General features: G+C 52.9%; 1 pseudogene; it reads right to left on the reverse strand.

Moving 5' to 3' along the window:
* Positions 1-25963: 25963 nt before the first annotated feature.
* Positions 25964-119553, reverse strand: LOC106630953 (hydrocephalus-inducing protein homolog; annotated as a pseudogene).
* Positions 119554-128849: the final 9296 nt, after the last annotated feature.

Here is a 128849-nt window from a genome sequence, read left to right on the forward strand (position 1 = left end):
CTACATCAGTTCTCAAAACAGCACCACATAAAGCTTCCTTGGAAGGGCTCAACCCATGACAATAACATAGGATGAGCAGTGTTTGCAGCAGTAAAAGAGAGGGTTCCCTTGAACAGCAAAGATCTGTGTCATTTCCCCCTGGGTTTACCCACGCTAGAAGACACCTCTCTCTTCCGTGACGAGTGATCTGGACTAAACCTTTTTCTACGCCGGGGGTGCTAAGCTAACCAGCTCATCCATACCTTTGGCATCTGCTGAGTTATTTTGGCCAGGTTCTGTCCTTTCTTTCCGATAATGAAACGATGAAGCCAAGAGGGGGCAGAGACCGAGGAGACGGTAAAACTGTTGGCCTGAGAGACAGAAAAACAGAGAAGCTGTTTGATGGACAAACTGGGAGAGGCCTTCACAACAATTCAGTTCCAACTCCCATGCTGCACCTCCGGTATTGACTTCTAAGCTGCACCTCTAATGGCCCAAGAGAGAGCACCCCCGCTACACCTGTCAGTGCTCACAAAATGTATCTTCATGGGACCTTCAAAGGAGGCCTAGCCCATCTTGTCAGTACCTTTGCATAGACTTCAGTCAATGCTTGCCCAAGTTTCTCAGGCTCGCCTCGCAGTATCAGCGTCTCCGAGCTACTGTCAGTGGGTGGGATCTCGACAGAGACTCCAGTCTTCTCCAAGATCTCCTGCAGGGAATTCCCCTTGGGGCCGATGACATACTTGTGCTGGGACTTCTTCACCTCCACTGCAATAGCCGTAGTCTTCTTTTTCTGTAGGGGCAGAGACACCGAGGCATCAATCACAAGGGGGCGGGGAAGGACAAGAGCGACAGGAAGAGGCACAAGATGCAGTCAAACTCTGCACCCAGCAAAGAGCAAAGCCAAGCTGAGCACAGTGGCTCGGCAGCACCCTAGCACCCCTTGGACCCCTGCCTACAGAAAGCCTTGTGCTCAAAAATTCACAGGGCAAGTACAAAACTAGCATGCTGGGTCAAGCTTCCTGGGACACGGCATGCAAGAGACCACACACACACACACAGGCATGTCGTTGTCGTCGTCCCCGTCCCCCCGTTGGACAACAGGGTTCAACTCCCAGCCGTCTCCCAGGCAGTGCTGTGATGCAACACTGTGCAGGCTATAAGCCGATTGTTGAAATCCAGACCGGTACAAATACAGACCTAACCACGAGGAGAAACAGCCCAGCAACCCACAACAAGGATATTCACAGCAGCGTTGGCTGTGGGAAATAAACTGGAGTGACATTCACTCTTCAGCAACTTCTGCTTATGTAGCAACTTTGATACTGTCAGCTGGCCACCACTGTAGACTTCATGCTTCTTTCCTTCCTTGGTAGCCCCGGTGTGAACAAGAGCCAGGGGAGCTCTTGGTGGCCTGCTAATTCCCACGATACAGAAAAGCCAGAAATCTGTCACCTCCTGGATAGTATCAGCCCAGCTCCCACTCTGCCGAGTGAGGAAACGGTAGGATTCGGGGTCATGTACTGCAAGGGCTGCTGAGCCAGATGCAACCGAGGGATGCACAAAAGTAGAACAAGAAGGGAAGAGTGCCTAGGAGCGGGTGCCAGGGGAAGGTGGGAAGCTTTATGGACCATCCGTACCTTCTCCTCATAGATCTTCTTAACGCGAGCCACAGCCTGAGCTAGTTGCTCCTTTTCTCCGGTGAAGACTATCTCTGTCTTGTTGACACTGGGTGGAGGAATGTCGATGCGCGTCCCTGTGTCCTGCATGAGCTCCCTCACCAGCTTGTTGTAAGGGCCAGCAATGAAAGGGTGGTACACTTTCTCCACTTCCAGCCGCTCCACGGCACGCTTATCCTGGAAGAGCCCACAACAGACCTTGGTGGGAACTGCCCTCTGTATTACAGTCTCTGCCAGGCACAGCTAAGCTCCCAGGGGTGTCCTGCCTGACACTCTGGCCCAAGCAACCTTCTCAGTTTGCGGGCTTGTAGATCTCCACCTCTTTCAATCTACAAATACGGTTGCTGCTGCTGCTCCTTGTTTACGATATTCACCCCTGTGATCTCCTGCCTTATCCCAGCTGGCACCTAAGACGCTTCACTTCAACTATCAAATGCTTGTTTGGGCTTCAGAGATGGACAAAACGCAGCACAAGAAGTTTCAGGACCTGGCAGCGGTGCTCATACAGCCGGCGAGTGGCACAGTATACCTCTCCGTTCAGGCTAACGTTAGCCACTGACTGTAGCCACGGTGGCTACAAACTCCGACTATACCGTGGGGAAGCAAAAAGGCTGACCAGCTAATGCCATGAGAGAGATCACAGTACTGAGGTACCTGCTCAGCGGAGATAAGCAGGATCTCGTGCCGGGCCTTCTGAGTCCCTTCTTTAGTGCCGCTGATCTTGATCTGGTTGCTGGGGTCATCTGGGCGGGGGATCTGCATTTTGGTTGCAGTTTTGAGCTTCAGGTCCTGCAGCTTCTCACCCTTCTTTCCAATGACAAAACGGTGGTGCTCCTTGGGGATGGCAACTGTCGCTGAAGCCTGCAGCAGAAGAACCAAGCATCTGTGAAAAGCCTTGCCTGCACTGGCAGATCCACAGGAACAGAGCCAGGGAAAGCAAGGTGGACGCTGCTCAGCGTACTGCTCCTCAGAGCAAACACAACGCCTTCCCAGCACATTCTGTCTGAGGGCTGACACTGTACCGGTTGATCTACAGTGCCTCCATGCCACGGTAGCGGCCTGGGTGAATGACCTGAATCCCCGCAGCAGCACAGTCCTAAGTGCACTTGTATCAGCTTAACATGCTTCTATATGCAAAGGGAAGAGTATGTTTTGGGAAAGGCAGTATCAGCGGAAATACTGTAACCAACAGCACATCTTGATTTTCTTTGACAAGGTGTGAACCGCACAGGGGGGCTTATCTGGGATGGCTCTGCACTCTGATAACAGCTGTAAAATCCAGGGTTACAGATCTCTCTTCCAATAGGCCGTACCCTCTTCAGAAGCAGCTTAATGTGCATTGGGAAAAAAAGACTAGCTACCTGACCGAGAGCAACTGCCCTTATCCTACCAAAGAAAAAGTTACCATTGTTACTGGAGAGCGGCGGGGAGGCGACTGGGCGACCGCCCCCCGCAGCCCTGTCCCCTCGGGGGTGGCCCCGGCCCTCCCACCAACCCGCGGGGCAGCCGCCACAGACGGGGGGAGTGCAATGTGACTCAGGGATTTTGTCCGCGCCCTGGGTGCCGCCGGAGCGCTCCCCGTTGCCGGCGCAGTGCGGGGCGGCCACTGCGTGGGGGAGCGGCTGGGGAGGCCGGCAGGCTGGGCGGGTGCAGGAGGCCGGTGGGCCGAGCCCCTCCGCGCAGCCCCCGCACCCCCGCTCGCTGCGGAGGGTTGCCCTGGCGGCACGTGGGCCACACCACGCCAATGGGAAAGGCCGAGACCACAGAGTGCAGTCGGGTGCTCGCTGGACATCCCGCTTGCGGAGCCCGTCTCTCTGCTGCCGCTGTCTTGTTGGAGGCAGCGCAACCCGCCCGGCCGCAGAGACGGGCCCGCACCCTCCTCCCGCTATAGCTGAGGCTATACCCCCAACCCCCACCGCCCGCCCCGTGCGGCCAGTGCCACCGCGTGCCCCGGGACCGGCCTTGCCTCTAGTAGGCCCGCAGCTAAGCCTATGCTGGGCACGAGGCCCAGGGGCCTGCCGCCATCGTGGTCAAGAAGAGAGATGTGTGTGACCTCCCAACATACGGGTGGTCCCTCCCCTGTGTGCCCTTTGTCAGCCGGTTGCTAGGGGAAGAGCCCGACTCGTTCCCATAGCAACCGACCAAAGGGCACATGGGGGCGGGGCCACACCTGTGTTGGCAGGTCACGCACTTCTCTCCTCTTCACCAAGATGGTGCCCCGGGACCGGCTTCACCTCTCGTAGGCCTGCAGCGAAGCCTGTGCTGGGCACGAGGCCGAGGGGCCCGCCTCTTCCCGCCAGCTGTGTGCGCGGGAGCGGCGGTCGGGGTCGCTGGCTGCGCGAGGCGCGGGGCAAAGGTGAGGAGACGCGGCGGGAGGGGGGCGGCCAGCGGCGCTGCCCTCCCTCGGCGGGGCTCGGGGGTCTGCCTGCGTGGCCCCCGTCTGGAGGGGCGGTGCAGGACAGCCCCTTCCCCGGCTCTCCGGGAACTCTCCGGGAAGCCCCTCTGGGGTGCTGAGCAGGTGCTGGTGAGGAGGAAGCAGCCGAGGGGAGCTGCGGGGTGGGGCACACACACACCCCCCACCACCCCCATACCCACAAACACCCCCGCCCACCCCGGTCCATCCCTAAAATCCTTCATCAATTCCCACCCGTCCGTCCCTAAACCCCTTCCCCCGCCCCCTCCCCTACTCCCGTCCCTCTGTCCCTGGCATGGCCCAACTGCCCAGCACCGCCAGACCACTCTGGCCCAAACACCATAAGGCAATGGTTCCCACCTGACAACAGCAAGTCGAGGAACATTTTTTTTTCCTAAATAAAGACATTTTTGCTTCATATGCTGCCCACTACGCCAAATTATGTCTTGCTGACTGACTGGATACCCAGCAAAGATGAACTCCACATCAAATCGATCAAACATATCAATCATTGAAACATATCCAAGGCAGTTTCTTGTATTATAATACAGGAAAATAGCATGCAATATGATAAAAGGAAACAGCAGTAGCTATTGTGAGCGATATGACAAAAGAGCAATAGGAGCGAAGCACCAAATTGTCACTGCAAAGCCTTAACGTGACTAAGGAAAGGAGACATCGCCAATTCCAACCCCAACATCACACAGGACCACCCTTTATCTGGGAGCGCCCTTGCAGCCGGCACCAGCAGTCTCTCGGGACCTGGGAAATTCCCCTGGAGAAGGTGCCAGAAAGGAATCCTCTTGCTGCTTCTCAATCTGCCCTGGCAGACATATGACGCACATCATAAAAGTTCTGCTCCCTGCTTTCTGTGGTGAAAAATTGACCAAAACCTTTTGCGCTCATGCAGAGCCAAAAAAATACATTTTAGGAAAGCGCAGCATGGCTCCCCTGGAGAAGGTACCAGGAAGGAATTCTCTTGCTGCTTCTCAACCTGCCCTGGCAGACGTGTGAGGCACAGCACAAAAGTGCTGCTCCCTGCTTTCCGTGGTGAGCAAAATTGACACGGCACATTTGCAATAATACACAGACCCAAGAAGTCACCTTGGAAAAGTAAAAGCGCAACACTGCTCCCCTGGAGAAGGTGCAAGGAAGGAGTTCTCTTGCTGTTTCTCACCCTCCCCTTGCAGCCATGTAAGGAACAGCACAAAAGTTCTGCTCCCTGCTTTCTGCTCTGAGAAAAAGAAAATTGACCTCTCATACCTGGAATCATTCACATTCCAAAAGTACCCACCTTGGGAACATGCAGCGCTGCTCCCCTGGAGAAGGTGCCAGGAAGGAATTCTCCTGCTGCTTTTCACCCTGCCCTGGTAGCCCTGTCAGGCACAGAGCATAAATTCTGCTCCCTGATTTCTGTGGTGAGCAAAATTGGCCTCTTTTCATTGGCAATCATGCACAGCCCAAAGAAACTCACCTTGACAAAGTGCAGCAGTGCTCCCTGGAGAAGGTGCCAGGAAGGAATCCTCTTGCTGTTTCTCTCCCTGCCCTTGCAACCATGTGGGCAGAAGCACAAAAGTTCTTCTCCCTGCTTTCTGTGGTGAGAAAATTGACTCGAACCTTTTGCACTCATGCAGAACCAGAGCTCACCCGGTGAAAGTGCAGCACTGCTCCCCTGGAGAAGGTGACAGGGAGGAATTCTCTTGCTGCTTCTCACCATGCCCTGGCAGCCATGTGAGGCACAGCACAAAAATTCTGCTCCCTGCTTTCTGTGGTGAATGAAATTGACCGGTTTAGTTGTACTCATGCAGAGACAAGACTTTTCTTACTCGAAAGCAAAACCAGAAAGCCACACAGGCTTGGGAATCCTCTTGTTCTTCTGCGTGGCTGGTGACTTCCCATGGCTCTTCCTCAAGGCAGGAGAAACAACCATGAATTTGGAAGCCCACGTAAATTCAAGTACACTTAGTCCTCTGACAGTCACTACTTATGGGCCAGCAGTCCTCTCACCCCTCCACAGATCTGCCTCTTAGTCCTCTAGCAGTCATCCTCCATGGAGGGACCACAAGTCCTCCACACCTACCTACCAACTCACCAGAAATGAGTCAGACCACACCAGAAGTGACACTGCCTGACCTGCAGGAGATATAGAAACCATCATTACTGGTCGACAAGACAGAAAAAACACCGCCATCCACCAGCACAGCAGAAAAACAACCAGAAGAAACATTGTATACAAACCAAAGGCCCCCATCCAAACCCTGCAAAGGCCAAAAACATGAAAAAAGGCACTCTCCACATAAAAAAACCAAACCAAAACCACACAAAGAACACATAATAAGATCACACTACCATAACCCCAGGAACTCAGAGCCAACAAACCCAGATTCTGTCCATAACAATAACACGCTTTAACGCTTCACTCGCTTAACCTCTGGCATACCACAACCTTGTCGCCCCCAAACCCCAGCACGCTGTAGCCCTAAGGCAACACAAAATGGAACACAAAGTCCCTGAAGATCTCCGCCAGGGCCTTCAAATGGTCCCTGACCTCAGGCATCGCAACCTTGAAGTGGGAGCCATGTGGAGGCACCAGAACATCACCGGCACCCATCTTCACACCCTGAAACAGTGCCTGGGATAAACGCTCCTGGGCAGAAAGACTGAGGCACTCGGAGGCTTTGAACCGGCTGGCCACAGTCACAGGGCTTGAGCTCATCATTTCTGTGTCAGAGCCACCAGGCAGGTGGCCCCATCCTCCCAGAGAGACCGCTCAGGGCACCTGTACCCAGCTCCAGGGGGCTGGACACACAGCCTCGGATCCATGGGGGGAGGGGTGCTTTAATCCTGGGAGCAGGATTTGTAACAGTGCCCCTGAGGAGGAAAGCCTCCTCAGGCCTGGAAGCCTGAGAGACATCCCCGCGCTGCTCCACACGTCACCAAAAGCAGGGGCTGAGGAAGGCTGCTTTGGGGCCCGTCGAGGGAACCAGCTCCCCTGGGCTGCTCTGCGGCCACCGGCTGCCGTTGCTGTCGCGCGGGTCTCAGTGCTGCTCTGCAGTCGGCCGTCACCTCCCCGCGGGACACTCCCCAGCGCAGCACACGTCTGCACTGGCTCTCCCTGGGGACAAAGATCACAAGCGAGGGATGGGCTTGGCTTTGCCCCCAGTCCCAGGCTGCCCCCAGAGAGACCTGCCACCCCCCGCCCCAGCTGTGCGATGTGGGCACACGTACAGCTGCAGACGTGGGTCAGGGCAGCTGTGGGCAGGGGGCAAGCCCCGTGGCGGTGCCCCCGGCGCTGGCAGCAGGCAGAGCTGGGGGAGCGAGGGGCAGCCCAGGGCAGCCGGCAGCCGGCGGCGGGGCCCGGCAGGGTGCAGCACCCTCAGCAATGCCCGGCTCCTTGCGCCTCGGCCCCAGGGCTGCAGCGCAGGGCTGGCCCCAGCCGGGGCTGGGCTGGGAACAGCCAGGCAGGGCCCCTGGCACCCCGGCACGCACCTGCTCCCTGCGTGGGGCGGCCTGGTCCTTTGCAATCGACCCCGTGGCACCCAGAGAAGGGCCCTGCCCTGGGCCTGAGCCATCGCTGCAGGCAGGAGGCCTTCCTCGGCGTCCGTCCCTCAAATCCCTCCCTCCGGCCCCCACGATCCATCCCTAAAACACTTCCCCTCGCCCCCAGTCCCTGCGAGCGGGGAATCCGCCTCCCCAGCTTTGAGCCCGGGCGGCGCAAGCGCCCCCAGGGCTCACCCTGCCATCCATGTGGTTCCTGGAAGAAACACCATCCCACCATGCCCGCAGGCAAACCGCTATCCCTATGGACACAATGGGGGCAGCCGGCACGGGGCGGGGGGGGGCTGTCACTCTCGGGGCTATTCTAGTGAGCAACACTCAGAGAGGCCAAAAACTGGAGTGCAGGGGTGATGCCGGCATTACAGCCGGCTGCAAGCGAAAGGCACTCAATGGGCATGGGCGCTGCTGGGAGGGAAAGCGCCACGTCAGGACGGTCGGGAATCTCGGCTGGCTGGGAGGGAGCTCCATCGAGCGCTCAGAGTCGAGGCTTGAGATCCTTGCAGCCACGGAGGTTTTTGCACGGAGAGCTGCGCTAAGCAAGGCTGGTTTATCACTTTGGCTGCAACACGAGCGTGCTGCACCCATGCATGTGTGCTTCCCCTGAGCCGACAGAGAACTTTCTCTCCTGGGCTCTGTTCCCTCTGGGACAGCGGCTGTGAGCGAGGCAGGGCTGTCAGATATGCACAGCAGGGGTCGAGGGGCTCAGAACGGATAAACCCCCCGGCCTGCGCCCGGCCCTGCCCCTCTCTTACAGCCTCCATGGCAGTTCCCCTGCAGCTGAGTAGAACCATCAACGCTCTGTCTTCAGTGCAGTTTCTTGTACATAGAAAAAGGGGACAGCACAAAGCGTGAAGCAAAGCCAAGAAGGTGGCACCTGATTTTAAAAAGAATACATTCAGTACATCACAAAAAAATGCGGTGGAACTCACTCTTCCAATTGGGTTAGGCAGGAGGAAAATGGATTTGGAAAGCTCACTTCAAGCTATAAGGTGGCTACTGAACACAGACTCTCCCGTGCATGTCCTGCACATTGGTTCCGCGCCTTGGACATGCCTGCGGTTTCCCTGAAGCACCCTCTCTGGGTTACTCTTCCAAAGGGGTTCCTGGGACATCTGCATAGGGAAGCTGCCTGAAGCAATCACCGTTTGTTATCCTGTCAGGTTTCAGCCAGGGCAGATAGCCTGTGCATGCAGGGACTACAGACTTTTTCTGTAACTACAGACTTTTTCTGTTAACACACTGATCTTGCAGAGAAGTCATGCACTGTGCAATTAAAAACAGAGAACAGTGCGAAACTAGTTTTGGCCTTCAAGGCATTTCTGACCTAATTACATTGAACTTTATTTGCTCAGAAGGCCTTTAAAATTGCTCCAGTTGAAGGCAGTTTCCTGATCAGCTCTGGGTTCAGACTAACTCCTATACACCTACAGCCGTCCAACTCTGAAAAGTCACACAAGGACCCCCTACATCACCCCAGCTTTGAAGTGTCACTTCCAGTGCCTCCCTCTGGGCTAGAAGCATTTCCTTCCTGCCCCAAACGGAATTTCAAAGCTTCAGAGACACCCTTTGGAGAGCCTGCCCCACCTCTCAGCACCACGAAGACACAGGTGCTGACGCCCAAAGGCACTTCCAAGTCCTGTCCCTGCCTTCCCCGCAGAACCCTCCACCTCCGAACTCTCCCCAGCCCCGGAGAAGGGGCAGGGATACCTCGCTGTGCTGGAAGCTGGGACAGCGCGAGGCAATTCAGCATCCTACAGCCGGATGGCCTCAACGTTCGGGGCCAGCAAAGCACCCTGCCCTGCGCACTACTGCAAAAGCAGGCTGAAGAAGGTTGCCATCCTACCAGAGCTGGAAGGGGAAGAAACTGCAGTGAATATCACAGCAGGTACGCTGCCTGCAGCTGTTAGGTGCTACCGCTCAACGCCGTCCCAGGTAAGGAGTGCCGACACTTTCCTCAGCCTCACAGACCCCCTGCGAGCCCAGGGACCTGGCCTCACTGATTTAGGGCTCCCATAGACGGGAATTTGCTCTCCGAGGAAATGCAGTCATTGCAATCAACCTTTCCTCCCCAAAACATCAGCTGGAATGTGGATAACTGGCTAGCTGAAAAGGGTCACATAGACATAGTCCAGCTGGCTGGACAAAAATGCACATGGCTCTCAGCTTATCTGAAGTAAAGCAAAAATACACTGTCCTTGGCTGTTCTTGTTACACAATAACAGGAAGATTGCGGTGGGAAAAGAATGTTGCAGGTGGGAAGAGATAACTACAGAAGAGAAACTAGGGGCGGGCTTGGTATTTAGGCAACTAACCAATAATGAGCTTAACTTTTGTAATATGTATGAGCTAATTATAGCAAGGTATAAAAGGTGACTGTGAGAAACAATAAACGAAGTCTGCTGATCACTCATATTGAGTGACTGTGTCTTCCCTCCGTCGCGACAAATGGCGCCCGAACATTCAATTGCTGAAGTTCAGCATAAAAATCGTATCAAGCAGGATTCAACACACGCTGGATCACTCAACAGAAGAGTTGGCAAGGACATTGCCAAGAGATGCCAGACACGACTGGGTATCTGTTTTGGTGGTGACGACTAGATCTGGAAATCCCAGAGGGAAGCTGTACAGGGATTTACAAGGTCCTGCCTACGTATTTCCACAGTGAAAAGCAGCAGCCTGCTTGAATAGCATCCTGGAAGCTTCCATAGCCTTGCCAGGCTTTGGTAGGAGCCTCTTGGACCTTCACGCTTCCCAGGAGAAAGAGCAAAGAGCCTTCTCTTGACCCCTGTTTTCCTGGGGAAGAAACTGAAGCAACTCAGGTGCACTAAGGCAGATGGCAGGTCTTTGCTGCGTTCTGGACCTCAGCTCCTGCACCAAGACCTCTGGGACCAAGCAACTCGGAGCTAACTACCAGCCAGCTGAACTGGTTTCCTTGCAGGTGCAGTGTCCAAAATGCATTACCTTCTCCAGTTCAGCAAACTGGAAAAACAGTGACTGTCTTCTCAGACCAACAGGAACAGTACAGGCTGTCCACGACACAGCACACATCGGGCGCTTGACCAGGAGACTGCCCAAATACCACGTGCTTGTGGCCTCCCAGGGAATGGGTATATTTGGCCAACAGGGCCACATAACCATTTCAGAAGGTGCTGAGGATTAAGGAGGTTGCTGGTAGCTACTACAGCATGCTAGAGCACTTTCCAGGAGATCTGAGAGAGACAAAGCTCTAGAAAAGGCTCCCAACCCACGCACCAGGTATTTGCTACATCTTTTGCCGGTGCACCCATTGGCATTCTGGTTTGGGGCTAAAGTGTAGTTTTGAAGCCGCTGCCAGCTCATCTCCACTTACAAGCTCATTCTGCTGAAGAATATTGGATCCCAGGGACCAGATCAAACCTACTGGAGAACCAGGTCCTGGACCACACCCTGTTTTTCTCAGGGTCTCGATACCAATTGCTTTGATCTACAATCTCTGATTGCACTTGCTACTCTAGACAAAGCTGCTGATAAATTCTTAAATGTCTCTTCCACCAGCTCAGAGCTTGCCCATTTCTTAACACTGCCCTTGGTCTGCAGGAACTGAGCTCCTAGAGCTGTCGTCTGCCCCGCAGGATCTTCCACAGCCCGAGGGCAGTCCAGCTGCCTTCTTACAATTGCTCCTTCAGTCTAACAGAATCAGTCTTGCACGACTGTGCTCTGAAGACACCGTTGCACTATAAAACTCCACTCCGCAGCTTGCAGGGTTTTAGCAGAGGTTGCGCCATGCTTCAAACACTATAATCAACAGCAAAACCCACGTGCCCTGCCCATCTCCAGCCACGGCAGCAGCATGGCAGCTCAGGTGCTCCGGTTCCTTTTTGTCGCTGTTTCCCAACTATATTATCACGCCACAGTGTTTTGCACAAAAAAAGATGAGCTCCCTACCTCTGCGTGCTGATGCAGTAGCGGGCCTCCCGGTTACCAACATTGCGAACCAGCAGCGTTTTCTGGGTGCTGTACTTGACTGGACAGGCTGAGAAGTTCACCTGGTCGGGGAAGTCCAGGATAGCTCGGGCACCTATAGCTCGGATTGGCACAACAAACTTCTCCCTTTCTGTGATGCAGATGAGCTCGTGGAAATAATCCTGCAGGGAAAGAAACAATCTCAGCACAATGCTTTTAGTACTTTCCCCATGGCAGAAGGAAAATTGCTGTTTTCTAGGACTGTAGCAGTATCATTCAGTAACGCAACAGTACTTTTTACCTTCATGACCTTTCATTCCAGTAGCATGACTTGCACACAGTTGTTAACTTGCAAAGAAGAAACAAGCCCACTGATTCACCCGCTTTCGCAGCAAGCTGGCAGCACCACAATTATCTGATGCTTTGATTCCGAGGCACCAAAACAGAGTCGCTTCACGCAAGGGATCACAGCACTAATGGAACCTGCTTCAATCGCCACTGCAGACTATTGGAAGCACCACTGAGAACCCAGCTGTGCCACAGCACTAACTCCAATGCCAGCAACGCGGCGACCTCGTTGAAGCTTGGCAGGGGATGCTCAGGTATGTTTTCAAAAGGACTTCAGCACATGCATGGTCAACGGTCAGTCGCTGGGGAAATGCTTCACAAGCTGGACACGGTAATTGCTGCGATGCCAGCTGAGTGTAGGGTACAGCTGTATTTCTCACCCGCTCCCACAGCCTTACAGGGCCAAGGCTGGGGACACGCACCCTTCAAAAGCCACCTGACCCATCTCCCCACACCAGAGCCGGCTCAGCTCCAGACCCAGACTGTTTTTGCAAGAGGTTTCACAGGTACTTCAAAGCACTAACAGTTCCACCCCTGCCCTCAGCAGCCTACGCCAGCTCTGCGCTAGAGTTAAAGGGTGTTAGCTGTGTCTGAACTCAGTTTCCCTTTACATCTCACCCAGCCCCAGGGGACACAGAGACAGCTCTGGCTGATGCCTTAATCGAACCCCTCTGTAAGGTCTGTTCTAGAGGAGTAAGTGACGGGGTGCCTGGTTAGCACACCCACCCCAGGCAGGCGGCATCGGGAGCTGCACACGGGGGACACTCAGACACCCCACCAGAGCAAAGCCGGCTGTGCATTCCCAGCCACTGGCTCGTTCAGAACAGAGCCAGGCAATCCCCCCCGCGCCCCGGCTGCCTGGCGTTTAGCAGCAGGAAGGCAAATCAAATTACCAAAAGCATTTTACTGTAGGGATGAGCAGAGCAGTCTCCAGATGTATGGCATGGCGTCGCTGCGCTGGAACTATCACCTTGCCCCCACTGAAATCAGTGGTAAAGCTGCTGCCATAGGGCCAGGAGCCATTACCCCCAGCAGCGCTCTTGTTGATGAGCTGATCAAAGCTCTGCTTCTCATCACTCACTGGCTGCCCTGGTTTTTTCCTCAGTGCTTTTAATTAATTTGATATTTTCATCATTGTTGAAGCAGCAGGTGCTTTGATTTAGGAATTGCATACAGCAGCAAACTCCCTTCAGCAGAACTGATCCAGACTCCTCCACGGCTGGGATTTCCGCTCCCATCCCCATCCCCTCCTGGAAGGGCCCTAAGGCAGCCAGCCCAGGCACAGACACGTACCTATTGCTCTAACGCAAGCGCTGACAGCCAGCGCCTCACCCACCACCCAGCACCTTGCCTACCACCTGCTCAGCTGGGGTTTAAGGTTGTCAACACAGATGCTGCCCCATCCAAGACAAAAAGAATAATCTCTTTTTCTAGACATCTCAAATATTCACCCTAGAAACTGCAGAAGGGCTTTTGCTTTTCCTATTTGGAAGGTAAAATACTAGGAAGGGAACTGCAGCAAGCAACCTGCATGATTTAATACCGCATTTCAGGAAAGCGTTTCATCTTCAGCAAGTCGTTCTGAATTAGCAAGTTTGTACTCAATCTTGCAGCTAAGCCCTCTAAAATAAAAGCTATGGGCAGCCCATATGAATTTAAAGCACCTGTTATCTGGGTACTTCACGTCCTGCACTGTTTAGATCCTCAGAAACTCATTAGCAAATGAAGAATGTTATTTGCTTTTGTTGTTGTTCTTTTGGCCACACTACTGTAACAAAGGCATTGCAAAGCCAATTGAAAGCTACCTGCCTTATTAAGTCTTGGCATGCCATATTTACTTAGCTCCCTCTTCCAGGTGCCAGGTAGGCAGGGGAGGATGCAAGTTCAGATCAGCAGGAGGATAAAGAAAAAAGGAACTTCAACAACTGGAGCTACTTGAAGGAAGTAAAAGGAAGTAATTGTCAAGTCGTTGTCATTGCTAAGGAGCAAACGGATCAGCAGCAATGCAATTAAGAGCCCAAGAAATAAATCCCCCCCTCCCCCAAAAGCAAGCACAGGCAGCCTTCCCAGCTCCATTGCTGGTGAGGGGCACTGGGACCACCTGCACAGCAATGCACAAGGGATTTCTCCATGGACCTGAGGGCAAGGCTAAAGCAGCAAGGATTTGGTTTCACAGAGACAACCACGACCTTGGGAGAGAAAGATGCCTCTCGCCATTCATGCAGATGCACATCATGTCCCAAGCCCCCTCTCCAGGGACACCGTGGAACATGGCATCCCGTGCAAGGCTTGACTCAGCACTTCAGAGCAGGCTGACCCTTCAGCCACGCTCTACCACCCCACCAACGTGGGACCTTGCACCAGGCTGAATGCAGCGTCAGCCCAAACAGGGCGAAACCCAAGGCAGGAGGGGTGCTAGGCAGAAGCTGGCTGTTTGTGTCGCTGTGGACCCATGGTCCCTTAAGCTTTTGAAAGCTGAATTGCCCTCCCTTGGGGGCAACAGGTTGCAAAGTCTCTACTGCAGCACTGCCTCGTGTTACCAGGGCACTAACTCTGCTACGCACTTGCTTGTAGCCTAGGGGCACAGTTGAGACCAGTGCAAAATGTTGTTCTGCTTCGCAACTGCAAACGCTTAGCAGGCTGTTTAAGACCACGTTTCTAAATAAACGTGCCTGGATGACAGAGGGGTTGCATCCCATCTATGCTCTAAAGTTTGCTGTGTTTAGACACAGCTTCAGGCTATAGGTTTTCATGCAAATATGACTTCATCCTTCATACAACTCCCCTCTCAATTTCAAGGACGATACAGACAGTTGTACGATGGTTCCCCTTCTCTCACACCCCTTTGACAAGCAGTAAATTACAAGCTCTGGCCTTCCAGGTATCGCCACTGGCATCTGAACTGGCACCCGCTGGAACTGAAGCAGCTGCTCGTCTCTGATGCTGTTTCAGGCTCTCTGCAAACTCAGGGGCTAACGGTAATACTGCCACAGTGATATCAACCTTAGCTGCCCGCAACACCACACTCGGATGTCAGATTTCCTGCATAACCCATCCTAAATCCTGCACTGAATTCCTTGCAGCAGACGACTTGCACAGAAAAGATCCTTGTAGCATGAGGTCACACGGCAAGCCAAGCAGGGAAAGCTCCCACTGAAACCCTGATACCAGAAAGTCTGGAAAATAAGGGCCGTGACAACAGAGGAGAGACCGGAGGATGAAGATCCGTTCGCAGCAGAGGGGGTGCCCCTGCGCCTGCCCCCCTCAGCCGCCGGTTCGCAGGAGTCTTTGAAATGAGTCACTTGGCTTCACGTTCATGTGGCGCCGGGCCATTTGCCTTGGTCTTCTGCCCCTTTCCTCCCCACACGAGCCATCTTAAAAGTATACTTGGAATAGCTTCTGGGCGCTACAAAGCATCTAACAGGGCTGCGCTGAATTGTAAAGGACTTCATTTCAGTAATGCAGTAACTCGCTGTCCTGTCGTATTTCATAGTAATCAATGTGCATTAATTCAGTCTCCACCGAGCACCAGTAATGAATTTCACAAACCTCACAGACTGAACTTGCATTGCCTGAAAACAGTGCACTGCTACAGTGAAAAGAGCAAGACGACAACACGGAATAAGCTGTGCTATGTTTTTATGTGCTTCTTACTTCCTTCTTCCTTTACAATAAACTATTAATAAGCCTGTAGGACGCACAAATGGAAGTATTTCTGTCTGTTGTTTATCTGCCAGTCAGTGCCACAATGGTTTCCAATTCAGCAGAGGCCGTCAGACCGTAATGCAAGAACACGTGGGAACAGGGGCTGGCACAAGAACACCCACGCTGTACAACTGGAGCCATAAAACAGAAACGTGCAAATCAGAAGCAGCAAGAGTAACAAATTGGAAATGTTGCCCAGCAGAAAAATTAGCAGTTCATTTATAACACAAGTGCCAATAAACCAACAGGCACACCAGCTGTTTATTTACTGACAGTCCAATCACGTGGCACATTCCCAAATGACTGTGAGACAGCAGGAAACTGCTCATTTTCCAAGAAAGGGCTACGTGGCATTTCAGCCACTAACAACTCACATGGCCCTATTACTTAGGGCTGAGGCACAATTTTACTCCTTTGACTCAGGAGTGACTTCGCTGAAGTCAGACTTACCCCAGGGAAGAACAGATTCAAAGCAAGAGAACTATACAAACCAACTCCCCATCAGGAAGACCCGCATCCCAGTTCACTGGGTTACCCACAGTCCCTGTGGATCGTGCAGCATCAGGGATGTAGAGGTTGTTCAAAGGCAGCACTCCTGAGCCTTCCACAATTAACACACAGATACTCTGCAGGCAAGCAACTGCAAGCCCAGCGCAGGTGGCTTTACGGAACCATTTCCCAAAGCCTGCCTCTTGGCTAAGGGCTTTGCAAGGTGCTCTGCACCTCCTGACCATGCTACTGATGCATTTCTAGCTCAGCTACAGCACTCTGGCACTCCGCTGACTCACGCTCCATCAAGTATGAGCCAAAACATTCCGTTTGTACAACATTCTGGTTCTGCTGTACAATCCCCTTGTGCTCCTCACCAAGCAGCCCACATCCCTCCCCCAATGCCCTGCAAGGAGCACAAAACCCAGGTCAGCAGAAACTGCCGTGGTGTCGCTGAAGCTGTGCGGAGGGCCTCGCTGGCACAGCTCCCTAATGCCACACACTCACCAGTTCAAGGGCAAGACAAGGGACAAAGTACTGGACATGAGTGCTCCTGGGGGTTCTCTCACCCTACTTCTATTTGGGGTGATGTTCATGTGTTGCTCTGCTGCTTCTCTATAGTTGAAGAGCAGCAATTTGCCCTTCATGGGAACCGATTTACTTCCACCCCAAAAATGAATGCTCATGAATACTAATAAATCACATTTTAAAGGAAGCAGCGTCCCCTGCAAAGCCTACCTCGGTGAGGTTAAGCTCTTATGTCACTTGGGCAGTATGGAGAACTGCCCTAGGCCAAGGTCATTTTAACCTTCCATACGAATGATGTAAAACCATTTCTCAGTCCCTCCCCAAAGCAACAGATCATTTCACAAGCTCAGGGAGCCAGGGGCCGCAGGGCATTTCCTCTTTAGTTTGCTACAGCCACGCTGTTTGAGGATAGGACAGGGCATTAAACTACATCTAAGCAGCAAACAGAAGATGAGAGAACAGCTGTGCCCAAAGAGAGCGTGCACCTCTGGCCTGGTGCGGAAACGCCAGCTGGCTCAGAGCGACCCCCTCACCTTGCATCACCCACAAATTCACACAAAGAACTGTGCCAAGAGGCAGCAGAGTGCTGGTGCAAAGAATCAGCCTGTCTGTCTGTGTTCCCCTGTAGGACAAGGCCTCAAGGACAAGAGTCCAAGTACTGATAGCCTGATGAATAGACACTTGTTAGAACTTGCAGGGCACAAGCCCTGGGAACCAAGGAACAAGCTAACTGCAGACCCCTGAGCCGTCACAGTTGAGGAGGCAACCAGACGGACAGAGAAACAAGTAGCCAGAGAAGGGAACGGATGGCGCCGATATGTAATTAAGAAAGCCGCGTAGAAAGAAACCCCCTAATTTGGGAATAGAAATTGTTGCTATGTCAAGGTAAACTAATAAGTTCCTATTGTTCTAACGGTGTGCCTTAAATATCAACCGATCAGTGTTTTTTACACTAAGATTTAACCAATCAGTGTGTAATATGTAGAAGGTAGAAACGTATAATTGTAAGAAAATCACTAATAAACCAACAACTTGCTTGCATCAAGCTGCGTCCCGTCTCTTCATTCGCTGCAAATTGGTGACCCCGACGTGATCCAGTGAAGGATCTGACGTGGAGGGACTCTCGAATTGCCTAACTGAGCGACATGCAGCGAATCCCACAGAACTCTGAATGATCCGCTGAAAGGAAGCGGGAGCCGGCCAGAAATCCCTCCGGAGTTGAGAGGTGAGCTGTGGGAAATCCGTAATGGGGAATCAGGCTTCGTCCCCAGAAGGAGACGTTTATGAGCTTATGAAAGGTCTCCCTAACAAACATGAGAAAAGTATTTCTGGGCATGACCTTAAAGCAATGCTTAAGTGGGTGCAAGTAAATATGCCTGCAGTGACTGCAACTACAATTTTCACGCGGGAACTTTGGGACGACACAGGGGTGAAATTGTGGGATTCTGCGACAAAAGGCAATACTGAGTCCCACCGTCTGCTCTCTTCGTGGAGAGTTATTTTTGAGACTATGAAAGCACAAAAAGAAAAGGCAGAGGAAGGAGAGGAGGAGTCGCAAGCTCATATAGCCCTGTCCTTATCAGCCTCTAAATCACAGTGCTCTAAACCCCTGGGTGTCAATGCAGTGGGGTATCCGCCAGAAGAAGACCCCTTTGACCCGGGACCGGTAGACCCTGAACAAGAGCCTGATTTATACCCTCCTGATCTGCGTGATGTGTGGGCAAAAATAAAGAAACAAGCCTTAAAGGAGGGGGATTTAGAAATGGCTAAAACTATAGTTGCTCCGGTCTTGTATTCTCAGGGTCGGGCAGGGGGAGCACGATGGGAGGCTCTTTCCTTTTCGGTTGTTAAAGAACTGCGCCGCACTGTTACGGAACGTGGTATTTCTTCTCCCTATTTTATAAGCCTGTTATCTTCTGTGTTTGATACTTATGTCATGACTCCTCATGATTTGAAACCTTTAGTACGATTGCTGCTAACCCCGACTCAGTACACGTTGTGGGAGTCGCACTGGAGAGGGGGACTGCCAGCACTCCTGCTCACGTACGTTAACCATAATGATGCTGCATTAGCTGCACTGACAATAGAGCATCGTACGGGCACCGGGGCACGTGCTGATCCGGTAGCGCGGGCTCAACACTGCCCCCGTGCGGCTCCCGAGGCAATTAGAGAAGAGGCGAAAAAGGCTTTTTTCCAGGTCCCTGACGTACAAAAGCCACAAAAAGCTTTTACTAACATCACTCAGGAGTCTCGAGAACCTTATATGCAGTTTATTGATAGACTAAAACAGGCTTTGGAACGTCAAGTAGATAATGCGGAAGCTCGGGATGTATTGTTACACAAAACTAGCTGTTGAAAATGCTAATGCCGATTGTAAAAGGCTACTGAAGTCTCTTCCCAACCCAAACCCCACTCTGGTGGAAATGGTGGAAGCATGTAACCGAATCGGTACCGTTGATCATAAGTTTGAAGCTATGGCTGCTGCTTTTGCAACGATGCATGGTGTGGGGAATTGCTATGGTTGTGGTAAGCCTGGTCATCTAAAAAGAAATTGTCTTGCTCGGGCTGCGGGGAATAAACAACAACCTCCTGGTCCTGGAGTTTGTCCGAAATGTCGGAAAGGGCGTCATTATGCTAATCGATGTCGATCTAAGTATGACTTCCAGGGACAACCGATACAGGGAAACCGACCACGGAGCGCGGGGCAGCGATGCGCGCAGACACAAGTGCCACAGCTGACATTTCAACAAGCTCGGAGAGAAGCACCGACACCTCAAGTCCCTGTCCAGCAACCTCAGGCAGCGCCGGATTGGACCTGGCAACCTCACACACAGTAACGTTGCTCGATTCCTCGGTTCATTTATTATCAGCAAATGTCAAAGGACCATTACCCCCCGATACACAAGCTCTGTTAATTGGTAGATCTTACACAACATTGTCTGGTCTATTTGTTTTACCAGGTGTTATTGACTCTGACAGTGTGGACGAAATCAAAATTATGGCACGGACTCCATTTCCACCCTGTACGATAGCTCAGGGTAGTAGAATAGCGCAATTGATTCTGATTCCAGCAACGGTAAACTCTCTTATCACTGATCATCCTCCGCAGAGGAGGGGAGGTTTTGGATCCACAGGGTTACCTCACATTTTGTGGGTACAATCCATTTCTCCACAGCGACCTATGTATCAGTGTACCCTTATTTACAATGACCAACAAATAGCACTAAATGGGATCATTGACACTGGAGCTGATGTCACCGTAATTTCTCAAGCCAAATGGCCTCCGCAATGGCCACTGACTAATGTCTCTCAGACACTGGCTGGGATAGGGGGGACCGGTAACAGTCGTCAGAGTTTGGAACTAATTCAAATTCAAGGACCAGAGGGACATGTGGCTTCTGTTAAACCTTTTGTGCTGCCTGTCCCTATGGTTTTGTGGGGACGTGATGTATTGTCACAATGGGGAATGTCTATCCGCACACATTTTTAGATGGGGTCACTGAAGTGCACGACACCCTAAAAATAACCTGGAAATCTGATGTTCCTATTTGGGTGGATCAATGGCCCCTTCCTTTGGAAAAACTTCACGCGCTTCAAAACTTAGTCTCAGAACAACTGTCCCAAGGACACATTGTACCTTCTACTAGCCCATGGAATTGACCTGTTTTTGTTATTAAAAAACAAACTGGCAAGTGGCGCTTGCTCCATGATCTCAGAAAAATTAATGATGCTATGGAAGATATGGGAGCCCTCCAACCTGGGCTCCCGTCCCCAGCTATGATCCCTTGACACTGGCATCTGACTGTCATAGATCTTAAAGATTGCTTTTTCAGTATCCCGTTACATCCAGATGATGCCCCGAAATTTGCCTTTTCATTTCCAAGCATCACCATGCAAGCTCCGTTGCAGAGATATCCGTGGGTTGTACTGCCACAAGGTATGAAAAATAGCCCTACAATGTGTCAATGGTACGTTGCAAAAATACTCAGTCCTGTCCAAAATGCTATGCCTACTGTGTTATTGTATCATTATATGGATGACCTTTTAGTGGCAGCACAACATCACGAAGTCATGGAGAAAGCTGTAGCCCTTGTCACAGATGCCATGAATTCGGCAGGTCTCTGTATAGCAACAGAAAAGGTCCAGAAGTTTTCCCCTTGGAAATATCTGGGCTGGCGAATAAGAGCACAAACTATTGTTCCTCAACCATTGCAGATCAATACCAATGTAAGAAACCTGCATGATGCACAAAAATTACTGGGAACAATAAATTGGGTTCGACCACTATTGGGAATTTCTAATACAGACTTGGGTCCTCTGTTTGACCTACTAAAAGGGGACACTAATCCTTGTTCTCCACGTAATCTTAACCCTGAAGCAGATACATCTTTACAAAAGGTTGCCTCAGCTATCGCTTCTCGACAGGCCCACCGATGGGCCCCTGAACTACCTTTTTACTTGATTATTTTAAACCCTGCTCGACAGCCTCATGCCCTGATATTTCAATGGGATCTTCAGAACTCAGACCCCTTGTTAATTATTGAATGGGTCTTTTTACCTAACCAGCCTACAAAAACTATTTTGACACAACATGAAATGTTTGCCTCTCTGATTGTTAAAGCTAGATCACGCCTGTTAACCTTATCAGGGAAGGATTTTGTCTGTATTTGTCTACCAATAACAACAGTATACTTACAATGGCTTTATCAGCAATCAGACACCTTTGTTATGGCACTTGCCGACTATACAGGCCAAATAACTTCTCACCCACCTTCACACAAACTGTTTAACATTGACTTTCGTCTGATGTTAAAACCCAGAAGAAGCGAGCAACCCCTACAGGCACTTACTGTGTTTACAGATGGATCAGGCAAATCACATAAATCTGTTCTCCTATGGTGGGATGATCAACGGAGACGATGGGACTCGGACATAGAGACAGTCTCCGGTTCACCTCAAACAGTAGAACTGAATGCAGTTGTTCGCGTTTTCCGAAAATGGAACGTACCACTCAACCTTGTTACTGATTCAGCTTATGTTGCAGGTATTGTTAGACGAGCTGGAGCTTCTGTGCTGCGGAGTGTTTCACATTCACAACTCTTTACCCTGTTACAGGAACTTGTTTTCCTTCTGGACGCTCGATCTGCGCCTTGTTATGCATATTAGGTCTCACACCTCACTACCTGGTTTTCTTGCAGAAGGCAATCGACGAGCTGATCTATTGACGTTACCAGTTCAAGTACTGCCAGACCGTATTGCACAAGCTAAGCGAAGTCACTCTTTTTTCCATCAAAATGCTGGAGCTCTTAAACGACAGTTTGACCTTACTTCTCAACAAGCGTCAAATATTATTGCTGTCTGTCCTGATTGTCAAAAACATTCTTTCCCATCAGTTGCTACAGGAGTTAACCCTAGAGGATTACAAAGCCTACCATTATGGCAAACAGATGTCACGCATGATTCTGAATTTGGTAGCCTTAAATATATCCACTCCTCCATTGATACATTTTCAGGTGCCTTGTTTGCCTCGTGTCACACAGGAGAAAAGGCACGAGCTGTTCGTAGACATTTAATGCGTGCTTTTGCTACTTTGGGTATTCCCTCAGAGATCAAGACAGATAATGGTCCAGCTTATGTTTCAACAACTATAAAAACCTTTTTTGCCCTATGGGGTATAACTCATATTACTGGCATTCCTCATTCCCCCACCGGTCAATCTCTCATTGAAGGGTCTCATCAGTCTCTAAAACGTCTATTACAACAACAAAAAGGGGGAATGGGAATGGCTATTCCAGAGGAACGGTTACAGAAAGCGTTGTATGTTTTTAATTTTTTAAATTGTTCTTTAATAGATAACAACCCACCGATAGTTCGACATTTCACTGCAAATACCTCTTTCGAGGCACGGGTTAAAGCCCCAGTGTTGGTCCGAGATCCAGAAACAGGTAAAATTATGGGACCACATCCTCTTGTTACATGGGGAAAAGGTTATGCTTGTGTCTCCACAGAAAAAGGACCCAGATGGATCCCAGCAAAGAATGTACGACCTTTCCGTGAACCTTTACCGCAGACAACTGATACCGACACCGACCCTACAGAATGAAATAAAAACTGCGTGAGGATTTCTGTTTTGCATTAATGTCAGGTAACCAAATTCAGGATATAGCATCTAGGTTTCGCTTTTTACAGCGCTTGGAACGGACAATATCACCCTGGATTAAACCACTTAACAAAGGTAATACGTTTGGACCAGACCAGATCCCCAACGCACTGACGGCACCACTAGCAGATATTATCTTCCCTTACATCGACTTTCAACGACACTGTCATGAACCAGATTGGACAGCGTCTCGATTTCTACAGTTATGTTGCTATGAACACGGACCATCTTGTCGACCGTGGATCAAGCTCCATTGTGAACTCTGTGATCACGATCGCTGGCGAGTTGTAAGACTAAGGGACAGATGGGGTCATTGGATGTGTTCTGAGTGTAATAATCAAATATTAAGGTTTAATCAGATACAGTGGGCTGAATGTTTTATGGGAAAACCTCTTTTGGAATTAGAGGGAGTTACAGGGTTAGGTTCTGAGATTTTGCCAAACTTAGTTTTTGCAAATTTTTTATCATTGATTGAAAGCCTAGAAGTACGGGCTATTGCACGGTTGTTGTTTCAATATATTGCATTAGCAAGCAGAATTTATATTATTAACAAGAACATTATTGTAGGATTAGAGTGTGGACAATCAATTGCAGTGCCTCGGTCATGGACAGTACGACCAGAAGAATGGCTGGTTGTAAAACGACAATGGAAAAAGAGAAACAAGCATTGTCAGTAATATGGATAATGATGTTCATACCTGGACCTTGGCCTATTGACGGTAGCTCTTATCCCCCTTTTCTACCAAAGGTAAATGTTTGGGTCACGTTGGCGAACTTGACTGGACAGGATACTCTGTGTCTTGCTATGGCCTCTCCGGATCAGCCTTTTTCCACCTGTCTTGTGGGCTTACCATTAGATGAATGGCCTATACTAGGGACCTTCAAAGTCTTTTTCCACCCAAAAACGTATCAAAAAATGTGACAGACAATTGGGATGTATGGATACCCCATCTCCCACTGGCCACTTTGGAACCACAAGAAATTGAACTCCTTGGTTCTGTAAAAATGGATTTTTGCATAAAATTTAACTACATGGGAAAGAATCAATCTAGGGAATGGGACGTTTCCCCTATTCATCCTGTTTTTAGAAATGCAAGTATCTGGTGTAATTACACTGCTAACAACTTGTCTAAATCTAGCAATACTCCGCTCTTACTACCTACTGGAGTATTTTTTACTTGTGGTGATCGAGCATGGCCTGTCATTCCTTCTCATATAAAAGGAGGTCCGTGTAGCTTAGGGTGACTTTCCGTCCTGACTCCTAACACATCTATGATTTTACAACATCGCTACTCTCGAAGGACAAAGCGTGGCGTTCATGCATTTGCCTCCGATTGTGATGATAACATGCAATTTTGGTCCTTTGGCCAACGCTTTATTGCATCTCTTCTGTTGCCTGGAGCTGCTGCAGGAAAGGCTCTAGCGACATTAGATAAGCTTGGCTGTTGGCTTGCCAAACAAACTAATGCCACAAGCAGTGCCCTGTCTGGTCTTTTATTAGATGTTGATAGTGTTCGCCACGCGACATTACAAAATAGAGCTGCAACAGATTTTTTGCTTCTGGCACAAGGTCACGGTTGTGAAGAGTTTGAAGGGATGTGTTGCATGAACCTTTCAGATCATTCGGAATCAATTCATGCTAGCATCCAAAGATTGAAGGATGGAGTTTCTCATCTTCAACAAAGTGATACTGGGGATTGGTTAGATATTAGTGGTTGGGGCATTTCAGAATGGTTAAGTTTAGTGAAGATGATTATATATGCTTTTGTTGCTTTTTTGTTTGTTTTATTACTTACACCTTGTCTTTTACAATGCTTACAAAAATTAATAACTCATTCGATTTCAGGGTTCTTTTTGTGCAACAGGAAGGGGGAGATGTAGGACAAGGCCTCAAGGACAAGAGTCCAAGTACTGATAGCCTGATGAGTAGAGACTTGTTAGAACTTGTAGGGCACAAGCCCTGGGAACCAAGGAACAAGCTAACTGCAGACCCCTGAGCCGTCACAGTTGAGGAGGCAACCAGACGGACAGAGAAACAAGTAGCCAGAGAAGGGAACGGATGGCGCCGATATGTAACTTTGTTAATCAAGAAAGCCGCGTAGAAAGAAACCCCCTAATTTGGGAATAGAAATTGTTGCTATGTCAAGGTAAACTAATAAGTTCCTATTGTTCTAACGGTGTGCCTTAAATATCAACCAATCCGTGTTTTTTACACTAAGATTTAACCAATCAGTGTGTAATATGTAGAAGGTAGAAACATATGTTATTGTAAGAAAATCACTAATAAATGGACAACTTGCTTGCATCAAGCTGCGTCCCGTCTCTTCATTTGCTGCAGCACCTTACCATCCAGACTGGGTGGAAGCAGCTCCCCAGTGTGGCTCAGTGCCCTTTCGTCCTCCACAGCCGCCATCCGGTTGTATTCCAGGGCCACATTGCCCGTGTTGGACAGCATGGAACTGAAAAGCAAGAAGGAGGAGTGAAAAGACAATGACCAATAAATACAAAGCAAGTAGAAAAGTAACACTGTATGGTGAGCTTCTGGTACCCCTTCCTTGATGCTCAGGAGTATCTTTGTCCCCAGGTAACTCTGCCACGTCTAGACCACTGCCCTGGGCTGCCCCGAGACAAAGTGTTTCAAAGTTTGGAGGTTAAAGAGGAAAGGGCAGGCATGGTGCCCAGGAGACTTAATCCAAGGGTCTTATTCAGTTTGACATTATTTTGACTGCAAACTTGTCCTCGAGCAGATGAGGACAGGCAACACGCAATGGAAGCAAACCCATGGTTGTTGTCAGCAGAAAGGCATGGCAGAATCGAACCTTTCCTGGCACGTCTTGGCAGGATGGTGGCCACCATCTCCTGCTTGGCTTTACGTGCAGATACGCAGGCCCCAGCACCCTGCCAGGACTTGGACAGGATGAAACAATACATGACTTGTTTAAAGAGAAGAACAGCAGGTGAGACTGAACACAAAGCCCTAGAAGGGACTCGAGTCCACATGTGAGGCATCTCCAGGCGCCCAGGATGTGTGGAAGCTGAAACCTCAGAACCAGCAGGCAGCAGCACACACCCCCCTGCCCCCACCCCCCGCCAGGCCTAATCACCCAGTTAGAAATTAGAAGAGGTTTATTAAGTGGCCAAGCAATAAACACGTCAGTGGGGTTTTTTTGCCTTTATTGGCACTTTATTGCCTTTATTTTCACCAGACCACGAGTAGAAGGAGAAGCAGAGGCCACCAGAGAGCACGGCACGGCTCCGGCGAAGCAGGCACCAGGTCAGCCCTGGGCAAAGGCAGCTCCCACGCACGGGTCCCTGCCTGGCCTCTGGCTCTCACGTGAATGTCCTCATCTGGAAGAGCAAGGTCTCCTTGAACTTCCTTGAATCGTGTCCGTATCCAGCTTGAGCTCAGCGTAGTCGACAACAGCACTGAGGCAAAGCTCCACCTCACGGCTGCTCTCCTCCAGGACAGTGTGAGCTGGTTCTGGGTCTGTCTCGATCACCTCCAAACAGGAAAGGGAAGAATCACTGAGCAGAGCCTAGAAAGCCCGGCTGAGCAAGAGGAGGCTTTTGGCCTCCAAGATCAGCCACGTACAGGGGCTAGAAAGGACCATTCCCATTTATTTCCCCGGGAAGGTGATAAAATTTAACCCTTCCATTACAGTGTTTGTTTCTACCGACTGAACACCATAATCACCACCACGACTGAGAGTACACCCATGGGGACAATGACCGGGTCATAGGTACCTCTCCCTGTGTTTCAACCCTGTAGAGTGTCAGACCTTTTTCATGGCCCGCTACAGATCCAGCAGGCCTCTAAATTAGGATTAAGTTCCCCTGTGGGAGGTCTGTGGATGGAGAACCCCAAGACTGAACCAAACCAGAAAGCACCTTTTCCCTCTTGTCTTAGCGGGAGGTGCTTTCCAGACACCATGTGTGGGGCAACAGCCACGCTGGTGAGGGCTGGGGACGGGCATTTTGGAATGGGGACGAACTCACTAGGAAAGCCTCCGAGTGCTGCTGCTGACGGGGAAGAAGTGTGGTTTACAGGTCTTAAAAAGGCTCAGAAACTAGGGAGGAACCGTCACTCCAGGTACGTGTGTGTGGCAGTTTCTGGAGCGATGCTTCTCCAGACTGCTGCACGACTGCCACGCAGCGCCCGGGCTGCTCCACAATGAGACATCCCACACAACATGGGCACCACCACCAAAATCTCTGCTATCGGTGTAGGCAGAGCTGACAGCTCACCCACCATGTGCCGGTGGGCTGGCCAGCGCACACACAAGAGCACTAGTGTGGCTCTCCACTCCAAAACAAGAGTCAGAGTGCAGCGTCTTAAACTCCCTGTTGGTGACAAGGCACTGAATTTGATGAAGAAATTTTAACACCACAAAACGTGATAAAATCGTAAAATGTGCCCTCCCGTTCAAACAGGTTGCAACACTTCAGCTTTTGGCAGAGACCGGTAGTTTGCATGTGGCTAAACGTGTCTTGTCAAAAGACCTCCCCATTTTGTGTTGGTGTCACAGGTCACTGCATCTGCCTCTCCCCCAAAACGCACTGCAGGTGAACCTCACGGATGGATTAAACGTCAGGAGGATGCAGGAGCTGCTCAGCCAGCAGAGATGGTGGCCTGCCAGGGTTTTTTTGTAGCAGCTCCGTTAGCTTTTCCTGTTTGCGTTTCTTACCTTCTTCTTCACAGGCCACGTGGCTCCTGGGCCCCTCATGGTGGTATCCACCCACTTGATGGTGCGCAGGCAGTCATCCCAGTCTTTAATCTGCTCCGGCGGCAGCGCGAAGGTGATCCTAGCCACCTTGCACTTCACAGGGTGCATTTTGAAGGTGACCGCGACATCCGATTTCAAGGTCACTGTGATGGCCTTAGCACAGCCAGCATGGAGGTGTCCCACCTAGGGAGAACCAGAGAGCCAAGACCAAACTGGAATCACTAGCAAGGGCAGGACTGACAGCAAAGAGATCGATGTGGTGAGCAGCTGTGCCAGGAATCTGCCTCTTACCGTGTATTCATCTGAGGTTTGACAGAGGAAAATACAAAAGATGCCACCTCCCGTAACACTGAGCCTTTTCTGTGGGGTTGACAGCCCCGCGCCAGCTAAGCCAGGGATTGCAGCTCCTTTGTGGCACTGAAACAGGCTCTCACCAGTACGTGGTGACTCCCTGCCAGCTCCTGGGAACCCGCCGGGCAGGGCTGGAGCAATGGGAAAAGGCAGAGCCATCCAAACTCACCTTGGGGGAGAAGTGAAATGGGGTGTCTGCCAGCCACTCAAACCGCATCGCCTCCGTCCTGCTGCGGTTGGTGATGGTGAAGGTCACGCTGTAGGGTTTCCCAATGTGACAGTCCCCAAACGGGATGTGATTCACTCTGGCAGCTGCTAGGAATGAGAGCAGGAGGTCTCAGTGTGCCTGAGGTCCATCCACCCCCCTCACATCCACAGAGACAGGCGTGGCCAACTCTTCCTTGCTCCAAGCCTTCCTCCCTGGGGAGACGCAGTTCCCCATCCTCCCGCTTCCATGGAAGCGCCCTGCCACATGCCTAAACCCGTGGCTGTGGCTGTGCAGAGCCACGCAGCACAGCATGCACTGCCCCTCTGCACAGAGCCAGCACGCTCCCAGACCGCCAGGTCAGGGGGTGACAGCACAGGCTGCGTATATCGAGGGCACAAATCATTAGGCACAGGCTTCATCTCCATAGCATACCATGGGCTGGCAGCCCTCCTTTTGGAGATACCCAGCTGAACGTGGGTATCTCTGACCCTTCCCTGCTAGCCTGCAAGCTTCTCCCTTGACAGAAGATCTTCTCTTCTGCTCTCAAGCTGCCTCTTAAGCCTCTGCAGGCTACAAAAGGCAGCAGGATCTGGCTGCTGAAGCTGGACCGCAGGTGCGCGGCACAGGGTGAGCAGAAACGTCTGTTTTCCTGTTCCTTGATCCACCTGGGCAGCCTTTCCTCTCTTACCCTCAATTACGTCTTCCTCTAGATTGCCCTCAGCATTCTCCTCCTCCTCACTGTCTGCCACCAGTCCGTGGATGTTATCTAGCGTGAAGTCATCCTCGTAGCCTTCGCCCACCAGCTGAATGTCGGTCTCCTCATACGGGTTGTTCACCACTGACAGGTGGATCCTGCCTTCCACACGTTGGGCCAGGGTGGGTTTGAAAAGCACGTCAAACTCTGCTAATTCCCCACGGAGCAGGACCAGGAGAGCGGTGTGAGGCTTTCTCTCTGCACAGCAATGGAATCAGCGACAAGTGATACAGCTGTACCGCTGAAATATTTCCGTGGGGCGTAAGGGGCTGAAACCCAGCTGCCTCCAAGCACAGGTTCTCCCACCAATGGTGCCAGACCCTCCTCCTATGTTCACAAGGCTACGACAGCACCACGCGTATCACTGCTGAAGTGTCTTAAACACAGGTTAACACCCAGCGCTCACTCAAACTGCAGTCAGTCAGCTCCTGCCACACGTAAAGCTGAGCCGAAGAATGGGTTTGGCTTCTGTTGGCTGGCTGTGGGCTCAGGGGCTGCCTCCATTCAGGCTGCTACTCTCACACGCAGCAAAGACCTCAGATAGTCCGCTGAAGTGGTGATAGCCCCCCGCAACTCAACCCACCATGTCCAGAGGAACAGAAAAAACTTCCAACCACTTTCTAGGAGGAAGCCCTGCGCAGAGTCCACATGAGAAGCTGGGGGTACAGAGAGCCCCAGCAAAGAAACAACATCTAACATTTGGCGGCTGCTTGGCCAAGCCAAGAGCAGGGCACACATTTCTCCCCTGTGTGGATGACCGCACTTCACGCTTACTGGATTTACGTCCTGCAGGAGAGTCCTCCTTCACGCCCCCAGCTTGGTAGACGCACTGTGTGGTGGGCCTGGCTTTCAAGAAGAAAACTCCCGCTTCATCCAACAGGTCTATCGTCAACTGAGAAAAAGGAACACAGAGCACAACCACACTGGTGTGGGTACAGGGTGACACGTGGGTTGGCACCGTACTGGTGCTGGTCCAGCACGGGGCATCCAGCATGCTTCTCCGCTTCAAACACAGCTCGTAGCTAAACTTACAAAGTTCAAGTAAAACTAGACAGAAAAAAGAAGTGTTCAGAGGCGCTGGGATACAAAAGTAATGAACAGAATTTTTCATTAAAGTGTAGTAAAATGGGATCAAATACAATCTAATGCAACTAGGACATCACACGTGCCCACCCGAGAATCAAAGCGTGAGAAGAGAGATGGGGGGAAAACACCCCACCAACTTTCTTGCGTTGCATTTAACTGAAAAGGATAGGCTAGTCAGAAAAATCGCATTTCCAAGAGGAACTCTCTTCCTGGAAATTACAAGTCATTCATTTGCTTAAAAAGAATTTGAGAGCTGTTTCCAGGTCTGCCATGCTTCCTGGGACCTCTTCTCCACGAGACAAGCACTTGTTCCCAGACCAGAGCATTTCCTGAGCAGGTCCTCACCTGGACAGGTAGGGTGCCACCATTACGAAGGACCAGAGGGAGTTTTTGTGAATCACCCAGCAACAGCTTCTTAAAGACCAGCAGAGGGGTCCCTCTCTTACTGTGAAGTACCGGGCGCAGGACTGTCACCCGAGGCAGAGTCCCATCTCCACTGACACGGAAGGTCAGGCTTTGCGCTTTAATTGCTGCAGGGCTGCAGGAAAGGCAGAGGAGAAATCATGACGGCTGGCACTAACCAATTTCCCACCTGGCAAGCAACAAAGCAGGGGCCACCCACTGCATTTCCCCTGGCTGGTGCTCCTGTACCCCACGACACAGGTCTCCTCCACCCCCCTCCTCCCAGTCCGATCAGGGCCATTCACAAGAGCTCTGAAGAGCCAGAGCCTTCCAGAGTAGCAGTTAAAGAACATGTCACTGAATCGAATCGTGCAGCACAGCAGGTAAATAATGAGGCGACAGGTGAGACATGGCAAATTCACTGGCTGCGATGATATGAGACACATGCAAAAAGCACGAGCGCAGCATGGAAATAGTATAAAAGCAAGAAGGGAAAAATAAATAGCACCATCAGTAATGATTATTTCCAAGGACGCTAAAAAAGGAATTGCGTACTAGAGCAGAAAGCTGACTTGTCCTGACTCAGCCACTAAACGGCTGGGGAAGAGCCGGTCAGGGCCCTGGTACACACGTCCCAGGACAGGGGAACTGGGCTCCTCTTTTAGAAGGGCTCCAGTCGCTCCTTTGACAGAGAATAGCTTAACATACCCCAGGTAATCACATACAATCATCTCATTTTAACAGAAACAAGGAGGAAATAACGCACGCTGGCTGGCTGGCACAGAAACGGCTTCATCTAAACCTTTGTCCTTGGAAAGCCCCAGCTCAACTGTTGCACATCTCCATTTCTTTCGGATTCACTAACTCCCAGTTGGCTGCCAAATGCTGCACTGTCTTCACAGTCACTCGAGGCTAAGCTATAACCCCTTCTCCTTCTACTCTGTCTAGTAGTTACCGCCTCCTCTATTCTCTAATGCTAAGCACTCTGCCTAAGGCTACTGAGAGCATCAGGGTTAACAAGAGGTCGGGGTCCTCCCAGAGGAGGGGCAGCCATCAGGCAGGTCCCCCCGCCCAGATTTCACAGGGGGAGTTACCTCGCCAGGACATCGAGGGAAGCCTCAAAAGTGCACTGGTAGCTCTGCATCATCTGTGGAGTGAAGGTCACCGTAGCAAAGGCGTGGGAGCAGCTGGGCACGCACATCCGAACGGGATCCACCTTGAAAATGTCCCTGATGGGGCTGTGAAACTTGGGGGAACCCACAGAGCCCTGTTAGGAGGAAACATCCTTCGGTGTTTCTTACGCAGTCTTATTCTTATATGCGTCAGCGGGAACAGCCCCAGACAGCGTGTCTCCCTTCCTGCTTGCCCTGGGCAGGCTCCTTCCATCGCAGGGGGTGACTCCAAAGCGGTGCTGACCTTGCACAGGGAGCCCAGGAGCGCAAAAGCTGGCTTTGAGCACTGGGCAGCCACCCCAGCACACAAGGGAGGGGGGCACTGCACGGAAACCCCGCGACTAACCTCAAACTGGCCTTTAAAGAGAAGGAAAAGGCCAGGGAGCCTGAGGGAATGGTCTGCTTTGAGCCCAGGCACGTCAGGCCAGTAAAGGCCCCCTCCGAGCGGGCTTCCAAGAGATGTGCAGAAGGGTTTGGGTCTCCCACCAAAGACCCAGAGCGGCGAGCCAAAGCCTTGCTCGAGACGTGCCAAATTCAGAACTGCCACCCTGGCACTGCTGCTCCCCCCTGCAGCCTGACCTGCACGGAGCTGGACTAGTGCGGGCAAGAGGAAGCAGCGAGTCTGGAGAACAAGGCAGCGCAGCCTGTAAAGAGCAACGGTCACCCTGGCCTCTTGTTCTTACCTCACCGGCGATGGGTTTGATGGAAAGGACCACATTGCAGGGGACTTTGTTGACATTGTGGATCTTGAAGCGAGCTGTGGCCCGGTGCCCAACCCGAACATCGGTGAAGATAAACTTGTTCTCATCTCTGACATACACACCCTTGTCTCGCACCGTCTGCGGGGTCTGGCAGAGGTTGACGTTGCTGCAGATTCGGTGCTCCTCAAAGATGGACTCGATGTCATCAACCACAAATGCTGCGAGCAGAGCAGAGGGAGGGCTGAATGCTGAATTCCTGATGAATTTCTCGGGACCCTGCTGGCCTCTCGGAAGGCTTGATAAACCCTTTTTGCCCAGGTCACTGCAAAACCCAGCCTTGGGCAGGGAGTCGGCTGCGAGGATGGAGCTCAGTCCCAGTCAAGGAGTACTGCTTTCCTTTTATCCTTCCATGCATCCCTCCCAGCCTCTCCCCGCTGGCTGACTTGAAAAGAACTGGAACCTCTGAGGATTTTAGGGTTTAGCTTCAAGGTCAGGGCGCCTCTCTAACCAAGCAGTAAGTTCAGGTGCTGACCAGCAGCAGGTCTGGCTGCGGGAACCTGTGGACGGGGCGTACCTGGGAGGCAGGACTCAGCCAGCAGGGTATAGGGGATGCCGAGGGGATTGTCCTGGGGGTCTCTGTCACTGATATCGATGCGCAGGTGCTCCTCGCACGTCCCCAGTGATTCCGCAGAGCAATCCACCGTGATCATCTGCTGGCCCCCAGGAGGGATGGAACCAAAGCCAGGGTACACCGTGAACATGCCTAGAGTGATGCGAGCCTGCAGAAAGAGTCCCAGGAGAAGGCTGATGTCCAGCAGCCCAGCCTTGAGCATCCCCAGCAAGGAGTACGCCACTCCTCAACCTCCAGCCAGGCCGAGCCCCCAGTCCCAGGGCAGGGAGGGATGACTCCACGGCCCAGAGGCAGCCCCAGGACGAGAGGGACAAGCCAGGAGGAGAGGAACAAGCAAGCCAGGAGGAGAGGGACAAGCCAGGAGGAGAGGGACAAGCCAGGAGGAGCTGCAGGCCTGTCCTGGCTGGCACACAGGAAGGAGTTTGGGTGTAAAAGGTGAAGGTGCTAGCTGGGATCCTCCAGCCTCAGGGGTAAAACAGGAGAGCAGAAATAACTGTGAGAAGTGACGGGAGGGAAGAGAGGGGACTGGGAAGACGAAAACACAAGGTCAGCTGGTATCTATGGAGTGGGACTTCAAACAGGAACGTGCCCACATCTGTGGTATTCACAGACCTATTTTGGCTAGCAGCCACCAAACACGGGACCTGCTCCTCTCTCTTGACCCCACAACTCCAAGTCTGAGCCGGAGCACGGGACTGTCAGTGCAACTGAGCAGCTCCTGCCTCTGCTTGTGGCTGGGAGATGACGGACCTCCATCGTGCAGACCATGTCCCATCCCACGGTGATGAGTCCCCATCAGCGTCCTCCCACAGCACCCACAGCAGTGTGTCTTGGGGAGCGGGAGCCACCCACCTGCATGAAGGGGCTGGCAACCTTCTGCAGCGAGCGCTTGCTTTTCTTGGCTGAGGAAGTCCTTTGGTGTAAGTTCTCACTCTTGCCAGAGTGGGCAGATTTCATTTGACATCCACTAAGAGGAGAAAGCAGAAACGTCCATCATGCTGAGCCCCCACCCCGTCTTCTCTGAAGCCAAAGCTGACCTTCCCCTCCCCACCGAGGAAAGCCTCCCTGCCCCTCGCAGCCCCCGGCGGCACCTCCTGCAGCTTACGGACAGCTCAGCTGTATCACCAGCTTTGCCCGACACACGGGGACACTGAGGCATTTTTCCACTCCCTGTTCACAAGCAGGTGACGTGAACTGGACAATAACCCAGGTGTCTGGGCTGCCTGTCACACACCAGCCATGCTGTCGTGCCTCCTCAGGCAGGGCAGGTGGTGCAGGTCTTCTCTCACCTTTTCTCTTGCAATCGGGATGCGTCCTGGTCTGCTCGGTAGATGAGGAATTTAAAGTCAAGGCTGCCTTTGTTCTCCAGCATGAAGGTGCAGGTTTTCCTGCTGCCCTTCACCATGGCACCGAAGTTGATGAGCGAGGCGGGGTGAATGCTGTACTTGCTGAACACAGCTTTCGCCGACACCCTCACTGGGATGACGGCGACGGTCTCGCCTCCTCCGCAGATGCTGGGCTCCATCACCTGCAACCAGAGGAGGGCTTGGTAAAACCAGCAAAGAGGCCAGCCTCTGACTCTGTTCCCTGATCCCACCCCAGGTCCCCACCAGCTCATCCTCCCTGTTTCAACGCCTCCTCCGGAGCCAGACTTTCAGCTCCGCTTAGGAAGCATCACAAATGTTTTCTGAGACATTGCTGTCACCTACGAGAATTACCCAGCTAAAGCCCTCCTTCCAGAAGGCACCTGTCCTGCTCACGCTCCCAAGACGTGCTGTGCCACCACTGCCTGGCTGGGGCAGCTCACCTGGTAGTGCAGGATGGGTTTGTCCTCGATATTCACTTCCGTCTTGGGGTGGAAGAACACCTGGACCTGCACAGGGCGCCCGGAGGCAGCCAGCAGGCCCTTCTGCGGCTGGATAGTGAAGTGGCTTGCCAGGTCTGGTATGGTGGTGCCTGCAGCTTTCAGCTGGAAACTGGGGAGAAAGGGAAGGAACAAAGACCTCTGCAGTTAAAAGTACAAGTGCCACCAGCACAGCCAGGACTTGACATAAGACCATAAAAAAATTAAAAGGGAATGAGTCCAGCTCTGCTTGGGGAATCTCAGATCTTGACAGAGTGCAGACCATCATGAGTGTTGCAAACTAACCTCGACACCCAATTTTCTCATCCCCTCCTTTAAAGAGTCATAAAGAGAAAGGAGCTGCCCCTCAGAGGAAGGCAATGGATCTCAGCAGTGAGTGGCTTCAATTTCAGGGTCTCTCCTTCTGGTTCCTGCTCAGCTGTGAAGGACTGCTGGTGTGGGGCTGCATTCTCCCTTAAAGTCTTTGAGATTAGGGAGCCCGGGCTTTTTATTTAACCAGACCACGAGGCAGCCAGCACGGGAAGCGGTTCTAGCCAAGGGCAGGAGGAGAAGGCAGGCCTGGGCAGATGGTGGCACCACGCGTTCACAGACCAGGCAGCTGGACCCACCTGTACGCAATCTCGTACTTCCCCTTGTTCCTCAGAGTCAGCACTTGCTTTGCATCATCCAGGACTTTCAGGACTCCAAAATCCACGGTGCCACCTGCACCTGCAGAAAACCCGCAGAGCCAGGCAAGAAACGGGGAGTATTAGTGAGCTGCTACAGACCACACCAAGTGACAAGACAGATATTTCAACACTTCCAGGCCAATTTCAATTGGCCTCTCAATACTGAAATGGGGCTTATAAGAAAGGTGGGGACAGGTGTTTCCGGGGGGGCTGTAGTGACAGGACAGGGGGCAATGGCTTTGAACTGGAGGGGAGAATTACATTAGCTGTTGGGAAGAAATTCTTCACTGTGAGGGTGGCGAGGCACTGGCAGAGGCTGCCCGAGCAGCTGTGGCTGCCCCATTCAAGGCCAGGTTGGACGGGGCTTGGGGCAACCTGGACTAGTGGAAGGTGTTCCTGCCCATGGCAGGGGGGTTGGGACAAGACAATCTTTGAGGTCCTTTCCAACCCAAACTGTTCTATGACACTTGGAGTTCTCAGGCAGCCCAAAACCCTTCTCAGCAAGTCTCCATTCTTGGAAATTTTCTTTAGCTACTTTGCTGCCCTTGCTCTTCTTACTCGGAGGGTATCTGCAGGGTTTAGCAGGTGAGGAGCTGCGTTTCTGTCTTCTTGCTTCCAAGCACTGATCCGACAACTTTGTGTGCCCTGCTGAGCCCTCAGGAGCTGCCAATTGCTCGCTCACATCGCTGTTGTTTCTAAGCCCCCAGACCAACCTGCACACTGCAAAGCTCAGGGGCGAGAGACTCGAGGCTGGCTGTGCCCTGACAGCCCTTCACTCCACTCAACTTGCAGGATACGCGCTTTATGTGACTGGGCCACGCTTGCATGCTACCCCATCCCAAGCGCTTTGGTTGCTCACCTGCCAAGGCAAGGCAACACACCCAGACTGCTTTGTTTTGGGGCATCCACTGACCTTTAGGAATGCTGATGATTGGAGCAACATCATAGCCCTCTGCAGAAATGAGGATATTTTCAGTCTGGACAATCCCCAGGATGTTTTCTGCATCTGAAACCTGAGGCAGCGAGAAACGAACACTGCTTAGACCGTTCTCTTAAATTCTTTTGGTAGACAACGTACGAGTCCTTGTCTCTGCTGGCTGCTTCCACCATGGCCTCCCCTGCTTGACAAGCACTTGTGGATTCCCAAACTCTCCCAACCTGCTCATCTCACGGGCTGACCCAGCGAGATGCTGCTGCAGTAAGAAGCCCTACCAGCCCAGCTCGGCACTCCTTCAGCAGGGAGTGCTGCCGCGGAAGCACCCGGGGAGACACAGCGATGGAAAAACAACCTCAAGAATTGTGAGGTGTCCCAGAGCAGGTGGCATTGACCGTCAACCCTCTCCTCTTCAATCACCCAGCATCCTCACTGAAGTGCAGCCCCCAAACCACGGGGAACAAAACCCCAGGGTGACAGCTTGTTGCTCTCCGTTAAGAGCTCCGGACAGGCTCCAGCATGGGCGCAGGGAGCACGCCGAGGTCTGGACAACCAAACAGCAGCATTCAACCACGCACAGCGGCAAGGTGGCTGTAACGTGCGCTCAGGACACAGCGCCTGGTTGTCTGGGCTGACGCAGATGCTCAGGGATGCACCATGTGCTCTGGTGAACCCAGGCTGAGGCAGCAGAAGTTGGGGTCACAGCAGCCTTGTGTCCCTCAGGTGCAGCTCTTCCTGGCCCAGCAGCACACATGCCCCCTGAAGCTCAGCTATAAGAGCAAGTTCCTTGCTGCTAAGGGCCTGCCCCCCCGGCGATGCGGGTAGAAAGGAACCTCAGGAAGGCTCATCCTTTGTCCCCCTCTTTGCAGGGAACCCTTCAAGCACAGCCTCCACCCCGAAGATCTCGTTGCCCTGCCAGGGAGGGCACAGTCCCCCCCTCACCTCCAGTCGGATCTTCTTCTCAATGTTGAGAGCCTTTGTGGGCTTGAAATACAGATGCACGTCAAACTCCGTGCGCGGAGCCACGATGCCCTCGCGTTGTGACACGGAGAAGTCCTCGCCCAGGTTTTCCAGCCCACAGAGCTGCCAGGCCACAGGCAGCAGGGTGCTGTTTTGCAGGACCAGGGTCTTGCTGTCCTCCCTGCAGAGGCAGAAAGACACCCTGCACCAGCTGCTCGATGGTCAGGATAGGCCTTGCAACTGAATGCATCTTGGAGCAGCCCTATGCATTAGTTTATATATATATCTTTATCTATACACATCCAGTATTTATAGTATCCATAACATTAGTTAAATGTTTTCTCTGTGTCACAAGTCTCAGAGGTGAGGTCCTGGGGAAGGGCTGGGTGCTAACGGTGTATCCAACAGAAGGGACATAAGGAGGAGCAACTGCACTGCTCTCCGAACCAGCAGACGAGATACAAATGAATCAAGATGCCCATTGCACCACGTTGCTGGGGGCTACAGAGCTTGCGGCTGTCCTGGGAGAACCAAGCCAGCAAGGAACGGTGAGCAAGAGACCGGGAACTGCTGGCAGAAAGAGGGACGCCAGCCCAACATCCAGCCTGAAGGGCCATGCAGCCAGCCAGAGAGGCTGAAGGGGAGCTCACCGACAGCACCCGTCCCCAGCAGAGGGGCCGTGAGATGACTGACCTGTGCAGAAGCAGCCTGTTGAAATGCACGTGCTTGGGGCTGACCCTCAGCTCCACCTTCACCCCCTGGCAGCACAGGGGGAAGACCACCGGCTCTGGGTTCTCCTTAACGCGGCAGACGAGCTTGTCTTCCACCAGACCAGCTGAAGTGGGGTATGCCCAAATGCTCAGCTTCTAGCCCCGTCCCCGAAACAAGAAATACAGAAGAGCACTCAGTGAGCAGGAGGAATGGCTCCTGGGCACTTACACCAGTGCCTGCCCTACCTGCTGTCCCCTACCTGCTTCTCGTTCGGTTTCAGCCTCAGGCTGGGAGGTTCTACAAGGAACGTGTCCGCCTTGAGATCGCGCTCAAAGGAGAAACGCGCCTCTACTTCCAAGGGGGTGACGTTGAGGATGGTTATCGTCTCACAGTTGCTGGGACAGTCCAGTGCCTTGTACCTGTCCACAAAAGGGGAAAAGGCTGCAGAGGAGACCATCGCCTTCATCCCACACCAAGGAAAGCGCCATGTCCTGGCAGCGGGAGGCTGCACTGCAAGACCATGTACCAACAAGCAGGCCAAGAAAAAGGATCATTTTCAGGGGCACACTGGATGCTATGTGTGTCCATCCTTGCGTTACTTTGATGTCCACCCCTGTACTTGGTGCCTCCAGCCCAGACGCGTGATGATGCACAGGCCACTTAAAGAGCATTTTACAAATTAGAAATTCAAAGATGCCTGGAAAAACAGAGGTACTGCAGGCACGTGGGTTCTCCCCCTTTCTTTGTTGGGTTTCCTTCCCTGCAGGGTACAAAGAAATGCTCTTGGAAAGAGCTTTTAAAAATAGTTTAGCTTTTGTCTTCCAAAACAGTCACGAGATTGCCTTGTATTTCACAGGTTAGCTCAAAGTCTGAGGGAAGGAAATAGAGAGGATTCATTCCCAAGAGGAATGCTGAATTTAAAAAACGTCCCTTCCCTCGGGTATGGAGCAGATTTGGGAGTTAAAGGGTTAAAAAGCACAAACAGAAACCCAAGGCCATGCAGCAGCCTGGCTAAAGATCCTCTTTTGGGTTTTGAACTGTTTTGATTTCATTTGCTTGGGTTGTCAAAATACCACTGGCTCTCCAGAGCTCCCATGAAGAGGAGAACTTAATTTCTAATATTTAAAAAAAAAGCTAAGTTAAAAATAGAAATGCGCCAGCAGCTACAATGGCAACTTTTTCAGGCAGACTTTGTCCAGCATTGAGGACGGGGAAACAGAATTTCCATTTTCATTCCTCTGCAGATCCCCCACGCCCCCATATCGGCAGGTCGAATCATAAGGCCTTACTAATATTACAAACGGATGAATGTTTTATAAAACCATCAGCAAAATAATTGCTTGTTCAGTCCACCTGTAGAGCTCAAAGCACTTTTAAAAAACACCATAAAGTTCATTTCTTAGGTGGCGAAGCTGAGATGTGGCGGGGAGACACAAGCTGCTCCAAGTGACCTTCAGGCTGGAAGCAGCACATGGCTCTGGCCACCAAGGCACCCACCGGGGAGGAAGATCAGCTCCGTCTCTCCCCTGCTCCTCCAGGACTCACTTGCCCATCATCTGCTCAAGTTCACACATCTGTGGCCCTTCAGCCCCCTGCATCTCCCAGGCAGGTCTCCACCTGGGCCTGCCCTGAATTGTGCCTCTGGGACGGCTCGTCCCCAGACGTGTCCGTGACAGCACGAGGCCCTGGAGGTGCCATCCCAACGTCCCATGCTGCGCAGGCAGCGCATCAGGATGCTCGCTCAGGGCGGGGAGCACGTACCAGTTTCTTGACTTCCCACACAGCAGTGGTCCAAAGTGGAAGACACCCGTCTCCGTGACATACTGCTTGAAGACAATGTCGTCGTCTGCCTTGCTCTTCCTTCGGCGGGGAAACACCAGCCTGGGCAGAGAAAGCAGGGAATGAAGAGCTGTGAGATGCTCCAAGTAGAAAACCTGGTCAGAAAGCCGTAACCCTTACTGGTGGCTGCGGTACCAGTACTCCCAGCTCCAGGCATGGGACAAGATGCTGGGCGGCTCAGGCAGCACGCTCTGCCCGAGCCAGAAGGTCACCGGGGTACAAGGGGCAGCCCTGGCTCTGAGCCCAGGGGGGAGCAGCGTGGGAGGCTCCCAGGGGCAAGCCTTACCGTGGGTCTTGGCTGATGGTGGGGTACAGGCAGGTGCCCCTGCAGGGCAGCTGGTACAGTCGCTTTGTCCCCAGGATCTCGAAACGCAGCGTCTGCTCAAACTGGCCCAGCACCGTGGAGCTGAAGTGGACCTTCAGTTCCACCTCACCGCGGGCAGGCACTATCCACCGGCAGCTGCTCAGCCTGGCAGTTAAAGAGAGGGCTTCAGACACGGCTAATGAGCAAACAAGACGAGGAGGAGGGCTGTGGACTCGCCATCCCACGGAGGCACCAACAGAGGGGCCCTGAGGAGCTGGGGATGACAGACCTCACTTGACAGGGTGGCCATGAAGCAGAGCGATCTCCTCAGCCCTCAGCTCACCTGACATGTCTCGGCGGGGATGGGACCATGTCCTCGCCGCTTTGGTGCGCCCCAGGAGAAGATACGGGTGCTTCCCTGTCCAGCCCCTGGAGACATCTCCTGCCCTGACCGGAGCTCTGCTTCTCCCTCGCAGCCTCCCAGCTGCCCGCAGCTTTCTCCTCACTCGACTGGCTCCTCACAGGGGCGACCTGCTCCTCTGGGGTCTGAGCCACAAGGGGAGGGAGAAAACAGAGAGGTGAGACCTGCCCCGAGACATCCCCCTCCTGGAAAGCAAGCTGTGGGTTTGTTAACAATTAGGGGAAGCACTAAATAAACAACCACATCTGCCCAGGGACTTGGTCTTCCTCATCAGGTCTAGTTTTGCCTACAACACTCTCCTTGCCCAGGACCTCAAGGCAAGGCGAGGGTTTGAGGTGTTTTTTTAAACCGTTATTCTCATCTTACAGACATCACAGTGATCCTTCCCCACCCACCCCCCTGCCCTGGCACCTTCACTTCGGGCACAACGGGGGCATCCACGAGACTTACGGCAGCATTCTTGTCTTCTTCTGCAGTGGCGCCTTCTGGCACAACAAAGACAAAGTGCTTGAGGGCTTCTGCTGCAGGGGCCATCCGCTCTGCCGGGTAGTGGATCACGGAGTAGAAAGCAGTAGGGGGGATGGGAAGCCCGGAGGGACCCAGTCCAAGGCTATCCAGGACCTAAAGCGTAAGAGAAAACCCTGTTTGTACTCCTGTCACCTTCATCCTCACACTCACTCCTTAAAGGCACGGAGCTTTCGGCAATGTGGTGGGGGTTTATTTATATCGGGCACCGTGCTTCTTCATGCCCAGTGGAGTGGGCAGGCTCCAGAGCAGTGCCAGGACCTACAAGTGGGACCTAGAGAGAAACCTCTCCCTGCAGTGACTCAGCTGAAGGAAACCTGAGCTGCCCTGCCCTGGGACCATTTGCAATGATTTCCAGGCTGGGAAATTCTCTCAACAGACGGGATGCTTGTACAGAGAGCACTCCTGCTTCCCACCCACCTGAGGGATGGTGAGAACCTCCCGCAGCCATGGGGCTGCTGCGGAGCCATTGTAGAACATCATCGGTGGCCCGGACAAGGCTCTGTGCCATTGTCACCTGGTGGGACACGATGCACCGGGGCCCAGGAGCACGGCAGGCTCAGCCTCCGAGCCTCACAGGGCTTTACCTGCTCTGCCGCTGGCAGCTCGCTGCTCTCCAGGATCTTCCTAGTCACATCTTCTGAGCCCAGCACCTGGATGTCCAAGCAGGGCACCCCAACACCCTGGCCTCTGGCTGACCCTTTTGCACCTTCCCCTTCCAGCTGAGGTATTCTGGCATCCTCAAGAGCCTTCAGTTCTGCCAGATGCTCTTTCTCCAGCCTCCCCTGATGCTCCTTCTCTCTGTCCCTCCGGCTCCTGGGGCTGGATGTGTGCTGGGGCTGCTCTTCTGCTGGGTGCCGTGCGTCCTCGTGGGTCAGGGGGAACAGCAGGATACCCTGAACCCTGTCCCAGGATGACAAAATATGCGCAACATCCTTCTGCGACGTCTCGTAGATATTAAACCTCAGGGCTAAGTTCTCGCTGTCACTCTGGGCCTCATTTTTGGTTTCCCCCTCTTCCAGGTCTGTGGGGTGTGCAGCCGCTGCCAGGTGGGCATCCATCAGGGTGACCTTGCTCTGCTTTTGCTCATCTTCCTTCGTGCAACGTGCAACAGAGCCCGGGTGCTTCCTTACAGATCGTGTCTTGACCACCCCCTTGGCGACCTCCGACCTCCGGCTGTTGGATGTGTTGGTGTTGCTGGTGGGACTGTTCATGCCCTGGGCAGGAAGAGCAAAAAAAGCAGTGAGCATTTCAAAGCACTGACTCAGGTGCTGTAGGGCAGCAATGATCTTTACAATAGCACCCCAAACCTCGCTCGAGACCTGTGCTAGGCACCCTACAAATCCCAGTTCAGAACATAGCTGGTACCCAGTTTAGCTCAACAAACCAAACTCTTCAGTGTCAGACTGATGAGGAGTCCTGCAAACCAGCTGAGGAACAGAACAGGTTCCCAACCCAAGCAGAGAACTTAAGACACCTCCTTACTCCCGTGCAGTCCTCTGGGTTCATTTCTGGTGCGCTGAGCATCCCTGTGGCTGGCTGATCCTTTGCAAAGTCTGCCTGCTAATGAATACCTAAGGCCTGGGGGCATCTCCTGCCAGACATGTAGGAAAAGACCCCACATCCCAGACAGATCATGGCTCACAGGTGTAAGTCACAGGCAGAGTGGGAAGAAACGCTGGACTAAAACTACCTAGGGCTTCAGTAGTCAGTATGTGGAGTTACATGAAGCCAGGACTCAAAGGCGGCATGATCTTAGTAGAGCAGCTCTAGCAGCAAACCCATGGGAAGACACCCCGGTGCAGCAGCAGCACGATCAGACCCCGGTGGTTGTTTCCCAGCACAGCCCCACATGTTGCTCCTGACAGGTGCTCGTCCCCAGCACTGCGTGGGGCTCCCTGGGGCACGGCGCAGCTCCGTAGGAAGGTCCCCAGGGCTTTCAGTCATCTCTGTAAACAACCACACACCTGCTTGCCACCAGGCCGGCTTTTCCTCCTCAAAGAATTCTCTTGGTCTTTTCCAGTCTTTCTCTTCCCCTGCTCAGAATTCTTCAGCTCTTCCTCCTTCAAGCGTTCCAGCTCCTGCCGACGCTTTTCCTCCAGCTGTCGAGCTAGCTGCTCCATCTCCCTTCAGCAAGCCAAACAGAAAACATGCCCGAGAGTCACCACCAGAAGCCTGGGCTTGCCGCCATCCCAGCTGGTCCTGCACTTCGTTCCCTGACCCTGAGGCCAGGCAGAACCGTTAGGCCATCTCTGTGGACCTCCCTCAGCCTGGGGAGGCTGGGAATATCCCATGTGAGGAGAGGTGGGAGGGGACCTCCAGGGCCAGCCAAACCTCAGCCTTGCTTCGTAAGGTCAGCCTGGGCTGAACGAAGTGCGGAAACACACGCTCGCTTTAAACAGGTCCCCCTCCCAGTTTCAGACTTAGCCTGTGCATCCTCCTCAACCCCTGCGGCCTCCCCTCCTGGGCTGCTTTGCTGGATCAGAGCTTCTCCCAGGCTGACCTGCTGCTGCAGCTGAGGGTGAGCCCAAGAGCCACCGGCTTCTATGGCCAGTGTCGCTCAGGAAGGAAAAACCTAGGAGATCAGCAAGGACTTCCCCTACGGCAGGACTGGCATCTAAACCAAGCCAGCACAGCTGCGCCTCACACCAAGCCACACCACAACCCCTCTGGTGTGGGGAAGAAGGGGGGTGAAGATGAGAACCAACGTAATTAACTTAGAGACACTTCTAAGAGCAGCGGTCAGGCAAGCCCAGAGCCCAGGTCCCGGCAGCCACCGTCTAAACCCGCGGGCTCTCCGCTCAGCTGGAGAGAAGATGTTCTCTCCCGGGAGGAAGGGCCTTCCTCTGCTGGGAACCTGGGGGGTGGAACTGCCCGCTTGGAACAGACACTTTCGGGCCTTCGCCCCGTGACCCCTCTGAGCTCAACCGAGGTCTCCGGAGCAGGAAAACCCTGCAGGGGCACCCTCCTGGGGAGTTACAGGCGCACAGACCTCTGCCTCCTCTCGCGCTGGACTTGGCGTATCTTGTTATGAAGCTGAATTTTCTGCTCCGCACTGAGGGCATCATACTCATCCTCGTCCATCTCCCAGAGACGTTCTCTCTCCCTGCGGGCAGCTTCTTCCTGCTCCCGCCCTTCAGCCAAGGCCAGAGGAGAAACCATTAGCAGAGCTTGCTGTTGGGGGTGAGCTGCCAGGATTCACAGCTGTGTCCCGAGCCAGCCGATCACCCTGCCAGGAGATGCTGGGGAGCTCACAGCCCTGCTCCAAAATTCAGATCAGCCCCTGAACTGTCAACAGTTCACGGCGAGTTCCCGCGCCTTGCCTGGCTCCTGCGCACCAGCGTGGCAGGCAGCTGCTGCTGCTGCTTCGGTACTGAGCCACAACAGCTGGCACTTGTGCCCAGGCTTTCACGGTAGAGACCAAGGGAAGTCTTCCCAGCCTCAGCTCTGCTCTGCTGCATTTTAAGCGACTGTGAGCTGAGCGCTGGCTACACCCAGGCAGAAGGTGGAAGGATTAATAAGACCACTTCTTACAAGCTCTGCTGGTAACCCAGATACACACAGATAAGGCTGAGTGCTTGACAGGGAAGATTTGAGAGGTGCGGAGATGAAAAGTCTCACCTTCCTGCTCTTTTGCAGCTGTCTCCCTGGCTTTAAAGGACACATAATCCTGGAACAGGTTCACGACGTAGATGTGAGGCCGATTTCCAACAGCTTTGAGCAGGCAGAGGAGAGCAGATGCCATGTTGTGCGCAAAGAGGGTTTCCAGGCCATCAAACACCACGCCCTGGTAGCAGTCACTCAGCTGCGAATAAAGTTGAAAAGGAACAGCTTTTCTAGTCAGCTGTGGCACACACGGGGCTCTCAGCCAGTCAGTAAATGTCCACTGTCAGCAGATGTCAAAGGACACCAGCCATCGTTGTGTCCAGCGCATCAGCCCAGACGAGCTCTGATCTTTCCCCACGTTCTGCCACCTTGGGGCATCTGCAGCTTCCCCCAAGGATCCCTGCGTGCAGCTCGGGGCTCCTCTGAGAGCAGATACAGACCTCCTCTCCAAACTGCCTCGCTGCCTGTCTCTCTGGAGCAGGAACGCAGCATCTGCCCCCACCCCACCCACGTACCTGGAGCCTTTCGGAGAGGATGGCCACCAGCAAGTCCTCGGGCAGCACGCAGCTCAGACAGCCCAGCCCTCCCTCTGTGCTGCCACCGATGCTCAGCCGTCGCTGCGCAGGGACGCAGGGAAGGGGAGGGTGGAGATGAGAAATGGAGGAGCCCTGCAATGTTGAACGCCACAAGAAAAGTAAACCACTTGGGTAACCCCTGAACAGTTCCAACTGCTGGGCTTGCAGCCAGGGTTTTCCACTAGCGGGAGGCTCGAACCAACCCTGCAGGCCAGCAGCTCCAGGGGACAACCCTGGAGGACACATCCCGTGGCTTGCAAGCCCCCAGCGCAGCATCCCGCAGCTTTGCCCACTGCCTGCGGCCACATTAGCCAGGACTGCACTTTGCCAACAAACTGTTGAGGCCCAGTCGAGATTTCTGCCAGAGCACAGGGGTTTGTTCCCACCCCAAGCATGCCCAGCTGGCGCTCTGCACCACACACCCACACACCAGCCCCCACTCTAAGCAGCCCCTTCGCTTCTCAGAGGCAACAGAAAGGACCCAGGCATTAACCAGCGCAGATCACGCTTCACCTGGCAGCTTGTCGAATCCCTTCGATGCTGTTCCCGGGATTGGGATGCACGGCCATCCGCCTTCCTCTTGCTTGCTGCAGTGCTCACCGGCCTTTGGGAACTCGGGGACTGCAGGCTGCCGTCCTCCCCAGAGCTGGACTGGCGCAGCACTGAGCTGTGCCCGGCCTTGGCGTGGCACTGCACGCTGAGAGAGACATCTGCATTGTGACCTGCAGAGGGGACAGATGGCTCAGCGGGGCTGGCGATGGGTGCTGCGGGGAGCAAGCGGGCACCTTCCACCCCTGGCAGGGACACAGCACTTGTCCCCCAGCCTGCTGGGCACTAGCAGCGCTGCTCTCCAGAAGCAGCTCCTGCCCTGCTTCCCTTACTAGCACGATAAAGCTGAGAGAGGACGGAAAAGCCAGAGAGTTTGTCGTGCACAGCCCCGTGTCCCTCCTTAATAAACATGCACACAGGTGACACTTTGCACAGCAGCTCCCCTATGGATCAAGCCAAAGATTCGTCCCCCAGCACCATCATTTTCCTACCTTGCACCCATCCTGCCTTCTCCCGTGGAGACTGTAACGGGCAGCCCTGCCCCAGCGGCATCACCCATCTCCACGGAAGCTAAACCCTCTGCCTGGGATAACCCCACCCGGCACCCAGAGCCTTTTCCCTTCCACCAGCTCCCAACCACCCAGGTTCAAAGCTGAGCAATGTAAAACGTCCCCCGCCAAGGCCAGCGTCTGGCCTCACCCTGCAGAGCTCAGGGCAACAACTGCCCAAGAAAGTTTCCCCAAAGTCTCCAGTCTCACATGGAGCACAGCACAGCACGCGCCAGCTCCGCAACCTGGCAGTGTCAGTATAGGGGGAAAAAAAATACATTTCCAGAGAAAAAGAGCTCATCTGCAGTGAGTCTCATCCAAAATTCCTCCAGGAGGTTATTCTTCCCTTCCTCTCATGTCTGTGAAGCTACACTCACAGTCAGTCACCTAGAGCTTAATGAGCCACTTCAGAGGGTTATTCCTTGTTCAAGTGGGCAGCAGTTCTGCCTGATGGCCACAGGGAGCAAGCTGGATTCAGCTCTGAGAAAATGTTTTTATAAAGCTCTGAGAAAGGTACGGGTGTGCTTCACCACTCCCAGAAAAAGGGACGTGTGTCAAGAAGCCCAGAGGCAGTAAAAATGCCTTTGTCTGACCCCTCAAAACAGAGCTGCTTAATCACCCGAGCTGTGTTATGAAATGGCTCTGCATTTTTACACGCTTGCACCCGTGCTCCCCAAGAGACCCAAGGGCTGCCAAACTCCTCTGGAGCAAGCAGAAGCAGGTGGCCGTGGTGGGTTTCCAAAGCGCCGCTCTGCGCCCAGTGTTCCTCCTTACCCTCATCCTCTGTCTCCTTGTGGCTCTGCTCAGCGGCAGCCCTGACGCACAGCTCCCGGGCACGGAGCCCTGCCGCGCTGCTCCCGTCAGAGATGGCTTCTGTCACCACGGCGTCGATGGACAAGCAGGCAGTGCCGTAATATTTGGACAGGGCGACCGCTGCCGCTGTCTTTCCTTGAGAGAGAGAGGAAGGCGGCTTGGTGACATTTGCAGGTGAAGCATTCTCAGGGACAGGCTCTGGAAAGCCCCCCCAGAGGCTTTGCAGGTTTCAAGGACAGTCAGAAAGCACATGTCCCTTTAGGGGACACCACGAGGGAGGCAGCTTCAGCACGGTCAGAAGCGCTGAGCTCCAGAGGCAGGTGGATCGCCTCCACCTCCGGTTCAGCCCAGGACTCTGTCCCTTGTGGTGTGACCTCAGCCCTGGGCCAGGACATTGTTTCGAGCCCTGTCCCACCACCACCGTTCGCTACCCTGTGCTGGTGGGTGCCAGCTGGGCACAGTCTGGGGGTCAGCACGGGCTAGGGGCTGCTCCCATGAGGAAACACGGGCACTAGGCAATGTGGTCCCATGCAGCAAGAGGGACATGGCCACCCCGTCTGGGGGGACAAGAGCCTAGCTATACGGACACAAGATGAGCCACACCACTGGCACCAGCTAGGCAAAGGCCTGGGACTGTTTCACGGACCAGCAGAGCTGTGGCTTGCCTCGCTTCGCTTCAACTGGCCGACCAAGCACCACGGCCCACCAGGATAAGTCTCTCCTGCTTCCCGCTCTCCTTGCAGCCAACAGCTCACGTACCTGTCCGAGGTGCCCCATGGACGATGATGACGATCCCTCTGCGGTTTCCGCCTGTGCGCCCTTCTGCAGGGATATCGATGCCCAGGTGGCGGGCGATGGCCCTATGGACAGGGCTGTCGGCCAGCTCTCCCGCAGCCTCCTTGCTGCTGCTGGTGCTCTGCTGGTGCTCTGCTGTGTAGAACCAGGTAGAAAAGTCAGCCTCCTGCCTCCCTGTGACCCTGATCGCCCTCCCCATCCCCTCAGATCCTGCGAGAGGAGACTGCTGAAACCAATGTCACAGCCCAGATCTCATCGTGCCTGTCCTCGAGGCTCGCGCAGATCCAGCTGCTGGTGAAGGGGCCTGTTCAGAGCACAGTAAGTGGGGTGGCAGGAGGAGGAAAGAGCATCTGGCAACACCCAAGAGGCCCGGGCCACATCTTCCATGAACCCTCCCCACGGTCCTCATGGGAGTTTGGTCCCGGGTCCTGGTGCCTAAGGGGGGTGACAGGTGCAACTGGGCATTGGGAACAGTCCCGAGGGAGATGGCACCAGGCTGCAGTGAAGCAATGGAGGTGGCACTGAAGTCCACCGCTGGGGCTCTTTTGCTACAATGGACAAAATAGGTGAAGAGCTTCGGGTTACCAGCCGTCCCGCGTCTTTCCTTAACACCTTCCTCCTCCTCTTCCCCACATTCGGATTCTGAATTCACCCTGTTGGACTGGCTTTCATCGAAAAGGGAGGGGGGAACGACCGAGCTACGGGGTGAGGTGCTGCAAACAACCCCAGCGGAGTGCTTTCTGCCCCCATCTGACAGGTGCCAGGCACCTTCAGAGCTGGCCGAGGAGGAAGGACGTGGGGAAGGAATGGCAACCTGCTCTTGGCCATTCCCACTTTGCAGGGCCACAAGCAAAAGCAAAAATCTCCTAAGGAGGGAGACTCCCAAGGCACCGAGGAGCCTGTCCAGGGGTATTCTGAGCTTGTGCTTGTGTTGCCGCGAAGGAACAAATCTAAACCAGCTCGTTAGATTAGACTTGGTCCTACAGGCTGAAGAACTCATCTGAGCCTGCTCTTTGCAGCTGAGGGACACAAGGGGACACCCTGATGATTTCCCCAGTGTGTGGCAGTAAGATATGAGCTTGCTTTAGCTGCACTCAGGGCTGCGAGAGGATGCGTCTCACAAGCCACAGGTTTTCACCTGGCAATTCCTCCACCAAGCTGGGGAACAGGCGGCTGCTAAAAGCACGGGCTTTCCGTGGAGAATGAGGTCATGGAGAACTCAGGGTACGCAGCCTGGACTCCCTGCTGTGTCCACACTCAGGACAGACCATGCCAAACCCTCACCCTTGTCCTGGTCCGCTGGGTCCCCGGTCTTGGGCTTTGCTTGATCATCCTGCAGCCTCTTCTGGTCCTGAGAGTACTCCAGCACCTCTGGGGGCAGCTTCTCACCCGGGCCACGCAGAGGCAGCAACAAGGTGTTGCGGCTGTCGTAGTCCTTCAGCATGCGCAGGACCTGTGCGCGGAGGGAACAGAAACCACGTACAGGAGGGGTTTCTTGACCACACGAACACACTGCCCAGCCAACCAGTCTTCTCCCTCATGCCTTCCTCCCAACACGGACTACCCAAGCACCCCCCTCCGCCTGCCAGCAGAGCTGGCTGCCCCTCAAGTGCCGCCAGGCTGTGCCCTGGGGACTGCCTCCATCTCCCTGGCGCAAGCCCGGGAATGCCACCACAGCGCTGTGAAGCTACGGCAGCACGCACACGGGGACCAGACCTTCCCGCTCACCTGCTCCTCCTCAAGGTACTGCTGGTCAAACTCCAGCGAGTAAAACTCGATGGGAAACTCACACGGGTTCTTCACCACCACTGTCCCCTCCGCCCCACGGCTGTATGGCAGCACCGGTCCCAGCTCAAGCACTGGGGGGCTGAACTCCAGCTGCGGCTCCAGACCTTGTCCCGAGACCTGCAGCTGGAAGTGCTGGCTGCTCTGGCAAATGTTAATCTTCAGCCTCCTTCTGTAGGACTTCTGAAAAGAGAGAAGCACAGAAAGGTCCTGCACTAAGTCCCAGGTGACAAGGGCCTGGAATTCAACCCTTGCCCCAAGGTCAGCGGTGTCATCAGTACCTCTAAGGTGAATGGAAAACAGGTATTTAATTATAGCAGAGGCTGCAGCACCTGCATGCTGGCTCCGGGTAACTGGGATGGATCCTGGGTGAGGTGTAACTGGCTGTTTGGTGTCAGATCTGAAACAGTCTGTCACACGTTTTCACCCAGTCACGAGGGAGCGCAGTGCTCCTGAGAAAGGTCCTCGGGGTTACGCTGCCCAGACACAGCTGTGGCACTGCTGCATCAGGCAAACACCAGCCACGCAAGAGGCAGATGAGCTCCCGCTGGCTAGAAATAAGGGTCATCTTCTCTGCTCAGCGTTTGGCTCTGGCCAAAGCCCAACACAAGCTGGTTGCATCCCTACTAGCAATTCTACCGTCCCTGGGACTGTTCCCAGGCATGGAAGCACTTGTGTCCATGCTGTCACACACTGCCAGCTTCCAAGTCACTGTGGCCACATGCAAACTGCCTTTGGGAATGCTCCATCGCTTAAGCTGACTCCCAGACCGCGTGGGAACACGCAGGCAGGTTGGGCCAGAGCCACAGGGACTGCTAGCAACGTACCGCTACAGGTGACAGTCCCGCCGTGCCCAGGAAGGTGTCTGGCGGCTGTTTTGTCTGCTGGTACCGGCAGCAGGATTAGCCCAGGTTGGCCCTTCCAGGGTTGTCCCCTGCGAGCATGCCAGCTGCTCTGCGCCGGGGCGTTGCAGCCCGCAGATATGCCCACACCAGGTGGAAGATGAGGGGAAACAGGTGGATCTCCTCCACGTGCCGAGAGGGAGCCACACCGCCGAGCCTGGATGCTCCCTGTGCAACTCCCCGTGGGGATTCCAAAGCGCTTCTCAGAAGTGCGCGCTACAGGGGAAACTGGGGCACAGTGGGTACGGGGCTGGCAGAAAGCTCCATGCGGAGGCCAGACCTCATCCCCTGCGCTGGGCTCTCATTTCCACACTGCCCTGCCAGACCTCCGCGGGGTGACACCTGCCAATCTCACCTCTTCCACGGGTGAAAACCTGACTCGCATGTTGCATCGCTGTCCGGGAGCGAGGGTTCCGGCCGAGGGCAGTGCCTCAAAGACACGGGGCTTGGCTTCCAACTCCTGCAGCAGCTTCCGACGCATGCTCGCTGACAAGCATTTGTCCACCTGGGCACAGAAACCAGGCGTGTGAGGTGGCCTTTGTGGGGACAGACTCTTGGTTCCTGCCGTGCTCTGAGATACTGTTACGGTGCGGAGAGCACCCACGTCCAAACCAGACGTGGCCACCATAACCTGGTGGCACCATAAATGGGAGCAAAGATGTGTAGGCAGGGCAGGCAGATGGGGAGGCACTGTCCTCAGAGGAGGAGGAATGGGTGAAGATGGCAGAGAAGTGAAGCATCAGCTAACGAACAGGTCCAGGCGAAGCAGCCTTGCTCCGTACCCTCAGAAGCTTCCTCAGCCCAGCTGTAGCCCAAGCGCCCAGGCAGCCACGGGGGCAGAAAGGGCAAGAGAGGCAAAGAAAACCCAACCAAGAAGTTACGTGTCACACGTTGTCTGTGCTTTACCTTAACAGGCTCGTGCACGGTGACGAACCATTGACAGGGGACCTGGAGCTGATTGTGGAGCTGGACAGTTTCTTCCCGGCACTGCCCACACTGGACAGCGGAGAACTCCAGCCTGTCCCTGGAGAGGCAGAGGGACGGCACAGTCACGTCGGCACGGAGGCGGACATGGAACGTGGGGCCACCTGCTACCTAGTGAAGGACAGAACATCCAGCTGAGAGACCAGGTGACATCTGCGGCTGTGTCCAGCCTGCTGCCTGCCCCAAAAGGTGGTACCTTGATGGGCAGGAGCACGTCCACCTCTCCCAGTGGCAGGTTGGCGCTTTGTGGGTCAAAGCGCACTCTGAATGTCTTAGTCCTGCAGCAGGGCAGGCACTTCACATGGTCCAGATCCACGCTGAAACCTTGAACAGATGAAAATAAAGCAGCTGAGATACATCTCATGCCGCTTGTGTGTCACAAGCACGTTAAGGCCACGCGGGTGTCCTGGCTGGCAGCTCTGCGAAAGACCCCCTTGTATCCCCGGAGAAGCCTGCTGCTCTTTCTCCCTTGTCACCGCCCAAGGAGAAAGCGTTTTTGCAGCCAGAATCCAAGGTCCACATGGTAAAAATGAAACCCATCAGCTGAGCTTCAGCAATTCCTTCCTTGGGCATCTCAGGGAAGGAGGCACAGACCTCCCCAAAGGAGAATTTCCAACGAAGGTTCCCCCATGCTGCGGTGTTCCCTGGACAACAACTTAGAGAAGACACCTGACCACCCCTCAGACACAGCAAGTCACCGTTTGATGGGACACAGCCTTGCCTCAGGGCCTGTCGTGGAAGCCTGTTTTGATACACCAGAGGATCTCACAGGCTCTTTTCTCAATAAAGGCTCAACTGAAGGGCTATGACATCATGAAGTCTAAACAAAGCACTTCCAAACCACAAAGGGTCCCGTCCGTTTGCAACATGAGCCCACAGAGAGCACAAAACCTCGGCTGTCACTCATGGTAGCCAAGAGCAGAAGATGATGAGAGGTGACCAAGGTGATCAGCCCACCTAGTCCCTGAAATGAGGTGTCAGGGCAGTCCCAGGCAGACCAGGTCTCTGGGCACTGCTGGCCAGGAGAATTCAGGCTCTAAAGCACTGAGCAGGGGGCAGTCAGGAAGAAAAAAGCTGTACAAACAGGCACTCAACCCCCCCACACACCCAGTGACTTAAGCTCATCTGTCAAGCCCACGGGAAGTCCCTCCAGCACTGGTTACCTGTGCCACACAAGACACGTCTATCGGCGAGGAAGGACACAGGCAACCGCCCGGGGTTGGTGATCTTCACAAGGTGTGTGCGGACGGTACCAGGAATGACACAGCCAAAGTCCAGGATGTACTCAGGCAGCTGAACTCTGAAAGGAATAGAGACATTCCTTAAACCACAGCCCGGCTACATTTCCAGGTGGACAGAAGACACAAATAAAGTGGGTATTTGCTGCTGTAAAAACCCAGCTCAAGCCTGTGAAAGCCAAGGCCTGACCACCTGGTAGTAACACTTTGGTAAGTCACGGAGGGTGCGTCCTAGGTTTTATCAGCTACCAACGGGACCTCAACATAAAATTGTGTTTAACTGGTCGCAGCTCCTCGGCTACAAAGAGCCACTGTGGCTAAGTCCACCAGACCTCCACTGGCCTCAGTGGAACTGCTAACCTGGTGTACAGCCCAAGCCTGAAATCGCTTCAGGACCTTGCAATGAGATTTGCCTGCACAGGCAATCTTCCCTGCTCTGCAGCCAGGTCTGTCCCCAGAGCAGCCCCGGGAAAGGCAGGAATCGACACCTACAGCGTTCAAGGGCAGCTCCTTCTCCAGAGCAATCCCACTCGGGAAAGCGCATAAGTGGTCTGTTTTGCAGAGCATTTTCTTCCTGAACCGGAGCCTACCGTGCCCCTGCCTCATCAGGAAGGAGCAGAGGGAAGGACCAAGGCACCCAGGCAAGCCCTACGGTCCCACCAGCATCTACACCCCCTGCTTTAGGGTTTCTCAGCCCGTGCGATTCCCTGCTGGCTTTGCTTAGCGTGGCCTGTCAGTTGGAACAAAGATGCCAGCTTTGAGCTGCCTCTTTCAGAGCTGGTCAGCAGGGACGGTGTCTGTGCTGTCTGGAGGGGCTGGATGGTCTGCACTGCACCCCCTCAGCACTAAGAGCAGAACCCAGCATCTGTGGGGAGCTGAGCACCCCAGGGTGGCACTATGAAGTGAGGACACTCGGCTGCTCACAGGGAGCACGTCAGAGCTACCAGGGTCAGACCCTTTCTGCAGTGCCCAGCTACTGCCAGCTCTGCAGACACCAGGAGCTCTCGGGAGCAGGGGTGCACTGCTGGGTGTCACCCTTGGGGCACCTGGAGTCTCTACTAACTTGAGAAGCCTCCGACGAGCACGCTGGTCAAAGGCCACTTCCTCTGGGGGACCGGAGCTGAGAGCTTTCTGCTGCTCCAGGGCATGTTCCTCTATCAGCAACTGCTCCATCTGCAGCTGCAGCTGCGTGTCCCACTGAGGAAAGGAAAGAGAGCGGCTGGTTAGCAAAGGTCCTGCCCAAGGCACAGGCTTGTCTCTGAGAGAGGATCCCACCCTGATCTTGTTGAGAGGGGCGATGGAGTCCCTCTGCCTCGCTGCTCAGCGTCTGTGACACCTCCTGCTCCCTTAGTCAAGACCTGATCTCAAGGGAAACAAACTCCTGCACCTTCGCCTGCCCAGTCACTGTCACAAAAGCTGATCTGGCCAGACAGACAGCCAGACAAGCCAGGAACCTTCCAGAGCTCCGAGTATTTGCCTGCCCCCAACCAGTGCCAGAGCAGCTTGGACAGCAGCTCTCTTGGAAAGGGAACCACGAGAAAGCTGACGCCTCTTGGAGATGACCGCTGACAGCACAGCCCCAGGGCGCAGTCAGGCTGCTGCTGGTAAGCTGGGTCGTGAGCAACAAACCCCTCAGCCACGACCCGCAGCTCCTTCAAAGTGCCAGGAACTCAGTCACTTGAGCACTGCCTTCAGGAGCTCTCCCTGAGGCAGTCGGGGAGCTGGTGCATCTGCTGGAGGGACAACAGCCAGAGCTGGGCAGCCCCTGGGGCAACGCTGAGCTGACACATGGTCGTGGCCAGGTGCGGGCAGGGAGGTCCCAAGTGCCAGCAGGGCCCCAGGAAGCCTGCTGCGGGGTGCCCAGGGCTCGAGTGACACAGGGGCAGGGTGGCACATGCCAAATGGGGCTTCTCACCGCGGTGTCCGCATCGTCCCTGGGTGGCTCCGCGGCCGCAGCCTCCCCCAAAGCAACTGCTTCAGCTCGCTGGCTGTCCTTTGCCATCTTTTCTTTGGCCTCTTTGAGGGCCTTCTCATATTTTGCATTTCCTGGAGGAAGAAGAGATCCACAAATAGAAGCGTGGACGCCGTGCCAATCCCACTTAAGCTGGGAAGCCCCACTCCCCTGATGATGGCCTCTCCCAGAAACAAACTCCTTGAGCAATCTATGGGAAGTGGATGCTGCTGCTCCTCTCTGAATCCTGACGTTCACTACCACCCACCTTCCCCTCTACAGAGGAGCATCCCATCCCCTGCAACGCCATGGCAAATCCAACCCTGCCAACATCCCTGCCAGCCCGCGTTACAGCTTCCCCAAGCTTTTCTGCCCAGCCGCCACCTTCCCAGGCCTCCGACAGATATGCTGGCAAGCTCTGCAGGGTGGTTCCTGGGGCAAAGCCCACATGGACTCACCTACTAGAGACTCAGGAAGCAACCCGAGGGTTGAGTGTTGCTCTGACAGCCCTGAAACCTCCAGGCTCAGTGGGGGTGGGGGTGAGCTGCCCTGTGGGCATATGACATGGGGAAAAAGCCAGGGGACCTTCCTGCGGAGCAGAGAGGCAGTGCTCACCGCTGATGTTCCTGGGCAGGTCCAAGCAGATCCTGGGAAGGGTCCCTTCTCCTCTCAGGGTGATGCTTGCTGGTTCCAGGTGACCCACTTGAATCTGCAAAGCCCTGCAGAAGACTCCAGGCACTCCTGGCAGGTAACAGACTTTGAGCACTTGCTCCTTGCCAGGTCCAATGTAACCCTGCAGGGCACGGGAGACAAGAGAGGGAATGCACCAAAGAGCGTTTGGTGGGGGGACGGCTCAGGCGACAGACACACTGAGAAGAGAAAACAGCTTCTCCTATGGAAGAAAACGTCAGACAACATGGCCTTCTGGCTTTCTCGTATCCTAAAAGCTCGAGTCTCCTACACCAGGGTGCAGTACGTCCTTCAGAGGGCTCGCAAGGCTGCATTCCCACAGCACAGACCGCCCTTTGCTCAGCAGGAGCGCAGCTCTGCTGCTCACAGCGCTTACCCTCTGCTAGCAAGAGCCAGACTGAATAAAGAAAAGCTCTTTTACCAGCTGCTGTGGAAGACGAGCTAAAGCCCATGCCCTCAGCAGGGCCAGCAGCTCCTCACACTGCACGTCAGTGGTTCCCAGGCTGCTGCTGAAGGGCCTGACTCATTCATCATCCCAACCAAACATCTCCTGCCTGCGTGGTTACACCAGGGGTGCGTGAGCCCATCCAGACTCACAGCGACCTGCAAACATACATCTCTGGAAATGCAGGAGCAGACTAGGACAAATTCTAGGGAAGAAGGTGTTGCTGGGAAGGACATCTCCTCTCTGGGCTTCCAGAAAGGCTCTCCAAGCCTCAGGCTGGGCTCACGCCAGCCACATCGAGAGCAAATGGAAGCAGACAGCAGCATGGCTCTGGGTGACCGGGCACAGACGCAGACGCCTTTGGCTCGCCCTCTGCACGCTGGGCTGGACCCTCGGCTCCCCGCTCCCCTTCACGCTGCAGGGGAAGCCGCTGAGTGGGACAGCTCCTGCCACTTGGTCCCCTGAGCCCGTACTCCAGCGCACAGCACAGCTGCAGCAAAGGTGAGCCCTGCCAAGCTGCCAGCACCCACGCTGCTGCTGCAGCAGCTGGCTGCACGGGTCCAAGCAGAGCTGCGTCTTCGGAAGCCCGCGGGAAGAGGGCATCAGTGTGTCATCCCTTGTAGGAGACGGGCACGAAAACAATGTGAAAGCCATTTGGCTTCCTCTTCCCCTTGCAAAAAGAGACAAAGGTAAGAACGCTGCTTCAGCTCAAAGACATCCACGCGGGACTAAGAAGCTGGGGCGCCGGGATGCTGCAAACTCCTCTCCTGGCTGTTCCAGCCCCGATCCTCCCTGACCCCCTCGCTGCCCCACAAAACTGCTGCAAAGCAGCAAAGCTGGAGGAGGGACCAATACAGGGGCTGCTAAAATTTCTGGCAAAGCAGCTTCATGCCCAGGCAAGACAGTATTTCAGTCCTGCTTAGTGCTGGCAGGGGGCAGGTGGGGTTTCTTACAGGCAGGGACAGGGAGTACGCCCTGCTTGACCACACAACCTGGGGAAGGTGACCCTCACAAGAGCCTGCACCATCTGGCTCCAGTGTCGGCACAACCACAGAGCTCAGCACTCGGGGTCCAAAGAGCTACCGAAGCCCTCGTGCCTCCCGCCGGCGGCTGCTGCAGGATGCCAGAGCCACCCACCAGCAAAGGCCATGAAGGGGCTCTAGTAGGACCGCGCTTGCTCGACCTTCTCTGCCACCCAGCAGCAGCTGCTTACAGCCCTGGCTCTCCGTGCTGGTTTTGTGGCTCTGTCTTCCTTTTCTTTTTTTCCACCCACCCCACCACCTTTTTTCCCTATAACCCTCTCCTGGGCAGCCTGGCCAGGGTGAATCACTCGTGCTACTCACCATGCTGGGCACGGCCAGGGGCACGCCGAGCGGAGGGCTGTCCGCAGCGGCTGCGCTGGAGCCGAGCACCACGTAGGTGAATCCCATCTTCCCTCTGTTCTGCAGGGTGACCTCCGCTTCCCTGACTTTGTTAAACAGCTGGAGAGAAGACAGAGGAGCGGGAAGTTACAGACGCAGGTCTGCTGCTGGGAGTCTCCTTCCCTTTTCCCTGGCTTGAAAGCACATGAACACAGCGCAGAAGCAGGGAGCGCAGAGGAGGTACAGGCACTGCGGTGTCCTGGGTTACCCTGGGCAACCCCCAGCCACAGGGTACCTCTTAGCCCTACGCAGGAACACTATCGACGGCAGCACGTAGAGGTGCAGTAATAAATAAACCAGGGGATACAAGCCCCCTGCTCTTTAAGGTGTCACCTAACAGCCAGCTGAAACAAAAGAGGAGGCATCGAGGCATTTCAGAACAAGAGGCACCTGCATACAAGTATTTGCAGGCAAAACAGAAGCAAAAGTAGAGACAGACAGGGCAACAGCCAAACAGGGCCAACAGCTGGAAGGGTCTGTGGGGATTTTAACTGAAAAGGAGTGCCAACTGTTCTGGGACATTCTCTCCAGATGCAGTGACTGGAAGCCCAAGTTAACTTCCTCCCTGGTTTATTTTGTTGATTAATCAAGAGCATTAAAAGAAAGCATCTCCTTGGACCTCAGGCTTTAGGAACGGATGGGCGGATGAGGGTCCTGGGGACATGTCCCTTTGGAGATCACCACGGGGTCCCTGCCTGTCCCGGGAGGCAGCGCTCGTTACCTTGAAGAGGAGGAAATCCCAAATATGGGGGGGTAGAGATGGCCATTAAAAAACAACTCTGATGCAGAATGTATCACCCAAAGGCAGTACTTCCAAGCGACAGAGCCAACAGAGTAGCTGGGAAGGGAAGAGCGCCCGAGACCTCGGTGGGCAGCAACGCGCCGGCGACAGTTCCAAGACAAGGACCTCTGCCAAGAGAAGCGTGCGGTACCTGCAGCCCGCAGTCGATCTCCGTCACGTCAAGGAAGTAGTTGATGAGCGAAGCCTCCCCACTCAGCGCAATCTCGTAGGTCGGGCCTCCCTCCACACTGCACAGCGCCGTGACACGGGCAGCAATGTTTGTGCGGCCAACGAAGGTGAATGTGACGCGCTGGCTCTTGCCCGGCGGCAGCACGCCGTACAGTGGCAGGACATCAAAAACCTGGAGGCAGGGGAGGAGAGACAGAGATGTCGAGCGTGGAAATTGATGCAGAAGAGCAGCCGTGGCTTGGAGCAAAGTACAGATGTGGCTGGAGGGGCCTCTTCATCACAGGCGAGATCACCCTACTCTCATTCTGCATCCATTCCACTTACCGGTGGGAGAGACCCTGGGAAAAATCTTCTCCCATACTAATTAATGTATTAATACACTAAATTAATTTGGGATGTCTCCTGGCAGCAAGACATTCTCTCAGCTGAAGAACTTGCCTTTAAAAACACTTTTTACTGCCTTCAGAAACACACGAGACTTGGAGATGAGAGCCCTTGGAGCTGGGGGTGGACTCCAGCCCAGCTCGTCTGATTCCTGACACTTTTCACTCTCTCTCCGACCCACACACTGCTCTCGCAAAAGCTACTGCAAAAGCTACTGCAAAAATTTCCTACCGAGCACCTGATGAGCAACAAGATGAATACACCCTCCACAGGCGCTGCACAGGCAGGACCCTCGGTCAGCCCTACATGGCCGGTTGCTTCAGCAGCGCTGCGCAACGTGCTGGGAGGGATGCGAGGCCACTCCGTGAGCAGCACCGAGGGCCACCAGTGGCAGCAGGGGCTACGTAACTGTTTGCCACGCTGGGAACGGGGAAGTGAGACAGATGCCCACTTACCTCCTCCGCTCCCGAGGGGAGGGGCTCCACCTCCACAAACCGCATCCTTTCCTGGGTCCTCACCGGCCTCCGACTTTCCAGATCCACAGCAGCGGACGGCAGCAGCTGGAAAACAAGCACCATGGGCTACAGGAGGCAGCTGGCTGGGCTGAGGGGGATCACTGTGCTGCAGGCTCCACCGCCTCATCGAGCCAAGAGCAGCTAAGATGGGACACAGGCACACACCAAGTACGGGGACGCCTGTGCCATTAGCCGAGTGTGGGTCCAAGACCCGTGCGGATGAGACACGAGGTGCAGGTGGAGCCCGTGTCACACCGGCAGGTGGGCTCGGACCCACCGGCTTGCACGAGGAAGCGGGGTGCTCCCAGCACCCTGTCCTGGCAGGGACCTCGAGGGCACGTTGCACCCTCATGCCACCCCAGCTTTGCTCACTCCTGCCCAAGAAACGCACCAAACACCCCACCCCTGGACAGCTCAGGTTCTCCATGACAACAATAGGAATGCAGCTGCAAGCGAGAAGTGTCAAAAAGGGGAAATAAGGACTTCAGAAGTCCTTGGCACAGCTGTCCCATTTCAGGTGGTGCTTAGCTTTCCCCTTGTGCACTCGTCAGTGCCGGAGGGCTGAGGATCGCCGTTTCTCTTGAATAACACCATCCTGAAAAAGGCAGCTGAGATGTTTTCCTGCCTTGCAGCAGCTGAGGGCTGGTGTTTAACCTCAGAGGTGCCATCCTTTAAATGGAACCTCGTCCCTGGGCTTCTGACCCCTATTTATAAGCAAGGGCTTTGTGATTGCTCTTGAAGTTTAAGAATACCTGCTGCTTCGGTAACATGAAGGAGGGCTTTGCGCTGGGGCTCTGACATGGGCAGGGTATGTACAGCACATCCTCAGGCCTAACCAGAGGCTACATCTCTCCAAGGAGATATAAAGCACTGGGGAGGCTGAGCCTTCTCACATCTCAGTGCTCTTTCTGTTGTCTCCACATCTTCCAGCCTGCAAAGCTTTGCCAAGGGCATATGCCCAAAGACGCTAACCCACATCTTTCCCAGGCTTATGGTCTCCCACCTCCCCAGGAAGGCTACATGGACATTGCCTTGATACAGTGACACAAGCAGAAGACAACACTGCAACCCAGATGTATCCTTTGAAGCAATTTTGGATCCTACCTAGCCATATCCCCTTGAATTTCCCTGCTTTATCTGCGCATACATGGCAACAAAGCAGGGCACAAAAATGATTTCATGCTTCTATCTGAAAACATTCAGCCGCGCTATTCTTTATGCCTACCAGGTATCCTTTTTCCTGATTCAGAAAACACGTGCAGAGCTACAACATTAAAACCACTGATATTTAGATGTCAGCAGGTGCAACCCCCCTCCTTGAACTTGACACCAACTCCGGCACTTTCAGAACCTCCTGTGCTCTCCTATATCCTTTTTTATTGCCCCAGGAGCAGCCTCTGTCCCACGCGAAGCAAAAGGTGCCATCAGCTCCCACTAGCACCAAGGCCAAGCCCCAAAGCACCAAGGCTCACCAGGAAGGTCAGCAGACCAAAGGCTGTTTCCCATACTAAGAGGAAAAGACAGCGACTTTGTCAAGTCTCCATTTATAAAAAGGCAGCTCTGTGGCCATCGCTGCAATACTGGGGCTCGGGCGAAGGCAGAGACGTGACAACGGGTGGCTCTAGCTGGGGCTGAGAAGGTGGTACATGGAGACCAGTACTGGGCAGGGCTTGACAGAGGAAGGGAACTGGAAGCCTCCACATCACGGTGCAGGTAAAACCCCTCCTTTCACAGTGCAAAAAAAACCCAGCCAAAAAACCCCAACCTCACCACAGGTCAGGAGGACCTGAATGGGCTTCTCCAAACAACACTACCCTACTTGTCCCTCCCCATAAGCCCCGTGTCCAGCTGCTGGCCCTGCTGCCCAGCCCACTCTCAGGGCACATGGCAGCAGGGCAGCAAAAAAGGGACGCTACGCTGGCACCAGCACGGCTTTTTGGTGGCAAGCTGGGGGAGGCAACGCAAAACAGTGAGCGTACAAGAAAATCTACCTTTGCTTCCAGGGAGTCCTCTGCATCTGCTGGCTCTTGGGCAGGATCCCCCACTGCTCCCAGGGCTTCAGCTGGCTCCTCTACGCATCCATCACTGACACTGCTCTCTGCAGATGCCGAGTGCTCCGAGCAGGCTCCCTCCTCCTTCGGTGGCTGGGGTTTGATGAACAGTTTAGGTGCTGGAGGGCTGAACCTGGAAGAAACCGTAACTTCCATCATGAAGCTGCAGTAGGAGGGAGGAAGACCTGGACAAGCAGCTCCTTGGCAGGACGTGGCCCCTGGGTGGGCACTGGTGCCGCCAGCCCAGGAATGGATCCGACCTGGCAGCTCCAGAACCAGGATGCAGCAGGTCAATGCTGGGGGCTGCCCAGGGACAACGCTGGTCCAGCAGTGGCAACTGCTTGCCATGAGGAACTGCAGATATCAGAGGTGAACACCTTGCAGGGAGACAAAAGGACAAACTGCACAAAAAGGTGGGACTGAGACACAAAGGGGCAGATCTGGATGGCGATGCGCCAGCACAGACCCAGCGCCGCAAGGAGGTTTTCAGCTCTTCTAGGTATTTACCCTGAATTCTCCCCTGGGCGGTTACGCACAGCTGCGGGTCAGGACCAGCAGCGGCGATGGCAGGAGCAGGGACGGAGCCCGCCGCCTGCTGTGCCTGAACCCCGACAGAGCCGACACGAGCCCAGCACGGGACACCTTCGCACACGCAAGGAACACGGGAAGACACGTCAAGCGGCTCCAGGCAGAGACTCGCAATTAAACAGCCCATTGATCCCCGATGAGCACCAAAGCAGCCGCGATTAGTACTTTGGGGAAGGAAACGCTGGTCATTTTTAATCAATCTATTCCAATCGCAACACCGAGATTCAGCTCCCTGCCGTGCCACAGGTACTCCTTGGCTGCAAAACAGCAGCTCGAACCGCACCTCGCGCCACAAAGGCTGCAGCTCTGCTGAAACGAGCTTATAACCGGTGTGGCACGTCCTGATGCCATCATTACCTCCCCAGCAGTTTCTAAACACAAACTGTTGGAGGACAAATTTGGCAAATGGTTCAGCAAAGCAGTTCAACCGCTCGTTTTGCAAACAGAGCCGAGTTTATCCTTTGAGCAACAGCAGCCAGTAAAAAGCATATGAGTTAACGTTTTCAGAATTCCCAAGTGACTCTGACTATGGTCCCTGTATGAAATTGCAGCAGGTGCTCACAGTAGCTCTGCTTGGATTTCCAACGCCACGTGGAGGGACGCGCTCAGGCCATGCCTACCTGCCGCTGTGCCTAGTCGTAAGCGTTCCCCCCGCCGTCAAACACGGCACATTTTTTACAGCTGGGAATTCAGTGCCTTGAACCACGGGCTCCAAACAAAGATTTGTCTTTAGTATCTAAGGCTGGTTTTCATTTCTGGATTACAGGCTAACCCGGAAGAGATCCCGCCTGACTTGCCCTCCCTACAGCGACATGCAAGAACACGGCTTGGCCCAGGTGAGCCCCTGACAGCCCTCCCTCCGCCTGCTGCTGGGACGCCACGGGGACCCCGAGCAACAGCTCGGCACCGTCCGTGGGGAAGAACAAACCAGGGCTGGAGGGGATGAAGGTGCTCGCTCAGCCCTGCAGCGCATCGCCCACCTACGGTCCCACCCACGCAACCTCTGCTCCTCTCAGCCCAGGCACCCGGGTGCATGTTGGGGGGCCCTGATGGGCGACCAAACTGCCCGACACCTCCAGCGGCCGCTGACTTGGGCAGCTCCGTAAGGATGAGATAAATCCAGCTCAGCTGGGACAGTGGTGCTTTTGGGCAGCCTGCAGCTGCACGCTACCTTTCCCTGGCGGCAGGGGAGATGCCCGCAGTGTCAGGCCACCAAGAGGAGCACCTCAACACCCTCCAGCCACGCACCAGCCCACGCACCCGTAGGGCACCTGGGTCCGGCCGTCATCGCGGCAGCTGTCCCAGAACCGCTCGCTACGATGCACATGGTGAGGAAATGAAACCGCAGCTCTTAGAGTGGCTCGTGATAAATACTGCGGCTGAGTAACAGCTCCCGAGGAGAGGGAAACCCCCGAGATGGAAAATCCTCGCTACGATGCACATGGTGAGGAAATGAAACCGCAGCTCTTAGAGTGGCTCGTGATAAATACTGCGGCTTAGTAACAGCTCCCGAGGAGAGGGAAACCCCCGAGATGGAAAATCCATAATCATTTATTAAGGTACCTCTAGTTCTACAGAATGGTTTGAGGCAACTTCACCAGACCGTGGTGCCTAGACAACAACAGTATTTTTCCCTCTAAAGTAGAAGCCCTCTGGGACCCAGCGCTGGGAGATGATGCGATTAGCAAGTCCTGCTGCGGCGAAGCGTGAAGCAGCACAGCCAGGGACTCTTTCCAGTGGGGGAAAGTCAAAACGAACAACAATGAGCATCACATGAAAAGGAAGGGAGTGAGGAACCCGAGGTGTCAACAGAAAGCTGATCTCTATGACACGACATCTTCCTGGCACTGAAGGAAAGGGGGTTGGTCCTGGGAAAGAAGGGCAAGATGATGAGATGTTTGGCATCAGCCCAGGCTTGAGGCAACCCTTTCTCAGAATCAGGACCTTCTGGGCAGCCTCCAGCACTTTCAGAGCAAGGCTGTGAACGCAGGGATGAAGGCAAGGAGCAGAGAGCGGCTCCTCCACCTGCAGAAGGGACCAGCCCCAAAGCAGAGGGGCCAAAGGGCTGCGGAAGTGCCTCCACCAGCACGCTGGAGCGGAGATGAGGAGCCTCCTGACATAAGCAGGTCAGCCTGGGGCTGGAGGGGCTGACAGCAAGGTGTTAACCCCCCTGTGTCCATCTCACCCAACCTGACCACCCGTCAGATGAGACAAAATGGATCCAGGTATTAACAGGGGGGATTCAATGGCAGCACAGGCACACTGACAGCAGGGAGAGAAGAGTCCTTCCTGCTAGGGCCAGGACAGCCTTGTGCCACCCACCATCCGAACCGCTGAGACATTAGGAAAAAAATCATCTCAGCCTGTCTCTTGGTTTCTGAGCCTGCTAAGGACACAGCTTCACACCACTTCCCACACCCACCTCCCAAAACAGAGGAGCTAGAAATCACACCGCTTCTGCAAACTGCGCGTGAAGATTCAGGCAGGATGACGTGACCTTGCCAGCTCAGGCTGTGTGAGAGCCACCACCAGCAGGACAGACACCCCAGAACGGTGATCTGAAGACCCGAGGTCCCTGCAGGTCCTGCCAGCACCAAGGACACGTGCCAGGAGCCACCACCCCTTTGCATTAAATGCAGGAGTTTTAACAGCGCTGAGGCTGCTGCCCTGGTGCGTGGCACCCACACGCCCGGCATCCTTGCCCAGGCCCCCAGGGACCACACGCTGGTGCATCCCTTCGGCACAGCCAAAGCACCGGGGGAAAACAAGCCCCCCAACAAAGCCCGAGCTCTGTCACAGGGCAAAGCACCAGAGACCACGCGCCCCTGAGGCATCTAAACAGGCTTACGGACCCCGACGATGCACTTTGATTTGTCCTGCAGGCCAACAGACGCAGATTAAAAAGGGACTTTGGAACAAGCAAGACAGCTCAAGGGTGTTTGCAACTGGAAACAAAACAATGTGATACAGAAGTAAACTCAAAACCTGCCCAGTGCACCCTGTGGGAACACGCGGCTTGAGCTGGGCCACATGGCCAGCAGCTGGGGAAGGTGGTGGTGATGGTCTGCCCTCGCCAAGAGCAAAAACTAGAAACTGCATTTTGTCCCAATGCCCTGATGACTATTTCTTTGCTAGGATAAATTCCTCTGCTGAGCTAAGATTTGTGCATTTACTGAGCCACCCGTTGACATATAGACCAGGCAGCGCGGAGACAGAGAAGCAACATCACTACAGTGAGATCCGACAGCTCCAACTGTCACTGTGCGCGCCCTGGAAATGACTAACCGCACAGCAATGGCTGGACTGTGTTGCTGATATGATTGCTCAAAGTAGCAGCAGTGACTAAAGAGTAAGGAGGAAAAAATGGGTTGAACAATTAGAAGAAACAAAAAAACCAAACCCACTTTAAGCACAAATAGTCTTGTCCAGGCAGAGAAACAACATTTTTCTCTCCTGGCCAAAATAAATGTGTGTGTCTGATTGATGCTGGGAGTCTCTGGCGATCAGCTCCAGCAAGGTTAGAAGTGTGGACGCTTCAATTCTATCGATCTCGCCTTCACGAGACCCGATGTTTGATTCCCTCGATGTCAGACCAAGTTAGTTTGATCTGATAATTTAGAATAGCAACAGTGCTTAATGTAGACCAGAAATAATATCTGACATGCTGCCCTTCTGCTGGGCTCTTAATGAGCCATCTGAGGTGTTAATAGCCTGGAGACCATCTTCATTTCCAGCCCTGACATGGAGAATCACATGGTGTCTGCCGAGGGACCCAGAGCGAGCACATTACTGCTGAATTAACATGCAGAGCAGAAAAGGGAGCTGTCCTAACGTCCACAGCACTAACGAGCCAGCAAAGGGGCTATGCCAAACCCTCTGGAGCAGGGGCTGCTATCCTGCCAGATGCTCAGCTATCCTGCCAGATGCTCAGGACCCTCAGCTGCTACCAACTCAGAGCTGGGTAACTCAGCGTCTGCCGGAAGAACCTGCAGGCTCAGGTCCAGCAAAGCTAGTTTAAGTGGAGATGGGGGAATTAAAAGCTGAAAACTGATTCAGCAGTCACATTTCCAAAACCCTAAAAAAAAAAAAACAAAAACCAAACCAAACAGGCAACTGGCCAATAAGTGGCCCCAGAGGAAATTAATTCCACACAGGCTTTGCTCCAATGTGTGTGTTTCTCTGTTATCATAAAATATATGCATTGTTCTACCATCAACATTAGATTTTTCCCTTAGCTTGTAATTAAACCCTAATCTAATTTACCAGGAGATGACAGGGGCTTCCGAGCAAAGCTTACAGCCCTGTTACTCTTTCCCTGTCCACCTCCTTGCACCTGCTTTTGCAGACTTTCCCCTGCATTTTAGGGTCTGTTCTTGAAGGTGCCGCGCATGAAGGGCCACACCAGACTGGCCGTTCCCTGGTAAGACCCCGCTGTGAACGGGCTGCCCCAGTGTCCACAGCTTCTCCCCCAAGCCCTCCTCACCGCCATAGCTAATGCCAGTGCCCAGTCTCCTCTAAGCCAAATTCCAACTCCCTAAACAAAACTGTTTATTTATGATCTCTGTTATTTGCAACAGCAGCACTTCAACGCGCAGTGGTTAACTTTGCTTGGTTTCCCAGGGCATTATGGAAAAACCAGTTGCTACTGCCATTAAAACCGCCCAGACTAGACTTCTGTACTACGCAGAGAGGCCACAGCGGGAGGAACTGCTAGAAATGTGTTTATAGACGTGCTGCAGCACCACTGCAAGAGTGCTCTTGGGCTTGGAAACCACTGACCAGGGCTGGATGCCCTGCCTCCCAGGGATGCTCAGACAAGCGCTCCCACCGACACCTGCAGCTGGACCTACAGCCCCAGCAGAACCTGCCGTTTTGGTGAAAAATGCTGAATCAACTGCACATCGCATTCACAAAACAGCTAACAGACAAAAACTCCCTTCTCCAGGGTGGTGTTTGCCTCAGGCCACCAGGGTCTGCGAGCACAGCTCTCCACAGCAGCTTTCCTTCCCGGGGAACCAGTACGGGGGCTACAGCAAAGCAGCAGCAAGGGACCGGGGCAGCAGCAGGTCCTTCTGGTGGCAGCGCCTATGTAGGCTCTTAGGATGAAATGACAACGTACAGGGTTGGCAGGGATGGAAAACCGGTGATGTTACCGTCCACGTGCCTAAGCGTGGCTTTGTAGCTCCAGAGGCACAGCAGGACTCCAGGGTATGGGCTAAGCAAAAAGCGTTAGTAGTGTCATACAGCCCCAGCTTGGCTGGAGAACATGGTCTCCCCTGCAGCGTCCAACCGGCAGAGATCACCTTTTCCCTGAGCATCTAGCCTGACCACGGCTGGCAGGTGTTATTCCCACCAGGGAGAGTTGAAAGCTGCTTGCCAGATCCCAGGCAAACAGCCTGGGTCTTTGCCAGGTACAGACAGGACACTAGGAAGAGGAGCTTCAAGGAGAGGGCAACGGTGCACATACCTCAGCTGGCTCGCGTGGCCGCCCGTCAGGAATGACCAGTGGTACCGGACGAGAAGCGGGCTGCAGTTGGTCATCTCAATGTAACGCTCCACCTCAGTGTCATTCAAGATGCACCCAAAGTCCACGGCCATGGTCTGGAACTGGAGATTTGGGAAGAAGACTTCTCCCCGAACAGTGACCTGCTCCTCGTGAGGATGCTCGAGCAGCTGTATCTTCAGAGCCTTCTCTGCCACCCAGCTATTCAGACGCTCCTCGTGAGCAGGGTTAAATCCGATGAAGAAATGACGTTCCTCCCCTACCTCCAGCTTCGTTGGCTGCAAGGAGATTAAAAAGATCAAACACCAGCGTAATGAAGTCCAAGGCTGGATAGCATGGAACACGTCAATGTCTTAAAGCATGACCTCAGCGTGGGCTTCTCAGCCCACCCTGCACGTTCTTTACAGCGAGTGCCTGACTGCAAGCACCACGCTCTCGTCAGACTATTGCAGGCTCACGTTTCTGCGCTTTGCATCGATACCAGGGGGAAATAAATATTGTCCTACTGAATTCTGGACCCACAGAGGCTCTGGGCTAAACACACAGCCGAACCAGCACTCCGGCAAGCCAGGGCTGCTGCCCTGACTCCAGAGAAACTCCTTTATCCTCACAGCACAAGTGCACCGGCACGGCAGCCTCAGCCTCGCAGGGGCCAGTCACCGGCGCGGCACAGGAACGGTGCCCGCACCTCCACCAGCGCGTGTCCAGCAGAGCCCATGTCCAGCGCCTTCCACCACCGACAGGGCAGGTGCCAGGCGACAGTGGGAGGAGCATCCTCAGCCTTCCCGAAGGCAGAGCTGCCCTCACAGAGAGCAAGCTGCTCTTGAGGTTGGCTGAGGATGGCTGCTGCAAGTCCCGGGAGATACCTCTACTCCATGGCTTGCCCAGCCCTAGGTGCCTGCTCCCTTCTCCTCATGGCTTTGAGCCACGAAGTATCTTCCCAACTCGGGTATTTTTGTTTCTTCCAGCAGCTCGCTTCAGATCTGATTGAGTTGGGGCCAGGCTACTGCTGACTCTACAGGAGACCCTGCCAGAGGACCTCCCAACAGGAACGCACCGCCACATCCCTCCTCCTCAAAGCCCACCACGGGAAGGTCCTGCTCACCTGGACATCTGCAGGGAGGGGCTGCCGGGCCGCATCACAGACTCGGAAGGGTTGGTCTAAGGCCAGGACGACGCCCAGCGGCAGGGAGGACATGTTTTTTAAAGAAAGAGGCTTATGCTGTAGGCTGAGGACGTCACTGGGTAGCTACAGAAAGAGGAGACAAGAAAAAAACAACCTGAAGTGGCCACGCACCTCCCTTCCCTTCCGACGCATTTCAGAGTTTTCAACCCCAAAATTGCACACATCTCTTATTCACTGTCTGTATTAGTTTCTACCCTTCTACAAGGTTTTTCTTTCAGAACGTCAGGTGCTTTTCACGTTTAGAAACCACAGCATCCCCCAGGGGGCCGGGAAACAGTCTCACATACAGACGAGGGAACAGCACCTTGAGAGGAGGCAGCTGCTTGACCAAGGTCAAAAGCAGAAAGTGAACCCAGAGCGCTTGTCTCCAGTTTACCCTCTCTTGGGCAGAATGGCACAAGACGATTTTCACCCCCAGTCATTTCGTACAGCCTTAGTGGCTCCAGGAGCCTCATAAAAGCAGGGATGGCTAGTCAGAAGAGAAAAGCAAGCAGGATTTGGCCTGGAGGAGAGAGCCTGCAGTAGCCTAAGGTTAGCTTGGAACATTTACACGCACAAACAGCCAGCTAGAAACCTCAACGGTCTGGTTGCAACGTGTGTCCTGCTGTCCCTGCTCCAGTGACAAAGTGTCTGTAGCCTCACAGTCAAGCTCAGCCTAAGCTATTTCTTCCTGCTTATGCATCGCTCTGGCCTTCCTGCAGGGTTCACATCAACTAGGCAGCGGTTGGGAAACTAGTTCTGGATGTATCGATATCCAACAGCTGCAGTGTCATAGCACTCGGTAAACCAGAGCACGGGGCATCAAGCAGAACACAGGCAGACATCAGGAACAGCTGAAAAGCTTCTCATTAAGTGTGAACCGCCCGCTCACAGGATTTTGTGCTTCTCTGGAAGCCTGGGAACCAGAGGAGAGGCCTGAAAATACAGAAACTAAATAATGGACAATCTTCTCTGTTTCAGACACCGCATTGGAGAGGGAAAGATGATGGAGGAGTCAGGACCCAGAGACTAAAGGGCTCCTGTTTTGCATCGGTGTTGTCATCACTGCAGCTGAGGGATGACTGCAGGTCCTTTGAAGGAGGTGAGGCTGAGGGAAACGCAAAGAGCATCCATGCCAAGAGCAGGGAAGGCAGAGAGAGACAAAAGATGACAGTTTTCCTTCACCAGCCTGAGGAATTGGCAGGAAGCTCCATTTTTCTCAGCTTCCCTGCAGGATCGGTGTTCAGACATCCCCATGCCTTGGAGGAGCCTCAAAAACCTCCCTTCATCCTGACTACACAAATGCGTGTCTCTCTACAAGTGGCTACGATCCCCCCTCAGCGCAGCAGCTGCAATCTCAGCTTTACTTCGCTGAAGTCAGAAAACCATCTCATCACTAAGAATACCCTCACTTACTTCACAAAGCACCTCAGGAAGGGTGAGGAGGGGTTTAGCATCGCTCAGCTGCAGCGATCGGCTCTTCCCCCAGCAGCCCCAGCGCACAAGGCAGCTGTGCAACGGCCACGCTGCGCTCGCGGGTCCCACTGCCTCACCTGTGCCCTTGGCGCAGCAGCTCGATCCTGCCTCCACCTCGAGAAGGGCAGAGCTGTGACTGTCCCCGACCCCAGGGCAGCAAAATCACCATCTCTGTGGTAGAACCATCTCGTGGTAACGGCCAAAGCTTGCTCTGGCTCGAATCGATAGCCGAAGCCCCGTGGACTTGGGGAAGCGGTTTAACCATCCCCGTCCCCCCGTGTTTAACGGGCACGCACACCCCGCAGGCTTTCGGCCATCAGCCACGCTCTTCAATGCCAGGATGCAATCCTGAGACTTACCTTCTCCACCCGGAATGCGATTTCTCTGGTAGACACTTGCAGAACGGGATCAACGAACTCACACGTGACGTCCATCTGCATTATCTGTGCCTTCCCCGCCTTGCTCCCCACCACGGCGTGACACAGCAGCCGCTCCTTCACCACCTGCATGCAAGAGTCACGCGTCACCCAAGCAGGTGCTGGCAGGGCATCCACAAAACACGCTGCAGTTGCTAGCCACCCAACCACGGACCCTATTCCTGCTGCAACTTACAGCCACTGCTCTCCTCAATAGCCCCCTCCTCTTGTTATGCTGCATCCTATTTATGAGGGCACTCAGCTAGGCGAGCGATCAAGCCTTCTGCAAGCTGCCACTGAGGCAACCCTTGCAAGCACCTTTCAGATCATTAGGAACAGCAGGAGCTTCATGAAGATTCATTCCACATTTGCTTAAACACCTGGGCCCAGCGGTCCCAGAGCCAAGGAATGTACACCAGGGTTAGCTGGCAGCTCCTCTGCAGAGTTGGATTTCCCCTGGCCTGGAAAGAAGGGCCCGGGGGGGGAGAACACCCCGTGACCCTGCTGAGCTGCCACCCAAGGGTGCTGCCAGACCCGGCTGCCCTTGGGACACCAAGGCTGGCTGAGAGTCTGGGGTGAGCTGGTATGGAAATACCGACAACAAGTCAAGCTGTCAATTATAACGGTCCCTGGGAACACTTTCCCACGTGGATGAACGTCACTCTGACCATCAGGGCTGGCACGCACTGTTTTTTCTCCTCCAGGACTCGGCGCTAGACAAGCCTCTGCCCATGTTTGTCTACAGAGGAAAAATGATGCTGCTCTCAGACTCTCCCTCTCTTCACAGGTTTGGTGCTTGGGTTTTTTTAACTCACTCTTTTCACCAGATCTATGACCTCACATGTTTTCATTTATTTACAGCCTCTGCTCCTAGCCTAAGCGTAACTTATTTTCTCCGCCCTTCCTTTCTGCCTCAGCACACGACACCCTGTAACCTGCCCTCTGCTTCTGAAGCAGCAACATTCCCTTCAGCCCGCATTTTGGTACCAGCGAGCTGGGTTTATGGTGGCTATGGAAACACTGATGGCGGCCAGCAAGGAAAGCAGCCGGTGCTGCCATGGCAACTTGTGGCATTAAAACAGTTTCTGGAAAGCGCTTGCTCCTCTTCCCAAGGCAAATGTCAAGGGGTCGGAAGAAGCCCCAGCGGAGGTGACCTGGTGGGGAGGGCGCAGCCCTCGTGGGGCACCTCACCTGGGGAGTGCTGGAGGAGCCTTCCAGCACCATCTCCACAGTCTTGCCCGGCATCAGCTCTGTCCTCAGCGGTTGAAGCTTAAACACAGGGCAGGCAGGTTTGGGGCTCTGGGAGGAATCTGTGCCCTTGGTGTTACTGATGGCACGGAGACGGTCACGATGGCTGAACGTGGGGAAGCCTTCTGTTGACCAATACAGCTGGTGGGTGCGTCGTCCTCTGTTTGTCATCTTGAAACGGTAACAGCAGCGATCAAAGCTAGAAGACAAGCAGAGATGGAAAACGTTATGGGAGCTGCTATTTCCCAGCGGTCATCCAGCTTCAGCACCCCGATGGCGTTATCTGACCACACGCCCAGCAACAAAACCACCTCTGAAAAGGCTGACCTAGCTCAAAGCTTCAGCCAAAGCCAGACCTTGGCTGGCCCGAAGTTCAGCATCCAGCAGCTGGTCAGTTTGTGTACAGCAAGGAAAAGCTTCGCAAAGATCCATCACCTCAGGTACTCGCGAGCAGAGCATCACCCTTTGGTGCTCAGCACTCAGAGGGTTTTCCCAAGGTGCGTCCTGCAGGTCTCCCTGCACCAGGCACGAAGCTGGTCTGCCCTGGCTGCAGGTGGGTGGACGAACAGCTCTGCTGCCATTTCACCTGCCCCTGGGGAGCTGCTGCCTCAGGTGGCTTCCTCTGAAGATGCTACTGGGGAGCTGGCAGGGTGCAGAGACTCATCTGGAGATCTGGGCACCAGTTATCCCACCGTCGGGGCCCATCTTACCCCCCTCACTCCCCCATCTCTTAGGGAGCATCCAACTCTCCCTGCCCCCAACGCATCAGCTGAACAGGGCAGATGGTTTTGTGTCTTCGGAAGGTAAACGCACTGTGAGAACGCAGGATCAGCATAAGCTTCGCCCAAGACAAACACAGCAACAAGACCCGGTCTACCAGCTGAGGGAATGGAGTGACAACAAGAGACTGACCACTACAGCTAGATATAAACCAAAACGAATATTCCATGGAAATTGGTTCCATTATGTAAAGAAACACTAACTGCAGGCCAGCGTGGAATAATTATTCTACCCTCTATAAATCTGAGCACCACCAGGAACAGAATTGTTCCTACAACAGTTATTGGGTTTTTGAAAGGTACAGAACACGTGGCTTGCAAAATGCACGTCTGCCACAAGCAGCTAAACACCAACACAGAAGTGACAGATTAGAACAAACGAGTCTTTGAAACACACTTTACAAATGATGTGTACAAGGCTTAGTATGAACCGGTTTTCTGTTGTGGACAGCGGCAGATGAAGGCTAGGGGAAGCTCTGGGTAGATGCCTGATTTGTGGCTCTGGGAAAGCCCACCTCATCTGGGATGTCACCTGGGTCCCCCCAGCTCACCTGGTGGCAGCTCTGCACCCGCTGCCAACGGCGGCTCCCAACTAGCTTGCGGGCAAAGACACGAAGGGGGGCAGAGGACGACGACAGCAATCCCACCCACACTCTCCCCTCCGCAGTGCAGCCCATCTGTGGCTGCACAGAGCACAGGGCACGCTGGCCAAGTGCCAATCTCCCTGTAATGTCCCTGCTTACCTGGGGGGCTTGTGGGTGCACATTTAACACACCCCAACACCCCACCCCACTAATCTAGCCTCAATGCTTAAGGCAGCATCAACCTCCTCTTTCTAGCCCAAAATTTAGGTATCAGAGCACTGTGGAGCCTCTTTGCAGCCAGCAAAAGGAACAGGCACTTGGAGAAGAGTATTATTCTCGTCTCAAGAGGACTCCGACAGCAACAGCGCTTTGAAAAGGCTTATTTTCTCTCCCATTTATAAGAATGTAGCCAGTTTCAGACACACGCACTAGGATCCGCGAATGCCCCCTCCCGAGCTAAGCTCTTTCAGGTAGCACACGCAATTTATCCCACCCAACCTCAGCCAACCTCTCCTCCTCTCCCGCTCAGAGCTGCTCCTGCAGGCACCCTCGCTCGCTTCTGCCTCGGGCTGCCGCCGCCGCAGTGCTGGCAGACCGCAAGGAAAGCGGGCAGGGGAAACGAGGGAAGAGCAAGCGCCTCTAAAGAGCGGCCCAGCCGGGGAACCGGGGAAGATGAGCAAACTGATGGATGATACAGGGCAAAGAAACTCGGCAGCTCCTGCAGGACTCCCAGGCAGAAGGGAAATAAACCAGCACCATTAATTCAGTCGAGGAGTTGCTAACAAGCTACCACCAAGGTTTTCCACTCTTGCGAGAGAATAGTCCATAGCGACTGGAAAGGTAAGCAACGTTATTGCAAACAGAAATATGTTTATACTTGTAATGTAGCATTTTCCAGCAGGAGGCTTCTGGGACCTGCTGTTTTCCTCCAGCTCATTCTTTGATAAAGTATGGAAATAAACATATTCCAACTAAAGACAAGTCAGGGACAACCTAGCAACTGGTTTCCATTTTGGTAGCTTCTGAGGGTATCTAACGACTTTGAAATGGCCATAGAACATTCCTAAAGGAGTTCCTGTGGCTTCGGTGAAGCAGAGCCAGGACCTCGAGCACTGAAGAACAACTAGCCTGAAGGACTACAGCAAAACTCCTTGCCGAGCCCACGTGGGAAGTGGGAGCCGAGAGATCCCTACCTGAAGCGGAGGCCCAAGTTGAGCTCCGGAGCAATGGGTTTGTCGGTGACAATCGTTGTGCCCGTGCCGACAGCCTGGACGGGGATGACGTAGGTGTGGCTGTTCTCTATGGACACCTTCACCTCATCCTCAAATCTCTCGGTGTCGTCCAAGTTTGCTATGATGGCCACAGACACCTCGCTCTCGGGGGGGATCACTCCTTTACTGGGTTCAATCCTCCAGCGTGAGCGTTTGCCAGCCTGTAAGATGAGCCAAACAGTAACTTAGGATGGAAACCATGGACCCTGGTCTCCTGCGGGATGCAGAAAAGGATTAAAGACATGAGGGTAAAAACCATGAAGGCTTCGTTTCCCCAACTCTGAGCTACAGTGCCTGGAAACAGCACCCGTGCAGGAGCTCATACAACCTCTGTTTTACCCTCCCTTAACAGACTCACTTTGTTAACCCAGCTTTGTCTGACCCAAGGGATGCTCACCCTCAGGAGAATGCTATTGTCCCTCCAGCCTCCCTCTTGGAGGGCACACCCAGGGAAGCCACTTGATATCTCCTGGCTTCCCGACAACGGTGGCCAGCTCTGCCATAAAGGCTCCAGGCCAGAGGAAGCCAGGACTGCTCCAGTCCCCCCGCAGCAGCCACACGGCTGGGGGATACTGCTGAGACCCCAAAGAATAACTTTGCAAAAGCGGTTGATGAAACCCCAAAGTCTTCTTTCCCAAGAGTCAGGCTTCTCAACAGCCCCTCAAGGGCTGCAGCCCTCTGTTCCCACGGATCATCACCTGCAGTGAGGTGCCCCAAGGCCCTCTGCTTTGGCAAAGTCAGCTCTTAAGTGTTTATAGCAGGGCAGCGAAACAAGAAGCAGAAAGAAAACCACATGTGCCCTGTGGGCATGGCCTGGGCTTCCCAAGCACTCTTTTCCTCTGGGTCCTCACGGGCCTCCCTCTACGGATGGGGCAACAGAGGCGCTGGACCCCTCCAGCCCACCTAAAGCCACATTCACAAGGAGCAAGCTCGCAGAAGAGAAATGCACGCAGTGCTCCCGGGCCAGCAGGAAATGCACTGGGATGCAGACACGTGGCTTTCAAGTGTCCGTCACAGCATCAGTGCTACATGCATCACAGTTCAGCGCTGTGTTTGGGATGACAGGCACCACTCATCCAAAACTCTACAGTATTGTCCAGGAGAGGGTTACTTTCCTTTTCTTTTTTTTTTTTTTCCTTTAAATAGAAAACAACGGTGTGCTCAGAGGCCTGACATGATAAAAGCAAGTGCTCGATCCAGGTGAAGTTAGCTCGAGTTTCTGTCCGGCGGGCTGGCAGCTCTGAGCTCTAACAGGACACCAGCCAGCCCAAGGGAGAAGAGCAGCAGAAAACCAAGCAGCACTTCGAAGTCACAGAAACATTTAAAATAACACCCCAAAATGACCTCTGCTGACAAGGTGAAGGCTAGCTGGAGGCCAGGGAAGCGATAACTTGCTGAGCATTCAGGGTCCCAGCAGCAAGCGTAGGTGCTCCCGCTACGCTAACTCCTTAGGCTGGCTGTGCCCTCCACGTAGAGCAGGTCAGGGCTGCATGCCTGCATCCCATAACGGAGTGTGCCAAAGGCATCAAAACGATCCCAGGCACCAGCAACATTTATACACTCAGCTCCATTTAATTTGTCCTCTAGGGCTTCAAAAAAAGAGTCTTGAAAAAAATTTTTAAAAAAGCAAGACGAGACTGGGATGGAGGCAGGTGGCTGCCACGGGGTAAACACTGGGACCTCACTGACCACGGAGGATTCCCACCAACCCTCCCCTGTGGTCCCTGCAGCTGGTCGCTGGCCTCGGAGGCATCGGCTGCGCTGCCGCCAGCCAAGGGCTACCCAGCCAGCTCATTCACACCGAGCCAGTGGGCGTTAGGTTTTCACTGACGTTAATGTACAACTTCTCCTCCGATTCATGCTGACACCGAGCAGCTTGCTTGAAAAGGAGACCCGATAGCTCTGCTCCAGAGGTGAATCTGCAAGTCTGCTATCTGACAAAGCTCATTTATCACAGCTTGGCAACAAGCCGTGCAGTAAGTTGTACCCAAGGAACTATTACTGAGGAACAATGACAGGCTGTCTCGATGGAGCCAGACTCGCAGTGTCCCAGGGTGACCCAGCGCAGACCCACCGTGCCCTGCCAGGCCAACAGCCCACCCCGGAGGAGCACGATTTGCATCGCATCCTCATCCTTTCCGTTAGCATCTGGTGTGGGTCCCAGGGGCAGCACAGTGCACCACTGAACAGGAGACCTGCCAGGACCAAAAGGCTCTGCCGGACCAGCTCCGCTCAGGTTTTTAGGTCAGCTTCTGCCTACACCGGTCCAGGTTGTGTCCCAGAGACAAGAAATCCCTTGGGAACATCCATCCCCCTGCTCTGAAGGCCAAAATCTAACTTCTGACAAGATCCCTGCTCCTTGCTTAGGCTTGAATGCTCCAGGACACGATGCAATAGCTGCACGTGCTGGGCAGACAAAGACAGCAGCTATTTCTGTCCCTGCAGGAGCCTGCACCACTGGACGCCAGAGCCAGAGCGCCAGGCAAGGGCTGGCATCAACCGCTTCGAGAAGCTCAGCGCTGAGATCGTTAGCTTCTCCTGGGACAGATTTCATTGGGAATAAGAGCTGCCAACGTTTGCTTCTAGCGGGCATCAGCGCGCATCAGAGATGGACGGCTGGATGGCTGCCCCAAGGGATGGCCGAGGACCCACCACGCTGCCCTCTGCAAGTTACTTTGAGCCCGTTAATTGAAGCCATCTGGTCATTCCAGCCTTGCACGAGTGGAAGAAGCAGCAGAACTCAACACGAAAAATGCAGCTGTACTTTACCAAGCCATAGCTCTGGCGAGAGAGCGCTCACACCTCGTCAGGCGGATCCACCGCCCCCAGTGGGGGTCACGCACGAAGGGGAAATAACCCCCCACCACATCAGCTGCGCACGGAGCCTTGTCCCAGGGGCTTTAGCTGTCCTAAGGGGCGGGAGCCTGTGCTCTTCATAGCAGAGTGACTCCTCACCCGCACAAACTGCCAGTGGCAGAAAGAGCCCAGAAGCACCCTAAGGCCCACAGGGTGGGGATCAGAGCACAAGGCTGGCCGGATGCTCCCACCAGCCACCAGCCTCCTCCTGGCACCTCGGCACCAGCATCTCCTCGGCAAAAGCAGGGGGACCGCTTTGGTTGAGCCTCTGCCCCAGAGCACCAGCAAGGAGAAGTTTTGTGAAATCGAGGCAGAGCTTCTAAAGCCAGTGGAAAAAAAAAAAAGAAAAGAAAAAAGAATTAAAGTGTGGCACTCACTGCCACCGACAACGGAGCCCAATTTGTCACACTTGCTTCAGCTAACAGCAGCTGCTGAGTGAGCCAGCAAAGCTTGTCTCCATTTGTGTCCCCTGGCCATTGCTCAGCCCTCCAGGTCCCATCTGCCCTCCCCGCTGGGCTGGGGAGACCAGTGCCACCACTCTGCACATCGGGGCTCTCCAGCCAGGACATGGACACGGCTTGGCCAGCTGCTGCCAAGCACAGGATTGAACAACCAAAATCCTCCGGCTTTTCCCTTGGGAAGAGAGCTCAGCTGAGTCACTCTGGCCTGTAGCAGCGTAACTGCCTTGAAGACTTCTACCCTTCTTGAACCCTGTTGGCCAGCGGGTGCAGCACAATGCGACAAGTTCCCTTCTCCTAGATGAGCAGAGTAACAATTTCTTCCATTACTGAAACACAGCAATTTTGAAAGACCATGAACCCATAGAAGATACCGGATGCCATAAAATCCAAACTCTTCCCTGAGGCCAGGTTTCAGGCACCTTTTCCAAGGTCTCCTCCAAACCTTTGCTCCCCCTTTTAAGGCCCACGTGCCCCGGACCTAAGCCTGAGTGACACTGGGAGGGAAACAGCCTTCTACCTTCCTCAGCTTTTGGTACAACCCCTCACCAGCATGAGACTGGACGCTCCTGGCCACGAGCCCTGTTCACAACTGATGCTGTGTGTTTCCAGGCCCTGTCAGCTACAACAAAGGGCTCCGGCAAAACCAAACTGGGTGGAAATGCACAAACTGGTACCGCTGTGTATAAGCAAAACACAGCCTTTAAAGCCAAACCAAGGGTTTCACTCTAAAGGTGAGCTTTTGGAGCACCATGAGGCTCTGGTGGGACAGCTCAGGAAAGAGTTAAGCCTATCCATCTTCAAAACTTCTGCTCACCTTGGAAGAGGCCACATATGCAGGGCTAGTGCTGCCCGTACCCTGGAAAGTTAATTTAACCCTAATTTCTAAACAGCACTGCAGATATCATGAGAAGGGCGCAGCACTGTCTGCCTCTGTCTTACTATGAGCAAACACTGACAGGCTGGCCAATTATTCAGCTGCTTTGGGGGCGGGGGGAGTGATTTACAGTAGATTTGAAAACCATCCTCTTGCTGATTGAAGTCTGCTCCGACTTCAGCGAGAGTAGCTGGGGAGAACTGCAGACAATGCTGATGTGCTCTTCAAAGCCTTCACTGCCCGCAACCTGCACGGTTTGCTCAGAGAGCAACAGAATCGCCCGTCAGCCAGACCCAGAAACAGAGTCACTAAAGCAGCATCAGCACTGTTTGGAAGTTTATCTCCGTGTTTTGCGGTCTTTCCATATGGCCATTTCATTAATAAAAGCAATGTCATCAAAAGCTTGAGGGAATAAGCAATGAAATTAGTAAATGAAACAAATCCTGCACTACAGGGGAGCAGAGAGTATGGGAACTGCGTGTTCTGCCCTTGCTTACACCGCACCTGACCAAGAGCCTTTATACGCTGCCTGAAAAATCCATGGAGTTATCCACAGCGAATCCCAGTGACAAGATAACCAGGTACAGCTTCTTTTTTTTTTTTTTTTTTAAAAAAAAAACCAACCAACCAACGAAATCTTGGTCTATGCTGCAAGGTCAGCTCCAGTTGAATGTGGCAGCAGCTCATCCCCGGGAACGCAGACGGGGATCTGCACTGAGCCACCAGGCACCCTCCTGAAGACAACCCAGCTGGCTGTACAAGCACTGCTGGAAACCAGGCAGCAGCGAGCTTCACCTGGAGCACAGGGCTCTGGATCCGGGAGCTCAGGGCTCAGGCTGAAGGAGACAGGACCCCGCATTACGACTGTCATGAGAAGAGGAAACCCCAAGGAAGCTTTTCTGTCTCCTCCTCGTTACAAGGCACTGGGAAACCATTTGCCACCCTGCGGTAGCACATAACAGACCCAGCACGGGGGTTATGCAGGCAGAAGAAAGCTGCCACTGATTAAGAAAAATTACACCCTAGGCCTGTCTTTTCTTTCCTGATCACAGAGACGTGATACGCAGCTGCCTTCTGTGATGCCAAGAGATGTCAACCTTAGCAGTCACACAAAAGATCCCTGAGAAGACAGCATGACAAAGAACAAGTAGGAAATGATCTAAGAACGATGCTTTTTCCTTTCTGCAGGGAGAGCAAACACTTCCATCAATCCATAACAAGCCTTTGGCACTTGTCAATATGGCAAAAATCAGGCACTTAGGGAGGCAGGAAAAGAAGATGACAGCGGAGCAAGGAGGAGAAACAGCCACTTTTATCAGCAGGTTACATCAGCCCCCAGCTAAGCTGCAACAGCTCCTTCATGTTGATCCATTGCTCCAGTCTTTTTTTACCCAAGGCAGACACAAATCCCCCCCTCGCTGGATCCAGAGGATTCCCTAGCAGGCTGGGCTGCCTGGCAGCTGGGAAAGCAATCTGACAGGGAAAAGCACACCCGACAGACACAGGATTCACTGGGTGAGCACAGGATGACACACTGGTCCCAAGGGTCGCAGATCTGCAGACACCCTGGCAAGCAGGGATAAGCCAACCGAAGACGCAGGTATGCAGTCCCTACAACCCTCTTCCCACCCAAAAAGCCCCATCTCAACACACAGATTTGGCGGGGGTTTATTTATTTTCTTCTGGTGGCAGAGATGCTCCCTGCTGCTCCCTGCAACTGAGAACAGAACAGACACAACTCACCCAGCAGAGAGGAGAGGGGTACAGGGAAGCTGGTGCCTGAGGGGAACTGCAAGTAATTCCTGAAGTCACTGTCCCAAAGTGAAGTTCACCACAAATCATCCTGGCTTGCTCAGGTAATGATCTTGTCTCCCCCAAAGCGAGCAGCAAGCTTGCCTTAAGAGGAAGAGCAATTTTCACTCGACGGTTAAGAGTACCATCGGGGTGGCAGCACGGCCATCTGCATTACAGCATCTTCCTTTTCTGTTTCAAACAAGACACCAGCCTTTCGTTTGCCCTGTTGCTGCCCCTCAAATTAACCTCATTCAGTTTGTCAAGCTGCCGGTCAGTGCGCATAACATTCCCGATGCAACGCTCCTGTGAAAATTTCAGTCAATAACTCGCTCTTTCAAGTGGAGACCATGATCTCTGAGCCTCACAGCCACCGTTTGCAGATTGGCCAACAAATGGGAGACAGGGAAATCACGGCTCACCCCCCTGCAGCAACCTCCAAGCAGGAATCAAAGCAGTGGCTTTGGCGCTTTACAGGACACAAGGCTTGGGTTCAGGGACACGGGGGAATGAAGGATGCCCGTGTCACCCATCAGCTGGGCTAAGGCACAGCCCAGCCTGCTCCGCTCTCAGGTGGACACGTGCGCGTCACCCTGACGCCCGACTGCATCCCAGGCTTTATCTCCACAATTATTCAGTCCCCTCTGCTTCCCGTCAAGGAGCTGCCAGGCAGCGTAAGGCAGCCAAGGGCAAAACTTCAACTGGGGCAGCAAAAGAGCAGCAGAGCAGGCAGCTGCTGAGGGCCAGGGCGCAGCTCGGGCACATCTCGCCCACGCCCGCGCTGCTCCCATCAGGCAGCCTCAGCAGCACCGTGCCCGGAGTCTGTCTGAAGAGCCTTTGGTGAAGCGGCTGATGGAGCAGGTTCCCAGGACCTGCCTCCTGGCACGTCTCCATGAGAGCAGCAGCTGCCCTGAAAAGCAGAGATGCTCACCATGGGGGAACTCGGCCCCGTGGAGTCAGCAGGGGGGATCATCACACACACAGAGTCACAGAGCGGCTGGGGCTGGCGAGACCTCTGGAGATCATCTGGTCCAAGCCACTGCTCAAGCAGAGCCCGTCTTTATTGCAGGGAAAGAAACCGTCCCTGAGCCGCCTCGTATTACTGCTCTAGTGACTGATCAGCCCCAGGACTGGCAGAGATGGCGGTGAAGCACGACAGGCTTTATTGCCCAGTCCCATGGGTTAGGGCCCTGAGGCAACGGAGGGGCAGATGTACCCTGCAAGCCCCCCGGCTACACCGCGAGCTGCCCGGGGAGGAGGGAGGCATTGCACCGGGGCAGCAGGACCCGAACAGCTCTGCGGGTCACTGCCTGCGACAGGCATGCAAACCCATCATTTCAACACCAGTACCAGCCATCCCTGGTGGCTTGCTCTCGCCACAGATGGAAAGTGGGTTTTCATGGTGGATTCAGACAAAGCTGCCCTGGGAATCCCTCCCCCACTTGGAGGTTACCTTTGTCCCCCAAACAGCTGGAAAAGCAGCAAGGAGGAAATTCGTCCCCCTCCTCCTTGGCCCAGGAGGCTGAGCCTGGCCTCTCGCACGCTGCCTGATGCTTTACCCGCAGACCCAACCAAGCCCACAGAGCCAGGCCTGGGTGAACCAGCTCCACAAATCCAGCCCACCTAGCGTGGAGCAGAACAAACCTCCCCCCAACCCTGTTTTTAAGCCCCTCACAGATCCCACCTCCAGTGAGCGGCACATCCCACCCAGCCTCCGCACAGAGCCCTCCCTGGCTGCACCAGCCCTGCCCCCCCCGCCAGGGCAGCAACCCAACCGCCTCCTGCCACCTGCCACGCAGCTTGTCAGCTGCGGCCTCCATCAGTTCAACGGCCTTTCCCTGCGGCTGGCCCCCGGAGATGCTCTGCAACGCGACGGAGCCCACAGACCCTGTAGCTACACAACCCTTACCGTTACATGTTTGTGCAACACCACAGCTGGTTGGGCCCCCAGCAGGTGTGAAACTCACCTCACCACAAGCAGGCTGAGGACAAACTTCACACCCCAGACTGTCACAAACAGCAGTCTGACACAAAGCAAACGCAGACCTAATGGGGAAAGTGTCGGGAAATCCATGCCCTTCCAGGAGCAAAGGGCCACAGGGGCCTCTTGATCTCAGAGTTCCAAAGACACGACTCTCCGTTAAATACCCTCCAGAAAACAAAGGGAAAACTTGTAAAGATGATCCAGACTCCTTTCTGCACAAGCGTCTATGCAAGCTGTCTACTTTACTGAGGGGTGCCCCAGCTAAAACTGCCCCCAGAGCCAGGCTTCTCTCGCTGCGTTGGGACGGAATGCCTTGCTTTCTCTCCGAGACAGCAATATGGAAACGGTGCATGTAAAAATCAAGCCACAGGCTGCTACAGACCAGTCAATTTTCATTGGGAAACAGCCCCACAGATACTTACCATCTCTACACAGAAGGATGCAGGGATGACAGCCTGATTGGAGAGGTGGAGACTTTTGGACGCATCTTGTAGAACTTGAATACTGCCAAAATTTATCTCCCTCGGATGCACATAGACAACCGGTTCTTCTCCAATGCTCACTAAAGACACATTCTGCTCCAGGAAGCAGGTAGGAAAGAAAAAAGAAAAGCAGGGGAAGTTAAAAAATATGAGACAGCTCTAAGGTTCCTCCTCGACGGGGCGATAAGTACGGCTGTTGGAAGTTTTCAGTGTTGCAAGGCTGAAACAGAAGGCCTGGGGCAAGTGCAGGCTCGGGAGCGATCCCATCTGAAAGCCACAAGCTCCCGTTCTCAGGGGACAGAGAAACCCTGGGTCCCACGCTCTCCTTTCCAGACCTCCTCCACAGTTAGCTCTCCTTTCTCTGCCTTGTGCCTGCTCCGCTCCTTCTGCTGCTCAGCCGAGCCCCAAACCTCCCTGACCGCTGCTGCTGCACAGTGACACTTGGACAGTTACTTCTCTGACATTCCCAAAAATGCACCTCTGAAAACCAGCACAAGCCAGAAGCGAAGCAGGCTCTTCAGAGCAGAGATCGTGCAAGTTACTGCACACATCTGATGTGTGCCTAGGTGCATTGCCGGTATGACATGAATAACAGGCATTAATTATTCATTACATCATTCAAGCGGTGTTTTTTCTCTTGACAGTCAGACCCAAAAAGCTTTCTCCTTGCAGAACTGGCACAGACTACTGGAGGAGGAACACGGATCCCTTTGCTAAACCACCTTCCCACATCATTAAAAACAAGGAGAATTTGTCCAGTCTTGCTGTGGATTTTACTGGTTCCAAACACCTCAACACTTCAACAGGATCTGAATGCATAAAACTCCCAATGCTGACCAGATGCTGTATGATTCACTGGAGGGCACAGAGTACGATTTAACCGAAAAAGAAACCAGCCTCCACCGTGTACAACCTTAAATGATGTCTGGCTCAAGGAAGTGGCATTGACAGCTGTCAGAATCACCAGCCCAACTCAGCCAGAAGCAGCAGCATCCAGAAATGCTCATCCCTTGACAGGCCACTGATGCATGCAACTAAGCACCAAAAAAAATCACCTACCAAGGCTGGGGCCTCAAAAATAAGGAACTGAAGCCACGCACGACGATGCATGTCTGGGTGATGCTGCCCAAAGCTCCCAGGAAGGAGGAGCTGCAGGGAAGAGCTGCGCCTCGCCAGCCAGCTCAGCTTCCTGGTGACAGCGGGACAGCAGCAGCAAAGGCAGGGCAGAGCTCTTTGGGAATGAGCAGAACAACATCTGGAGGATGCCCAGGCAAGCTGGCTTCTGTCAGCCTGTGTACTAACACGACGCATCCTCACCACCAAGGAGAGGGCTTCAAAAACCCCAACCCCTTCGTCTACAGGGTTCTTAAAAGGGACAAGAAAAATGCCATGCAACAGCGTTACAGGCAACATGGCACAGGGAAAGGCAGCAAGAAGAGATGGCAGCTCTGCCATCAGCAATATTGCCACAGCTACAGAAACAGCCACCAGCCACCGCCCCACCCCACTCCACCCCCCAGCACCTCTGGCTTTGTCAACAGGTAGGTCATGTCACATTTGATTACTTAGGAACGAAGAGCATCTGACCCTGGCGGACAGCTGTGCTCGAGTGCCCGCTTATTCTGACAGCGGTCAGCTGCCAAACCCCCTGCCCGCGGCACACGAGGCTGCCTTGCCACCAGTAACGCCAGGGCTGGGATTTACCAGCTCCTTCATGCAGATGACACACACCAGACTGAAGCTGGCACGCGGTCACCTGCAAACAAAATACCCGACAACAGAGCTGTGGAGGGACTCTGCACAACCTGGATGAAAGATCTGTACCACGTTCCGCCTGAAATGGCGGTAAAGACCAGGCATCGACACTGGGCACCCCAGCCGAAGGCAAGAACGAGCTTTGAAGTTCTATTGGAACACGCTGCAGCGATTCCCAAGGTCAGACTTGCAGCCGTACGGGTAGGATCTGCCACCAGCGCAGGACATGTAACAAGACAGCCAGCTCTTCTGCCAGCCCAGAAAGCTTTGGGTGCGTCAGCTACCAGGGAACTACTGGAACTGCACTGCAACCAGAAGACAGACCTATAGAAAACGCAATGCATCTAGTCCTTTCTTTAGGGACAGCTACGATTCTCCAGCTGAAATGCTCGCCCTTTGGGCAAAACGTCGACACGTTCACGGCCAAATAGAAAAGATTAAGGTAAGGTCAACTTTCAATTTATAAATTGTTAGCCCAAGGGTAAAAGCTTTTCAAGGGACCTGCAGCTCAAAAACCAGGTGACATTTAAACAACTGGCTATTCCAGTGGGGAGAAACCCTCCTCTTCCAGGGAAGCATGCCTTCTATCTGCGAGCAACTGTTTTGTCAAACGTGAGACTTCCCTGCAAAGCCTGCATTGCCTGGCCTTGCTGTTGACTGGTTTACATGCACATCCCCAGCAGCCGGGGCTGAGATGATCAGTGGCATCCAGGGGATTTGGCATCATCGTTTCAATTCATTTTATAAAAAGTTTATAGCCCTGCATTTGCTTTCAAAATGTCAGCCTTCCTTTCCGTTACAGAAAGCTTCAGGTTCTCAGGAATCCTCTGATATCCCCTTCTGTGCTCAGAGAGAGGACAAGACATTTTAAAACAGCTGCTTCAAAAGTTAATCTCCTTTTAAATTAAAAAGGTTCTAAAATTAAATTATTAACTAAATTTGTTCTCTGTTTCAGCCAGTGGAAGCCAGGACACCACATACAACATTCTCTTGCCTACACTTTGTTGTTGCTGCTGTACATGCCTGAATGCCAATGTCTTGTAGGAGGCTTTAGTCCAGGAATGCTTCGCCTCACCTCTTTCCAAGCTTGGTAGGGAAAAAAAAAAGCAAACACACAACAGTCTGTGCTCCAGATGCAAGCAGCGTGGAGTCTCATGCATCTTTGGATGGGGCTTTTGGCAAAGAGATATGATGGATATTTCTCAGGTGGGATGGACCTGACTTTCATGAAAGCTTAAATCCAGCTTTACAGAAATCATCATTTCAGCACGGCCTCCTACACCGCCCTTGCTTTAGCGGCATGCAGCAATGTCCCTGTGTGCTCCTGAACAAAAGTTCTAATGAAGCAGCAGTTGCTGCTCATCTAATGATGCAGGAGAGCGAGAGACCCAGGAATTGTTCTGGGTTTCAGGCTGGGCTTGTTATCCCGCTTCACACGCCCATAATTAAACACCATCTCAGACGCCTACGAGGACACCACCCTTCTCTAGGCATTAGCTGTTACTTATGCCACGAATCCCTTCTTTCCTTGTCCACACCAGCCACATATTATGACCTTCTCCTTTTCCCTGGCAGAACACCAGTACACTTTATGCCCCACCAAGATGAGTCACACAAAGGCACGCATCTCGCCTAGCACTCACCAGCGGGGATCTTTCATTCCCAAACACTGAGACACTAGCAATAGTGTCCTGCCTTCCCATCGCCTGGGCTTCCAGCGTAAACGGGATCTCCACCGAGCTGTGAGGCTGGATAATCCCACACGGCACAGGGCTGGAGTACCACACAGCAGCATCCTCCTTGTGCTCCTATAAGGGACAGAATCAAAGACAACAATTGTCAGAATTTGACAGAACCTCAGAGTCTGAGGAAACTTCAAGCTCCTTAACATCTACCACAACAGCAATTCACCCACATTTTTAAAAATCCCTAGGAGAAAGCAGAAAAGCGCAACACAAGGTGCAAGATTTATATGGGGCTAAGTAGCATCCTCACAGGGTCCAAAAGCTGCTGCACCCACAAACACCCACTCCAGTGCTGGCGGCCTCCTTGCAGCTGCTTTTCACAACCCTCAAAGTTCTCCTGCATGAAAGCACCCCAAAGACTAGAACCAAAACTGCTTCCTAAAGAGTTCAAACCGCTCCTGAAGTTCATATTCAGGTAGCTTCCCGTTCTCTGCAAAACTTTAGGTTTGAACACTAAACAGCAAGGTCTTCTCCAAACCCCCTTTTTTCCTAATAAACCCCTCGATAACGACGTTGGAGGGCAGGAGGCGAACGCAATGCCAAACCTGAGGAAGGACTCCATAGCAGCCTGGAAGATCACTGTCATTCACAAGGGTCAGTGTCCGCTCGTAAGGGAATTTCAGAAAGCACCGTCCGAATCTCAGAACAGGGCTGAGCACGTGCAGCGGAGGAACCACACATCTGGGTGAAGAGATGACCAAAAGGAATTAGAGACACAGAGAATGTAGAAGTTGTTCACTCCCCAAACAGCATGAAATAGACACAAGGCATTTGTCTCTGCCAGATAGACGTTTCCTACCTCTACAGCAATCACTCACCTCTAACTTCTTTTTTATCAACAGACTCTTGTAAAGGAGGGGCAGCCCCAGACTCCCGTGGCAGAGGCTGCCCAGTGCCCTGCCCCAGTGCTCTCTCATCAAGCTTTGCCCCTCCTTTGCCCCAGGAGGCCGGCAAGGACCCTCCCACAGTCCCAGCAAGGCACGAGCTCTGCGGGAGCCTTCCCGCTGAGGACCAGCGCTCCCCAAAGCTCAAGAAAAACAAGACTCCAGCATCTCAGTAAAAGCAACTCCCTCCTCTCCCGTACCGCTCTCGCCCTGCCTGAAACCTCAGCCGCTTGCCCCCGCGATGGAGGGCACCAGCACCGCCTGCCTCTCGCAGTGGGTGACCAGCCTCTCCCAGCTCCTGCAGCTGCCTGGGTCCTCCACACACCAGCCCACACACTGACTTTTCCCATTCCCACTCGTTTTACAAAATTGCAGCCCAGGCACCGCCTGGCTGACTGCCTGGGAGAGGGAACAGCACCAGCGAACTGTGTCCCTCTCGTCGTTAAACTGGCACCCGCTGCGGCGCAACGCCATTGAGCGTGGCTGCAGCAAGAGCAGCTTTTGGCTTAAGTCTGGGAACGTTCATGCTCAAGAGAACCAGAGAGAGCTGAGCTCACCTGCCACACCAAGGACGAGTTTCCCCTTTAGTTTCCCCCCACCAGTCCTGCCGTAAGCCCCTTTCCCATTTGCACACGCCTTCATTAACTGAGCCAGACCCCAGCTTTCAGCAGGCTGCTCGCTGCCTTCCAAACAAATGCTGCATTTTGGGCCAACCCAACACAAGCCCACCACTTGCAGGGAGAAGCAGGGGCAGCCCTTTGCAGATTCGTTACTCCTCAAGTCCCAGACGACGGGCCAACAAGGAATATAAGCACTGTTGCCTTCAAAACAGAACAAGAAAGGCATGGCCCTGAGCACGGAGCACAGGTGCTTCTCAACACGGCCGCTGGCAAAGCACGGCTGTGCTCACAGCGAGCTGGGCAGAACCAGCTCATGAAGCACCATTTCTCCTTTGGGGCGGCAGCCAGCACACCACACGCCAGGCAGCGTGCTGGGCCTGGCTACGCGGGGAAAGGTGGCCAGCTGCAAGGAAAGCGCCGGTACCTGGCTGTGAGAGGCAGCGCCAACACCTCCTGGCCAACACCATCCACGTCCAGCACCAGCGCCAGCTCGTATTGCCTCACCGTGTTGGAACACAGGGTGACCTGGTAGAGGAGAAGAGCGGCGTCAAATACTTCAGCACTCCCAGAAGCCATCAGCCACGCACGTGTGGTGTCCTGCCCTTCTCCTTCCACGCTAAGGAAAGGGAGCGTTTTGCCTTGCTTCTGCTGCTGCTCCACGTGTGGACCACTGCCTTTCCCAGTAACAAAACTCTGCTGACAAACCCCACCTGTGAAATACACCTTGCACACCAGGGCACGTGTAAGCTAAATCAAAGCACAACTCATGGTCTACTCACCACTGTATTAAGGGACCAATTTTTCATCTCAACTACAATAGCGGGAACCCAGGGGAGATCTGTTGACTTTCCCAGAACGAGTTCAGCTTTACACTGGGAAGCTGAGGGCAAAACGTGGCCCAGCAAAAGCTGTGCAGTTTGTTCATGGCTGCTGGAGCTTTCTCAGCCCCCGCTGCAGTGAATGCAACTCATCCTGCTCAACAGGAGAGGAAAAATAAGACCGGGAAGAAAAGCAAACTGCTTTAGGCAATGGCATCTCTCTTTTCAACAGCCACCTTCCGTCCTCACCCTTCCTCGGCCCCCTTCAAATCAAACAAATCGCTCTAAGCAGCTCAGAAACACACGCACGGCTTCTGTGCTTGACCACACGATACGTGATCCTTGGCTTACGACTCTGGAAACAAAACGCTGCTCCATCCCAGAGTCCCCCAGCTAACAAAAGCCCATCTCTTACTCGGTTATGCCCAAAGCCAGCAGCGCTGCAGCTCCACCTGTTGAAGCACGTATGGCCGGGCTCATCCCATACCTGGATATCCAGGGCTCCTTGGGAGCGGATGGTGCCTTTGCAAGGCATTATGGTAAATTCCATTGGCTCGACGTGATGTTGGGCTCCCTTCCTCCAGGACAGGCAAGCGTTGTCTGAAATCTGAGTAAAACTGGTGATGCTGCGCTGTCCTGAGCCATCGCCAGGAATGCGAAGGTTGAAAGTCACAGGCACCAAGGAGGTGTTAGTGAGGCGACACGACAGGGTGTGAGGAAAGCCTGGAAAGGTGAGACAAATACCAGTTAAGTCCCCAGTTACGCTGCGATTCCTGCTGCGACTCTCCTGTTAGGATAAAACCCTGCTTGGAGTTGAGCTCTTGTCAATGTGCACGGCAGGTAACTGAGAAGCTCGGGGAGGAGCGAGTTGTGACTGAAGTTGCCTTTTCTCTCGACGGCCGAGCTTGCTTCCTTGGCAATGGGCAGCGGTGTTGGTGCTGAAGAGCAGAAGTCTCCCTCTAACTGTGAGGAGCCCTCTCACCTGCCCCCAAACCAGCCCCAACTCTTTCTCACTGACGAGCGTGCATCCAGACAGACCATTTATCCTGAAAATTCAGCCTGTAAAATTCCCCATTAACTCCATGAACATTCCCCTGGTTTTCAATATATGAAAGTAGCAGATTTTCCTTACTGTAGCTTCTCTTCAATAACAAGGAAGGACGAAACTGGGCACTACAACATGATGCACAGCACTCTGATGCAGCTTCCCTAGGCAGGATCCCTAAGGCAGCTCCCGTTTCGGGGCAACCAGACTGAGCACAGGACGACTGAGCACAGGACAACTCAGCCCACCCCACTGCAGGAAACCTGACGCTTCCTTAGAAACGAGCAGGAACGTGTCTCGCCTTACCTAACAAATGGGGACATCACATCCTCGCTGCCTTTGATTACTGCCCGCAGCACCTGACATCACTTTAGCTCTGACACTTGCTTTCCCTAATGGAAAACCAGTGATACAACCACACTGGGTGGCAGGGGATGTGCTGCAGAGGCAGGACACCAGCCCGCAGCTTGCTCTGGAGCGGACACCAGCTCTGCCAGAAGGAGACACCTCCCATGCCCTGCTTACCAAGCGCTATTTGCATACAGACAGGGAGGAAAACCACCTGCAGGCACAGCAGATGTTTCTCCGTGCCCATCAGCAGTGAGCATTGCCCACTGTCAGCAATTACTCCGGCCGGGGGGTGGGGGGGGCACAGAAAGGACACACACAGACTGCACAGCCCCAAATGGGACCGAAGTCGCCAGAGGCAGACAACAGTCAGCAGCACAGTTACAAGAAGCAAAAATACAATAGCTGCCTTCAGCTGAAAAGGCCTTGTTAACGAAATCAGATTAAGTAGGATGAATCTCCTATTACACAACCGTATTCCTGCCTGGTGCGTTTCTTGTGGGTTTATTTATTCAAAAGGAAACACAGCAGTGGCAGAGCGGTGATGCAGGGAGAGGGGGAAGCGGCTCGGGGAAGGTAATGAGTTTACTTTAAAAAGCCCACAAACATCATGAAAACACAGAGGCATCCAGGGTGCAGAATGGTAACGGCCCTTCAATCAATCCGCAATTGATTTCACATTTAAACTTTAGATCATGTCAGTAAAAAGCCTTTTGTGAGACTCGAGATGGAGAATCAGAATCTGCATTTCAATGGAGACACTGGGGCTCAGCCACCCGCTCCGTCAGCGCTTCAGCTGGGGAAGGAGAAGGAGCCCACATCTCTGGGGACATCAGTGCCCAACACAGAGCTACTGCCTGGGCTTAGATAACCAGGAGCCCTCACGGCACAAATCAACATCTCACACTAAAGGTCAAGTGGGTAAGTGGTGTCCTCGCCTTGCAGCAGGAGCGTTCGCCCTGAGCAGCCACAGGCTAGCGTGTGGCTCCAACGCCCTTCTCCTGCAGCCCCAACCCCTGGGCCCTTCTGGGACAAAGGCTTTCGCCATCATTCTGTCGCCAAGGTATGGGAGGCTGGGGCTGAGCAGGCTCTGAGGGCACCAGAAAAATACTGGCTTGCTATTCCTTTGGCCCTATTTGCTCTCACGACAGTAAAACACCACCTGAGCAAGCGGCAGCCCTGCTTTTAACACCCTGAAGGCTGCTGTGGAGGAACACAAGCGACAGACGCTCTTCAAGTGCTTCATTTCAGTAAGGCACAGACCTCCCGACCTGCGGTCCAAGCCCAGGGCACACTCACCAAAGGAGACATCACCGAAGTGGAGGGAAGGTACATTGAAATGGAGAGTTGGTCCAATGACACAGCCCCTGTAAGGACAAAGGCAGAGGAGGAACTGGCTTGGTTAAAAAGAACTGCAAAGCATTCAGCTTTTGTTACCACCGGGACAGGGAAAAGCTGGTCTCAGCACCACAGTGGGTTTCAAACCAACCCGTCACCCTCGTGCTCGACTAAGACATTAGACGACACCCTTTTTTCTCTGCTCCATCACCAAATGAGGTAGGTGGGAGATGATTACCCAGAGATGGCTACAGATGTGCCCACCAGGCTCCTAGAACCCTCCTCACCTGACAGTCAAGGTCACAGGCTCAGGGGACCCACCCACACTGAACCGGAATTCTTCTGTGAATGGCCCCAGGATGGTGGAACTGAAGGAGATCCGGAGCACTTGGAGGCCATCTGGTGAAATGATGCCCTCCTGGGGGTGGAAGGAGAAGCAGGAGCCCAGAGCCGTCCCTGGAGGGACCAAGCTGAAGGGGGCATCGATGACTCCTTTGTTAAACAGGATCGCCTGCAGCAGCAAGAAATCAAAATGGAAATACATGAGGAATCTTCCTTCCTTACAGAAGGCTGATTTCTTCTCTAATTAGACATCTATAAAAGGCAGAAGATGCCACGTGTTGCTGCTTGGCTGAAGCTAAAGAACACACAACGGGACAGGTTCTGCCTTTGGGCTTTTGCATGCAGAACAGCGATAACTTCACAGAAACTGAGTCACCCTGGGCTTATTCCACTGACACAGAGCAGGTTTTTCCGATGGCTGCAGGTGACATCCTGCCATTTCTGCGCTCCCAACTACCGGCTCTGGAGGTTTTTTCCCTAATTTCTGTCCCCGCAAAACCTGTCAGAAAAACTGAGACAGAAGCAGACATACAGCCCTTATTTTCCAGTTTTGCAGCTGCTGTTGAAAACATTCACCTATTCCAACTCTGCACTGGTAACTGGAAAACTACTCATGTGTTTTACACCTTAGTTACAAATTGCACTTAGGGATCCTGCGCTGAGGTTCACCTCCAGTCTGGCTGCTCAATACAGCACCTACAGTATCATCTACTCATTCACATTTTCTCAAGTAATGAAAAAAAATAATTTATATAAATAGACTCCATAAAGTATCAGCATTAAAAATGCATAGAGCGCACAAGATTTTGGTAAGAAAACCCCTTAACATGTCCTTCCCTGCCACAGTCAAGCTTTTGAAAGCATCTGGCACGACGTATTGCCTCATTTTCTACCTCTTTCAGTTGCTGTATTTTTTTGGGGGGGTTAGATTTTTGGGGTTTTGGGGGTTTGTTTTTTGGGGGGTTTTTGGGTTTTTTGGGTTGTTTTTTTTTCTTTGTGTGGGTTTTGGTGGTTTGTTTTTTTTGACAGAAAACTTGCCATCATGGGTGGGGGGAGGGAAACATGTAGAAAGCTCCTCTGCTTCATTTCCAGAACTGCTCTGCTCTGTTCACAGAGCCAGAGGTGCACCAGGTCTGAAGGGTGGCAGGAGGCTGGTCAGCAGGGAAAGCGCTCCCGGTGCCTGCGCGGGCAGCTCTGTGCGGGGAGGCTGGCCGGCTTCCCTCCGGCGCCAGGAGCCAGGAGGATGCGCTTCACTGAAAGGTGTTTGCAACGGACTCGAGTTGGAACACAACACGTTTGTTCCAGCTGCTTTTTAACCGCCAGGGTACCAGGGTGCAGTGATTCTAGGGCTGAAACAAAAGCCTCTGGATCCTGACCTTTTTGACCCGGTGTTGCTTTCATGTGTCAAGGGCTGGTTTTTCTGCATGAAGCCTCCCAGCTGGTCTCAAAGGGAGGTTGCCAAAAAGCAGGGATCGGGGCTTTGGGAACAACAGACACACCCTTCAGACCCCATCAAAACTATCCAGATTCTGCAAAAACTCCCACATTTCACTCACGTCAAATATTCCGTGCTCACAACTGCCAGCGTTGCCAGAAATCCCGCAGGCCCACAAAGCTCACCGCTGCCCCAGGAGCCATCAGGATCCACCCCAACCCCAGAAAACCCCACTGCTCACCTCATAGCTCTGGGCTGATCCAACAAAAACCTTCCCGATGTCCAGCTGGTCAAAGCTGAAGCGCAGCTGGGGCCCTATGCCGCTCCCTTTGATGCGCAGGGGCAGCCTGGTCTCACGGCCTGGGGAGAGATTGCCATGTCAGTACAGAATTCCTTCGGTTCGCCTGGATTTTCCAGGCAGCCTCGGAGCCAGTCCCTGACTCCGGGCTGGGTGGCACCAGCACTAGGTGCTCCGCGAGAAGATACAGGACCCCTCTCTTCCCTCAGGAGATATACTTCGGGGCTGGCTTCTCATTTCTAACTGAGCCCTCGGGCTGCTTTATAACTTAGCAATCACTTTGCACCCTGAAGAAGATATGCTGCGCATAAAAGACAATTTCGGAATTCCTTCCCATGCACTTAGACAAGCTTTGAAATCCGTTCAGTGAAGGCACAAAGCTCACAAAACAGAACCAAAGATAAAAACCTGCTGTCTGTATCGCTGCCATCAGAGATGACCGCACAGGAGCTGAGAAGCAAGAGCCCAAGCAAGGCCCAGCAGCCGGCTGACAGCCGCACCCCAGCAGCCTGCTGAACCCTGCGCAGTTACCGTATCAATAAAAAGCTGTTTCATGGCCTTTGCATCCGTCAGCTTGGAGCAGTAAGGACGGGATCAAAGCAGCTGGGTTAGTGATCTCAGCACCCTCCAGAACGGGAGCCTGGCTGCTGGGGACCACTGGCCTCGCACCTCCTTCCTCTTAGATGGGGAAAATCATTTCCCTGGATGGAAATCTGACAGGGACCTCCCGCTCTTGAAAACCACCTCAAGCAGCACCACACAGACGGAGAGGAAGGACAAGGTAACCTGAACCACGGAGCTTGCTGCAAGCATTCCCTGCCCCGTGCCAGCACAGCAAAGCCGTCACACCTCTGTAAGGGCAAAGGCAGCGTAACGCGGTGGGTCAGTGATAACCGCTCCCAGCAAAAGCCGTGACAGCACTTCTGTCAGCCAGGAGGAGCATAAAGCTTGTCTAGCAGGCTGCTCGCACTGTGCTTCCTGGGCAGGGAGCTCACCCTGCTGAGGGCAGCGAGCCCTGTACAACACTACGCAGATGCAGCACGGACTTCGAGCCACGAGGTGACTGGTCCCACGCAGGGAGAGCGGCACACGCCTGGTACTTTCACAGACACCCTGCGCTCAGCGGGGCTCAGCCACCTACGGTCTGGCAGCGCCTGGAGAGCGGGAGGTGACCCAGGGGCAGGGGGCACGTTTCACTCAGCTCCTACCGCCTCAGGAGCCTGACAGTGCATCCATGGATCCAAGGCTCATCTTGCAGGTCTACAGGGGCTCAGTGCTCGTCCACCAAAGCTCTTCTGCGGTGTAGCTCTCTGGCCTTTACAAACACCTTGCAGCAGAGCAAATGCCTGGTAGGAAGGCTTATCCCCTCGCTGCTTTGGCTGCTCTAGAGCCATCAGTGGTCAGAGCCAGGCATCCTAAGCCCTGGCTCTGCACAGACCAGCTGGAAGCCACAGGGACAGCAGGAAGGTGCCGGCGCTGCCCTGCTGACCACCGGCCCTTCCTAGCAAGTCCACGGGGACCAAGGGGGCTGGAAGAGTATTTGTGCCCTGCCTTTGCGGTGGGTGGCAGGAGGAGGAGAAAGGAGCCGTACCTGAGATGTCGCAGTAGGCTGTTTGTTGATAGACTCGGGCTTCTCGGGGTTTGAAGATCACCTTAATTTCAATTGAAGAATTTGGCCAGACATCTCCCTCCTAAAACAGAAGCAGACAACAAACCATTTATCCTCAAACACTACATTTCTTGTTTTCAACCACAGCCCTGTAAGCCTTGATTTAGAGCACCAATGAAGAGCAAGAAGCAAACAGCACTTATCCAGGTTTGTAAGACTTTGGAAGCAGCTGCAAAAAATGTCAGTCCCTTACCTTTACTAGCACCTGGTAAAGGCTTTTTTTTTTTTTCTTAATTAGGGTTCTAATAAAGGAACCCAACTGGCTGGCTTCAGCAAATCAAGCATTTCTTCAGAAGTACCAGCTGATCTAAGCACAAGGCACCTTTTCCTCCAACCCTTCCCTTGCATCCCTGTCTCCCTATGGCCATGGGAATGTTTTACCCAGATCAGAAGAGAGTCAGCAAGTCAAAGGGATTTTTCCATTCTTCGTTACAAACGTGCTGCCTCTTATACCCTCAACCTGTACGTGCATGTAACTCTTTAATGGATTCTGGTGAGTCAGGGCACTCGGCACCAAGCAGAACAAGCCCTCCTGGGGAGCAGTGAAGACCAGGCTCCTCCTGCCCTGTGCCGCCAGCACTGAGCCAGCTCGCAGGCTCTTCCAGCTGATGGATGACCTGAGAAGGGAGCTGAGAGTCACATGCAGCCCAGTCCTCTCTGCAAGGTGCGTACATCCCTGTTTCCCTGAACACAGGCTCAAACAAGAAGAGATGGCATTTGCTTACAGCTCCACACCTACTGCAACCAGCAAGCTCTTTTCCTTGCCAGGCTCTTGCTCCGGGATTTAACTCCGGCCCATGGTACCAGTGTGTGCGCAACCGCTGCTTCCTCAGCGTCTTCATTCTCTCCCCCTCTCTCAGAGTCCTGGCACTGATGCTCAGTCCCAGGGAGCCTCGTCATGTGTTTTCAGAGACATCCCTGGCTTCTAAAGGCTCTTGCTTCTTGCAACCGGTTTCAACAAAGGCACCACTGATATTCCCCTCAGTCCCCAGCACTACAAATGCTTCTTCATCCATTTGTTGGCATAAATATATGCATCTCTGACAACCGTAATAATATTTTAAAGCAATGAAAAAAATTGGGAAGACCACAAAAAGAACAGTTATTTTTCTATGCACAAAGCTTGATTCTGCTTGCTGCTGGGTATTCTCCGTGCTTTGTCCAGAGGAATCTTGAACTGACTGGAGCCTCCAGCACTGCCACAGCATAAATATTAAACAACTATAATACTTCCCATCAACTTAGCACATAGAGCTCAGAGGCCAGCCCCCACAAAAATTAAAGAGCTATGACATGCTGAGTTACTGGGCTGCAGCTACAATGATTCCCTAATGCACAGCCTGCTCAGAGGGAAGAACAGGTAGAGAGAACCGTTTCCAACTCCAACAAACCAAGCGTAAGAACACAGAAGAAACAATAAAGTCACCTGGATTTTTCTCAAAACCTAGAGAAAACACTTTGCCAGATCAAACGGACTTTGTGTTTCTACCCAGCAAGCAACTGGAGGAAGATGAAGCATTACTAGATGATAACACACTCGCTTGAGGAAGCAAACTGGGGACACCAGCCTGCAACCCACAGTCAGCGTACGAGATAGCAGATCCCTCGGGTCCTGCTGGGATGCTGCACAGACTCAAAAGCGTCCAGAGAGTAATCTTGAATTTACAGGAATAAAAGCCTTTGGGGTGCTGCTCCGAACAACATAAGCCCTGCTACGACACCTGGAGCTTGCCTAAGCCGAGCCACTGAGAAGAAACACTCAGATGACGGATTTCCCTGGCTTGGCTAATTAGAGTCTAATAACTCACCAGCGCTCCTCACCCAGCTGCTCACTGTATGTTTAACAGACTGAATTCAGTGGTCTCACCCTGGGCAGGCAGTCCCTGGGGGGGCGGGGGGGGGGGGCGTGCATTAGGCAGCTGCTTGCATTTGCTTCCAGCCTGACAGCTGTAGCTGAACACACACCCCGGCTCACCGGCGTTCTGCGCTCCTCCTTAAAGGGCGCTGCGTGGGCTGAGCTGCCCAGTGGTGCCCTTAGATCCTCCAGCTGCTGGGGCCCTCTGCCCAGAGAGCTGCTGACAGCCCTCGCTCGGCTCCTGCGCGACAAACTGTGCCTTGCCAGGCTTACCAGCACCACCCGCCACACAAACCATCGCTGCTGCTGTGCTGAGGAAGGACGTTAATGAAATGCTGAGAGTAGTGACGATGCTTGAGGTCTTCATCTTAGAGGGGCACCAAGCGGGGAAGGAGAGCGCATCCTGAGCCTTCAAACCAAATCTCTCCTTCCACTGAGGCCAGAAAACAAGCCTCTGGCAGCCTAAGGCAGCAGTATCAGTCTTTCAGGTCAACTATCTAACAAAATACTCTTTTGCTGCTCGTCTCTGCTGGATCACAAGCCAGTGGTACTCACTGGTCTATTTTATGTGCCGCCATCAGATATATTGGCCCTGTGGACGCTTCGGGGCAGTTTGGTTATTACTCAGAGGCTGACAGAGGCAATACATCTCCCGTTAATGGAAGCAAGTGTAACACAATTCATAAGCAAAAACGAAGCTAAGCGGGAAAGGAAGAAAATTAAAAAGAACCGTTGGCCTGGTGAATATGTATCTGCTAACAACAGCGCGCTTTTCCAGCTGAGTGAGTTTAGCTGACTTTGGGATTCGATGAACTCCAAGGCCAGCACATCTGTGACAGAAATACAGCCGACATCTCCGATAAATCAAATCGGAGACACGCTCAGAAAGCCAGACTTACACAACAGCTTGTCTCCCACAGGCTTGGATGGCTGCTCAGAATGTTCATGGTCACATGCTAATTCCAAAATCACTGCCTCCTTTTTTGTTATTATTTTCATCCACAAGTTAACCCCATACAGGCTGAAATAACCCGCTGCAGCTTCCACAGAGAGCAACACCTGGCAGCTACCGGCCCGCTTACACAGCAAAGCTGCTGCACAAACCCTGCAAAGCCACCCTGCCCAGAGAGCCTTTCCAAGGCTATCGTCCCTCCAGCGGCCTCCTAACCTCTGGGAACCTCCAGCCGCTTCTTCCAAGGGTTTGATTCTTTCTATAGGGTGCTCCCAGGGTGATAGGTGGGAAGAGCAGCAGCCGCTTTTGGCCAGAAGGTCCGAGGCAGCAAGGTCCAGGCTCTGGCGGGGCCCCTCCAGCAGATTTACACGGCGCTGCCAGAAGGGGCCTGCCCAAGCTAAAAGTTACGGGGCTGTCACCGGGGAGAAGGTTGTGGAAGTCGGCGGCAGTGCATTCTTAGATTTTACACTTGATAAAGAGGAAAAAATACTAACATTTGATGTGAAGACACCCATATGCCGGGGGGGAAGACAGACACGAGCAAAACTCTGAATGTGAAACTCATTGTTCCATAGATCATGGAATTAATGGGAATCACAAGATTGATAATGCTGGACAGGACAGAAGGGGAGAGGCTCCTGCAGCAGCCCACTTACGCTCAGTCCTAGAGCAAACTATAACATCAACACAGCCATTTAGGAAAGGTTTCCACTCAAGGCGTGAGGCCAGGCTACACTCTGGGTCCGTACAGCGCTACAGGGAGCACCAGGACTCAGTGGGCAGCCAGGCTGCTGGACCTCACCCTAATGCACTTCAGGAGCCCAAGAGCAGGTTAAGCTCGTTATGGAGGTATAGTCGGCTGTACCGCAGCAGGAGCCCTGGGACACGCTCCAAAACCAGCTGACACACTGCAGGATGCTCTTCATGTTCAGCTGATCAGCTCCCACTCCCTGCTACAGCCCTGCTGCTCCGACACAGGCTCTTGGTCACATCACGCTGCTCTCAGCTGCGGCGGTGTGAAACTGCAGCTGTGCTGACATGGGGGGCTCTCAGCCTTGTACGGGCTATAGGAGCAACCAAGAAGAGAACACGATCCCCTTCCTTAAAAATAAATAATAAAACAATAGTTTCACCTATTTTACAAGAAAGAAGAGGCTAAGATTATTCTAGGGTTTGCTCCAAGATGAGAAGGGATTTTACACTGCTCAGACAGCAGGCACTCGTCATCTCAGACCACACAAATACTCAGAATCAGGGCTCTAGTTAATTGAAGGACATGAGGTTTTGTTTGCATAAATACAAAAGCAAAAAGTTTTCTCTAAGCGTGCAATAGAACTCAAAAAAGTCTGTTTAAACCCGCCAGCCTTGCGTGCAGGTCACAGACGATGCTGGGAGGGAGATTCAGGCACGGTCTAAGTCCAGATTATATGAAGGGATTGGTCTTGCCGCAATTAAACTTGGGCTGAACTTGCCCTCCTTTCCATAGAGGACCTTTTCATTCTTCAGTATGTGAACTAATACTCATGGTTAATCCCCATACGCTACGTGTAAGGAGTGCCCTTATATATAATCATCGATACCTCGGAACACTGTCAGGACACTTAGGAAGTGCCCTTAATTTACAGCCCTTGCAGCAGAGCTCAGCTTTAGGCAGGCTCTCAGCGCCTGCCCGGAGCTCGCAGTTTAGAAATGCTTTTTGCAACAATCTCTCCCAGCCTCACTACAAACCTCATGTCTTCCCTCTCGGCACATCAAGACACTGATGTGGGGATCTGCCAAGCAACCTCATTCAGGGAGGAGGAAGAGGAGGAGGAGGAGGAGGAGGAGGAGGAAGGGAGGTTCCCAGCTATCACTTACCACTGGCTCAATGGCAAAAATATCATCAGAGAAAAGCATAGAGTCTTCCTGCACCTTTGCCCTCTGGTTCTGGAAGGCACGGGAGAGAAGGGCAAGGTGTTCTTGGAGCGTGGGGTCCACCGCGCGCTGCTTGAGAAAAGAATTCCTCTCATTCTCCTCCTGCTTCTGCAGCTTGCGACAGCGCCTGCAGCCATGGGGAGACACAAACCAAGCAGATCATTTAACAAACAACATATTTGCAGAGACTGTCATGTAAGTGCAGGAGCAGCAATGCACTGGGGGAGGAAGAGCAGCAGCAGCTCAGCAAGGGGCTGACCCCAAGCCACGGGGTCCCAAGCAGATCAGGTTATCACTCCTGCACTGGCACGGCAGGTACTTTTACGCCACACTCACAAGCTAAGAAGAGGGGTTTGAAAGCTAGCAGCCCTCAGGGGAGCCTCCTGGCTCAAGGCTACAGCCACAACTAATGGACAACCCCACCAACACCCTCAGATGGCTTTGTTGCCCGTAGAGGTGCTCAGGGGAGACGGATGGAGATGAAGGAGCACCCACTGCAGTGCTTCGCTGGGAAGCGGAGAAGCAGCCGGGCTTCAGCTGCAGGTTACCAGCATCACTTGTTTATCTTCCCTTTTGCACCGGCAGGGATAAGCAAACTGGCTGCTCCGTTGCCTACACTGCCATCCAGCAGAGGATCCCAGAGCACTTGCAAAGCAAGCTAATGCATTCGGGCATTGCATCACTTCAGTGAAATTAATGGGTTTAGGTGCATGAAGACAGAGGCCCTGAGAGCTTTGCCTGGCATTAAAACAGAGCAAGGTCTTAAAAAGATTAGTCAGGATGTGTTTGGTACTGTGCTCTGGGTGATGCTCTCTTTGTGTTGAGGTAAGAGAGAGATGGCAGGGCCTATTCCCTCCCACTGACCACGTTAAAGTAGAGGAATGTGCTCTGAATGATTAGAAAAGGTAAAGGCGTGTACTCTGAATAATTAGGAAAGGTTCCACTGAGGATGTTAAAGGAAAACCATGAGTCAGAAGATCATTGAACAAAGAAAGTTGAAAGGTTTACTCCACCTAGATCCCACCTATTATGAATAGAATGATTAGATGTCAAAATCAAATGAATATGTATGTAAAGATGTTGTAACCTCTCACAAAAACTGTATAAATTACCCGACTTTTCACCGAAAACTTCGGAGCTAGTTTGTCCGGTGCAAATCGGTAGCTCCCCAGTGTTGCACGAAATAAATACCTTTGCTGCTTAAAGACAAAATTAGTCTCTGAGCTGTTACTCTGTGCCGTTTTGGCATCAGCATTAGCCAATAAAGAAGTCAGCACCAGCACCTCTGAATCCAAACCCTTACATCCAGCCTTGAACCACTTCACCTTTTTCCTCTTTTGGGCCTTCTCCACAGAGCTTTGACACAGGTCACCTCTCCCTTACTTGGTAGTTGTAGCAGCGATCATTGCAGCATTGAAAGCTCACAACCGAGAGGTGAGAAGGGAGCACTGCTGCAGAGCACTTGCTTCCCAGCTGGCACGTTGCTGTGCCCCCTTCACGCTCCAGTCCCCCGGCCACCAAGAACCAGCAGGTGACTACTCGAGGGGGATGAGGGGAAGGCTCCGTACACAGAAAATCGAGGCAACACGCTATAAACAGGACAGCAGTCACCACCCAGCTGAATTCCAATACAATCAGCAAGGAAACACAGTCACGGACGTTACTAGCGGCACACAGACAGAGCCTCGGGCAGATGCTGTCACCGGTGCCAAAAATACTTTCTTTGGCTCGCTCCCAGTGGAGTGTCGTGGGAAATGTTTCTCCATGGCTGACCTACAGCGCTGTGCATGAGGAGGGCTTCCAGCCACCGACATGAGCAACCCTCAACTCAGCCTTCAGCAACGGACAAGAATCCCACCGCTACATCCCAGAAAGTCCTGCAGGAGGGAGACAGAGCAAACCCCTGGGTAGACCTTGTGAGAGCCAGGTCTTTCTGGGTGACAGCCAAGCACAGGCTGCTGCACTGCCTCCTCCCATTGTCAAAGTCCTCTCTGCTCTCAAAAGATCTCAAAAGCTGCTCCGACAGCAGCACAGTGGCCTCGGAGCCATGACCACCCCTAAGACTGCAAGTAAGGAAGAACAAAGCGCCCTGGTCACAGTAAAGAACACAGGCTGGCACGAGATCAAGCGTCACTGCAAAAAAATTGGGGAAACACGGTAACTGTGGCGAAAGCTGGTCGCTTCTGAGGGGAGAGAGGATCGCTCAGGGTCCCATCTGTGACGGGCAGCTGGGGAGAGATGCGAAAAGAATGGTGCAGGGAAGTACCAAGACAAGGTCATGAGATTTTTTCCTTTAGCACACTGCGCTTGCACCAAAGTCACACACTGTGTAATTAAAAACAGAGAACACTGGAAAACTAGTTTTGGCCTTCAAGGCTTTTCTGACCTAATTACATTGAACTTTATTTGCTCAGAAGCCCTTAAAAAGTGCTCCAGTTGAAGGCAGTTTCCTGATCAGCTCTGGGTTCAGACTAACTCCTATACACCTACAGCCGTCCAAGTCTGAAAAGTCACACAAGGACCCCCTACATCACCCCAGCTTTGAAGTGTCACTTCCAGTGCCTCCCCCTGGGCTAGAAGCATTTCCTTGCTGCCCCAAACGGAATTTCAAAGCTTCAGAGACACCCTTTGGAGAGCCTGCCCCATCTCTCAGCACCACGAAGACACAGGTGCTGACGCCCAAAGGCACTTCCAAGTCCTGTCCCTGCCTTCCCCGCAGAACCCTCCACCTCCGAACTCTCCCCAGCCCCGGAGAAGGGGCAGGGATACCTCGCTGTGCTGGAAGCCGGGACAGCGCGAGGCAATTCAGCATCCTACAGCCGGATGGCCTCAACGTTCGGGGCCAGCAAAGCACCCTGCCCTGCGCACTACTGCAAAAGCAGGCTGAAGAAGGTTGCCATCCTACCAGAGCTGGAGGGGAAGAAACTGCAGTGAATATCACAGCAGGTACGCTGCCTGCAGCTGTTAGGTGCTACCGCTCAACGCCGTCCCAGGTAAGGAGTGCCGACACTTTCCTCAGCCTCACAGACCCCATGCGAGCCCAGGGACCTGGCCTCACTGATTTAGGGCTCCCACAGACGGGAATTTGCTCTCCAAGGAAATGCAGTCATTGCAATCAACCTTTCCTCCCCAAAACATCAGCTGGAACATGGATGGAACCAGAATGGGAAGCACCGAGCTCCATTACCCTGAAGCCCATGGACACAGACCCGGACGCGGTGGATGCTTTATTTCTCCTACACCATCCAAAAAAGCACCAACATCCCTCTGAGGCCGTATGGTAGTTTCACTCCTGGGCAGTGTGTCTTACTGAAAGGAATCTTTCCAACGAACCTCAGCTTCTCCTGATCCTCCTCCTCTTGAGTAAGAAAAGCCTTCCACTGGAAGTGGGCTATGATTTTACTCCGGTTGTGGATGACCACACATCTGTGATTTGACAGCGTGATGTAGGTCTTCCCAACTGCCAAGGAGTTTCTGTCCAGCCTGATGTTGACATCTTCAGCGGCTCCATGAAGGCTTGTGTGCGTATCTTCACCTAGAACGAAGCAAAAGGCAGACATTGCTCATCGCCCTTGCTGATGGGAGTACAAGGAACGGAGGAAACCACAGGGAACAGAAGTGTCACAGCTTTTAGCTGTGTGAGCAGTTCCACAGATCAATATATTTATTGCACCCCAAGAGCTGCAGGTGTACAGCATGAGGATGTCCTGGGCACCACCTTAAGCACCTTATTTCTGGGTGGGCTTGTAGACATTTATCCCCAAGGCAACACTATCTACAGGGAGACGTTTTCAGTGTGCCCAGGTGGCCTTTGGGTTGCCATCCCACCTGGGTCACAGGGAATTCTGCATCCAAAGTCATTCAGGTGACTCTGAGGAGGCCCCACCTCGGTCACGGCTCGCCCAGAGTCTCCTGCAAGCACGCCACCAGGGTTGTGTCTCTCCTGATCCCTTGTTGCCAACATGACAAGATGCCTGGGGCATGCAGGCAGAAGAGGGAGGTGAAGAGAAACAGGCAAAGTGACAGCCCACGGCAGGATGGGACGCGGATGAGAACTTCCCTGTGTTGGAGCAGCAGTGCCCTCACTTGCTGTGGGTCTGTGAAGATATGTCAGAATGAGACCGGTGGGGCACGGCCCACACCAACCTGCCCATCACAGCCCTGCAAGCCCATTTCTTCTGCCTGGAGCCTGCTGGTGCCTATGCCTGAGCGTGCAAGTCTACACCGAGTATTCCCAAGCTGTCCCACAACCCGAGCGAGCACACCTTTGCTTTCCGCCTCAGACCGAGCTGAAGAGGAGAGAGTCCCTGGCTGCGCACAGCAGCCGATTAACGCCTGGAGTCTTGCTGGAGCACCTGCCAGCACTTCACCCTCCAGAAGAGACCCCCACCAAAGCGTCCCTCACTGCCAGAGCTTCCAAACCTTCATTCTTCCTACCAAGCAACTCCCAGGAGTCAACTAAGCACAAACTTGAGCACCGAGCCTACTCTGCCTGTTGCAGGTGAGGGCCTCCCAGGTGAGAAGCAAACCCCAAACACGAGACATTCTCCATCGAAATGGCACTTCTGTGGAGCGTGTTTAAAGCCTCAGAGCCAGCCCCAGCTGAGAAGGGCAGCGACCCGGCCATCCCTGGAGAGCATCCCTCTGCCGAGGCAGAGCCTTCCCCTCGCTGCACGGGTTACAGCAAGGCAGCCAGGGGATGGACCTGCCTTTCCAAGGCTGCCACACAAAAGCACAAGGGGAGAGCTGGCTGCCTACTGGATGGACTCCTTAAACCCTAAGCCAGACACAATGCGGCAGTATCACAGTCGTGCCGGCAAAAAGAGCCCCCCCTCTCTTGGAGGGAGGTTGGAGAACGACTCACCCTTCAAACAGATCTCTGCAGCCATTCATTCATCTCCACACATGGAGAGTTCAGCCTTCGTGCCTGTATAACCTCGACTTCTCTGCTCTTAAGGGAGCCGAGGAGGAGTGGGAGGGATTCGTGGCCAGACACGAGTTATGTTGCGAGAAACAGCAACGTCTCCAGTGACTGGACAGCCTGCTTTCTGTAACAGACAACTCAGCGTACAAAAATAACCGAGGTTCAGAAGCGTTACAGAGGCAGGCGTGCTTTATAAGCTTGCCTTCCCCCTCCGCTGAATCCTCGGCATACGTTGGCAAGCAGAGGAAGCAGGACCCAAGAACTGGGAGACATGCACAGTGCTTCGAGCATGCACAACTCCGGTTCATGGAAACATGACCTCATGCTCTACGAGACAACTAACTACTGCAAAATAAACTCCACGAAAACTATCATGGTCTCACTGTCTAAACCCATGGCCACGTGGGTCTCGAAATAATGGGTATAGTTTTGATCTTCAAAGCCAAGCTGAAGCCTTTGAAATGTAATCATTCTTTCTGCCCTTCTCCAAAGTACAGAGCAGCTTCTATATGAAGACTGAACAGGATTCCTTAACCTAGAAATCACAGAAGAGATAGGTAGGTTTGTAAGAGCACAAACGGCCTGGGAAAATCCGAAGGAGGAAAAATTTGTCACCATTTGTCGTAAAACAGGAACCCAAGGGCCTGAAATAGTATTAGTCAGAAATTACAGAAGTGTAGTACCAGCACTTTCCCAAGGAATATTCCTTCCTTTGGAACGTACTGCCATGGGAGCCTACAGACGCTCATAGCTACAAACCCACAAAGCAACTGGACAAAGGCTTGGAAGGTAAAACCATCAGAAGTGATTAAACAAAGATGAGAATAAAGCCTCTAGCACAGAAAAATGCTAACTCCAGGGCCCACGAGGCAGAAAGCACATGCACTGCCTGCTTCTACACGCTTTGCTGAGCATCCCCTACTGCTGCTCTCCTGGAGAGGAGCCGGGGACACAGACACACTTACGCTCCCGGCTGACACCAGCGTCCCCCGGGAGAGACCAGCACGCAGCCACACAGAACAAGGGCACACTCAGCCTTTGCCCCTTACCTGCTCACTTGAAGCACCAAAACATGCAGAGGTTTTGAAAGAAAAGGGTTTAGAAAGAAAAGGGTTTAGAGGAGTCTGCAAAGCAAGTTTAACAGTCTTCTGCTTTGAAGGACGCAGAGCGTGGGCACCATGCAGTGTCCCGCACTTACCTGTGTCGTAGTGTACTGTCAGGGACCCGGAATAATCACCAGTCTTCTGTGGGTGGAAGTCCACTGTTACTTGCACGGCATCACCAATCCCAAGAGTCCCAGCAGAGGGATCGACAGAGAAAGGGCTGCAACACAGAGAGGCACATCAGGATTACTGTGGGACATTTGGGGACTATGTGGCTGTCTCGTTCACTCCAGCTCACCTGCGCAAGCAAGAAGCAAACAAACCACAGTCAGCAGAAGAAAAAGAGAACAGACAGTATCAGAAACTGAGCCACCAACTCGACTCCTGAAGAGCTCCAGCCCTCAGAACATCCTATGCTATAAAACGACCTCGTCTCCCCCATACCCTGCATCCAGTTCTCTGCAGCAAGGCTCAAGAGTCTGACTGCTAGCAATACGATCGGAGGAGGGTTTTTGAAGAGCACGGAGATGGTGAGGGTTATTTGCATGCACAGCTTGACACAGACTTCCTCAGGAATCCGTCTTTTCCTGCCACCTATACACCTCAAGAGATACAAATGTCAAGGCAGTGAGATTGCAGCCTGGAAATCAGACAGGGAGAAGAGAATTTCTTCTTGAAGACCAGAGAATAACTGGAGTTTAATTTGCAGAATTCAACTCTTTTTTTTTTTTTTTTTTACCTTGAAAGCATCCTGGTTTTGCCTAAGAAAGGGCACATTTTAACAGTGTTTCAGTGAAAGCTGCTCTAAGCAAAGAAAAATCTCTACGAGTGCAAAGGCACATTAGAGTGATACAATAACAAGGGAACAAGACACAAAAGGAGTACCCATTTACAACCTGAACAATTAGATCTCTGGCTAAATGAAGCACCATCAGCAGGAGCGTATCGAGGCAAGTTTAACAGGAGCTTTTCGGTGTATTCACAAGCAATGCAATCTGGGGCTCCGGGTTGTAATCCAAGCTTGGTAACTTTGCTTGGCCCGCTGGAGGAATTCTGTGCAATGTGTTGGAAATAATTATGAAAACGTGTTGGTGTACTTTAGATTTAACACGAGCAATTATGATTTGTGGCCAGGTAAACAGCTCTCGGCTGACAGACACATAATTCAGTTCTTTAACGCTCAGGGAAAAGTCAGATGCAACATGCTCCTGCACAACAGCAGCTGGGCTTTGTGGCTCCTGTACAGCCCCACTTAGAAAGCAAAAGTTACTGGCTTTAGTGCTTTGCTGGTGGTCAATTTGTCACCTCAAAAACACCTTCCAGAGAGTTTCCCAGTGATTAGGGAATGCAGCACACAAAAATAATGAGAAAATCTGGAGCCATGCACGAGCTGAGCTTCATTCATGGAAGTAGTGACAGCTGATGACATTGCTGGAGTTCCTGCTCATTAAGGAGATATTGCTGCAATTAGGGGCCTGACCTGCTCCCCTGACAACAGCAAGAACATTGGCAGTGACTAATGGGGAAGCACTGGGCCTGCAATGTTCACGTGCTGGACCTGAGACACCTGGGAGGGAGGAGGAAAGCCAAGGCCCTGCCAGCCTCAGAACTGGATTGTTCTACATGGCCCTGCACCTGCACTGGGGGTTGTGCCTGGTTATACTGGGCAGGGCTCTGCTGGTGCTTGGCTAGCATCACTGCCTGCTGGAGGAAAGGCACAGAAAAATTCCCCCAACTTTTTTTTTTTTTTTTCCTCCCCCCCCCGAAACATGGCCAGAACAGAAAAGCTGCTGGTTAAGGGCCACACTTCAGCACCACCTCCCATCCCATCCCCTTGTCTGCATACCCCTGCCCTCAGATAGCTGGGATGGGCATAACACTCCTGAGGACGACTTCAGGGGATGCCCGAGAAAGAAGGTATCTTCCCATCTTCAAATTATCAGAAGAAGAGGATCCCACCAAGGTCAGGACTCATTCTCAGGACTGAGAAACAGAGCACAAGTCAGACACCGCACCTCCTGCCTCCCACCCCACGCTGTACCCACGGGACAACTTTGTTACTGCTGTCGCGGGAGCTTGGTACCCCTCACGTAGACCTGGTTCTCCAAGACCCAGAGGGATGCAAGGTCCATGCTTAACCTTTCAGTTAATTTCAGTCCACATCACTAAGCTGTTCCCTGCAGCCTACAGATAAGAGATGCTAAGGTAACGTCTCTGACACACTAATAGCCAAATGAAAGCCACTGCCAAGAGATGAAGCTGGCAGGCTAAACTCTGGCCTTCTCTCCATTAATTGTGAGCTGTTCTTTAGGATAATTCTTGTCCTGTTAGATCTACCCTGTTAGTGAATCACTACTGCTCCTGAAAAAACAGGAAACATAAGGTTTGGAGGTTTTTTAACAGCTTCTTTTCTGACATCCTTTTTAACTATGTCCATTTGTACGTTTGCTTTGTTGTACAACATCTAAACTGTCACAGGTCCAGATCTCCCAGCGGTGCCTTGCAATCCCCAGCTTGTATAAACTCCTCTAGCCACACCAGCCTGAGGGAGACCTTCCCGCCAGAACCTGCTGAGATCTTGCCCGTTACTGCCCTGCAGAAAGGGAGCAACACCAGACTAGTAAGCAATTTCATACGGATATGTTCTGGCATCTGTTGTCCTGTCCTTGTACATCCTGTGGTAACTCTCCAATCCCACACCTCGATGTCGTATATGGGTACTACAGGGGGCTCCTAGCACTGCACCTTGTAGCATCATTTCCTGAGCTTTCAGAGCCTGATGGGCCATTCCTTAATGTATCTTCTCAGACGGATCCTCTCTGGCGCCATAGCACAGCGTAGCACAAGGTCTGTAACGTCAGGAAAAGGCAGTGCTGCGCTGAGATCTGCTTCCAGACGCCATTTTCAACTGAAACGTACTGGAATGACATTTATCTCCCTGAATGCCATGGAGAAGAAACTCGTTATCCAGCCTTAACAATGAGAACGACAGGAAGAGACTTTCTATATTTACACTAGTACTGCTCTGACTCTCCAGCCTACTTGTCACGCCAGCTGGGAGGCCACTTCTTTTCTGCTGGGGTTGCTGGAGCCACTGAGCTCACCTGGGACCTCGGGGCAGGTACCTGAGCAACTTCTCACAGCACAAGCAGCAGGGAACCCACTGTCACACAGTGCAGTCCCCAGCACTGGCTGGAAGAACCGCTCCTGGCACACCATGGCCTCATCGCACAGGGAGAAAGAACGTGGGGGTTCTGCTCTCGGGCTGCAAGGGGATGTGCTGACCTGGTCAAGAGGGGGGAACACTTGGATTCTGAGTGGGGGATACAAGCTTGGGGCACTACGGTCCAGATACTGGAGGGCTGGGCTGCCATTCACTGGGACACAGCAGAACTGCATGCAGCCGAGGGATGGGAAATGCAGCCACCTGTATTTGGGGTGGAAGAATCCCTGGCAGTACAGGCTGGAGGGCACAAAAGCCTTTCTACGGAAAGGGAGCTTAGAGGCTGCAGCACAGGACATACAGGGAGATGCTGGGATAAAGGGCTTTGCACAGCCTGGAGGAGGACAGAGCAAGGCTGGTATTACCCGATCTTACTTCTCATGTTGTGTGCACACCCGACTGAACTTTGACACTGGTCTTGCTTTGAGCGCCGTGTTTGGTCAGATGATCTCCAGAGGTCCCTTCCAAAGTTATTCTGAGTTTCTCTTCTCCATCAGCCCAATTCCATTTCACATATAGCCCCCAAATTTCTCATATTTCCTATACATTTGTGCATATATCCAAGCAGATGGTAGACAGACAGGCATTGGAGGAACTCAACCTCTAAGAAAGTTCCCAATGAAGAATCCATTATGACATTTTGCTGAACACTTAAAGCAAAAAAAATAAAAACAGCAGAAACACAGGAACTTCAGAGTATTTAAAAAGAAATCTGAATGAAAGTGGAGGCGACTTCATTAGAATAAAACGCTGCTTATACTCAAAGATTTAAATCATCAGTTTGAAATTTCAAACTGGCTTTCAAAAATTCGTAATGAAATGGAAGAGATGACTGATGCCTTCAGCTGACATGGGAAATCTTACCAGCTTTTGATCTCTGCACACACACAATCCAGTTATTCAGAATTGTACTTTTTTGTGTGTCGTATGAAATAAAGCTTTTGTAACACTTCCCATCTCTCTGTTGCAAATCAGGACTGAAAAATTTAATGGCTGAAGTTCAGCATAAAATCCGTATCAAGCAGGATTCAACACACGCTGGATCACTCAATAGAAGAGTTGGCAAGGACATTGCCAAGAGATGCCAGACACGACTGGGTATCTGTTTTGGTGGTGACGACTAGATCTGGAAATCCCAGAGGGAAGCTGTACAGGGATTTACAAGTTCCTGCCTATGTATTTCCACAGTGAAAAGCAGCAGCCTGCTTGAATAGCATCCTGGAAGCTTCCATAGCCTTGCCAGGCTTTGGTAGGAGCCTCTTGGACCCTCATGTTTCCCAGGAGAAAGAGCAAAGAGCCTTCTCTTGACCCCTGTTTTCCTGGGGAAGAAACTGAAGCAACTCAGGTGCACTAAGGCAGACGGCAGGTCTTTGCTGTGTTCTGGACCTCAGCTCCTGCACCAAGACCTCTGGGACCAAGCAACTCGGAGCTAACTACCAGCCAGCTGAACTGGTTTCCTTGCAGGTGCAGTTCAGCAAACTGGAAAAACAGTGACTGTCTTCTCAGACCAACAGGAACAGTACAGGCTGTCCACGACACAGCACACATCGGGCGCTTGACCAGGAGACTGCCCAAATACCACGTGCTTGTGGCCTCCCAAGGAACGCGTATATTTGTCCAACAGGGCCACATAACCATTTCAGAAGGTACTGAGGATCAAGGAGGTTGGTGGTGGCTACTACAGCATGCTAGAGCACTTTCCAGGAGATCCGAGAGACACAAAGCTCTAGAAAAGGCTCCCAACCCACGCACCAGGTATTTGCTGCACCTTTGGCCTGTGGCCCCGCTGTAAGGCATTCCTCTTTGGGGCTGTAGTGCAGCTTTGAAGCCACTGCCAGCTCATCTCCACTTACAAGCTCATTCTGCTGAAGAATATTGGATCCCAGGGACCAGATCAAACCTACTGGAGAACCAGGTCCTGGACCACACCCTGTTTTTGTCAGGATCTCGATACCAATTGCTTTGATCTACAATCTCCAATTGCACTTGCTACTCTAGACAAAGCTGCTGATAAATTCTTAAATGTCTCTTCCACCAGCTCAGAGCTTGCCCATTTCTTAACACTGCCCTTGGTCTGCAGGAACTGAGCTCCTAGAGCTGTCGTCTGCCCCGCAGGATCTTCCACAGCCCGAGGGCAGTCCAGCTGCCTTCTTACAATTGCTCCTTCAGTCTAACAGAATCAGTCTTGCACGACTGTGCTCTGAAGACACCGTTGCACTATAAAACTCCACTCTGCAGCTTGCAGGGTTTTAGCAGAGGTTGCGCCATGCTTCAAACACTATAATCAACAGCAAAACCCACGTGCCCTGCCCATCTCCAGCCACGGCAGCAGCACGGCAGCTCAGGTGCTCCGGTTCCTTTTTGTTGCTGTTTCCCAACTATATTATCACGCCACAGTGTTTTGCACAAAAAAAGATGAGCTCCCTACCTCTGCGTGCTGATGCAGTAGCGGGCCTCCCGGTTACCAACATTGCGAACCAGCAGCATTTTCTGGGTGCTGTACTTGACTGGACAGGCTGAGAAGTTCACCTGGTCGGGGAAGTCCAGGATAGCTCGGGCACCTATAGCTCGGATTGGCACAACAAACTTCTCCCTTTCTGTGATGCAGATGAGCTCGTGGAAATAATCCTGCAGGGAAAGAAACAATCTCAGCACAATGCATTTAGCACCATTCCCACGGCAGAAGAAAAACTGCTGTTTTCTAGGACTGTTGCAGTAGCGTTCAATAATGGAGTAATAGTACCTTTTACCTTCATGACCTTTCATTCCAGCATGACTTGCACAGGGTTGTTAACTTGCAAAGAAGAAACAAGCCCCCTGATTCACCCGCTTTCGCAGCAAGCTGGCAGCACCACAATTATCTGATGCTTTGATTCCGAGGCACCAAAACAGAGTCGCTTCATGCAAGGGATCACAGCACTAATGGAACCTGCTTCAATCGCCACCGCAGACTGTTGGAAGCACCACTGAGAACCCAGCTGTGCCACAGCACTAACTTCAAAGCCAGCAACGCGGCGACCTCGTTGAAGCTTGGCAGGGGATGCTCAGGTATGTTTTCAAAAGGACTTCAGCACATACGTGATCAACGGTCAGTCGCTGGGGAAATGCTTCACAAGCTGGACACGGTAATTGCTGCGATGCCAGCTGAGTGTAGGGTACAGCTGTATTTCTCACCCGCTCCCACAGCCTTACAGGGCCAAGGCTGGGGACATGCACCCTTCAAAAGCCACCTGATCCATCTCCCCACACCAGAGCCGGCTCAGCTCCAGACCCAAACTGTTTTTGCAAGAGGTTTCACAGGTACTTCAAAGCACTAACAGTTCCACCCCTGCCCTCAGCAGCCTACGCCAGCTCTGCACTGCAATTCAAGAGAGTTCTTCCTCTGCCTCATCTCAGTTTCCCTTTACATCTCACCCAGCCCCAGGGGACACAGAGACAGCTCTGGCTGATGCCTTAATCGAACCCCTCTGTAAGGTCTGTTCTAGAGGAGTAAGTGACGGCGTGCCTGGTTAGCACACCCACCCCAGGCAGGCGGCATCGGGAGCTGCACACGGGGGACACTCAGACACCCCACCAGAGCAAAGCCAGCTGTGCATTCCCAGCCACTGGCTCGTTCAGAACAGAGCCAGGCAATCCCCCCGCATCCCGGCTGCCTGGCGTTTAGCAGCAGGAAGGCAAATCAAATTACCAAAAGCATTTTACTGTAGGGATGAGCAGAGCAGTCTCCAGATGTATGGCATGGCGTTGCTGTGCTGGAACTATCACCTTGCCCCCACTGAAATCAGTGGTAAAGCTGCTGCCATAGGGCCAGGAGCCATTACCCCCAGCAGCGCTCTTGTTGATGAGCTGATCAAAGCTCTGCTTCTCATCACTCACTGGCTGCCCTGGTTTTTTCCTCAGTGCTTTTAATTAATTTGATATTTTCATCATTGTTGAAGCAGCAGGTGCTTTGATTTAGGAATTGCATACAGCAGCAAACTCCCTTCAGCAGAACTGATCCAGACTCCTCCACGGCTGGGATTTCCGCTCCCATCCCCATCCCCTCCTGGAAGGGCCCTAAGGCAGCCAGCCCAGGCACAGACACGTACCTATTGCTCTAACGCAAGCGCTGACAGCCAGCGCCTCACCCACCACCCAGCGCCTCACCCACCACTAAGGTTGACAAAACAGATGCTGCCCCATCCAAGGCACAAAGAATAAAGAAGGATCTCTTCTTCTAGACATCTCAAGCAGTCACCCTACAAACTGCACAAGGGCTTTTGCTTTTCCTATTTGGAAGGTAAAATACTAGCAAGGGAACTGCAGCAAGCAACCTGCAGGATTTAACATCATATTCCAGGCAAGGGTTTCATCTTCAGCAAGTCTTTCTGAATTAGCAAGTTTGTACTCAATCTTGCAGCCCAAGCCCTCTAAAATAAAAGCTACGGGCAGCCCATATGACTTTAAAGCACCCATTACCTCCTGGGTACTTCACCTCCCAGACTGTTCAGATGCTCAGAAACTGCATTAGCAAATGGAGAGTGCCATTTGCTTTTGCTGTTGTTGTTATTTCGGCCACATTACTGTAACAAAGGCAAATCCAATTGAAAGCTACCTGCCTTAGTCTTGGCATGCCATATTTACTTATCTCTCTCTTCCAGATGCCAGGTAGACAGAGGAGGATGCAAGTTCAGATCAGCAGGGAGATAAAAAAAAAGGAACTTAAAACAACTGGAGGTATTTGAGGGAAGTAAAAGGAAGTAATTGTCAAGTCGTTGTCATTGCTAAGGAGCAAATGGATGACAGCAAGGTAATTAAGAGCCCAAGAAATAAATCCCCCCCTCCCCCAAAAGCAAGCACAGGCAACCTTCCCAGCTCCATTGCTGGTGAGGGGCACCGGGACAACCTGCACAGCAACGCACAAGGAAAGGGAATTCTTTCTCCAGGGACCTGAGGGCAAGGCTAAAGCAGCAAGGATTTGGTTTCACAGAGACAACCACGACCTTGGGAGAGAAAGCTGCCTCTCACCATTCATGCAGATGCACATCATGTCCCAAGCCCCTTCTCCAGGGACACCGTGGAACATGGCATCCCATGCAAGGCTTGACTCAGCACTTCAGAGCAGGCTGACCCTTCAGCCACGCTCTACCACCCCACTAAAGTGGGACCTTGCACCAGGCTGAATGCAGCGTCAGCCCAAACAGGGCGAAACCCAAGGCAGGAGGGGTGCTAGGCAGAAGCTGGCTGTTTGTGTCGCTGTGGACCCATGGTCCCTTAAGCTTTTGAAAGCTGAATTGCCCCCCTGGGTGGGGAACGGGTTGCAGTCTCCACTGCAGCACTGCCTCGTGCTACCTGGACACTAACTCTGCTACACACTTGCTTACAGCCTGGGCAACTGTTGAGACCAGTTCAAAATCTTGTTCTGCTTCGCAACTACAAACCCTTAGCAGACTGTTTAAGACCACGTTTCTAAATAAACGTGCCTGGATGACAGAGGGGTTGCATCCCATCTATGCTCTAAAGTTTGTTGTGTTTAGACACAGCTTCAGGCTACAGATTTTCATGAAAACATGACTACATCCTTCATACAACTCCCCTCTCCATTGCAAGGATGGCAGACAGTTGTACGATGGTTCCCCTTCTCTCACACCCCTTTGACAAGCAGTAAATTACAAGCTCTGGCCTTCCAGGTATCGCCACTGGCATCTGAACTGGCACCCGCTGGAACTGAAGCAGCTGCTCGTCTCTGATGCTGTTTCAGGCTCTCTGCAAACTCAGGGGCTAACGGTAATACTGCCACAGTGATATCAACCTTAGCTGCCCACAACACCACACTCGGATGTCAGATTTCCTGCATAACCCATCCTAAATCCTGCACTGAATTCCTTGCAGCAGACGACTTGCACAGAAAAGATCCTTGTAGCATGAGGTCACACGGCAAGCCAAGCAGGGAAAGCTCCCGCTGAAACCCTGATATCAAAGGCTGGAAAATAAGGGCCATGACCAGAGAGGAGGGACCGGAGGATGAAGATACAGTCGCAGGAGAAGGGGGTGCCCCTGCACCTGCCCCCCTCAGCTGCCGGTTCGCAGCACTCTGAAATGAGTCGCTTAGCTCCAGGTTCATTTATCACCGGGCCATTTGCCTTGGTCTTCTGCCCCTTTCCTCCCCACACGAGCCATCTTGAAAGTATACTTGGAATAGCTTCTGGGCGCTACAAAGCATCTAACAGGGCTGCGCTGAATTGTAAAGGACTTCATTTCAGTAATGCAGTAACTCGCTGTCCTGTCGTATTTCATAGTAATCAATGTGCATTAATTCAGTCTCCACCGAGCACCAGTAATGAATTTCACAAACCTCACAGACTGAACTTGCATTGCCTGAAAACAGTGCACTGCTACAGTGAAAAGAGCAAGACGACAACACGGAATAAGCTGTGCTATGTTTTTATGTGCTTCTTACTTCCTTCTTTCTTTACAATAAACTATTAATAAGCCTGTAGGACGCACAAATGGAAGTATTTCTGTCTGTTGTTTATCTGCCAGTCAGTGCCACAATGGTTTCCAGTTCAGCAGAGGCCGTCAGACCATAACGCAAGAACATGTGGGAACAGGGGCTGGCACGAGAACACCCACGCTGTACAACTGGAGCCATAAAACAGAAACGTGCAAATCAGAAGCAGCAAGAGTAACAAATTGGAAATGTTGCCCAGCAGAAAAATTAGCAGTTCATTTATAACACAAGTGCCAATAAACCAAGAGGCACACCAGCTGTTTATTTATTTTCTGACAGTCCAACCACGTGGCACATTCCCAAATGACTGTGAGACAGCAGGAAACTGCTCATTTTCCAAGAAAGGGCTACGTGGCATTTCAGCCACTAACAACTCACAAGGCCCTACTACTTAGGGCTTAGCCACAATTTTACTCCTTTGAATCAGGAGTGACTTCGCTGAAGTCAGACTTACCCCAGGGAAGAACAGATTCAAAGCAAGAGAATTATACAAACCAACTCCCCATCAGGAAGACCCGCATCCCAGTTCACTGGGTTACCCACAGTCCCTGTGGATCGTGCAGCATCAGGGATGTAGAGGTTGTTCAAAGGCAGCACTCCTGAGCCTTCCACAATTAACACACAGATACTCTGCAGGCAAGCAACTGCAAGCCCAGCACAGGTGGCTTTACGGAACCATTTCCCAAAGCCTGCCTCTTGGCTAAGGGCTTTGCAAGGTGCTCTGCACCTCCTGACCACGCTGTGGATGCATTTCTAGCTCAGCTACAGCACTCTGGCACTCCGCTGACTCACGCTCCATCAAGTATGAGCCAAAACATTCCGTTTGTACAACATTCTGGTTCTGCTGTACAATCCCCTTGTGCTCCTCACCAAGCAGCCCACATCCCTCCCCCAATGCCCTGCAAGGAGCACAAAACCCAGGTCAGCAGAAACCGCCAGGGTGTCGCTGAAGCTGTGCGGAGGACCTCGCTGGCACAGCTCCCTAATGCCACACACTCACCAGTTCAAGGGCAAGACAAGGGACAAAGTACTGGACATGAGTGCTCCTGGGGGTTCTCTCACCCTACTTCTATTTGGGGTGATGTTCATGTGTTGCTCTGCTGCTTCCCTCTAGCTGAAGAGCAGCAATTTGCCCTTCATGGGAACCGATTTACTTCCACCCCAAAAATGAATGCTCATGAATACTAATAAATCACATTTTAAAGGAAGCAGTGTCCCCTGCAAAGCCTACCTCGGTGAGGTTAAGCTCTTATGTCACTTGGGCAGTATGGAGAACTGCCCTAGGCCAAGGTCATTTTAACCTTCCATACGAATGATGTAAAACCATTTCTCAGTCCCTCCCCAAAGCAACAGATCATTTCACAAGCTCAGGGAGCCAGGGGCCGCAGGGCATTTCCTTTTTAGTTTGCTACAGCCACGCTGTTTGAGGATAGGACAGGGCATTAAACTAAATCTAAGCAGCAAACAGAAGATGAGAGAACAGCTGTGCCCAAAGAGAGAGCCTGCGCCTCTGGCCTGGCGCAGAAGCATCAGCTGGCTCAGAGCTATCCCCTAACCTCGCCTCGCCCACACAGCCACACAAAGAACCCTGCCAAGAGGCAGCAGAGTGCTGCTGGGAAGAGTCAGCCTGGCTGTATGCCCCTGCGATGCTTCCTCCCTTCCATGCCGTGTGCTAAACCCTTCTGCATTAAGAAGCCTCCAGACAACACTGTCACCCCTTCACATCACGGCACCGTGCCAGGCTTGCCAGAGCCACAGCACCGATGTTCCAATCTCCAAGCAAAAGCATGGCACATGGGGCAGGGAATAGGTGCCAGCTGACACAGCAGCCACAGCCACATGCACACAGCCACAGCCACACCAGCGTGACTGCCCAAAGGCTCCGGGGTAAGTGTCTGCCTGCAGATTCTACCTGCCCCTTCAATGCCTGGGTGTGCTCCAGATGTCTCTGTCATCTGCAGCACACCGGCCCCCTGCTGATTAAAGACATCTAGAGCTCAGTGCAGCTGTGCCAGGCTGGCTCCCCGCCACGAGCACATCTTCTCCCCTAGAATCACAGCTGGAGCACAGGCAGGCAAGTATCCTCAGGGGCAGCACAGCGGCAAGGCTGGAACACAGAGGGTATGAAAAAGCATCACCTTCGCTCCAGCCCAGGGTGAGGCAGGGAACTGGTTGCCAGATGGGAAAGAGGAAAGCTCTCTGCATCTATTCACTCCTCTAGTATTTTCTATCATAATTAAGCCCCTAACACTGAGTAGAGAGGTGGGATGGCTAAACATCAACACTCCTCCCGGCCATCTTCCTACTGTCCCACGTGCACCTTCCCCTGCAAACGCCCAGGAAAGCACGGGGAGGGAATGCACAGCCCGTCAGTCCCTGCTGCGGTGGCATCGCATGGTGCTGCCAGCCAGGATGTGACCAGCCGCAGGCTGCCTGACCACAGCCTAGAGCAAACCTTGCAGCACGGCACGGGCTATAACCGGTGCGCAAGGAAAGTGCCGGCTTCAGACAGAACGTTCCACTGTCTCACTGCTGTGTCCAACGTGATACACATCCCAGTGACTCCAGTTTTCAAAAGTGGTGGTCCTCACTCTGATCAGGCTCAACTTCGCGTCCTCCAAACAACAGGTCAATTTTAAATAGGCTTTTGTATTTATAATTATCAGAGCAAACCCATAACCATACAGCAACGGACAGATATTAGCAGTGCCGCAAAACCCACAGCAGACGCCCTGTTCTGAACCCAGCCCCGCAGGTTCGCCTCCCGCTGAAGGCACCTGTCTCTTGGGACCTCCAGTCTCACCTTGTTCTCATTGGGGGTGAAAACGATGTGGAAAGTCACAAGCATGCCAGGCGGTACTTTGCGGCACACGGCGTGGTGGCTGATCAACTTGAAATAAGGTGACCTCTCCAAGGTGACCTTCAGCAGCTGAGGAACCTGCAGAAAAGGTAAGAAAGTATGATTTTGCAGCTTGTGGAAACAGGAGCAGAAGAGACCTGCCAATAGCCTTCCTTAACCACCTTTCCAAAGCACTTTTAGCTCTGGAGGTACGTGCACATAATACACAAGAGTCAACATTAATCCCTTCTGCCTGGGCAAAATAGCTCAAGGCCAGAGGCAGCAGGGCAATGAAGGAAGGGCCAAGCAGGGAAGACACCAGCAGCACCGAGATATAATATCTGAATCAAGCCACCCGTGTATTCAACAGGCCCAAAGAACCTGCCGGCTTCTGCCCATACACATCCAGGCAGTCATGCCCCTAGAAGGGGACTGTGTTGTCTGAAAGCCAAACAGTACGTGTTAATCCTGGGGGAAGAAATGCACTTTAACGTGCTGGGTTTGAGCAGGGCACTCAAGCTGCAGTGCTAGAGTCATGCATGCAGACCAGCAAGAGGAGGAGACCACACATACTGTGGCCTCACTGGTAATAAAAGCAGGCCTGAAGAGCAAAAGGAGGAACATGGGAAGACAAAGCGACAACCCCACAAACAGAGGATGGCTAGGAAAATTCACAGGGAGCTGTAAAGAAGCAAGGGAGAAGCACAATACGCTACAAGGAAAGGCTGATGCAGAGGATGAGAGCCAGCAACTTGGCAAAGTGATGGAAAGCCAGGCGACCCCCCCCAGGCTGTGGCTATCAACTATGGGCTCCAAAGGCATCTTCTGCCTCGAGATACATGACCGGCACTGACTGCCGCTGGAGTCTCAGTTTTAAAAGCCAACCTCTGCTCTCCGGAGGCTCCTGCTGCCTGTGACCGTAGCCAGGCAGCTGCCAGCGCAGGCAAGCCAGATCCCTGGGGATCCCTGCCCACCCCCAGCAGTCCCTGCAGGCACCCTGCTGCACGGTTCTGCCCTCTGGGACACCACCAGCACACAGACAGCACGCAGGCATTTCTCGACCCCTGAGCACCAAATCTCAAAGTCTAAAGCAGGTGATTTGGATTGACGGGCAGCTTCACTGACAAACAACAACCCCACAGGAGGCTTGGAAAAAATGGAGGCTTGTTCTGCACCACCCACCCGAGCCTGGTAACCCATGGCCCAGGCAGTCCTGAACTCTCCAAACGCCCTTGGAACCCAGCAATGTCCTGGGGCAGCGGGTTCCAGGAGCCAGTTTCACAGCGCACACAAGCAGTTTGGTCACCAAGTCCCTTAGGAGAGGAGCACGTGTGGCTAAGACCTTCAGCAAAAGCCACCCAGAACACCTGAGGGTGCTGAGGAACAGCCTGAAGACAGAAAAGCAATTGTACAACACCGGTGAGAGCAGTAAGTATATAGCAAAGCACTTCTGTAGTTGCACGATTACAGAGCCTCTGTTTGGAATACATTTTGCTGTCAGCTGGATTTTTAGGGGGCAAACAACTTCAGGCTGCCATGCAGTATAAGATTCAGAAGAATCTGGGAAACCAGCGCGAAAACTCTGAGACAGAGCACAACACTGCTCTTCTCCAGGACATTGCCAAAAGCCAACAAAATTAGAATAGAACACCCTCTCAGGATTATCATCTCTACCTTTCTGTATTTAGAACATACCAAGGATTTTCCTTAGAGCTAATCCTACTTTTACACCCACGCTCTCCAATGGCTGAGGTCTTACCGGCTTCAAAACTAGTTCGGTTTGGAAAAATCCCACATTCACACACTGCCTCCCCCTTTACAGGGCACGTAAACCCCAAGGTGCAGCTGGACAAGTTTATTATTCCTTACTGGGAAGGGCAGAAATGTTATGCAGATGTTCTTTTCCACCTGAGGAAGCATGAACAGAGCAAATCAACTGTTTGCCTGTTGGCTGGTACTTGGCAAAGATAACCATTTTGAGGTGCTGCATGGATAATGGAGCAGCTGAAGCCAAAAGACTCAGTGGGAACGAAGCAGAGAGTAGGAAGAGAGAAACTGAGGCACATTTTAATTGGGAAGAAGATACCTACAGCAAGGGGTGCCCAAACCCCAGTGTAGACCACACCAGTGGCATTCCCTGGGTGCAGGCACCCATGCCACACCTTATCCACGTTCCCAAGTTAAATGCCAGACCAGGAATGGTGCAGTACTCTCCAGGAATAACTGAGGGACCACACACGCATCCTTCCCAGCCAAAGGGTCTTCCCTTTTCACCCACATCCCTGTCAAAACCTGTTCTCTCAGGAAATACTTGGACTTCTCCCGCTGTCCTTCCACTCACTGCCTTGGCAGCTTTTTTTTGTTGTCCACCTGTTTGTCCCCCCCAGCAGGTAAATCTGGAAATCTGGGCGGAATTCACCGGCTCTTGCGCACACTTCCATCTTCCCATCCCACCCTCCCCTCACACATACCTCTTATTCCTCATTACAAAAGAGTATCCTTAATTACACCTCTCTTCCTGACCTTTCTCTGCTGCCAGTGCACTTACTGCTACAGATCAAGAGAAACCCTTGCGTGTAGGAAAGTGCGCAGTGAGAGAACACCGAGCTCAGCTCCTTTCCTCCCTCTGCCTTTTCCCACCAGCTTGCTCTTGGCACATGCCTCATTCCAGCAAATGTTTCCCCAACTGAAATTCAAAAGGTCTCAATTTCCCTCTTTACAGTGGAACAAAACTGCTGACATTTTCCAACTTTTCCATTTGCAGCTTTCTTCGGAAATCTCAAAATGATCAGGTTTTTCAAGCAAAGGTGGAGACCTCCGAGGGCACTTGACTCTGAACGTGCTGTGGCTCTCCAAAGGGGAAGCAGAGCGTCACATTGCCTCAGAAAAACCTGAGCAGAACCCAATTAAGCTTAGCAGGAGCCTGAAGCGGCACCTAAAGGCCTCCCACTGCTTCTGCTACATCAGTCTGTTTCCACTGCTGTTTCAAACCACCTTTCCTGAAGCGCTGTTACCACTAATTATAACTTACTCCAGCATAAAGCGGAGAAGACTCAACCCCTGCGCTCTGACAGCCCGTTCAGCTCTCTGTGCAGCTCACCCAGAGGCAGAGCTGCCCTGTGGAAACCAAGATTAACCACGGAGCCACCAGGACGCGGTGCACACTCGAGGGAAAGCACGAGGGCAGGGAAGAACTGTACAGCCCTCAACATTCCCAGCCATCCAGGGCTTTCAGGGGGAAGGATGCTGACTAGAAAAGCTCCTTTCGGTTAGGGACTACCAACACACAGCCAAAACCAGGGCGAGAAACCTCAGCATGGCAAGATTTCCACCATCTTGCAAAATAAAGGTGGCGAGACATTTTACTCCGGATGTGCTGTGCTGCAGCAGGTGACTGGCTGTGCTGTGCACCGCGCGGATGACACTGCTCTCCAGTTCCAGCACAGGGTTAAACTTCCACATCCCAGCACTTACCTTGTCCTCGTTCCTCAGAGTCAGTGGCACTTCATAGACCTCGTAGGGGACGTAGCTCTGGAATACCACCTCTGACGGGAAAGGCTGGAACGAGCGCTGTCTCGGGGAAGGTGCCGAGAACTGCAGATGCAAAACAGAGTTTCAGCCGCTGGGAGAAAGATTCATCAATCAGAGAATACTACATCGGTCCCCAGTGAAGTACAGTCTCCCGGTGAGTACGCCTGCCCAGCTCACGCCAGGGGAACGGCAGCTCACCCACCTGTGCTCTGAGCAGATCAAATGTTTCTGGGCCACACTGAGCAGGCTCAAGCGAGCAGCTCTTTTGCTGGCCGTTTCTCCAGGTTTCCTGCTCCAAAAGGCAAGGCAGCGCTTACCTCCGGCAGAGCCCTGGGCTAACACGGTCACACCGCTCCAGAGCACTTACTGCGAGAGCCGTAAGCACTCGTGCAGCAAGTGAAAGCCAAGCATTTACAGGAGACTCCACGGGAAACAGTTTGGGGATTATCTTTACCCTGAGACAGTGACCAAGTCCAACCCATCCTCAAATCTCTTTTTTGATACACAGCCTAGAAACCATGAGGAAGAGAAGACAGGCCAAAAAGGAACACCGCCGTTAAGAAAGCAACAGATGAGGTGATAAGGTTCAGCTCCTTCCCCAGCACTACTGCGCAACTTGAATAGGGCTGGACTTGGCATCTCCTTTTCCCATGAGCTTTCAACGGATGCTTCATTACAGTCCATTATTGCCACGTCAGTTAATACCACTACAGAAGCGTGCCTGACGACACACAGAAACAGCAAACGCTTACGGCGCAGAGGCATTACTTGGAGAAAATCCCTCCCTGCTTTGTCTCCCCCCTTCCAGCTGAACTCTTCGCACTCACAAGACACAGGCACGTCTCCTGCTTCTGCACAGGAGTCAGGGTCGTGCTGAAGCCAGCAGCCACAGCACACGGCCAGTTCTGTGTGCGCTCGTCCGAGGCGTTCCCAACCTCACGTGCTGTCTAAGGCAATCCCCAACCAATTTGTTACAGGTCTCTTGCTGGCACTTTTCCACTCAACAGCCTACCTCAGTCATCTACCCACTTGGAACGTGCGTTCTACTAAGCAGATGTGTAAGAAGAGCAGCTTTCAACATACATGTAAGCAAACACTGATCCAGATAAAGCACACCCGCTCCCCTCTGCCCAGCGCCATTCCCCTGTGTACCTGGCAGCCTGCAAAATCTAACACCCTGTAAGGGTCCCACTCGTCGTTCCAACCCAAAGCATTCATGCAATTGCTTGAGCTACACCTTGAAGAGTTACCGTAGGCCCTCAGCCCTCAAAGACCAACGCTGCCACCATTGAGGCCATCCGATGACCCCAAGCGTTTGACAGAGACTACACCAGACCAAGGGCTGCCTATTTCAGCAGGAGGGTGGGAAATTGCAAGCTTGCATTCTTGTGTCCCCCCCCAGCCTTTCTCCAGGATCATGCTTTAGCCACAGTAGCTCGTCTCCAGCAAAAGCCACCAACTTCAGCAGAGGTGATTTATATGGGCTTAGTGCAGGCCAGGACTTCAACAGCTCACTGGGGGAAAACATTTCACCTTTCCCCCAGCAGAAGGAACGCCACCACCACCAGCAGCAGTTTGAAACGACAAACTGCCACCAAAGTATTTAGATAAGCTGGAGGCAAGCCTGTCACAAGCATAGGCCCACTTCAAATGTCACGTCAAACAGCAAGGAAAAGGGCAAGAAAAGGCTACCTTATGACGGGAGGCTTCGCTCACGTCGAGAAGCTGGGTAATCTGGGGCCGCCGCATCTCCCGAGTGCTGGCCAGCCTCTGCTTGGTGCTAAGAGTCATCTCCTTCAGGAAGGCAGAGGGAGTCAGCTGAAATGCAAAACACCAGCAAGAGCTACAGAAATGCCTTCATTCAGAAAGGCTTTTCTTGTGCAAGAGCCACTGATGAATAATTTGTGATCACAGCCACTAGGATAGTCCTGGAAGTCCCATAATTACCCGCTGAAATATTTAACATCAGTAAATTAATGATAGAGAGCGGAATACACACGCTCCAACCAAGTGGCTCTGTCCCAGTAGCTTCTCCTTTGTGATTTGATGTGACATGTTGGGGGATTTGGCTCTTCAGGCATTTGTTTCCTCTTCAGATTTGCTGGATTGAGCCAGTGACCTTTGAAGAAGGTCGGGAGGAGTTACCAGCAACCCCCTAACTCCATCCTTGCACAACGCTTACAACCACCACACGTGTGGAGACGTCACTGCTGGGTGAGTCAGAGGAAAGCAGAGAAGCAGTGTTGTGCCAAAACTGAGGTGGAGAGGAATGGCTCCAGGTTTTAGTTATCTCTTTTGAATTAGCACTTGTTTTCTCTGTTCTGGCCTCCGAGACCTCTCCACAGAAGTATGCAGAGAGATCTCCTCGACAGAGCCTCAGCGCCAGGTCGCCTTCAGTCAGGTGAGCTCTGGTCAGCAAAGGACATCTGAGGATGGGGAGGAGGAACTGCCCTGACTCTGCTGCTGTCTGCAGCGCTGGGTCTGTGCTCCACAGGGGATACGGGACAGAACAACTGTTTTGGAACCTGTTCCATCTGGGACCAGCCATACCTCTCGAAACCTTCAGGCAGAGTTTGAGCAGCCCACCACATGCCCAGCTGCCTGGAGGGCAGGTATGGTCAGAGCAGCGCTGGCAAGCATCCCGACGTGACAAAACATTGCTGCCCACACAAAGGGGACAGAACGAAGCACACGCTCATGCTTCAGCTATTCCGGTGCAATGCCCGGTACGTCCATTTAAATTGGCTCCGGTGGCACATCCAGACAGACTCTGGGCTTGCCCTGAAGCAGCACACAGTCCATCCCCTACTGCACCATGATCGCCACCTCCGACAGAAGCACGGCAGCAGAGAGACGGGGAGGTGGTGTCCAGCTTCACAGTGCGGCCAGACAACAGGAGGGGCAGGTAGAGGAAGGACGTGGGGGCAGTTTCCAGCCTTACACAGCTCCTACCTGGCCGCAGCAGGTACTTACAGCTGCAGGCTTCTCCGTCTCTCTGACTAGCTTCGGATTACGAGGCACTACCACTTGGCTCGGGAATCCACCAGCCATCCTGGAGGACCCCGTGAACCAGCAGGGCTTTCCAGTGGCCATGCCTCAGTTGACCTGCAAGGAACAACAACAGGACTTTGAAAATCCAGAATGCCCTTCATGGCAGACCCAAAGGAGACAGCTGTGTCTCCGGGTTGTGGCATCCTTCATAACTGCGGCCTCCCCACCCTGTCTCATAATTAGACCATGTTGAAGCAGAAGAGTGAAGATTGATAGAAGTAAAACCCCACAACAAACATTCCCTGAGCCAAAACAGCCTTTCACAAGCCACATGCACACATCAGAGCCTGCTGGCATTTCTCACCTTCTCCCTCCAACTTCCATCTATTTTGGAACTATTTACTGGAATTTTTATCCAAATCTCGATTAATACCCAAACTGTCCTTTATTACTCTTCAAAAGTTTTTCGGTGGGAACAAAAGAGAAATGTCACTTCACTGCTTCATTTTGCAAAAGCAGCTGACCCGATGCGACTCTGCGCCTGACCCTACTAAGTGCTCAGAGTATTAGGAACAACCTTAAAGCCGGGGATCGCTGCTGCCCCGAGCATCAAAATCAGACCGCTCTCCTACTTTGCAAACCGAATGCCCACCCTTTGTGCAAGGAGGTTGGTGATGGTTTTAACTAATGGAGCACAGAGCTCAGTACTCTGATTATCAACTATGGTTTCTCAAAGCTAATTTGGTTAACTTGCAAAAATGATCCAGCAAACAGGACTCCTTCCAGGCATGAAATTGCCACAGTGACCAAGAGCCTTTCTCCATGGAGAACGAGGGCCCCTTTTTTCACTTATTAACACCCAAACTCAAGGCTCCCTACAGGCGTTCGAAGCTGTAACAGCAGAAAGAAAAGCATGAAACCATTCAAGCTGCATGAGCAATTAGCTCAAATATAAACGCAACGTTAGTGAAAGCAGGGCCACTTAAGGCTATCCTCACGGCAGCTCTTCTCCAGCATCCTCATCCTGCAGGCCACATGGGTCAACAGGTCCATGGGCCATTCTTTTTCTACCACCAGCCTGCTGACGACCTCTCCATCTGCATCTCAAAAAGTGCGGGTGCAAGAAAGGGAAAGAGGAGAAAACACCCCCAGAAAGCAGGTCTCAAGCATCGACAAAAATCAAAGAGAGGTATGTACAGCACTTACTAAGCACTACTTTGGACTAGAAATCATTTCCCCTCCCTTTCTGGCTAACTGGACCAAGGGACGGATGGATTTGCCCACTTCTTATTTTATGGGACTTGAAAGACCCAGCTCTACCCTAACACTTTTTGACATCCCAAAATTAAGCAAAAACTCACAGATCCCAGCTTCAGGTAAATTCATCCAGACACTGCAGACAAGCTACTCATTTCTTTAAGGAGTACAGAAAAACCTCCACGCTGACTTACAAAGCAAGAACTTAATTCCTATTTTGCTTGCCTGGGGAGGACCCCAAGCACATCAACGCAAAAGAGAACAGGCAAATCACCGTGTTGCCACAGCTCCAACAATGCCTTTGGGGTGTCCTCTGTTGTTGCACCTGGTGAGTAGCCACCTAATGAGCTTGTTCCAATTAACCGTGCACACATCTACACACACGCCAGCTGAGGACATCCAACTTACAAGGCCATCTCGGCTGCCAGGGAGCTTCACGCATTTTCAGCGCAGCATACGACATAAACAAACGCTTCCCATGAGACTCGCGGCCACAAGCAAACCAAATGAGCACATCTGCTCAGCAGGGAACCAGGAACCCTCCGCTGGAAAACCAGCATACATTATCTGGGGCTTTACAGTCCGGTCAGGGAAGATAAAAGCTGGCTCTCCAGCCAGCTAGCTTGCGGCAACTCACTCCAACACGTCTCCCACATGGTGTCCAGCCACAAATCTGAGCAGGAACTGCAGAGCTCAGATATGACACCCCGGTGCGCTCCAGGCTCCAAGACAGAAGCGCTCTAAAGAAAGGGAACCGGACGCTGGGTGATGCTTCCTGCCTCAGAAGGCAGAACTCCAAGACAGACGTCAAGGTGAGACCCATCAGGGCTCTCATGCTTGGCCTCAGATGCACCCACAGGTCTGCCACCACGTGCTCCTGCCCACCGCTCCCCCACCTCAGAAGCAATGCCAGAGCCTCCCCGGCTCGGCACAGAAGTGACTCCTGCCTGCTGCAGGCAAGCAGCACAGCTGGAGCCAGGCTTCACACTCAGAGGACTTGACAAAGCAGCCACAGGTGCTTAGCAAGGGAAACCACTAGCTGCAAAGTGCCTTCATGGAGCTGCATGGCAGAAGCCACATGGAACCTGTGCAAAGCCTGCAAGCACCGCAGCATCCAACGCTGGCATCTCAGCCTGCTCTCAAACCCAAGCACCCTGCTCCCACACTCAGCTGCGTCCCTGCCATTGAACTCCTCTGGTTTTCCAGCCCAAACCTTTCCGCCCTCCCAGGGAGATGGAGAGGGCCAAATCCATTCCTCAGCCCTGCTCGTCAGCCCAGACAAGATTGTTATCGATTTGTTAATAAGTTAAGATTGATTGATTTTATTTGATTGATTAATTGATTTTATAAAATCATTTAATAAAATTAAAATATAGAAGGATAAGAAAAAAAATCTTATAAGAAACTTATAGCTGCACAGTAAAAGCTGCTATGAGATCTTCCGTACGTCCTGTACCAAGGCTAGAAGAAGGGGCTGGAACCATTGTTAAAACTTAGGTAATAACTTTAGGGTTGAAAGGTTTCTTTGTATTTAACCAGTCTTCTGTATGCAGAGGTGTACTGAAATGTCAGAATATGAGATGAATGGGAACTGGGGAGAGTCGACTGGAACAGCTTGTGGTTACCTGCCAAGAAACTGTGAACTTCAGTAAAAGGTAATTCCGGCAGGGGGAGATCGCGACCACCGACTCATACACCACCTACCCAAATTGCACCCCAGACCCATTTGTAGACCTTTCTAAGCTCTACTGCACAGAATCGGATATGGGAGGAGAGTATGTTAATGATTTACGTGAAATGTTATGATTATGCATGAATAATTAATGAATATGTATGAATAAGTTCTATATATGGAATCTGATTTTGGGACCTGGCGTGCGTTGATCGTGAGAGGACTCGCTCACGCACCCGGCCGTTAATAAAGAAGTGTCTGCTTATCTACATCACATTGGTGTCGATAAGTTCTTCATTCCGAGATTTCGGTAACAAGATCACTTCCAGATCTCCTAGCAATGCTGCCTCCAGAAAGCAAGTGAGAAAAAGCTTGATCTGCAGGCTAGCAGCTAGGATGCTTGAGAGCTAAGGAAAACCCTTGGCTGGGGGGGCTCTGCTCCCTGGGTTACAAAGTCTTTTAGCTAATGACTCATGTGCAGCACATAAGGAGCCTCTGGAGAAAAAAATCAAAAAGATCAGGACAATCTTCAAGGTGACAGAAAAGGATCCGTTTCATGATGTGGGCTCACAGCTACTACAGAGATTCCTTGAGTCAGGTTAGGCAGAAAAGAAGGGTCTGCACAGGATCATCCTGCTCCCAGGCGAGTGTTTTGGCCATGAGCTACATTAAGGATAAATAAAAGCACCTCTTCTCCTTAGGGCAGCAGTATTAACCTCTGAACACTGCCTGGCTCACGATACGGGCTAGGGACGTACAGCCAAAGTATCTGCAGGCACAAGGCAGGGCTTCACGTCTTGAAAAGTCAGAAAGCTCAACCAACGCAGGCACAGAGTGGCCCTTCAGCACCCGTGAGCTTGGCAAAAGCTGTGCTGAGGAACACTTTGACGAGAGCACTTAGATATGGCCCTAAAGCATCCAAATCCCTTTGTGTGCATGTCCAACAGCTTCCCTCTATAAATGAAACTGAACCGCTCTCTGATGGTACTGTGCTCAAACAAGACAGGAAATTAAGAACAAACAGCAAAATCCTTAATGCCCACTA

This window comes from Falco cherrug, unplaced genomic scaffold (genome assembly GCF_023634085.1).
Source record: "Falco cherrug isolate bFalChe1 unplaced genomic scaffold, bFalChe1.pri scaffold_41, whole genome shotgun sequence".
NCBI classification, from domain to species: Eukaryota; Metazoa; Chordata; class Aves; order Falconiformes; family Falconidae; genus Falco; species Falco cherrug.